This window comes from Bos indicus, chromosome 15 (genome assembly GCF_029378745.1).
Source record: "Bos indicus isolate NIAB-ARS_2022 breed Sahiwal x Tharparkar chromosome 15, NIAB-ARS_B.indTharparkar_mat_pri_1.0, whole genome shotgun sequence".
In the NCBI taxonomy this organism is placed as follows: Eukaryota; Metazoa; Chordata; class Mammalia; order Artiodactyla; family Bovidae; genus Bos; species Bos indicus.
The window spans coordinates 63,597,486-63,735,271 of NC_091774.1; the positions used below are offsets into that span (position 1 = coordinate 63,597,486).

The 137,786-nt window shown below is 44.3% G+C and overlaps 1 protein-coding gene, 1 long non-coding RNA gene and 1 pseudogene across 11 annotated transcripts; 2 read left to right on the forward strand and 1 right to left on the reverse strand.

Moving 5' to 3' along the window:
- Positions 1-11,243: 11,243 nt before the first annotated feature.
- Positions 11,244-62,372, reverse strand: WT1 (WT1 transcription factor). 8 transcript variants are annotated; one of them, XM_070803995.1, is made up of 10 exons: positions 61,530-62,372; positions 55,808-55,930; positions 55,279-55,381; positions 45,409-45,486; positions 44,321-44,371; positions 25,079-25,175; positions 22,458-22,608; positions 15,982-16,071; positions 15,296-15,379; positions 11,244-12,640 (listed from the first exon to the last, which is right to left on the reverse strand). In XM_070803995.1, exons 1-10 carry the CDS (start codon positions 61,972-61,974, stop codon positions 12,519-12,521), a joined length of 1,344 nt encoding a protein of 447 aa, XP_070660096.1. In that variant the 5' UTR covers positions 61,975-62,372; the 3' UTR covers positions 11,244-12,518. The 8 variants fall into 8 exon arrangements, with proteins under 8 accessions (XP_070660096.1, XP_070660095.1, XP_070660101.1 ...); XM_070803994.1 differs by having other exon boundaries at positions 15,287-15,379; positions 61,530-62,371; XM_070804000.1 differs by lacking the exon at positions 61,530-62,372 and adding an exon at positions 61,104-61,127 and having other exon boundaries at positions 15,287-15,379.
- Positions 62,331-115,555, forward strand: LOC109569904 (uncharacterized). 3 transcript variants are annotated; one of them, XR_011570902.1, is made up of 4 exons: positions 62,331-62,674; positions 95,455-95,564; positions 96,555-96,630; positions 109,494-115,555. It is a non-coding gene; the product is annotated as an uncharacterized lncRNA (long non-coding RNA). The 3 variants fall into 3 exon arrangements; XR_002182383.2 differs by lacking the exon at positions 96,555-96,630 and having other exon boundaries at positions 109,494-109,656; positions 110,180-115,555; XR_011570901.1 differs by lacking the exon at positions 96,555-96,630.
- A 10,833-nt stretch (positions 115,556-126,388) lies between these two features.
- Positions 126,389-137,786, forward strand: part of LOC139187351 (craniofacial development protein 2 pseudogene) — a 12,750-nt pseudogene continuing 1,352 nt past the window's right edge.

Here is a 137,786-nt window from a genome sequence, read left to right on the forward strand (position 1 = left end):
ACTCCTTTCCCATGCTTATGGATCCTGGGTGTTTCAGTTTAAAACAAGGGTATAAAAATGTAAAAACAAGGCCAGCTCCTAGAGGAAGATTTTCAATAGTCATCTTGAGCTAATGGCCAAAGTAAACACACAGGAAAAGAAAAAAGAAAAAATTCTACTTAAAAATCACTTTTACACTCTCTACATATGGTCAATATTCTGCTCCAAATACAATTGTTTTGAGGCTGATATTTTATTTTTGCCAATTTCCCCAGCTTTGTCTTATCTGCTAAAATGCCTCATTTTGCTAAAGAGAGCTGAAATCCCAATTTGGGGTCTTGCTTGTATTTGTATTAATATTTGGCTCAAGGAAGCCAGATTTCTGGATGATGTATGTCCCTTTAGCTCGCAGGGATCTGATCCCCACTGGGGCTGTGCTTAAAGGCAGCATGGAACAGCTTCCATATTCCTGGAAACGAAGCTCCAGCCTCCTCTTACAGCTTCTCCCTTGGGGAACACAGCAATGTGAGTCCTAATTAGCCTCAAAATAACAAAATCCCAATATTAATTATCTTCCTTGAGGGTTGTTCTGGTCTTCCAGCTTTGTAGGAAAAACAAAGTCTTGTGCAAGGATTAACCATTTCCTGCTGAAGATTAGATGATTAGATGTAGGGAACTCTGGACTGAGTTAGGCTACCTGGATTTGAGTCCTGCCTTTGCCACTCATTATGTGGCCCTTTGTTTTTATGGAAACAAGAAGATTGGATTCTAAGTTCTTTCCAGTTCTATGGTCCGTTGACTCAGAATCCTTTCAGCCTTATTTCATCAGAGCAATTTAAATCAGAGCAGCTTCCATTGTCAAGGGTTCTCAATGTACTGGGAAAATTGCTAAGCACCTTAAATGCATTATCTCTTAGGATTCTCACTGCAAACCCATTGCTATTTAATGTTACAGCATATGGAGCATAGTCATAATAAGCCACAGCTACAGTCTTCTCTCCAGGTGGGTCACTGACTGTTCCTCTAACCTGATGAATGGGATCCAGCAGAAGAATTGTAGGTAGATGCATCATTTTTTTTTTTTAAGTTATCATCACCTTTATCACTATAAGAGGCTAGGCAGGGGGTAGGAGTAGTCAGGGCAACCAGCTGATTACCAGCAAAGCCAGGCACTTTGTATACAAAGTCTAGCTTAATTCTTACTGAAACTCTAAGTGAGCTTGTTACTCTATTCCCATTATACAGATGAAGAAAATGGGGTTCAGAGAAGTCCAAATAACTCATATACACTTACCACCACCAGTCAGCAGCAAAGCTGTGGTTTGAATATGTTACATTTCACTCGTATCACTGCACTGGGACAACTATTTGTGGTCAGAGGTTTCAGGGCCTGAGCAACTGTATACACTGTTATCAAGGCCAAGGCTATGACAGCTGGCAAGGAAATGACTGGTAAACTCAGTGAAAGGTAGAAAAAAAATTTTCTTTAAAAATCACTCCTTTCTTGCCATTGGCTGTGCTGGGATATCCAGGGCCAGAGACCCAGTCCCTGTCCTGCAGCATCTCTTTCTGGACAAGTGCTGTCCCACCCATGAGAGAGGAATCAAGTGCATGGTTCTGATCACCGTGGGAACTGACTCTAGGTTCTAAAGCAAAGAAGGCTTTAGAATAGGCACCTGGGGACTTCCCTGGAGGTCCAGTGGCTAAGACTCTGAGCTCCCAATGCAGAGGGCCTGGGGTTCAATCTCTGGCCAGGGATCTAGATCCCACATGCCGCAACTAAAGAGCCCATGTGCAGCAACAAGGACTCAGCACAGCCAGATAAATAAAAATGAATAAATAAATTAATAAAAAAAAAAAAAAAGAACAGGCATGGGGGAGGAAGTACAAGAATATGGGCAGGGACATGGCCCTGGCAAACCAAGCCATCTTCAAAACAGAAAGAATCAGAGATTGTTGTTCTGTTTCTCTTTGACCTCATTCTTAAGGAGCAGCTGTTGAAGAACCACACAGTGAGGGCTTCTGGGAGAAGGGAGTAGTTGACTCTGGGTACAGACACGGGCTTCCCCGGTGGCTCAGCAGTAAAGAATCTGCCTGCAATGCAGGAAACACAAGAGATGTGTGTTCAGTCCCTGGGTCAGAAAGATCCCCTGGAGGAGGAAACGGCAACCCATTCCAGTATTCTTAGCCTGGGAAATTCCATGGACAGAGGAGCCTGGCAGGCTGCAGTCCATGGGTTCACAGAGAGTCAGACATGACTCAACATGTATATCCTATTTATTTATTTACTTTCGGCATGTAGGATCTTAGTTCCAAGACCAGAGATCAAACCCATGCCCACTGCATTAGAAGCTCAGTCTTAATGACTAGACCACCAGGGAAGTCCTCCTGGTCCTTTTAATTCTTGTAGATCCTTCTGCCTGGAAAGTTCTTCCCCTTCTTGCATCCTTCAAGTCCAGGCTGAAAACTCTTCTGACAGCTCAGCCTTCCCTAGCCTCTTCAGGCAAAATTCATCCTTGATCCTTCCCCCACACCTGTATTATCTGCTTTAGTTTCTGCTTCTCTTACTAGACTGTGAGGCCCTGGGGAGAAGATCATGCTTGCTTCATCTCTGAACTAGGGGTCAGACACATAAAAGGCTCACAATATGTGACTACTAAATGACGTAATTAATTTATCTCTGACCTTAAGTCAGGCAGTGAATGACATCACTCCTTAACCTAGTTTAAATGTCCCTGTTTCCAGAAGGTCCATAAAAGTGGTTCTAATGGTAGTGGCTGGACAACAGTGGCTAGCAGGGTATGTCTTTTCTCTAGCTGTGGACAGGAAGTGCCCACTGTAGGGCAAGAGCATCTCTGGTCAACCTTGGCTCCAAAGGGATGTTTGGGAGACCCAACCACTACAATTGGTCTTAAACTTTTTGGCAATCACACAAAGGTAGAGGACAGAGTGGATCTGAAGGCCAGAACCTGATTATTCTCTTAAGCTCCCCTCAAACCTATGAGCCTTCCAAAAGGATGGACCGTGTCCTCGAAGATGTCGCCTCAGGACTGACAAGAGAACCATAGCATCAGAGGAAGGGCTAGACTGACTCTCTCAAACTGGGAATTTCCAACCTGCAAGGGAGAGGGAGGGAATGAAAGGCAGTGGGAGGAGTGAGAAAGAAAGGATAAAGAATAAGAATGACTGCAGAGAGCAGTAATGCTCTCTACATAAACAGGTGATAAAAGCTGATAACGGCAATGACAAAATTAAGAAAATAAAAACACTGCTCTGAAGATTTATAGGCCAGCTAACACAGAGCTAAATCGGCAATAACTCGGGCTGATAAAAAGCACAGGGCATCAACCACATAAACACTCGGTCACTTCAATGCTTCCGTGTATATTACGATGACACTGGTTTGTTGACACCACCCCATCCCCATGACCTCAGGCAGCAGGAGCGGTGCCTGACTCACAGAGGGGGACGTTCTGCAGGGCTGATGCTGACGAGGAGCTTTTTCAGAAAGACAAGTTATCCTTGACTGGATGCAGATGGCCCAGTGAAAAATGAAATCTGCCAGCGGAGGCTGCCTTTATCAGCTGGAGAGGTTCAGCAGGGACAAGACTTCCCTATCCCCAGCCCGCCCGAATGAGCCTCCGGTTTCAGCACCATATCACTGACTGTCCTAATGAATTCTTCTGACGGGCTGGAGCCCGCACGTATCTGCTTCAAGGAGTGCGTGCTTGCAGGCTGGGGCATGGTACCAAACTCGCCTGGAGTCTGCACTCCGCCTTTAGAGTCAGCAAGGAATGCTTGTGGTGGGAAAGGAGCTGTCAGATCCACCAGGACTGAATGCCCTGCCCACACTGACCATCCTCTGGCTCTCCTGGGCTCCCCTCCCTGACCAGCAGGCAATGGGTGCCCAGGAAAGGACAAGAGGTTCTCCAGGGCACACCAAGGCAAACACCCATGGGAGTCCACCATGTCCAAGACAAAATTACAAGCACAAACTGCTGTTTATTAACTAACTTCCTATTACAAGCCAAGCCCCATGCCAGGTACTGCATCAGGTTTACCCCCATACGACTGTCCCCGAGGTCATTGTTACCTTCCCACCTTAGAGATGAGCAAAATCAGAGTTCAGTCCAGCTGTCTAGTCATAGGGCTTCCCAGGCGGCACTAGTGATCAAGAACCCGCCTCCCAATTCAGGAGATGAAAGAGATGTGGGTTCGATCCCTGGGTGGGGAAGATCCCCTGGAGGAGGGCATGGCAACCCACTCTAGTACTCTTGCCTGGAGAATCCCATGGACAGAGGAGCCTGCGGGGCTATAGTCCATGGGGTCATGACTGAAGAATGCACATCCAGGGTCATGAGGCTGGGAAATGCCGGCGCTGGGGCATGATACTAGTGTGACCTCCATCCATACAGCCTGTTATCCTAGGAGGACTGGTGTGGAAGAAAACAGGCAAAGTGAAATAAGTACCTGGAGGCTCTACAGTAGATAGATAGACTTCTCCATTTTCATCCCAGTTTAGTAGTACCATGGAGATGACTGTAGTAAAATATTGATAAATTCTGAATCTATCATTGTGGTTTTTTAAAACCCACATACTATAAATTCATCTCAGAACCCAGAACCAGGAATTTTTCATCGCGGCTGCTTTTGACTATTGGAGCCATTGTTCCTCTCGTTCAGTAACCAACCAAGGTGTTTCCAAAGACCCAAACAGACCCCAAAACTGAGCCCCACAGCTCTCCAGACTCCTTGGTCCTGTCCCTCTTGCTGACACGTCCCACATTTTGTGCCTGAGCCAAGGCTTCTGAAAACTTTTTTCCTCTCCTCTTACTTGGGAAGCTGAAACCAGCAGGGGGCATTCTGATGGGTTCAGCGAGGACCTTTATACGAAAGAGGCCTCAGGACACCAGGGCGTGGACCTGACATCTGATGAAGGTGGGTCCCAGCCAGTCCCACTGATAGCCGCTCTCTCTCCAGGGCGACCTGTGTCCCAGCCCCTTCGGTCTCCCGGAGGGTCACACAGACGACTGTGGCATAAGGGAGGTTTGGCAGTGACTGACACCCTGCCCCTCCTGGCTTTGCCCAGCGCTGCCCACATCTCCCCTCTGCAGTGCGATGGGCCATGGCTTGCTGGCAGGATGACCTGGGGCCAGTGTGGGGGAAAACTGGGAACAGGCTCTGCCTCAGTCCTTCTTGAAAGGCCTTGCTCTGATCATTGCACAGCTAGAGACCTGGCTACCCTGCCTGAGCATGCCAGCTGAGCATCCCCTTCAGGCTTCTGGAACACTCTGGAGGAGAACAGTGTTGTTATCTGAGCAGAAGCTGAGGTTCAGGAGTCTTGGATCTCTCGGTTTGAGCTGCACAGCCTGTATCTCATTGCTGGGATGCTCCTGGAGGACAAGCCGACCCCAAGGCCTCTTTCAACAATCCTCATCCTCTGCTCTGGACCCTTCTAGACCCCTCCTGTCAGAGGAGAACGGAGGGATGGGCCAGAGGCTGGATCAGCAAACAGAACCATCGTGTCTTGCCACTAGCAGTTAGAATTTACTAGACACAGGTGGAGGACGCATCTTGCATGGTTCATAGCACCTCAGCTGCTTCTCCCGGGGCCCAGGAGTCCCCGTCTAAAAACAGTGGCAGCTTATCTCCACACGGCAGCATCGGGAGTTTTCCTCAAACAAACTTTATGGTGTCCACCCAGAGATTTCAGACATCTTTATCAGGCGGAGCCTACGAGAGGGGGTCAACTCAGCCTCACTCAGCCTCACTCATCCTGCTGCTGCCAGGAGGGCAGGTGTGGCTTGGTGGACTTCTTCCCCCATGAGACCTCCACAAACCCTTCCAAGCAGAGTGTGCCCCTCCTCCCCTGCCAGGGGCCAGCTCTGCTGCAGTGGCGGCTGGAAGGAAGGCTATGCCCGCATTGAGTGATAAAGCCCACTGACATGGATCATTGTATTTGGAGACCTCAGAAAAATTAGGACAAGAGACAGCTGTGAGTCTGTCTCCCTGGAACTTCCTCCTTTGGATGCTAAGGGCCCAAAGACGTCTTCGAAACATGAAGGCTGCCTGCTGAGACTAAGGGGCAAACCTGTCACGGGACACTCCCAAGATTTCTCCCCACCCTCACCATCACCAGACACCAGCAGCTTCCTCCCCCGCCCCCTCCCTCTGACGTAGAGCTGCTTGGGAAAGCAGGATGCTGCTTTTTAAAAGTACTCATTGACCTTGAACTCTTAAATGTGTTTCTCAATTTTGCCCTTTTATCACTGTCCGCCTAACATTATGCTATGTCATTTAAGTTCCGGTATTTAATATAAAATATTGAATAAAAACATACTTCACAAACAGGCTCTATCATGGATATGGGAGGAACATTTTACCAATCACACCTACCCTTCCTCCAGGCACTGGGCAAACATTCCTAGTATCTGAATAAGCCAGTGGGCAAGAAGATATCACTGCTGTGTTCTCTCAGCATTTCTATCCTCTGGTTCGTGGGGCCAACATGCTCTGGGACAAGGGGGATAAGTATTGTAAAATGAAGGGGTTAAGAGTGTGGGCTCCGAGTCAGAGTTGGCTTTGAATCTCTGCCGTACAAGAGCTGTGAGACCCTGTGTGAGGTGTTTCATAGAGCCTCGGTTTCTTTATCTGTAAACTGGGCACATTCTCAGTAAGAGAATGCATGTACCATGGCAGTGGTCTGTACATAAAGATGTAGTAAATGGCCCCATTATTATCACCGAGCACCTCCCATTTAGAAAGGCCCTGGGTGCTTGTTAACAGAGTTGGGATGGGTTCCCATGGGTGTCGGGCCCTGTCAGACAGAAGCCCCCTCTTCCTGTCAGATTTCCCTAACATCCACACTCCATCCCTCATCTTTCTTCCCAGAGTTGTCCCCCTCTTTCCATGCCTCCTTCCTCTTTCTCCTGGACTCCAAATGCCTCCTCAGAGTCCCTACCATGTCAAGCAATTGCCCAGTGTCAACATCAATCCTCCCAGGATGCCAAGAGGAAGAGATGCCATTCACTTCAACCAACCCACCCTCTACATTGATCTCAGCCCCACCTTCATGGACCATCTCTCAATCCTTCTGTGCTCCATAAAAATGCCTTGTGAGCTCCTAAAATTACATTTGCTCATTTCCCTGCCTTAGCTGTTTACATCTGACATCCTTCTGTCTGAGGCTCCCACTCACAGCAGGCTGCTTTTCAATCTGTGCTTAAAGGTGCGGACTTCTTGGAGTCCTCAGGAGTTTGTCCTCGTCTCCTCACCAGTCTCTGCAACAAAACTTTGCTCAGTAGCACCTCACTGAGTATGGCTGTGTGGTCTGCTGGGTTTCTGGCCCTCTGAGAGGTGACCCTTCTTATGCTGCCTGGATCTCTTTCCTTCTTAAGATGAGTCTGAGAATTCACAAAATCAGGATTTTGCTTGAAAAATGGAGAAGAACCTAGAACCCTCCACTGAGGCAGCTACTTTCTCAGTGTAAAAAATCAGGCCATGTGGTCATCATTGTGATCACTAAGTTCTGCACAGATTTCAATCATTTGAAATACAATTAAATAATCACTAGAAGCAAACCCCACTCCAGTACTCCAGTGTTCTTGCCTGGAGAATCCCAGGGACGGGAGAGCCTGGTGGGCTGCCGTCTATGGGGTCACACAGAGTCGGACACAACTGAAGTGACTTAGCATAGCAGAAGCAAAGACCTGAATAAAAAGGGCCAAGCCTTTCACATTCTCTTGGGGGATTCCTTTGTTCACTGTGGTTCTTACACATTTACCTGTGAGCAATTCCTGAGCCACTCTGCTGGCTGCAAGGCTCTGAAGAAAAATGTGTCTAGTTGGGAACCACTCTTCTACTTATACTCACACACACACACACACACACCTGTTCCTGACATGCCTGACCTGGTTAGTCCAAAGTCAGTGGTGTAAACAACTCGCAAGGGGCACAGGGCTCTGGAAGACATTGCCTTCTCCCTTTTCCCTTTGGTATCTGAAGAGCTAAACACTGGCCCCTAGTAGGGATGAGACATGGGGGATTCCTGCCTGGTTCGTGGGAAATAAATCCTCTCCAAAAAACTGGAAGGTTTTGGTCTATGGACGCTGGCAAGGATGGCATCAGGCCTGCGGTGGAAATGTGAGCCCAGCGGGGAGTGAGGACTGGATATGCAGGTGGACCGTGCACCGTGCTTCTCCTTACCTGGACTTGGGTTGGGGGAGAGGGTGTCTCCCCTGCCTGTGGAACGTCACTGACAGAGGATGGGCAGGCTGTGTTGAAAACAAACCTCTGCAGAGATGGACTCGCCTGCACGCAGCACTTCTGACCACATTCAACACCAGTGCCCTGCCCTCAGCCCCAGGGCCCATTACAGCAGAGCCTCAGGCCATCTTCATGGTCACTGTCTACAGGCTAAGAAGGTTCAGGGTATTCCTAGGACTGTCAGGTGCAAAACTCAGCAGAAAGTATTTATGGAGCCCAGCCTTTAGGTTTTTGCAAAAAGTGTGGTCCATCTGAGCCACCAGAAATATAAGAATTCCATGGACAGAGAAGCCTGGCCAGCTGCAGTCCATGGGGTTGTGAAGAGTCAGACATGACTGAGCAGCTAACACGAAGTGTGGTCCATAGCCCAGCAGGGTTGGCATCTCCTGGGAACGTGTCAGGAATGTGGTCTCAGGCCCCGCCCCAGAACTTCCGAATGGGAGACTGTACTTGAACAAATTCCATTCCATAGGGAATGTCTATGGAGAAGGCAATGGCACCCCACTCCAGTACTCTTGCCTGGAAAATCCCATGGATGGAGGAGCCTGGAAGGCTGCAGTCCATGGGGTTGCTGAGCGACTGAGTGACTTCACTTTCACTTTTCACTTTCATGCATTGGAGAAGGAAATGGCAACCCACTCCAGTGTTCTTGCCTGGAGAATCCCAGGGACGGGGAGCCTGGTGGGCTGCCGTCTATGGGGTCGCACAGAGTGGGACACGACTGAAGTGACTTAGCAGCAGCATGGTTAGTAAAAGCTGAGAAGTCCTTGAGGAAGTAACACAGGAAGGGAGATGATCTACTCCTCTAGGAGTTCACACATGGTTGCTGCTGCTGCTGCTGCTAAGTCGCTTCAGTCGTGTCCGACTCTGTGCGACCCCACAGACGGCAGCCCACCAGGCTCTCCCGTCCCTGGGATTCTCCAGGCAAGAACACTGGAGTGGGTTGCCATTTCCTTCTCCAATGCAGGAAAGTGAAAAGTGAAAGTGAAGTCGCTCAGTTGTGTCCGACTCTTAGCGATCCCATGGACTGTAGCCCACCAGGCTCCTCCGTCCATGGGATTTTCCAGGCAAGAGTACTGGAGTGGGGTGCCATTGCCTTCTCTGCACACATGGTTAGGAAGGTATAACTTGCAGATATAAAACCATGGAGCAGAGTGCATGTCTACATCGTCAAACACATTTTGGAAGGAAAACTGGATATGGAATACCAAGACCAGCCTCAGCCACTACTGTCACTGAGCCTTAGATTCCTCATCTGTAAAGTGGGAAAAATACTTACCCTGTCAACCTTACTGACAGACGGTCCTAGATGCGAAAGCACAACACCCATATTAAGATGCTATTGAATGTTATGTACTCCAAGTGCTACAGAAGGTCCAGGATGAGAGAGTCTGGGAAGAACCATTGAAGGACTGGAGGTGGCCTTTTAAAGATACTGGACCAGACACTTTACTAAAGTGAGATGGGAGAATGTATATTTTGACACCTGCACCTATATATAGCCTCTAGCCTGAACTACAGAGAGCTCCCTGTGACCAACATTCTTCCTGACATTCTGCTCATGGTCAACACCGCAGGTCTCAGAACACATACTCAATGCCACCGGGTACATTACCAAACACAAAACCAACAGATGTGGTCTCTGTGGGGAGGTTGACAAGAGCTCTGTTGCTGCAAACCTTAACTCTGGTTTGTGGTACATGGAAATGGATTTGTTTGTCATTTGGTGGACTTGACCTGTGAAGATATCTGGATACCCCAAAAGGACGCTGGAGGTAGTGGTAGTGTTTGGGGCGGGGAGGTGGGAGAGGGGAGTGGAAAGGAAATTAGCATGAGTTCTTGGGTAATCATTTTCCTAGATGATGTTTATGAAGCCTTTGCTGTGTGGTTGAAGTTTTAATGCTTTTCCCCTAATTTAATCCTCACTACGACTATCTGTCAGACACAGATGAGGAAAACAAGGACTGACAATCTGAACCCAGGTTGGTCGGCTTTCCAAAGCCCATGACCTTAACTGCAAGCTAACCTGCTGAAGTGGTTTGAGAATCTCTGGGCTTCCTCGAGCAGCTGAAACAATGTGGCCGCTTTTGTTGTGAAACCTGGCTCGTTCTGACTCGCTGACGTTTGCCATGCTTGTCCTGAGCTTCTCCAGAGAAATGCTGTCTTCTGGCAGGAAAAGATAAAAACTGCTGATACAAATGAGTCACCACATTTGCTATAATTAACAGTGATGCAAGAGCCAGATGCAAACCAAGTGGGGCCTCAGGACCTGACTTTCAGGCGGCCCCAAACTTTGAGCTGCTCTTCAACACAGAAAAATCCCTGCGGTGAGCTGCTGTCTGTTCAAGATACATTTTAAATGAAGAAATGAAGCCTGGAATGCATGCAAGTTCCCAGATAATGGAGTGGAGAGGAGCGGCACCAAATTAATCTCCTTATTTACAACTGAAAAACTATCCACCAGAACCAGGAAGAGAGTTTATAGTTTATAGATAATGTAGATCTTTGCTTTCACACTCGGCTGCCCTGGAAAGCCTGAGCTGTCTCCAACCTGCTGAGCTACTTCATAGCAACTACAATTGCAAGTTCAGTTGTACTAGGTGTTCAGTTTATACCCTCCTAATTGCAGTGTGTACCTGTGAACTTTAAAAAAAAAAAAAAAAGAACAGTTATTTGCATCTCTCTAGGCTTTTTTTTGCTGACATGGAATAAGAAGTGATGCAATGATAGCCTGATGAAAATGACTTGGAACACACAAGTCCCCCCATCCAGCCATGAGCCCTTGTGATCACAATTACTTTATGATGAGAGGAGGTGCTCTCTGGCTGCTTCTAGGGTCAGTAATTACCTCCTGAGTTTCAACAGAGAGAAACAAAGAATGGTCAGGACCTGATTAGTCTTAAGTGGTCACTGATGTCAGTGTCAGCACCTTACCTGTGGAAAAGAGGCTCAACTCTCCCCAAGATGTGAACACAATATAGCTGATAGAATCTTACCACTTTCCTTTTGAATAGACTTTAATTGAGAGCAAAGTGAAAAATGCAGGTTACATTTTTAGTGTTATCATCAATATGTTGGAAGATCAACACCAAAACAGTGATACATCTAACATTTATACATATCCTAACTTTAGCTGTCAAAGAGCAAATCATTATCAGATATATATATTTACACAATAATTTCAAGCAACAGTAAATAATAAACTCCCTCCCTTAAAAAATAAAAACAAAACACACACACATACACCCAACCACCTTTAAACAATGGATTTCCTCACACCATTAAGTCTCATTTTTTTTTTTTTCCACATATACTTGGAGACCCAAAGTTATTTAAGTTACTTAAGAACAGTCTTATCAGTGGAAATTCTGGACCAGCCCTTATGTTCTTTTAGAGTCATTTTAATTTTTACAACTTGAAGCCACATAACCAGCATGGTCTGTATACTCTAAGGACACCCCAAATGATAAAAATGAATTCCACTTCCTTTGTGTGAGGAGATATGTACATCTCTGAAGATGTATATGATTACAACTCAAAAGTCAAACAGAAACACAAAAACAAAATCTCAGATCCTCAAGCACGATTTCTTAAGAGCATTGTGCTAACATTAACAATGAATTAACTGAATGCTAAGATTCTTTTAGATATCTCTGCAGAGGTACTGGTTAGTTCTGATTCTTTTTTTTTCAGCTGCTTGAAATGCTTGAGTTTTAAAAGTTGCCTGGTCCAGGTTAGCAGCCTGCCTAACCTCCGGAATGTCGGACAGGACTCACCCCCAGTGCCTTGCTCTCTGATTTATTTCTCGCTGTTGCTGTTAGTAAATGGAAACCATGACAAAGTTTACATTAGCAGACACATCCACATGCCTGGGCCCATAAATATTCTATGATGGAAAATGGTACAATGACTCCATTCCTCTTGAAAATGAGCGTAAAGTGAGAAGGGGCAGGGGAACATCACCAACAGTGGCTCTGCTTACAGTGGAAAATCCAGACCAAATGGTGACGGGCTTTTAACTAACCGGACACTGAGAGCCACTTCTCCAGGGCCTTACGAGTCAACTCAAAGTTGGCTAAGCAGAGACCAACTCCTTTGGGCAAACCTGGTAGAATCCAGTAGTACAGGCATCTTGTCTCAGACGTTGGATGAAGAAAGATCAACCGCCGTTTCCTTCTCCGACAGGCGAGTGAGGAGGAATCTGAAAGTCAGCTTTGAGAGGAGCGCGCACTCGGTCCTGCCTGGGGCGCGGGACGGCGGCCGGTGGGGACCCCTCAGAGCGCCAGCTGCAGCTTGCTCATATTTCTCTGGTGCATGTTGTGATGGCGGACCAATTCGTCTGACCGGGCAAACTTTTTCTGACAACTGGGCCACCGACAGCTGAAGGGCTTCTCACCTGTTGACACAATGGCCAGTCAGAGACACTTGCCGTGGAGAGACGGAGCTGCAAGTTCAACTACCAGAGGCCTGAGTTAAATCATCACAAGGCACCCACTCCACATTCCCTCTAGCTTTTTCCCTAAGCTCACACATCTAGTTCATCTCACGAGGCGGCCTTGACGTGGCAGCACCTCTGGGGCCTCAAGGATTAAAATGCTGTGACAATTACGAAATGTCACTGAGTCAGAAGACTTGGGAAATGGGAGAGACGGAGCGAATCAAGGTAACGGAAATGTCTGGGTGCTTCATATTTAATCAAGGGGGGAAAACACTTGGTAAAACACAACCCCTGTCATTAGACGGTTTTGTGAATTGTGCAAACGCTTCCCGTTTGCTGTTTAAGGAGGGCACTGAGCTTAACTGGAAGGCAAGGGCCTTAGGATCATCACGCAGGATACTGTTAATGGACCGCCACCCAGTAGCACAGCTGCAACTAGAGCTTTAACATCTCTGTCTGTATACATATTCTGGACGGGCTGGGCATGTTAAATAAATCACTGACCTCAGTACACATGGTATTTGCTTCTTTTACCTTAAAGGGTTATTTAGAGAGTAATACCCATTATATAGAAGATTGGAGGTGAGGCATGGTTTCAAGATTTTTTCAAAGCTTGCCAAAAAATCGAGGCTTCTCCATCTAAGGAGGCCTCAGAAGTTTCTTCCAAGTCTCATTTTGGATGGGAAAGATAATTAGCATTTCTGAATGCTTATCTATGTACTAAGCTCTGTGCTGGGTTATCATATATATATATATATAAATTATACATAATATATATAATTTCATGTACTCTTTCCAACAACCTGTAAGGTAAGCATTATTATCCGCATTCTACAGATGAGGCTGGAACCTCAGGTGAGTGCAGACACAGGCAAGACTTCTTAAACCTGGGTCTGTCTGATTCCAAATCCAGGTCTGTCTGTAGGACACACTTCCTGGGCCTCGGCATAATGGAAATACAGCTGTGGCTTTATCCTAAGTAAAAACATCACAGGAGCCAATTCCTCCACCTGGGGAGGTTCTCAGGATATAGCTAGTCCTTCTCTGAGAAATACTGGAAGGGATAAGCACTGAGAAATATCCCAGGGGAGGCACTGTCCCCGGGTCAGAACTGGAGGCTAATCAACTATAGCTCCCAGTTAGATATTAAACAGTCTGCGAGTGACATAGGTCATTTTGTACATCGACAGATATGCATGAGGTGGGGCGCAGGGTACCTCTTCCCCACCAAATTATGAGTTCAGGACTAAGGCAAAGAAGTGACATTAAAGGTACTCGAGTCAGGGAATGAGCTGTCCATCCCACTGACTCTGGGCCACAGGTACTCTGACTGCCTACAAGTACAGCCTGCTGGGGCTGAGAATCCAGGACTGCACGGCGGATCACGCCTTATACTTCCCTCGCCTCCCACTCACTGTCCCTCGGCCCTTCCTGATCTGGCTCCTGTCCCCTGCTCCCACGGCCAACCGTGCTGTCAAAGGTCACCTCCTAATGGACAAATCCTAACCGCTTCTCCTGTCGGTCATCATCCTCCTCAAACTCTCGAGGGAACTCAACTCTGCTGACCAGGGGGTCTCCTCCTGATTCTCTCTCCTCCCTGGGCCACAGGGTGAACACAGACTCTTTCCCCAGTAAAGAAGCAGTGGGCAGGTGGGCTGGGAAGAGACAGATCTGGGGTTGCTACTTACTAGCTTTGGGATTTTAAACAAAGTTATTTCATCATTCTGTGCCTCAGTCTCCTCATCTGTAAAATGGGGATGAAATGTTACCTATCCTACTTATCTTCTGAGGATGTTGTGAAGATAAAATGAGATAAACTAAGCATTGGTCCTCCCTCTAAAGCTAGAAAATACACAACGAAGATGGTGCTATTTTCATTCTGAATCATACCAGCCTTGTGGAGAAGCAAAAACTTTCAGCAGCTGTGAATAAATGTCTTTTCTCTCTCTACTCCTTTTGTTTGTTTATTTTTACTTTTTGGCCATGCAGCATGTCGGATCTTAGTTCCCTGACCAGGGACTGAACCTGTGCTCCCTGCATTGAAAATGCTGAGTCTTAACCACTGGGCCAGAGGGAAGGAGGGGAAGTGCCTCCCTCTATTCTACTATGAAGGAAATAATACCCACACACCAATATGAGTCTGGCAGAAACCATGCCTGCTCCTGGGGCATTAACTTTTAGCAGAGCAAAGATTCAGGTCTCTGAAAACAGTGTTATAAAATGCAGACTTTCAGGAGTACAAGTGATTGGCTTGCTAGAATTTCTGCTATTTTCCTCCAAGGCTGATTATCCTATCAAACTGAGCGATAAAGATGTGATGCAACAAACTGGGAACAGCAGGGACTTAGCTTATCTCTTCACTTCATTCTGGACACTCCTGAAAGCAGTTCTTTTCACATCTCTTCTGCTCCATACTTCCCACCCCCATTCCTTCTTAAACAATGTTATTATTTAAAGACATCCATGCACTGTTCTTTCTCCTGAATCTAAAGCTGTTTAGAACTTTTCCACTCATCTTTTCCAATCTCTCACATCACAAGCAACCCCATTCAACAGTAGTTTAAAAAAATAAAGAAAAATAAATGTGAAGAAAAGTTTACGCACTTGTTTTACCTGTATGAGTCCTGGTGTGGGTCTTCAGGTGGTCGGAACGGGAGAACTTTCGCTGACAAGTTTTACACTGGAATGGTTTCACACCTAAACGGACAGAGAAGGTCTAGCCGCGGCCCTAACCGTGTGGGGGCATAGCAAGGCCCACAAGGCCCGCTTCCCGGTGGCCTGAGGAGTTGGGCATTTCCAGCCATACCTGCAGTGTCTGGCTCGCCCTCGGATTTCCCCAACACCCCAGGCCCAGCAGGAGCCACCTAATACCGCACAGTAATCCTTGAAGACCTGTTGTCTTGGGAACAACTATTGCTTAACCACAAGTGTCCAGCTTCTCAGAGAAGTTTCAGCTGTGTCTGAGACTGAAAAAGTGAATCACACACTACAGATGGGACTTTGCTCTCCCCCCACCCGTGTTCTTTACTGACACTCAGTGTATCATCAGCAAATTGCTAGTGGGAATATCATGATTCTGTGGTTTTCAGGGGAAATGTGGGACGTTTCCTTTTCTTTTCTTTCTTCTTTTTTTTTTTTTTTAAGAGAAGGTAAATCCCCAGCAATTAGGAGGGAAAATTATTGGAGAAATTAAAAAATGGCTGACCCTCTCACACCCATATTGAACAATAAAAAGAATCACAAAATCAACAATGACCCAAGGGAACACACTGCCAGCAACGAGAAGGGAGCCTACAAACCTGTGTGTCTCCTTTGGTGTCTTTTGAGCTGGTCTGAACGAGAAAACCTTCGTTCACAGTCCTTGAAGTCACACTGGTATGGTTTCTCACCTTGGGGAAGATACGTATTCCATTGGAAAATGATATTGGAAATAAAGATCTCATTAGAGGCAACTTCTCTTATTGGGACTGAAAGGATCCCAAAATGCTGAAAGGCATTTGGGTGGAAGGTTTCAGGGATATGCTGTCAACCTTAGGGGGCTTCCCAGGTTGCTCTAGCAATAAGAAACTGGCCTGCCAATGCAGGAGATGGTAAGAGACGCAGGTTCAACCCTGGGTCAGGAAGACGCTCTGGAGAAGGGCATGGCAACCCACTCCAATATCTTGCCTGGGGAATTCCCAAGGACAGAGGAGCTTGGCGGGCTATTATCCTTAGGGTCACAGAGTCAGACACGACTAAAGTGACTTAGCATGCATGCATGCCAAACCACAGGGTTAGGAGGAAGTCCCACCTACATACATATATTCATGGGCAGGAGGCATGGAATTAGGGGCTGGGTGAATAAGGCTGAGTTGGAAGCGAAGGGAACTCGGGTTCTGGAGTTTGACATGGTGGGGAATATCCAGCTCTTTCAATCTGCTGGGTGAGGTGTCGTTTCCTCACTGTGAAACGGGGCCAATAACCTGACAGCTTCCAAGGACTTGTAAACAGATTACAACAGACCAGCCACAGAAGGGCTTAGCCTAGAGCCTAGCACAGAGGCAGTGCTCAAAAAATACTGGCAGCTAATATTTAAACAAATAATAAACCAAAGCGGTCTTAAGTCCAAGACTTGAGTTTGTGGCAGAATTCTGGGATGGATGTCCCCTAGAGCTGGCCCCGTGGAGTAAGTACTTTATGTTTTATGGCCTAAAGCTCTGGTATTCTCTGCTACTGACTTCCCAACCCTGAGTTAGGTATAAACAACTCCAGGGTTGTAAGATGTTCAAATTAAACCAGGAGCCAGAGCCTTAGAGTTCTGGGTATCCCTTTACTCGAGAGAAGACAGGAATGGGATTACACAACCTCCTGCCTCACAGTGAAGCCCTGCCCCTGTCTTTGCAGGAAAAGTTCAGCCAAATCCCAGGAACTGCGCCCCCTGAGTGCACTGAGCAACCCTGGACCGTCCCACCTTCTTATGAGAATTCTGAGTCACCAGCATTCTGGGATGGAGAGCAAGCGATCCCAGGATCAGCCGGTTCTTTCTGCTGTTGGGCAGTTCCTGGTTCCTTTCCAGCCTCAAGACCTCCTCTGCTTCCCTGATTCATCTATACTCCTGCTCTATAGAACTCACCATTCCTGAACCCTGCCTTATACTTCGCTCACACTAAACATCCTCCATCCCTATCTCCAGATTCCTAACCCATCATAAACTCTATGGCACGTCCCTCTCAAATGCTGTTTCCTCTGTGATGCCTTCTTGGAAGCTTCCTGTTCACATAGAAAGCCTTTCCTTCCCTCATTACAGAATGGCTGACATGGGGCCTTGTCAGATCCACCGTCTGCCACAGACTGGAAAATCCTGAGAGCAGGAAACTTTCCTCAACTTTCTATTGATATCCAGCCTAGTGCCTTAACTTCAGCTCTTCAAGCTGGAAAAAGCAACACTTCTATCCAGTCTCATGTCTTTTTTCTGCCTTTCTGCTTATGCTCATCCTTTACTTTCTCTGCCTGACCCTGCCTACCCTTTATTGGTTAATCCAAGCCCTTCCTTCTTCAAGAAACAAACGATGCTCACTCAGAAAAATACCCTCTGAATGAATCTTTACAGAGCCTCCAGATTGACTCAATCATCACACAGTCTCTTCTCCCTTTTCACTTTTGTATGTCTTGCCTCCAAAACAGACCATCGACTCTTTGAGCAAGGGGCTTGTGACTTGGAGTTAAAAGGCATGAGTTTGAGTCTTCCCTATATCCTACCCACCGGATAATTGTTTTGTTTGTGATAATAAAATGAAATAATGAATGTAGAGAATTTAGCCCATGGAAAGTATTTAATAAAAGGTTCTTAACATAATAGTAGAGAAGACTATATACATGGACATCACCTGATGGTCAACACCAAAATCAGATTGATTATATTCTTTGTAGCCAAAGACAGAGAAGCTCTATACAGTCAGCAAAAACAAGGCCAGGAGCTGACTGTGGCTCAGATCATGAACTTCTTATTGCCAAATTCAGACTTAAATTGAAGAAAGCAGGGAAAACCACTAGATCATTCAGGTATAACCTAAATCAAATCCCTTATAATTATACAGTCAAAGTGAGAAATAGATTTAAGGGCCTAGATCTGATAGATAGAGTGCCTGATGAACTATGGAATGAGGTTTGTGACATTGTACAGGAGACAGGGATCAAGACCATCCCCATGGAAAAGAAATGCAAAAAAGCAAAATGGCTGTCTGGGGAGGCCTTACAAATAGCTGTGAAAAGAAGAGAAGCAAAAAGCAAAGGAGAAAAGGAAAGATATAAGCATCTGAATGCAAAGTTCCAAAGAATAGCAAGAAGAGATAAGAAAGCCTTCTTCAGCGATCAACGCAAAGAAACAGAGGAAAACAGTAGAATGGGAAAGACTAGAGATCTCTTCAAGAAAATTAGAGATACCAAGGGAACATTTCATGCAAAGATGGGCTCGATAAAGGACAGAAATGGTATGGACCTAACAGAAGCAGAAGATATTACGAAGAGATGGCAAGAATACACAGAAGAACTGTACAAAAAAGATCTTCATGACCCAGATAATCACGATGGTGTGATCACTGACCTAGAGCCAGACATCCTGGAATGTGAAGTCAAGTGGGCCTTAGAAAGCATCACTACGAATAAAGCTAGTGGAGGTGATGGAATTCCAGTCGAGCTATTTCAAATCCTGAAAGATGATGCTGTGAAAGTGCTGCACTCAATATGCCAGCAAATTTGGAAAACTCAGCAGTGGCCACAGGACTGGAAAAGGTCAGTTTTCATTCCAATCCCAAAGAAAGGCAATGCCAAAGAATGCTCAAATGACTGCACAATTGCACTCATCTCACATGCTAGTAAAGTAATGCTCAAAATTCTCCAAGCCAGGCTTCAGCAATATGTGAACCGTGAACTTCCTGATGTTCAAGCTGGTTTTAGAAAAGGCAGAGGAACCAGAGATCAAATTGCCAACATCCGCTGGATCATGGAAAAAGCAAGAGAGTTCCAGAAAAACATCTATTTCTGTTTTATTGACTATGCCAAAGCCTTTGACTGTGTGGATCACAATAAACTGTGGGAAATTCTGAAAGAGATGGGAATACCAGACCACCTGATCTGCCTCTTGAGAAATTTGTATGCAGGTCAGGAAGCAACAGTTAGAACTGAACATGGAACAACAGACTGGTTCCAAATAGGAAAAGGAGTACGTCAAGGCTGTATATTGTCACCCTGCTTATTTAACTTATATGCAGAGGACATCATGAGAAACGCTGGACTGGAAGAAACACAAGCTGGAATCAAGATTGCTGGGAGAAGTATCAATCACCTCAGATATACAGATGACACCACCCTTATGGCAGAAAGTGAAGAGGAACTAAAAAGCCTCTTGATGAAATTGAAAGAGGAGAGTGAAAAAGTTGGCTTAAAGCTCAACATTCAGAAAATGAAGATAATGGCATCTGGTCCCATCACTTCATGGGAAATAGATGGGGAAATAATGGAAACAGTGTCAGACTTTATTTTTTTGGGCTCCAAAATCACTGCAGATGGTGACTGCAGCCATGAAATTAAAAGATGCTTACTCCTTGGAAGAAAAGTTATGACCAACCTAGAGAGCATATTCAAAAGCAGAGACATTAGTTTGCCAACTAAGGTCCGTCTAGTCAAGGCTATGGTTTTTCCTGTGGTCACGTATGGATGTGAGAGTTGGACTGTGAAGAAGGCTGAGTGCCAAAGAATTGATGCTTTTGAACTGTGGTGTTGGAGAAGACTCTTGAGAGTCCCTTGGACTGCAAGGAGATCCAACCAGTCCATTCTGAAGGAGATCAGCCCTGGGTATTCTTTGGAGGGAATGATGCTAAAGCTGAAACTCCAGTACTTTGGCCACCTCATGCAAAGAGTTGACTCATTGGAAAAGACTCTGATGCTGGGAGGGATTGGGGGCAGGAGGAGAAGGGGATGACAGAGGATGAGATGGCTGGATGGCATCATTGACTCGATGGACATGAGTCTGAGTGAACTCCAGGAGTTGGTGATGGACAGGGAGGCCTGGCATGCTGCGATTCATGGGGTCGCAAAGAGTCGGACATGACTGAGCGACTGAACTGAACTATTATTGAGAATAGATACAAAAAGATGGCACTCTTTCAAGAAGGGGACTTCAGTGATGTTAAATACCCTTCCCTCCTCGTCTTCTGCACGGAAGAGTTTCTTAAAGGCTCCGGCAGGTCTGAAGGTCATGGCTATCTTTCTTACTGCCTTCCCTTCCCACAGACATCTAACCCTTACTGTTTTCTAAGTGCCTCTTTTCCATTATAATTTCTACAACCATATTGCCTTCAGTGTATTCTCTTGTATTTATCTAGGCAGAATTTTACTTTATCATTTTCCTTATAATCAGATACGTTGCAAATGATCTCATTTGGGGAAATACATAACAACACAACATGCAACTTCTCATCTTCAGCTTAAAGCAGGCGGTCTGCTGCTGCTGCTGCTGCTAAAGTCGCTTCAGTCGTGTCCGACTCTGTGTGACCTCATAGACGGCAGCCCACCAGGCTCTGCCGTCCCTGGGATTCTCCAGGCAAGAACACTGGAGTGGGTTGCCATTTCCTTCTCCAATGCATAAAAGTGAAAGTGAGGTCTCTCAGTCGTGTCTGACTCTTAGCGACCCCATGGACTGTAGCCTCCCAGGCTCCTCCATCCATGGGATTTTCCAGGCAAGAGTACTGGAGTGGGGTGCCACTGCCTTCTCCGATAATCAGATACTTTTCAAATGATCTCATTTGGGGAAATACATAACAACACAACATGCAACTTCTCATTTTCAGCTTAAAGCAGGCGGTCTACTGAGTATAAACTCAGGTCTACGCCAGAACTGTAGCCTTCACTGTAGCCTTCAGACACAATGGCTTAGCAAAGACCAATGGTCTAAAGAGATCTGAACCCAGCTCATTTTCTTCTTCAGCTTCCCCAAAGAAAAGTCCGCAGTAACAATAAAACAATGAAAGTGAAAGTCATTCAGTTGTGTCTGACTCTTTGTGACCCCATGGACTATACAGTCCACAGAATTCTCCAGGCCAGAATACTGGAGTGGGTAGCCACTATTCTTCTCCAGGGGATCTTCCCAAGCCAGGGATTGAACCCAGGTCTCCCACATTGTAGGCGGATTCTTTACCAGCTGAGCCACAAGGGAAGCCCAAGAATACTGGAGTGGGTAGCCTATCCCTTCTCCACCGGATCTTCCCAAGCCAGGAGTCAAACCAGGGTCTCCTGCATTGCAAGCGGATTCTTTACCAACTGAGCTATGAGGGAAGCAATAATAAACAATAATGGTACTTAAAACGAAGAAGCTACCTTAAATCGTGGGGAAAAAATGGTACCAGCTCCCCAGTAGGAAAGCCTGCGCTTTGCCCTGATTTCCTGTAGGAAAACTCAGTCACATTCCCATCTAGTGCCCACAAGGCCAACCAAGAACAGACATTTGTGAAACTGATGTTCACATTCCCTGTGGCCAACAACCAAACGTGGCCAGTTCTTTCCCAGAGGCACACCCTGTAACCTGTGGGAAAATCCAGTTTTCTTTAAAACATCATCAAAAATCATCTTTTTCAGGGGGGTTGAAAACAAAAATTAAACCTAGAAGCCATTTTCCCACTCCTACCTGGTTGGTTATTACTAACCCAAGCAGTTAAGTTCTTCTTTGGACCATCTCATTCTAAGTCTCCAGAATAATCTTGCACATCAAGTTCCTAGAATCATCTAACTACCAAGCCCCAAGGCTAGCTCCTCTCCCGTAAGAGATGCTAATACTATTATAAAAGTTAGAGCGTTTATTCAGACTTACTGACACAGGGAACTGGAAGAGATGGTTCATATCTCTAATTCCTTTCATTCAATTTGATTTTAGAAGTTAATCTAGTCTCAACAATTGTATAAGGGAGGCTATCATCTCCATTTTCCATGTAAGGCAGATGAAGTTTGAAGCGTGGTTAGTAACTTGCTCAAGGTCACACCACCTGGTGGTGAAACCAGACTTCAAGCCAGGTCTCTTTAATTCTGTGAAATTCTCTCTCTACCTACTCTGCTCTTCCCTTTTTAAATAAAGGATAGAACCTCAGGATACATAATGGCCTGGCAGCCTTTTTCCATCCCCTGAAAGTAGTGTCTACTTTGCATTCCAGAAATCACCTGTGTCCTGACAGTGACAGCAGGAAGCAGGGCCTGCCAAGCCGCCCCTGAGCCACCAGAACCAAGACTGGACAGTGAATGCACTTACCAGTGTGCTTCCGGCTGTGCATCTGTAAGTGGGACAGCTTAAAATATCTCTTATTGCAGCCTGGGTAAGCACACATGAAGGGGCGCTTCTCACTGGTCTCAGATGCCGACCGGACAAGAGTCGGGGCCACTCCAGGCACACGCCGCACATCCTGCAAGCAGAGCGTAAGATGAACAGAGGCTTTAAGCCACATGTGAACATTCACATTGGTCCCAAGGAAAGTGAGCTTTGAAGTATTCCCAAAGGAGGGATAGTGGATGTGATGCCTGAAACCACTCCCCCCAACATCTGAGGTGCCCAAAGCAGACATCGCTAGTGGATGACAGAGCAGCACATTCAACAGTGCACTGCCCTAAGATCATCACTGCTGATCAACCAGAACCGGGACCTGAGATGAAGTCAGTCTTAGGGCTGCTGATCCAGAGCATCTGGAAAAGAAATGCTGCACACTGGGAGAGTTCCCAATCTTTCCTGTCTCTCAGCTTCTCAATCTTGAAGCAGAGAGGTCTGGAAGTCAAAGCCCCAGGTTCTACTCTATTCCCTCCCACTCGGACACCAGGCCACATGACCTCGGGCCCTATCTGCAATGGGTTGGGAAGTCCTTATTAGAGAAAAATGAGCCCCCAACTGAGCAACCTTCCACGTGTGAGTCAATGACAAGGAAGAAGAATACATCCTGGGAGGTGAGGGTTCTGTCTGTGAAGGGAGCTGAAACCACAGGAAGCCCACAGCATTGCCAGCACGATCCTTTACTAGAGACACCAGGAAGCACCGTGTGTGTGCCCTCTGCCCACTCTATGTCCATCACAGGGCATTCTGTGGATCACCTTTATCCTGTAGGAGTGTGTGTGCATGGTTTGGTCCTCCATGAGAAGAAGCTAGAGGGAAACAGTGAGGCAAATGCCCCTTAGGCTCTGGGGACCAGTGAGTCATAAGCAAAAGCAACGCAAGTGCCTGAGGGGTCACTGAACCCACCTCGTCCTCACACAGATGTGCACGTCAGGGCCCGAGAGCACATCCACAGTTTGTCTTAAGACCTGGGACCACTTCTAAGCTTACCCACTCCTGCCCTGGGCACTTCCCCCACCACCTACAAGCATACGTTCAAGTTCCTATTTCACCTCTTGCTGCGCGATCTTTTTGGAAGTAAACATACAGTAGTACCATACGGCTGGAGAAGGCGATGGCGCCCACTCCAGTGTTCCTGCCTGGAGAATCCCATGGACGGAGGGCCTGGTGGGCTGCAGTCCATGGGGTCGCACAGAGTCGGACACGACTGAGCGACTTCACTTTCAGTTTTCACTTTCATTCATTGGAGAAGGAAATGGCAACCCACTCCAGTGTTCTTGCCTGGAGAATCCCAGGGACGGGGGAGCCTGGTGGGCTGCAGTCCATGAGGTTGCTAAGAGTCAGACACGACTGAGCGACTTCCCTTTCACTTTTCACTTTCGTGCATTGGAGAAGGAAATGGCAACCCACTCCAGTGTTCTTGCCTGGAGAATCCCAGGGACGGGGGAGCCTGGTGGGCTGCCGTCTATGGGGTCGCACAGAGTCGGACTCGACTGAAGCGACGCAGCAGCAGCAGCAGCAGCAATACCATACGGCTCTACTACTGACGGGCCACAGTGTCTTAAGGCAAAAGATGGAATAAGTTTAAATGAGGAGGCAGCTGTGTCTGATTGGTCCGCTCTGGAGGAAAATTAACACAGACCACGACAGTAAGTCTGATAAACTGGGCTTGGTGAAAAGGAAGGGAAAAGGAGTTTCGTACAGGTCCTTTAATTCACCCCAGAGGCAGCGCACCGGGCAACAGGAAATAAAACAGAGTTGTCAGTGTCAGCCAGTCCTGGTGGAGAAGGCTGACATTACTTGTCTGACTTCCATCAGATGTCCATGTTTCTGTCACCCTCACTTTTATTCTCACCACTGGAAGGCTTGGGGATGAGGGAACACGCTGTTCTATCCCCATGATGCCTCTGGAAACATTCTTCAGAACATCTCAGAGCACTTGCTCCACACATCACGTGGGAACTTGGCCCACACACAACTTATTTCTAATGTGCTGACTACTCTGGAGAAAGTATCTCAGCCGTTACTCATGTTGTTGCAACCACAGAGTCACACGCCAAAAGGCACAAACACAAGCCCTTGGTAACTGTGCGTGGTTCTGAATGCCCAAAAGAGGCTCCGGGAGATGGCCTTCCGTCCAATTTCCATTTTACTTTCCTTTCCTCACTCTCCCTTAGCAAAGACGGAGTCTACCTTTGGGCACTTGACCGTGCAGAACAAGTCTTAGAAGTCCACAGTCCAGGTCATTAATTCAAGCTCATTTAGCCCCAACGTAAGATGTGCATAGCCTACCCTAGAGAAGGCGAATTAAACAGTGAAGGAGGAAAGAAGGGAATTCTGCAGAAAGCACCCTGGTCTGAGTGAGGCGGCTGCATGCACACCGGCCTCTGGAAAGGAGAAGACCTCCCAGCCTGCCCCAGTGGAAGAGGGGGGATCCCTGCTGACACAGGAGCCTATGGTTAGGAACAGACTTGCCAGGGCCAAACAGCCAGCAGCGAGGACGTGAGAGGCTGTTGGGAAGGAGAGAGGCAGCCGGGGCCCCGTGTACTCACCTGAATGCCCCTGAAGACGCCGTGGGTGTGTATCCGGTACTGGGCGCCACAGAGGATGGGTGTGGTGTGGTTGTCACTCTCGTACCCCGTGCCATGGCTGCAAACACAGAGAAGGGAGAACAGGACTCAGGCTGCTTCACAGGCATCAGGGCAACGCGCCTCTGCAGTGAGACAAATGTCCTTTCAGAGCCCTCGGGACAACTCGGTTGGCCTCTGCCTCCCTCCACTGGGGCTGCCCTGGAAGCAGTGCTTTGTGAAAGGCAGAGCTGCCCGATCCTTGGGTGACCCCCAGGCAGTCCCTTACCCCCGCACTCTCCAGGGCACACCATCTGGGTCCATGCCTCTCTCAGACAAGCCAGGGAAAAGTCACAGTGGCAGGAGTTCATTCCCAGCAAGTTGTTTACCATCAAGACAGCAGGGCTGACAGCTGTGAATATCTCAGGAATGAGCAGATGCCTCAAATTTCACATTGAATGCAAGGGATTTTTTGTCAGCACCTCATGACTCAGTTTTTACCAGATAGCACCAAGAAAGCGATGACGCTTACAAGAAGAGATGTCGCATCCTTAGAAGCGGGGATTACACATCTGGGGCTCTGCTCCACTTCAACTGCAGATCAGGTTTCCAGACCAACTTAACTCTTTGCAGCCAAGCCAGATCCTAGGTGGACACTTCCTCCGGCATTAGACTGACCAGTCCCCGAGCCAGAGCTCAGTTAGCCTTGGACTACTAGCGAGAGCTGAGGGATGGAGGAGGTTGGAAAGAACACCTTGCAAGGGGTGGATGCTCTGCTCTAAAAATATTCTCTCCTTTGCGTAAAAGCTGATCTCTGTTCTTCAGTTGTTTTACTTTCAAATGAGGCCAAGTGGACTTCCCCAGGAGTCCAGTGCTTAAGACGAAGGAGGAGTGGGTTTGATCCCTGGTTGGGGATCTAAGCTCCCGCATGGCCGCAGGGTGCGGTCAAAGATTACGAAAACTACAACCACCACCACCAAATGAGGCAGGGTGAGAACTGCAACCCACAGGGCAGCACATTATAATCGCAGCTAGACTCACCACGGGGAGCTTTTATGAAATGCCTCTGTAAAATGGTGAAGCTGCTTTGAACCACGTCTGGCAGTTCCTCAAAAGCTTAGATGTAAAGTTACCATGTGACCCAGAAATTCCGTGTCCAGGTGTATTCCCAGGAGAAATGAAAATATATTTCCCCACAGAAATTTGTAGCCATTAGCAGCATTACTCGTAATAGCCAAAAATGAGAATCAGCCCAAACGCCTGTCATCTGATGGTGGATAAACAAAATATGGCATATTCCTAAAGTGGAATATTATTTGAGGATAAAAGGAATGAAATACGTGATGAAGTACGTGACAAACCTTGAAAACATTATGCTAAGAGAAAAGTCAGTTACAGAGGACCGCTTGCTATATGGTTCTCTTTACAAGAAACGTCCAGAAGAGGCAAATTAGAGATAGAAAGTAGATAGGTGGTTGATTGCTGAGGACTGAGGATTCTGAAGGGAAATTGAGGGTGACTGGTAACGTGAAACTGAAAGTCACTCAGTGGTGTCTAACTCTTATAGTCCACAGAATTCTCCAGGCCACAACACTGGAGTGGGTAGCCTTTCCCTTCTCCAGGGGATCTTCCCAAAGCCAGGGATCGAACCCAGGTCTCCTGCATTGCAGGCAGATTGTTTACCAACTAAGCTATCAGGGAAGCCCGTGATTGTTAAAAATGTCCTCCAATTGTGGTACTTCTCATACAAGTCTGTGAATATACTAAAACCCCTGAATTGTACACTGCAAATGGGTGAAAGGTACACTGTGGAAATACATAAAGCTCTTAAAAAATTAAGGTGGGGGAAAGGATAAACTGGGAGACGGACTGACATACACACATTACCAAATATAAAATAGATAATTAATAAGACCTACTAGGAGCTCTATATTCTGTAATGGCCTAATGGGAAAAGAATCTAAAAAGAGTAGATACATGTGTATGTATAACTGATACACTGCTATACAGCAGAAAGTAACATAACATTGTAAATCAACCATACGCTTAATAAAAATTAAAGTGTGCCAAAAAATTAAATCGCAAGTATTTATTTTTTTTAAAAATTACCTCTGGGGACTGGGGTCCATGCATTTTTTTAAGCCTCTGGGTGAAAGTTAACTGTCAGAACTGAGAACTCCCACGCTCTGCCTCTGTTACTCTAGAGAGTCCCAGGGGCCCGATATAGGAGGCAGGTAGCCCACTCCATCCAAGGCTGGCTCAACTCTCACTCACCCAGGGGAGAGAATTCCTGGAAGGGAAGAGTGTCAGGACGACGCACACGTCCACACACCCTGCGGCCACAGCAGCTGTGGCATTTCACCTCTGGTTCTGGCTCCAGGCTTTCAAGAAAGAACTGCCTGTCTCCTTCCTACAAAGCGATGAGAGCAGTTGGGGGCAGTGGGTGGCAGTTCTGCTCCCTCTAACCTCCTACACCTCATCTCCACATCCTTCAGGTGATTTTTGACATATCTGGGGGGAAATGTCCCAAAGAGCTGACCCAGGGTCAGACGACACACAAAACTGGGAGGAAATGCCAAACTCAGGTAATGTCTGCCTTTTGGAACTTTAGAACGCGTTTGCCAAAAGAAAAAGGTCCCGTCTGGCCTCCTTACAACTGCATTCTATCGACGGTGGGGAAGGGAGAGCTGATGAGAATGGTGGCTCGGCAGCAAAAAGAAGACAGAACGAGAATGGTGCTACCAGAACATTCTGCCTCCCAGGCTGCCTTTGCTTGGTTCAGCCTTCTGCACGGAGCCCAAATGTGACATACATGTTTTTTAGGGCTCAGGGACCCAACAATAGAAGTCTGAATTATTTTCAAGTTCCAGTATCAAAAGGGAAGGTCTTCTCTGGTGGCTCAGTGGTGAAGAACCCACTTGCCAATGCAGAAGACCTGGGTTTGATCCCTGGGTTGGAAAGATCCCCCTGGAGGAGGAAATGGCAACCCACTCCAGTGTTCTTGCCTGGGAAATCCCATGGACAGAGGAGCCTGGCAGGCCACAGTCCGAGGGGTCGCAAAAGAGTCGGATACGACTGAGCAGCTAAACAACAATAACAAATCAAACGGGAAGAACCTGGAACCTCCAGTCTCAGCAGCTCATCTCTGGATGTCACCTGGATTCCTGGAGGTGAGAAATACGGGAAACCGACTTTTCTCAGCCTACTTGTCCCAGGAAATGAAATGTTGCCCCACTCAAATGGGATGCCATGATCCTCACAACCAGATGCAACCAACAAACAAAAGCAGCAAGACCGTACCCGCCAAATGTGCCACTAGATTCTTCTAGCAGGTCCGTGAACGAGAAAAACAGCCGGGTCCGTTCTCATTGGCCCCATAAAACAAACACACCAATGCAATTCCACCTGGTGGAAACTATGCCACCTCACACTCTTTCCAGCATGGTCCACCCAGAACACAGAGTTCAACCCGTGGGCATTCAGCTTGGCAACGACTCTCTCTGGTTAAGAAAAGCAAAGCCAGTTGAGGGGCTTGAACCATAGATTAATAGAGGCAGAAAAGTCATCTGTTCTGACTTCCTCCAGCTCCTCTTTGCCAGCAGGACAACATGACTGGTGACTAGTTTTCAAGGCAGCCCACTCCACTTGTGTTCTTCCCGACCCAGGGACGGAACCTGGGTATCATGCGTTGCAGGCCAATTCTTTACTGTCTGAGCCACCAGGGAAGTCTAACTGTTGGGAAAGGCCTTTCTAAACTGGGCAGAAATCTGCCTCTTCATTTGTGTCTCCTAGAGACCCAGAGTATCACTATTTTACAGCCATCTGTGTGTGTCTCCTCCACTGTACCATAAACACAGCCTTGAAAACAGAGACCAAGCTGCTCCTTTCTGCACCTCTCAACTTTAACTCAAGTAAGGTGCACAGTCTAAAACAGTTCCTTAAGATGAACCGAATCTAACTCCTCTTCCACATGACAATCCTTCAGGCATCTGAAGACAGCTCTCCAGACTACAGACCTGGGGCTCTCTCAACTATAACAACACGAACTGGCATCTAATTTCCATGCCATCCAGAACGTCCTCTTCTTCATCCCCTTCATTTTATTAAGTCCCTCTCAAAGAGTAGGCTTAGGGTGGACCTTAGTCCCGGAGAACTGTATTTATATAAGGGATTGAGAAGGGAGGATCACAGAAGTCTTGAGAATCACCGAAGTGACAAACACCTAACACTGGAGAGCAATGCCTCACCCAAAGAAATTTCATTCCAAAATTGTTTAAGTCAATATGCTAGTCAATATGATGCATTATGACCACCAGCTGCCAGGGCTCAATCCCTGGGTAGAGGGTCTGGGGCTTCCCCTCTCAACCTGGACAAAGCATTGCTGCTAACACACGTAAGAGCACATCCTCTCTTAGCACTCAGGTCATGGTGATCTTCTTAGTCAAATGAAATCTCCAACTCCCATCCTAGCATGTACCACAGTTAAGCCAGGTAGTCTAACCTTGAACCTGAAGGCATGGTTTTTGTCTTTTATTGCAATTCAGGACCACACATTTATCCTTCAAATTCCATTCTATTTCCTTTAGAGAGTCATCCTCAACTGTTGAAATCTTTTTGCTTTGGCTTCCAAAGCATTTGCTTTCCATCCTGTTACACGTTATTTCAATATTTTAAAAGTACCTTTTCAGTGTTTTCATAAGAAGAAAGGCTCTTCCTTGTTGCTGCATATATTTACAGTATGTAAAACTGGTCTCTGATATTCAGGCAGTGAAAAGATTCTAAAAGGCCTCTCCATGAGACGACCTGAGGGAAGCTATCATAAAGAATCTAGTCATTTAGATGGGGTTAAGTCCAAGAGCGCAAAAGTCATCAGCAGGAATCAATCTGAGAAAGGGCTCAGGAAGACAGCAGCTGCCGCTGCATCAATAGCCATTGTTAAGAACCAGCTGCTAATTTAGATAGTCAAGTGAAACCAAGCTTTTCCCCAAAGAGATCAGCCAGTACAAGTTATAGTAAGTATGTTGTGGATGAACCAAACAGGAATGAGAGTAGGACTCCTGGAGGTCTGAAACCATTAAGCCTTTCAAGAAGGGCAAGGAGTTACCAGCCTAGAGAAGAGATTTCTGGGGCCAAAGATGCTCCTTTCAAGAAAGGAGCCACAGAGCCCCAGAGGTGGGGTAAAAACTTGTCATGACCCAGAGACAAGGGTATTATTATTCATGGAGACAATCAGTATCAGAAGGCAGGTGCATGAATTGCACCAGTCCCACATCTCCCTTGGGGTCGAAATGCACACACAGTGATTCCTTGCAAACCGAATAATGAGAGGAAGGTAAAGGAGCCCTGGCACTACGTACAACGTGGCACGTGACCCAAGCCTGAGAGAGGCTGGACTTTCTTAGGAAAAAAAAAATGGTGCATAAAATGTTTTCATGCTTTGTTGCCTCGCGAAATACTCTTTGATAGATCAAATACTGGACTCGGCTGAATGGCAGAGAAAAAGGATTTGATGACTCTTTGGCCAAGATGAGCAGGGGACGCACAGGGATGGACAGTGAGGTGTCACGAGGGCAGCCATGGGGCCAGCAGGTGAGAAGAGTCGGTGGGTCTGGTGCAGGCAGGGGACCATACGGAAAAGGAAGCTGAGAGTAACGCAACTGCTGCTTTCTTCCCACCCTGGAGCACTACACGAGAAATCACTCATCAGGCTGATAAAGACACTTAACTCCGCTCCTCAGGTTTTGTTGTTCAACTAGGCACAAATCACTCACTTAAGTACTTAGCTTATAACTATCCACCAAGACATCAAAAAATAACTATTGTGTCTTTTTGCAATAAAGATCAACTACATTAGTGACCTTCCACAGAGACTAGTAATTCTAGAAACAGACTTGAGCGTTGCCTTGTGCATGATTAACACATCTTTGTTCTAAACCCTTGTTTTCTTCCCTATGTGCTTTCCAAAATCCAGCTTAATAGCTTTACCAACAACTCATGCTAATCTCACTGCTCTATGGTTTCCAGCATCTACTGCGGGGGGCGGGGGGGGGGGGGTTTCTTCCTATTTAAAAACTAAGATATTTGCCTCAGTTAAGCAAAAACTAAGGCAAAGTCTCAACTCTTCAGTCACCTCTCTCCATGAATTTCCATGATTATCGCCAACGGTCAATGATTTCGCTAAACTGTTCAAAATATGGATTTGGTCTTTTTCCCTTAAAGCAAAGCCACAAACTCAGGTACCTACAGGGGCCAAGCAAGTGAGAAAAATAAATGACGAAGGTCCTGGAAAGAAAGATGGCATCAAACTGACAGGGACAGCCAGCCCAACCACCCCACCCCTGCCCAAAGGAGGCAGCGAGGAACCCGATCTACCAGCCAAGTACTATTGATAACATAACCCCAATGTTGCCAGATATTTCCATTCTCCAGAAAAGTCAGAAACCACAGCTTTTATGTGAGATCACTTGAGTTTTAAATTCTGGGAAATAACTGAAATTGTAAAGAATCACTGTCAGGTCAAACAAAATCTATCTCTGGCCTAAGGGCAATCAATTTGTAACCTCTGCTTTAAAGGCTGAGCAGTGAAGTTTAAACTGCAAGCTGGAAAACTCCCTCTGGATTCTGTTGCCTCCTCCTACCTGGCAACAGAATGGAGCTGTCGATGTGTCTGATTCTTTAAGTACTGAGTCATTAGAATCTTCCAAACTCTTGAAAGTTTGAAAGGATGCATACTTGAACAGCAGGAATGGTCAGTGCTCCTAGACCAAAATCCAGAAGTTATCATCTATAGGGGTCAGCGGTTTACCTCTAAACATCACTGGCCCATTTCAAAGTAGGCTTAAGCACAGACTTACAGACCGAAAACTGCAGTTCTTGCGCAGTAAGTTGAAGTATGGGGCTTCCCTGGTGGCTCAGACAATAAAGAATCTGCCTGCAATGCAGAAGACCCAGGTTCGATCCCTGAGTCGGGAAGATTCCCTGGAGAAAGGAATGGCAACCCAATCTAATATTCTTGCCTGGAAAATTCCACAGACAGAGGAGCCTGGCGGGCTACAGTCCTTAGGGTAGCAGATCTGGAACAACAGAGTTGACTAACACACATACACCCACATACACACAAGTTGAAGTGTATCTGTTTTCCACAGATGCTGTAACAAATTACCACAAATTTGGTGGCTTGAAAGGACACAAATTTGTGCTCTTACAATTCTGGAGACCAGAAGTCTAAAATAAGCTTCACTGCACTAAAGTTTATGTGTTGGCAGGGTTATTTTCTTCTGGAGACTTCAGGGAGAATAGCTTTCCTTGTCTTTTTGAGCTTCCAGAACTCACCCGCATTCCTCGGCCCCTCCTTCACATCTCTACATCACTCTGACCTCCTGCCGCCTTCACCACATCCCCAGTCACTCTTCTGTAGTCCGATCTCCCTCTGCCTCCCTTTTATGAGGACACTCATTACAGTGAGGGCCCACTCAGGTACTCAGGACAGTCTCCCCATCTCCAGATCCCTAACTTAGTCACGTAGGCAAAGTCCCTTTTTGCCACAGGAAGCAACATTCACAGCCTCCAAGGATGAAGACTTGGATATCCTTGGGAGTCATTTTTCAGGCTACCATACCAAAGGAACTGGATTTGTTGGTTTCTTTCAGATATATTTGACAGAGCTAAATTAACCTAGATTCTTTAGATTAACCCAAAAGATCAGTCTGAAAAAACATGGGTTTTGCATCTGAATGCCTGTGTTCCAGCCCACGTCTATCATTTATTTACTCTGTGGTCATGGGTGAATCATCTAAACTCTGACTCAGATTCCTCCTCTGTAAAATGAAGCAATAACCAATTTTATATACTTGCTTGAAAACCGAAGAGCTAAGCTATATGAGGAGCAAAAGTAAAAAATCACTCAGTAACTTTATCCTAACAAAATGTTCAGGTCTACAGTTATATGCATGAGGTTACTAACAACCCCAGAAATTATTTCTCATATGCTTCTTTTAAGCCTGATAATTGAGATCTGGACTTCCCTGGTGGCTCAGACAGTAAAGTGTCTACTTATAATGCGGGAGACCCGGGTTCAATCCCTGAGTCGGGAAGATCATCTGTGTGTGTGCTTAGTCACTCAATCGTGTCTGACTCTTTGCGGCCCCATGGACTATAGCCCACCAGGCTCCTCTGTCCATGGGGATTCTCCAGGCAAGAATACTGGAGTGGGTTGTCATGCCCTCCTCCAGGGGATCTTCCCAATCCTGGGACTGAACCCAGGTCTTCCACATTGTAGGCAGATTCTTTACCATCTGAGCCACCAGGGAAGCCCGACTAAGATCTATAAAACACTTTTTATCCTTAGCACAATGCTAGGAGTCACTAAGGGCATCACTTGAGGCAAATGACTTAGCCTTTCTGACCTCAGCTTCGTGCACAATGAGAAAAACAGTACTCCCCATCAAACTGTTACAAATGAGATTAGGTAAGTAAAGCAATGCTTGGTGCATGATATGCCCTCAACAAATGGCATTTAACAGTGCGATCCCCGTTTTAAAGCAAAGAATACTGAGGTTTAAGGAAAGATCGAATTATGTGCCTAAAGTCAGATAGATGGCAAGCAGCAGACAGGGCGTTTGCATCCAGGTCAGTGTAGCTTGTCTTCCTTCAAAGCCAGCTGGACAATTCTGGTGGTGCAAGCCCAACCTGGGTTCACTTCTATCATCATGACACCTGAATAATCCCTAGCTCCTTTCTCCTGGAGTATGAATGAAATTATCCATGTCTGAAGGTTTGAAAAATGCAGTGGGAGTGGGATAGGAGAATGGGGGCTGTGAGGGGCAAGTTGAAATATGTACTCTTAGCACACCTGAGCTTCTGCTTGGAGGCACAATATTTATTTGGTATAAGAAAGGGCAAAGTACGCTGAAGGAAACAGTCTGCTTGTGTGCAATAGAGCAGTTGACGGTGAACAAAATTTTTACAAGAAAATTTCTTTCTACCTAACTGGGAAAATAAACTAAGCAGAAGAAATTACCAGCAGACTCCACTTTTGGCTGTGACACGGACTGTACCTTTTCCTAAACAGCTTTAAAATGCATTAAAATGTATCCTAAGAAAGTTTGCTTTTCCTAGATAGCTTTAAAATACATAATCATGTGACCTTAGAAAGTTTGTAAAAACAGGAAAATGTCCCTCATATAACACAACTTATGAGCCCTCTTCCTGCTAAAAACTTGTACACTGAGGTTCGACCCAGAAAAAACTTAATGTTTTAAGAGCAACTTCTTTAGAAATGATTAATTTTGATATTTCACAGGCACAAGAAGATTAATAAAAAGGAATTGAGGTTTTACAGATGAGGAAAACCAGAGCTGCCCTGAAATCCCTTATCAACAGAAGAAGTTTTAAAAAAAAGAGAGAGCCTTTTGAGGGCAACTAGCATTTGATATGCATATTCAAAAAGGGGAAACCTCCACCTGTGATTTCTCTCTCCCACCTCTAATCTTTGGCCAGGTGAATAACCCCCCATTCTTCACCTCCTTCTTCTTGTCTCTGCAGAATTAATCAGATTTAAAGGGAAACACCTGGGAAAAACTCATACTCCGGTGTATCTAGAAAATGAAATTTACTCATCAACCCTTCTGGCTCCATCTTTGCTACTTAGGCTTATATATGAGATGCTTAGATGCCTGATTTTTTTTTTTTTTTTGGTGTTGAAAATACACTGTGCAAAAAGAAAATATACTTTGTTGCAAGCCTTGAGAACCATCACCCTTGTCTAGTGTGCCAGTTTTGAGGGAAAAGAGCAATGGAATCACGTTTTAAAAGTTTACTTCCTGAAAGTTTAAACATAAGAGATGAAACTGAACATACCACCATTCCTCAATTATTCTTGCCAAAAAAAGAGGAACCCAAATCTAATCAAGGCTTCAGATCTAACTACTTATTTATAGGAAAAACAGGGCATGGACATCCCAAGTTAAAAGACTTTAAGAGGAAGCAATCTGCCAAGCCTGATTGTGAAATATTCTACTGACCAATTGACCTGCTATCTTCAACAAATCAGAGTATGAGAAAAGAGAGGAGGTGGGGGCGGGGAGGGCAGTTACAGCATAAAAGAGACAAGCTGCTGCTGCTGCTGCTGCTAAGTCGCTTCAGTCTGTCTGACTCTGTGCGACCCCAAAGCAGCCCACCGGGTTCCCCCGTCTCTGGGATTCTCCAGGCAAGAACACTGGAGGGGGTTGCCATTTTCTTCTCCAATGCATTAAAGTGAAAAGTGAAAGTGAAGTCGCTCAGTCAGGTCCGACTCTTAGCGACCCCATGGACTGCAGCCCACCAGGCTCCTCCGCCCATGGGATTTTCCAGGCAAGAGTACTGGAGTGGGGTGCCATTGCCTTCTCCAAAAGAGACAAGAGAGAACAATTATTAACAAAAAACCCAACAAAACAATAACCCTATGCACAAATGCTCACCATACACACGGACCAGCCAGAGGCAGTCGGACTTGAACTGATGAGTCCTAGAGGCTTAGGGTCAAGAAGTCCCCTGGGAAGCCTCCGTGGTCACAACAGAATGCTTGGGTTTAAAGCTTTACTGAATGAAAATATAATTTCCCTATAGCTGGAACAAGCATACTGAAAACAAAGACTGAAAGATGCAGTTTCTTTAACTAATCCAACATAGAAAGCAGAATATAAAAATGAAACAATCAAGTTAAACTTGACTGAGTTTTAAAAAAAAATAAGTAACTGATAATTTACGAGTATCAGATTTCCTCAGTAGTCTGCAAAAAACAATCAGCCATATTTTTACTTGAAAAATTTATTTTCTTCCTGCCTTCAGGTGTTTCATTTCAGTTCAGACCTCAAGAAAAAGACCTATTATTTTTTATGTGTAATTAAAATATTTGTATATCATTTTCCATTAAAAATTATACTATACTAATAATTCTTACTATTATGCTTTTTAATGAACATTTTTTCATGAGCATTAGAAAGTAGGCTCCCCATCCCGACTCCATCCTTATTTTCTATCCAGGTCTTGTACATCCCTGCAGCATCCCGCTCCACATCATATCTGGAGGGGAAGAGGACCCACTCCGCTTTCACTAAGTCTGACTTTTCAAATCCCTCGAGTGTCCCTTTATCTTTTTGCCCACCTTCCTCTGGAAAAATAGACCTCTTCTCCATTCAGGGAGCCACCCCTCTCGAATCCACCCTCAGGCTCCAGGAGTGAGTACATGCCTAGGACTTGGCCAATCAGATCACCGTATTCTCTAGCTACACGACCCAATCCTGGCCAATCAGAGCCTTCCCTGGGTCCTTTGGTGGAGAAAGACCAAAAGGGAGGCAGTCTTCTTATGAAACTGTAGGTACCAAAAACAGCTATTTTTGTCACAACAGAGAGAGCCTGTCTGAGAAGAGAGCCAACACAAAGGAGAGCAGAGGCAAAGGACAATGAAAGTGTCCTAAAGACACTGTCTCAGCTCCTGAATCCATACGCGGGGATTTAAAATACAGTAAGCCGCTAAATTTAAATTCCCTCTTTGACCTAGGCCAGTTACAACTGAAGTTGTGCCACTTGCTATAGAAAAAGCCCTGCTAATATATAACAGTTATCTAAAAGTAACCGGATTTATTTTTCAACAAACATACCAAAACACGATACCTATAAGTGAGTACTGAGAAAGGTTCTTCCAAGTATTACCTTCTGGAGAATGACCACTTGTTCCAACCATGTTAGCTATTACTACTGAAACTTGTTTGGATTCCTGTTTCAAGAGCTTCATTACAGTCACAGTTCATGTTTTCACTTTCATACAGTCTAGTCGTTGGCCACGATTTAATAGGGAATATAGGCTGAGTGGTTAATAGCCTGATAACAACGTTTGTATAAATCAGCCATTATGAACCATCAAGCTTTCCTCACCATTTGAAATGGTATACAAACCTCCTCAAACTGCCTTTTCTCTCTTACTTTACACTCAGAGCAGAGCTAAAAGCAATTTAAAATCTAGTTTCCCACAACAGTTTGGGGAGAATACAGCTCCCCTTCAAAAGAAATCCCACTCTACTTACTGACTGCTACTGCTGGGAAGAATATTTTTAGGCATGCTTCCTACTTCAACACATACAAACACAGGAACTCATGTTCTCACAGACAACCTCACCAGACCATAAAAGAAAGAGCTGGGTCTCCCCTTACATGTGTCTGGTATTGAAGTGCTAGTTCATCAGAGTCCCAATTTCATCTAACTCACTGGGTTCTATATTCTCAGTGCTTTGGCTCTATGGCCAGAGACTGCTCCTAGCTTCACCCTAAGAACAGGCGTCCCAAATTCACATGATAGACAAATTCTATGTGGGGAAAATTAGCAGGATCTTTTTCAGCCTGAGTTCTCAAAGGCTCCCACCCAGCTTGCTCATACACTCTTAAATTAAATCTGAAAATTTTTATTCAAGTACTCTCAATTACCAAAAAAAAAAAAATCCTCTCTAAAACCTCAGAATCAAGCTCAGGGGTGTTAAGACTAAGCCCTTTCCTGCTTCTCCAGTTGAAATGGAGATTGGTACATGTGAAGGCCAGTGTACATAATTATCTCTTTCAAAGGCACCACATTACAGCTGACATTAGGGCTTCCCTGGTAGCTCAGATGGTAAAGAATCCATCTGCAACGCAGGAGACCCTGGTCTGATTCCTGGGTCAGTAAGATTCACCTGGAGAAGGGATAGGCTACCCACTCCATTATTCTTGAGCTTCCCTGGTGGCTCAGCTGGTAAAGAATCCACCTGCAATGTGGGAGACTTGGCTTTGATCCCTGAGTTGGGAAGATCCCTTGGAGAAGGGAAAGGCTACCCACTCTAGTATTCTGGCCTGGAGAATTCCATGGACTGTGTAGTCCATGGGGTCACAAAGAGCTGGACACGACTGAGCAACTTTCACTTTTTCAGCTGACATTAGTAACATAAAGTATTTCAAGGTGAAGAAACAGAAGAAAAACCTTGTAATACGTTAAAAGGAATCACACTCGTTCTCAAACAAATGTTTGAAGCCAGAAGCATTAAGATCATGAATCTTTTCAAGATTAAAAAATCTTGAAAAGGAGGAAATTCAAAATAGGGACATCTGACATACATAGAATGAGACAAGAATTGATAAAGGTAATAAGGATGGATTATTCAAAGCAGTTTGGGGATAGGACTAGTTAGAAATAAATTTAGAAATAAATTAAGGTGGAATCCAGTTGTCAAGTAAGTTCAGAATAAATTAAATGTTAAGAAGTCAATCAAAAAAATATACCAAAAGATAGAAAGTAAATTAAAAAAAAAACAACAACTTGGAATTGGAAAAATCTTCCTAGGCATAATATAAAAGCCAAAAGTTGAAACTATGAAACATAAGCTGATCAGTTTTACTATGACAATAAAAATTTTAACAGAAAAACATTAATAATGTTAAAATGTAATACAAAACAGAGGAAATATTTGCCGTATATATGACAAGCAAAGGGTTAATATCCTTAGAAACAAAGAGCTCTTGGTAACCAGTATTACCACTAGATGAACTATCTCAGCTCCTAGGTGCCCATGAAGCCTCTTCTCTTTCAAGGACCCTGTTCTAGCAATTCTATCCCCTCCCATCATTAATTTCACCTTTCCTGATCATGTCTCAATAGCAAACAGGCAAGTGCTTCCATCTAAATATAAATAAAACAATTTTTAAAAACCCAACTTTTCCTGACCCTCTCTCCCTACTGAGCTAGAACCCCACTTCTTTGCTTCCTTTTGCTGCAAAACTCCAGGGAAGTGTGTTGTTTTAATACAATGTCTCCAGCATGTCTCCTCCTAGTTCTAGTGCACGCATGCTCAGGCTTGTTCACCTCTTTGCGACCCCATGGGCAGTAGTTCACCAGGCTCCTCTGTCCATGGAATTTCCCAGGCAAGATTACTGGAGAACATTGCCATTTCCTTCTCCAGGGGCTCTTCTCAACCCAGGGATCAAAGTCACATCTCCAGCATTGCAGGGGATTCTTCACCTGCTGAGCCGCCAGGGATCTCTTAAACTCATCTCTATCAGGCTTCTGCCCTTTCCCTCTAATCTTTTTAGAGGCAACTACAGTTAATAGTTCAGTAAATGTTTCCAGAATTTTTTTTCTCTGCAGATACAAATATACCCTAATATGTTTAAAAACTAGTTATCTCTGTGTGGTGAGATAACACATGACTTTTCTTTTTTCCTTTATAATGTTTTGGTACTGTCTGAATTTTTTCATTATATAATAAGCCTGTGTTACTTTTATAATAAAGGGGGGAAAAGCTGTTTTCATTTTGATAAAGTTACTATCTTAGCCTTAAAAACACTACATCTGTAACTTTGCTTTTAAAGTGAAGAGTTAGAAATAAAACTAGAATAAATGAACGTGTTCACTTTCAATAGGAAAAAACCCTACTAACATAGGCAGCAGCCCCTCATTCCAGAGGTGTATTTATTTGGATGACATTTCATGAGTGCAGCTTCTATACTGATGTTTTTCTAGTTAGAGATTATAATGGGGGATGGGGGTTGATGACAGGGAGAATAATAAATGGTAAAGCAGAGGGTCTCAAAAAGGCCCATGATGGAACCATAGACATGAGAGGTCCAAAAGACTCCTTGAGGTCATGAAAGAGATCCACCATTCACCTTATATACCTTGTGAAACTCCAACACACACCTTTATCAACAGACTGGGACCCTCATTAACCCCTTCCTGCACCAAGTCCACCATGCTCCTCATTCCCAGCTGGACCCCCTTCATCACCACCTTCCTTTTGTATGATTCCCGCTCAGTTTCTTTCTTCTCCTGACCTGAACAGATCTGTTATTTATCCTTCTGTTTACAAGATAAAACTCATTCCCTGCTTTAAAACAGAATAGTTAGAAACACAGTATGGAGGCGCTAAGTCTATAAAGCCCCAAATGCTTTTTAAAGCCAAGTATTTTTAAGAGGTTGAGAATATTTTCAAAAGCACTCTCATGAAGGTCAAAACACAGAACTCTGCAATGGCCTACAGAACTACCTTTGCTGAATCAGATCTAAGTCGAAGCCAATCATTTGTTATAAAAAAGAAAAGGACACAAATGGGAAAAGGTCTGAAGGGTATGCAACATGATATTAACAGTAGTTTCATCGGGGCTGCTGCAGGAAGTGTTAATCTCCTTTCCTATAAAATTGGATTTTCTGTTCTATAAATTTATACATGAATTGAATATATGCCCCAAGAGAAAAGGGGGAAAAGATGAAAAGCTAGAGGCGGGAAAGAAGCAGCAGGGAAGTGAAGTGAAGACAAAGAAACCACTGCACCAGTCCACGCTAAAAGGAACAGGAGAGACGGGACTAAATCAGTCCTCATCTCTATCCTGCAAACCCAAGAGAGTCCCCTGCTTTGTTCTGGGAAGTCCAGCTAACGGACTCTAGCCAAGTCCAGCACAGTTGAAATGTATAAGTGTAACCATATAAAAGAAGAAATTAACAGCTTTATCCTGGGAGTGGAGGTGGAGGAGTGCCCTCAGGAATGCTGATATTCCTAGAGCCGCTTCTCTCCACCTTTGTGTTTGCATCACAAGCTCCAGGAGCCCCTGAAAAGCAAGCTATCCATTTTCAAGAAGTAAATCTCTTGGACGGATACCTTCTGTTCACGGGCTGGAGAGGGAAGGTGCTGGGCTATGTGTTGGAACTCCCAGCCAGAGGAGACAGCTATCTCTTCTGGCACAGGTTCTCAGGGATGAGACCATGTCTAGTGAGGATTTTCTCCAGATTCGACAGCCTTGGCCCTACCCAAACACGCAGCTTTGTTTTCACCATACATCACTCATCCTGAGATCTTTCATTTTTCCTTTCAAGCATCCACAGGTCAAATACTGTGTGTTCCCAACAGTCTGAACTTCTTGGACCAGCCAAGGGGACATTCATTTTGCTCAGCACTCCTTTCACATTGCTATTGTCTTCAATTTCCCACTCCCCCTACCCAAGTCCCCAGAGAATAACTTCTTCCTTGTTTTAACAACTTGGACCACGGTCAAGGTTGATGTGTTTCTCCATTTTGCAGGATATTTTCTTCAGAAGAGACAAAACAGAGGCTGACAGAGGAGCTGGGCTTGGGAGCAGCGTTAGGAAATCAGCAGGCATTATGAACGCACAAAAAATGCTTCGAAAGAAATACAAAGCAGACAACATTGCAAGGTGCCACACACAGAATTGTTCAGAAAAGTGGACTAGCACTGAGAAAGAGTTCCCTGCAATTTTTTCTCCCAATGACCCACTTAGAAAATTTAATCTCATTGTTTGTAGGTAAGGAAAGCGGTCAGAGTGAGCAAAGTAGCTTCATAAGGTATCTTCTCTTTGACTTAAACTGAAATACAACATTCTCCCACTTGACGTCATGAAAGCAGCTCTGATCCTTACGGGCGTGCAGAGATGAAAGTGAGTAAAGGGAGAAGGAGAGAGAGGAGTAAATCAGTGGCAAGATTCTTTCCTCCCCCTTGTGTGGGTGCTTAGTTGTTCAGTCGTGTCCGATTCTTTGCGACCTCATCAACTGTAGCCTACCAGGCTCCTCTGTCCATAGGATTTTTCAGGCAAGAATACTGGAGTGGTTGCTATTTCCTCCTCCAGGGGAATCTTCCCAACCCAGGGCTCCAACTCACATCTCCTGTGTCTCCCACACTGCAGGCAGATTTTTTACTGGCTGAGCGATCGGGAAGCCCCTCCTCGCCCATGTTTCATGTTTTCTTCTTATCTTGCCCTTGCTATCCCTAAAATTCTATCCCCACCCAGTATAACACTGCTTCCCAACATCTGATGAAAGATGTCTCTGTGGACTTGCTTAGGACACAAGGAAACAAGCTTATTCTTTTTAAAAAAGTATGATTTTCAAAGAAAGAAGATGTGAACAAATATTTAGTGGGTATTAGTCTCAGGTACACAATCTTTTAATAAAAATGTGATAATGCTTCTTTTTTATGAGCGATTTAGAAATTATATCTTTTTTTCCCCCAAAACATGACTCAGACGTCCAGTTTCCCTGTTACCGATCTACGCTGTCACCTTGACTTTTCACACCACTGATTTCAGATAGTGTCCAGACACTAGTTATGGATTAATGCAAAAATACAGTTAGTTCTCTTTGTCTTTCTTTGCAGAGTATCTTTTCCCAAATTTTCCATGAACAGCCTTTTCATACCATGACAAAGGGAAACAAATTTGGTACAGAGAATAAAGACACCTACTCAGATTATGTACCCCCTGGGGAAAACCACTTACTACTGGGATATTAGTTTCGATTGTATCCAGTTCTCAGCTGTTCATGGGCTTGAAGGAAAGAGCTAAGGAGTTGCTATTTTCAGAGCTAAAAGAGAGGCAAATTGTGGGTCATGATACATTAGTGAGTTGTAAAATCACAACCAGCATTTTTTAAGATGATGTGCAATAAAGTAGAAAACATCAGTAAGTAAAGCATGTAGTATTGTTTTGTGAAAATGTGTGTGTATGTGTGTGTTGTATACATTCAGTCTCAGTGTAAAGGTATTTTAAACTGTGGTCACAGTCTAAAAAGTTTAAGAAACTCTAAGCTAGAGCCCAGATCCTGCAGTCAGACAGAAGTGGGTTCCAACATGGCTCTGACACTCACTCGCTAAGTGAACTTGGTTAGGTAGCGTAACCTCTCAAGCCCTCATCTGAAAGATGTGTGTGACTACAGGATTGTCGTGAAAACAAAAGAGAAGTACATACAGCCCTTCACATCTGGCCCAATAAGGTTCACACCCATCTTTAGATAAATATTCAATTCCCACACAGAAGCAAACATTTAGCTGACTTACAGTATGTGCCAAAGAGATCAAAAACCCAATGTGAGAGAAGATAAACTAGACAATTGTAACTTTTTGTTCTCCAAAGAGTTACAGTACTCTTATAAGACTATCTATTGGAGTCACTTGATTTCAAGAATCCTTTTCCAAAATGTAAACACCAGATCAATGAAAACTCTTCTAGTTTTTGTTTCTTATACAGGATTGAACAAAACAAATTTATTCTCACTTTGAACTTCATCCTTATAGCTTCTGACTCTCTAGCAAGTGACTAATACCATGTGCCTGAAGATTTTAAAAGATACCAAGATTATCTCACCAATGGAAAGACCCAGATTAAAATATATGCCAAGATTCCTTATACATAATTCTTGTAATTAAGTAAACAAACCAAGCCTATATTCCATCATGAAGAAATTAAAAAAACTGAAACATACTCCTCACTTCGCAATCATGTTCTATCTATTCTTGGCATGTAGTTTGGGGAGAGTTACTGAATTCTGAGAGGAGGAGAAGAAAAGTAAGGGATTCAGAAAGAAAGGCTGGGACCAGGAAAGATAACATAAGTTGCAAGTAGGTGGAAAGATACAATGCTGAAATTGTCATCAACCCTTGGATGGAAGTGGGGAGAGAAAAATTCCCAATAAACAGCAGACTTTTATACTTCAGGTCTAGAGAAAGGAAGTGGAGATTTGGTTAAAATAGTTGAAAAATTGGAGTGTGGAAAGAAGGCTTTAATAGTTTTAGAAGATGAAAAACAACTTTGCTGATCACCAAAGGATGATCCAAAAAACAGCACAGAACCAACAAAAGAAAGAAGGGCCAGAAGAGGGAGGCTGGTTCTGGTGTTTAAGCAGAGAAAACAAAATCAAAAGAAACAGTTACAAAAATGTCCCAGGGTGCAGGCTGTAAGGCTCTGGAAAACACAGATGTTTAGGAATTCTAAAAAGTCTTTGCAGAAAAGTCTGACCATAGATTTGGGGTAAAAATTAAGTTCTCCCTGAGAGATTTAAAGGTAAATAGAGAAAAGGCAAGTTAAGTATGGCTGAAAGATTTGACCGATGTAACAAGAATATGTGTAATACCACAAATTAAATATTTTTTTTGAAACATTTGCCAGGAAATGAGCAGGGTTCCTAAGGCATCATTTCTTAAGTTGTTTTCCAGGGGTATGCTGATGAGAAATGTCACCACCTCCATTTTTACCCACATACATATCTACAGTAAATAAGAGGCAGAGAGAGAGAGAGGGGGGAAAAAATGGATCACTTCTTCCCATCCCTGTGCACCAGCAGCTGCCCTGATTTCCCGCCGTCAGTCCTAACTCCTACATCACCCCAGCTGCCAGTCAACAAGGCCTACATGGTTTGCTTTGCCAGCATCGCATTGTCCACTCACTTGCTCTGCCCTTCTGTCCATTTCACTGAGCTGGAGCTCCCAGCAGCAACTCTAGAAAAGAAGAAGAGGTGGGAATGGGGACTGGAGCATGCATGGCTCTAGCAAGCCCAGATCCCACAATCCAATGAGAAGCCACTAAATACACGGAGACGAGGTGCCAGCTGTCTAGTCAAGAGTGCTGAACTGTGACCCTGATCCCACCCGGGCTGATGGTGGGGGTGGGGAGTAGAAGGCCCCACAGGGAGACTGGAAAGAGCCTTTGCTTTGGAATCAGAAGTGGACTTGGATCTCAGCTCTATCGCACACATGGTATGATGTGAGCTTGGGAAATGACTTAAATCTCTGAGCTTGATGAACTTCTTGGAAAAACAGGATAACAGTGCCTAGGAGGCATGATAATGCCATTGGGAAGACAGGATGAGGGGACCCAGATGAGTACCTGTTACACAACAGGGGCTTCGTGACTGTCGTATCTGACGGCCTATCCACTCAGATTCAAAACTGAAAGTGACTTCTTTCACTGTTAAGTCCCACCTTGATTTTTTCATTTCCAGGTGCAAAGCGTTGCCGCTACCTATGTTTGACTGCTGTGTTCTCTGTATTCTGGTTGTGTATCAAATGTGATAAAAGCCTCCTGAGGCAACAAGGTGTGACCACATCTGACTTTGGATGGTCCAAATCACCTTCAGATACAAGCTTAGATCTTGGACTTTGTCAACTCAAAGCATTTCTCGGGAAGATGATGTAATGATTAACCTCGGTGATATCACAAGCCAAACATAAATATTAAACAAGGTTGAATGGACACAACTTTGAGGAACTCTAAAACATTCAATAAGGAAAGGCCATATGGAGTTTTCCCAGTATTCTCAACCCACACATTCTAGACAAAAACATCCCCTAACCATATTCCTAAAAATTTAATACTGAACAAAACTGACCAACTGGGAGAAGGAGGCAAGCATCCTAATTCTGTAGAGAGCCACGCCTATTCTACAACTGTGCTGTCTTCCCATGGAATAAGGACCTTGAAAATGGTTCAAACAGGTGTAAGTTACTGTTGACGGGAAACAGAGTAGAGAACTTACCCCTTCAATGTGGCTCCTAAGTTCATCTGATTCCAGGTCATGCATTCAAGTTGGGAGGTCATCTGGTATAAATTGTCACTGTCAGAAAAACGTCCAGAGTTAGAAATTCATAGTATACAACATATATATATGTGCAATTTTTTTTTCCAAAAAGCAATAGACTTTTAACTTTTCTTTACAGTGAAAGCCTCCATATTTTCCAGAATGGACAGAATACATGAGTCTAAAATGATTTTCATTTCATCCCACTGATCTCCATGTCATTCACTTCACACACAGCAAGAAAGGATGTGAGAACAATTTGGAAGCCTTTAAAAAACCTTAGTAGAGCAAACACTGAAGTTTCTAAAGAGGTATTAAACCTCTGAAGGGAAGAGGCTAAAGGGAGTGAAACTTTGAAAGGCAACACAGGCTGGATAGCTCAACATTAAAGTTAAAAGCCTGGAGCTGAAAGTAGAAAGACAGCAGATTAATTATTCGTGAAAAGGCCATTAACTTGTTTTAATCAAAAGGATAAGTATCATGTGGATTATGAGGGCCTGAAAAGTCAAAGAGTGATGGGTGATGGATGGTCTAATACTCAAGGATGTGACAAGCAGAAGGAAGAGGATGATAAACTCTAGATACAACTCAAGGAATCATTCTCTATAAATTTTATGGTCATGGTATAAGTCAAACGGAGTTTTTTTTCAAAGGCCCCAACCCAGACCTTTATTATATAAGGGAAAACAATGGCTGATCATTTACATTAAGATCCCAAAGGAAAACTGTATCACCATATAAACCAACCAAAACTTATTCTCTTTTTTTCACATACAACTTTTAAAACCATGTTTATTGCATACGTCTTAAAACACTTCTCTAAATGCATTATAGAAAAGTGTATTTATTTCCTAAAATAACACTCTTCTCAAAAGTATCCTACATGGTATAACTCAACATCTTTATTACATGCTTTTATTTTTACTAATTCATTAATTTCATATTTATCTCCTTCCTAGAAAATTAACATACCAACCGATCACCAGAAATCTCCTACATAGCCAAGTTCTATTAGGGATACATTTAGTCCTGAAGTAAAATGGTTAATTATGAAATTTGAGGCCCAAGAGATGAATGGTTTTGTCTGGGAACCTTGGGTCTAAACACATTACAGACCATTTCCATTCCACCTTCATGGCAGAAGGGAAAGAAGGTAAGAAACTTTCAGTATCTAATGTGTGTGATACCAGATCTCAAATTCTGGACAATCTCCACCTTGTCACCGCATTCCTTTGGGCTGCTTCATCCAGCGGGCAGAGGCAACACCAAGTTTAATTAAGAGAAGGTTTTGTCAGGCCAGCCAAACAGGGAACCTGTGGAGGGGTGAGGGAAGTAACAGCATGTATCCCTTGGAATAAATGAACCCTGTGCTCTCTCTCAACATCGCTTGATAAATCACGGTAGAGTCCATCTGCCTCTCATAGAATGACTCTGAAAATTATTTGGAACTCCTTAGTGGCGGGCACACAGAATAAGGAGGAAGTCAGATTCCAGGAGGGAATTTTACATATGAAATGTGAAGTGACTTCAAACTCCAAGTATGTGCAGTTTCATTAGTCAGTGCCTATCTGGACCCCATCATTCATCCCCATGTCCAACTGGCTATTATGCTACTACAATATACTACATATCAATGAAAAAAAAAAAGATTAGTTTCTCCAGCAGCTTCTCTGTTCGCAGCAGCGGCCGGTGCTGGTCTGTGCCACTACATTTCGCAATTCCACGAATTCTTGCTGTAAGGCCAGTGTAATTAATTCCTGAAGGACCCCAATTTTTATTAGAAGTGCCAGCCTGCTGCATTTAACACAGGAGTTTCTTGAACTTTCTTTGGGCTGACAGTTCATTAATAAGCGGCCTCCTCCACAATCTCTACTGGTTTTTGTTCTCCTGTGCCTTTTCATCAAGCAATCCATTTATTAATCTTGCCATTAATCTCAGCCAACCGGTATTGTATTCCCCAGGCAGCTCTCTGTTTTTGTCACTGATTTTTTAAAAATTGTTCACCAACTAAAATCACTCAGCCCCGGATGACAATTTTCCTAGGTCCTACTGGGATTGGGATCTTTCTGAAATTATTTCATCCTTGCATAAGACTAACAACACTGTAATTTTCAAGAGGTCTGAGAAGCAAGATGGGTGACAGGAGTTTACACATATGGGTCAATGAGTCCCAAATATCTAACTTTATGATTCTGGAATTTTCTCACAGACTTAAAAAATAAGTCCAACAGATTCCTAAAGAGAAAATAAGTTTTTAAGTACATTTTCTTGGCCCCCAGAAAGCAAACCTTCTTAAATACAGAATCTATGCCTTATATATGTATCTTCTGGCTGTTTAGAACCTGAAATATGGAGAGTGCCACAGGCTGAAATAAGAGTTGGGCTTTTGGGGTTAAATAGAATATTTTTAAATTTTCTGTTTCTAATTTTTTAAATGTGGCTACTGGTAAACTTCAAATTAAGTAGATGACTTACATTATGTTTCTATTGAACAGGGTTCCTCTGAAGGTTTTAGGACCTTGAGCAAATCAGTTCAAGTCTCTGCACCTCAGTTTTCTCATCTGTTAAATGGGAATTTTAATCTCAATCAGTCTAACTTTACAGGGATGTTGTGAAGCTCTGACAATAACTCTTTCAAGACTACACAGATAACATATTTCACTTTTTCTAATCCATCAGATTTTGTACAGTCCACTCACACATCACCGATATTCATCACAACAACTCTGTGAGGCAGGCATAACTGTGACTGCCTTATGGTCGTCATTTATCAGAGGAGGACAGAGGCTCAGAGACTTGCCTAGTGCTGACCTGCCTGATGCCCCCACCTCTACTCTGCCCTGCCCCGTTAATGGCTTCTTGGCATTATTTGAGCTCTGAGCCTTGTTCTCTCACTGCTATTTAAATAACAGTAGAAACAATACGATAATAGTGCAGACAGGAGTCTGGAGGTGAAAGAGGATAGTGTGCCAAGGTCCCAGGAGGACCCCCACTGCTGGATTTCAGTAGTCCTGACAGTTCAGCCTGCAAATCCTCTTAAGAGGACAGAAGGTGGAAAGGGCCCAAGGAGAAGGGCTTTCAGAAAATTCCCAAGCCAAAACCAAAAAAAAAAAAAAAAACAAATAGATTTCCTGAGGCTGGCCATAGAATCAGAGCACAATTTTAACCACATCCTGCCTTCTGCTGGCTGGGGCTCCTCAGTGGCTCAGTCAGTCAGCTTGGTTGGCACCATCTTCCAACTGGAAGTCAATGACAGTAATGACAATAGCTGCTGCTGGGAGAGGACAAAATGTGAATCTGAGCTAAAAATACCAGGCCCAAGCTCTGATCTCTTCAGGCGATCGGTCAACACCCAGCTCTCATCATGAAAACCCACAGAAAGAGGCAGCACCAGTTAAGGAATATATGACCCCTGGCAAACAAAGCATCTAATTACTAAATAACCACTGGAGGTGTCGACCACCTCGTTCCCAAAGGGGATCAGATAAGCAGGTGGTTTGGCTCACAGCGACCACAGTGGTCACGTAGGCATTTCAGCTCCCCATCTAACTCTGTCTGCTCGGAAAGGAACGCTGAAATTGCCGGCTGCCAAAATATATTCCAAAATATATGGTCATGGTGTCTTTTATATTTTCTTTCAAGTAGATCTTGAAATTAAAAAAAAAAAAGTTACTGGTTTCCTATGTAAGAAATGTTTGAAGTTGGAAGCAAGGGAGAGAGGAAAGAAACTTCTATAACTGGGATTAATGCAAGTTGGAGTAAAATAAAAGGAAGTCAGTCCTAGCAAAAAGGGGAACTTAAAAGGAAATCAGTAGTAGATCATATAGAGTTTGTTTTGGCCTGGACTCCAGGATTACTGAGTTCTCGACCTCTGCACAAAGAGAAAGGAAGAGAAAAGCTCTCTGCTATTATCTGGACCAGAACTCCCTCACTCTTCAAATGTATGTGTAATTCAAGTACATTTTCATCTTTAAGTGTGTTTAAGTATATTCAGAAGAATGAGGTAGAAACATTCTTTTTGCCACTGGAATAGGGCTGCTGAAGACTGATTACGACCGGAGTTGCCTCTGCCAGACGGCGGTTGTTGTTTAGTCACTGAGTCGTGTCTGACTCTTTGTGACCCCTCGGGCTGTAGCCCACCAGATTCCTCTGTCCATGGGATTTCCCAGGCAAGAGTACTGCAGTGGGTTGTCATTTCCTTTTCCAGGGGATCTTCCTGATCCAGGGATCAAACTCACGTCTCCTGCACTGCAGGCGGGTTCTTTACCACTGAGCCACCAAGGAAGCCCCCTGCCAGATGGTTATCAGCTGGCAAACCAGCATCTTGGTGGAAGAAAAGTGTTTCCCGGGGTGAAAAAAAAAAATTCCCAATAAGAAAAAGGCACATGTAAGTGGCATCTGTGCTCAGAATTCATGTTCCCAGAGTTTTCTGTAATAGCTTTGCCCCAAACTTCTACCTGATAACCAAGGCCCATGCACAGAGGCTGCAGATAAATTTCCACGCAGACCTTTTCCTGCGTTCTTCCCTCCGAGGCGCCATGGAGGCGGCCTGTTCAATAATTTCTGCCCAGCAGGCTATGGTGAATAATCATTTTACAGTCAATCTCTTGGTATTGTCATTTCTCTCTAGCTCACCAGTGAACCAAAGAAAAACCCACCGGGACTTTATCTTCTATTCATAAACACTTGATCAGCACAAAAGTTGCAGGAATATTTGAAACTAGGTTTTTCCCGCTCCCTGGAGACAAGTTCAAGTCAAACCTTTCTTTGATAACACTGCCCACCACCCTGGAAACCACTTCAGACTTTCTGCCTTCATGTCTACCTATATGGGAAACAAGTATTGTCTTAAGTGAAGCTTGTACAGCATATCAAGTATTTTTAGACGTACATGTAAAAAGAGACATTATTAATTATGATTTTATTTCTTCAGGTGAGCGCTCTTCTCTGATTTAATTCTACATTGAAGGCCAACCTAAATGGCAGATCATGTACTTCCCACTGACTGGATTCCCCAGAAGCTCTATAAGCTGCTAGAAGCTTCTCTCACATGAAAGACAATCTGTATGGTAACAGACTCCACTGTCAACTTCATCACTGGTGAATCATCACCATTCAATCAAAAGTATTCAAATCAGCAACTATTGCTTCTGCATTTGAAGTTTTACCTGACAAGGGGCCAAAGGAAATAAGCATTCTCGTTTAAATTGGTAGCACAGTTACTAAAAATGTATACACAAACCTAGTAAAAGAACAAAATGAAAAGGAAACTATAATGTCTAAAAAGATTAGTGCGTGTGGGAATATTTTTCAGGCCCAGAACTCCTTTTCAAAGTAGCTGTGAGAATCAACCCATGAAATGGGCATGGTCAAGGACTGCTGGCTTTAAGGGGCTCAGCAAGCAGCCGAGAGAGGGGACTTGTGGAAGAGGATTCAAGGGAAGTGAGTAGGGAAAGCCCTGCTAGCTGCCTGTTATAGGTCAACATCAGGAGAAAACTGTGCTTAGTGCAGTTGGACTTCACTACTTCTTCCCCTCATAGGAGCATGAAGGTCCCACCTTCCCTGAGACCTTGTTCTGGGCAAGCACAAATCAGGGTGGCCCTGGAAGCTGTTGCTCCCCCTGGGTCTGGATGGATGAAGAGAAAGGTCTCTGCCCTTTCAGCGTGTTTCTTTAGGCGCCTGGACTGAACTTCAGTAGTTCTCACTACTGGTAAAGGCAAAGCTGGAGGAGTCGGGAGTTTGAAAGACGGAGGCTTGGTAAGTTAAAGACTTTTTGGAGTGAAAGCTCAAGTTAGCTCTTACAATACTGACTGATGAAAATACTGCCTCTGATCCACAGAGCGATTCTGATTGCAAACTATGGGTAAAACCAAAGGATAATGGGGTTTCTTTCACAGATGTGAGGAATAAAGACCTTCCTCGAGCAAGACCTAGGGCAGACAGCACCTTTGGAAAGGAAAGCGCCCTTAAGCATCAGGACAGGCAGCCGGGTGCCAGGAGAGAGGATGGATGCAGAGCCTCACACCTGTTCTGTCCCATACTGCGTCTCACCAAGCAAATTCACCTCCAAAGGCCTCAGTTTACCCCCCTGCAAAATGGGGGTGATAACCTACTGAAACTCTCAAAAAGTTTCAGATTAAATGTAAGTCTTACATTTAATTACAGATTAAATGTAAGATTAAGTGCTTAGAATGGTTTCGGGAGGTAGTAAGCTTATATAAGCATTTGCTTTTATCAATTATTAGCAAAGGTGCTATACAAGGGGAATGTTTCAGGTGGAGGACAGTGAGTGACCTGGAATCCCTGTGGGCTTTAAAGACAAGAGAGACTGAGAATCAAATCCTAGTTCTGATTCTCACTGCTAGGTAACTTGGGCAAGTTACTTTGAGTCTCTGAATCTATCTCTTCTTTAGCAGAGTGGGGATGGGAGTATCGACCTCAAAGGTAATCAGAAGAAGTAAATGAGTCAGTTGAATGAAGCTGTAGCACAGTATGCCACAGCATAAAATATGCAATAAAGCCTAGCGATTATGTAATCGGGGCTTGCATGATCTCTGGGCTCCAGAAGGGCTGAAATCTGGCTCCAGAATCCTTAGTGACCTTCAGAATAAGCTCTGCCCACCCTCAATATGAGGGATGAGGGGGGCAGAGAAGGATGGAGAAAATGATCTCTTAACACTTTCCATAAGTAGACTGGGGTCATTTTTTATACACTACTCATCACATCTGTATATAGCTGTACATCCTCAGATCTGTTACCTGAAAGACAGGAGTCACTTTACCGTTCTCTCCAAATAGAGAATTTTGAGAATTTTCTCATAGCAAATTCACATTGTGTGGTGCTTATTTAATGTCAGTGTATATACCAAATACACTAACCCCAGGCTAAATCCAAGACTGGGGAGACAGAAGGAGCTTTGGAAGGGCAGGACAAAGAGTCCTGGCAGGCTGCCTTAGCAAGTGCAACGAGGCAAACAAAATACAAATTCAAAAAATACAAGCAAGCCTTTCCTAGGAGGTCCCAATTTTAGACAGAAAAGGGAACAGAGCCAGGGACCAGTAGAAGAACCACTGAATATCTAAGTGATTAAAGTTTAGTTGTGTTTCCTATGTTTTTCAAAAACTGTGTTCACAAAAGCATTTAAATAACCTTTCAAACTTTTTTAGAAGTAGGAAAGAAGGAAATGACACAACAGCAGTAATGTGGATGCACATATTCTAAAACATCCCTACACCTGTACATCCATCATTACTGCAGGAGAAGTATCTGATTTTGAAAGGTGATTAGAAACGTTGTGAATTTAGGGTGGATGGAGCTTCAAAGACTCAGGCAGCACCAACTTCAAGGGAGCAAAGTTTTCCTACAGGGGTCACAAATTTTTTTTTCAGGAGATGTTATTACTTAGAAATTTTTCTATAACAAGAGAAAATGGTATTTTTATGACATTCATACAAAAGTGAGCAAAGAAGTTCCAATTATGTAGAAAGAAGAAAGGAATAAGCAAATAACTCTGAAAGATGAACCTGACAAAAGTGCTTTATACAGCAGCCAGTTAGAAGATGGATTCGAAAATGTGAAATTTTTATGTATAAAATGCAATCCAAGTGACTTTTCCTACTTTCATAGCAACCACAAATTCAGACGCAAGTCAAAATCCACCACAGGGACTCAGTTTGGAGAACTGCTGTTAAGCCAGAGGTTGTGATCACTTTATCCCAGACTCCTTTCTAGGCTGTTCAGCCCCTTCTTAGAGACCCACAGGGTGGACTTAGGCTTGAAAGAGGGGGGAGTAAGAAACATGTGTAGCTGTGTCACTACTGAATCAGACTCCAAAGCCCCCCAAGTCCCCAACCTCCAAGGAGGTATCCCAGCCCATTTAAACAGCACCCATTCCAGCATCAAGGTCTTCCTCTCTGCGTGGGGTGAGGCATCAACCAGGAGCCAAGGAGGAAGGACTGGGCCAAAGTCATCCCACCAGGAACCATTCCAAAGCCCATCCCACCCCAAGGCTAGAATAAGAGCAATGCCAATCTGGAAACAGGCAGAAGCAGCTCCTTAAAAAAGATGGCAATGATCCCACCATCTCAGTTTTGCTTGGGGAGGTGCTTTACAACAGAGATTTCAGATTCTGTACCCATTCCAGTGAGCTGAACCACCAAGGGCAAGTGCAGAGATGTCTGCCAGGAGCAGATCCCTGAGCCTGCTGTACCAAGAACAGAACTGGGTTCTGCCAGCTAGAGAGGGAGACAGGAGAGTGAGAAGGTGTGATCATTCAATCTCTACCTGGGCAAGTGTTAGTAGCTCAGTCGTGTCCTGACTCTTTGCTACCCGATGAACTGTAACCCACAAGACTCCTAGGTCCATGGGATTCTCCAGGCAGGAATAGTGGAGTGGATTGCCATGCCCTTCTCCAGGAAATCTTCCTGAACCTGGGCAAACTGCATGATTTTTTTTTTTTTTTTCCTGCCCTCTCCCTCTTAAAAAAAAAAAAAAAAATCTAGTGGAGGTCGGGCGTAAAAAAAGAAAAAAATAAATAACAAAACGTGATCTTGAATCCAAGATCAGATTAGATATGCCGGATTTCCCCAGTCAAAAGGAAAGGTTTCCGAAGTCTGTGTACTCTAGGCCTAGAGAAGTAGGTGGGCTGGACCCAGTCCTTCCCCAGAATGGGAGAATCAGACCAGTGTTCTAGGCTCGGTTTCCTACATACTCCGGGGCGTTGGGTTTGGGATGAGCCGCTGCGAGCTCGGAAACGAAGACCCCTTCCCCTCCTCCACCTGTGGGACTGGAGGGCCCCCAGGCGCGGCCATTCCTTCCACCAATCTCCCAGGGCAGGCGCTTTTCCTTCCTTCATTACCTCACTACCTCCTTCCCTTGACGTCAGCCCCGGGTCTTCCAAAGGAGGGGAGGGAAGATGGAGATGAGTCTGGGGCAGTCGGTATCAGGATCCCCGCAGCACCGGGTCGGGGGTAGGGGTGGAAAATGAGGTAATGCGCGCCCAATCCCCGGCCTCAAAAGGCCGCTAGCGGCCACTTCCCTCCCGGCTCCGGCGGGTGTAGTTACTAGGCAACCCTATCGGCGACGCGGGATGCCGGCCAAGTTCACCCAAAGTTGAAGAATAAATTTGGGGGAAGAGAAGGTGGAGGGTGGAGCAAAAGCAGAGGAGGCACGAGGGGCAGGAAAAGAGCTTGGAGGGAGAAGAAGCTGGTTTTCCGCCTCCCGGGATCAGGAAGAAGGGCGGGCGCGGAGGCACCGCAGCCGCCCGCCTGCAATCCCGCATCCAGTCTGGGGCAGCGGGGCTCTGGGGAAGACGCCCCCAGGGCGCTGCCGCACCCGAGACTCTGGGGGACTGGGGTGGGGAGAAGGTGGTGGCCCGAGTGTACGCGCCCTGGAAATGGTCCCAGAGAAGGCTGGCGAGTGTGTCCAGCGCGCGAGGAGGGGGCTAGAAAAGGGAGACAAACTGGCTGACTGGGTGGGAGTGGACCCCGGGTTTAATCCTTGATCCCGAGGAGGCTGAAGTCCTCCTAGCAAAGAGCCCTTACCAAAAAATAAAAATAAAATCCTCAAAGTTCTGCTCTTCAGCTCCAAACGGTAACCGCCCTCATTGATATTCAAAGTAAGACCACCAGGAGACCGGGAAACCTACGTCTTTCAGATAGGAACCAAGAGATGGGCTTTAATTTGCTTCAGGAAGCCCAGTGGGTTCGAGGCGCCCGTGGCCTCCAGGACTCGCAGGCGGGGCCGCCCGGCGGCGGACACCGCCCTCCAGCTCGAGCGCCCCCTCCGGGGTCGCGGGGACCCAGACCCGGTGCGGAGCGCCTTCCTACCTGCTGTAGGGCGTCCTCAGCAGCAGGGCCTGGCTGCCTGTGCAGCTGTCGGTGGGCGTGTGGCAGCCGTAGACTGGGGGCGGCACGGAGTACTGCTGCTCCCCTGCAGAGAGCCAGGAGAGCCGGGTGAGAGCGCGGAGGGCTGGGGGTGCGGGGCCGCGGGGGGGGGGGGGGGGGGGCTGGGCCCCCAGGCTGTGCAGGGCGCACGGGGGCCTGGATGCCGGGGCCGTGCCGAGAGACGGGTGTCCAGATCACAGCGAGCTAAGCTTCTCCCTTTACCTTCTTTTTTAAGCAGTCACCGCACAGAACACGGAAAAAGACCCTCTGGACATTCGCAGTGTCGGCGGAATGGGGCTAACATACTAGGGAGTGGGAGAAAACAATCTTTTCTTTTGAGATTAGGCTATTTTTAAAATTCTTCTAGCTGTCCTCTTCTCCCTTCCCCAATTTGCTGTGAGTTGGAAAGTCCTGGGGAGGCAGGGGTGGCATGGAAGAAGGGGAGAAGGCCCCCACCCCCACCCCGGCTTACCCAGAGAGCCCTGCTGGCCCATGGGGTCCTCGTGCTTGAAGGAGTGGTTGGGGAACTGCGCCGCGTGGTGCGAGGGCGTGTGACCGTAGCTGGGCGTCCCGTCGAAGGTCACCGTGCTGTATCCTGCGGACAAGGCCGAGAGAGAAACAGCGTCAGCGGGGAGTCAGGGACCCTGTGAACCAGAAACCGGGCGAGGAGCACCCAGCCCCGCATTCGGATCCCGAGTCAATCAGCCCCCAGGGAAGCCGGGCCCAGTGTGACCTCGGGACATGCTCCCCGCCCTTTCCCGAGTAAAATCCAGACCTCCCCAGAGTTTCCCAATTTATTTACGCCCTTGTCTTTCACGACGTCCGCGGCTTCTGCACCGAACCTCGCCAGTATGAAAACTTTCAGCCGCTCGGCGGAGAAAGTCGTTCTCCCCCCAAAACAAAACAGCTCGGTTCTCCCGCAGGGGCAGCGGCGGGCGACCAAAATGGATCTGCTCGGCTGACCCGGCGCTGACTCGGAGCCGTAAATCAGAGGCCCGCGCACCAACTTTCATTAATTACTCGGGGCCAGTTAAACGGCCTGGGCTTTAAATGGGGGAGAGTAATTACTGAGTAATGTTATCTGTCTGAGGCTGCGCGACCCGACACCACTGACACCCAAAGCCCTCGGGAAAGCTGGTGAGGGGCAAAAAAGAAGTGGCCTTTCAAGTTGGGCCTGCGGGCCTCGACCCTGCGCCTTCCTCGGACCCAGCTCGCGCCCTGAGGATCGGACTGTGACCATCATTGCAGGGGCCGACTTCCTCGCGTCCCAGGCCGGGAAACCTGTTTGTTTCAGAGTGTGTCTGACAGTGTACCTCCCTTTCCCTACATGGTACGCACGGGGTCCAATGCCTCAGTTTCCCTGCTGAGAAACCGAAGGCAATGTCGCGGCATTCTTCCCCAGCTTTCCGAAGGTGGAGGGGGGGGCGGGGAGAACACGTGTTGGTGGTTGAAAAAAACGTAGTCTCCTGTGATTACTGTCACCAAAGTACTTAAAATATTTACCCCACTGGCTTCTGCAAAACTGTAGCTGCCTCTGGGGGAAAAGCATCCTCCAGCTAAGATTAGGATCAGTTCTGAGTCCTGAACCCAATGGTGGGGTCCTTTCCTGTGCGCAGGCTCCGTAGTCTCTGAACTGAGGTCCTGGCCAAGTGAGGAATCATATTAGTCCAGAAGCTCACATCGGCTCCCTGCAGGGCCACTGGGCTGAACCCAGTCCCCCCACCCCGCCCTCGCTGGGCCCCGCCTCCTGCACTGAGCTGAGCCTCCAACCAGCCCCGTCCTCAATTCTTGGGAGTGGGGTGAGTCAAACAACCCCCATTCTCCAACTCTTGGCCCAGGCATAATCAGGGCTCTACAACAAACGTCCCTGAAGACTTAGATTGAACAGTGAAAGGTAATACCCACGTCTTTTAAACGCCCCCCTACCACCCCGCAAAAACAAAAACAAAAACAAAAACCCATAACCAAGCTTCTACAGTCCACTTCGGGGAATGTGATGTGTTAAAGAGTCGGAGGGAAGGTTGGAGCAGGTCTTATTAAACGAATTGTACAAGTCTCTCGCACCAATTGGCGCCACAGGTTGACAACTTAAGAAGCCACCAGCTTTAGCAATTTGCATGACCCCAGAGGCCTCTATTTCTGGCCTGCTAAGTGGGCAAAGATAACCCCCGGCCCGCTAGCTGTCAGGAGTGGGTGAGCACGCTGGCGCTTCCAGGCACTTCCTTTTGGGAACGGAGGCCGCGCTGTTTGAGGCCTACCAATCAGCTGACAAGGGAAATTTGGCTCGGAGCGCCCAGTTTTACAGGAGGAAGGCCGAATTTTGAAAGAACTGTTTTTTAAATAAAGAGGAGAAACAGGAGCGACAAAGAAGTTGTCTCTAGATGAACCCTTCTCCATTCCTTAGCCGGTGGCCGGAGCACCGTGCTGTCCCCGGAGGCGGGCCCCCGCCACCATCGGTGCGCGGCGAGGGGCAAGGGGTTTTGGGAGGCCGCTCCTGCATGGATCGCCTCGACTCCGCGCCCCGCGAGGCTCCCAAGCCCCCCCCCCTCTCCGGAGAGGGGGTGCACATCGGTAAAAGCGCCCTCATAGAGGAGGGGAGAGGGCCCTTTAAATTAGAAGCTTATCGGATGCGGGACTGATTAGAGAGCGTGGTCCCGGGGCCTTGCACTGAGACAAGCGCGGAGAGCCCGGAGGCGGGGGCCGGGGGCCAGGGGCCGGAGGAGAGACAGCTGCCGGCCAAAGGGGACAGCTTATTCAAAGATTCCTTGTATTGTTACAGGCCTTAGAGGGAGAGGCTCGAGCGGCCAAGGTAGCGCCTTTCCCACGGTTCCTCTCGGCCCGGCAAAGCAGCGCAACCTTGACCGCGTGGAGCAGCGACACAGGCTCTGCGCTTCTCTCCCCCGCCCGCCGCAGCGGAGGAGTCCGGGAACAGCCTGGCTGGGCCAGGCCCCCGCGGGAGCTGACGGGTGGAGGGCACAGCAGGCTCAATCAGGAAGGTGGTCCCCAAGGGCTGAAAATGATGACTCCGCAGCTGTGGCAGCGGCAGCGTATGGGGAAGGCTATCTAGCAACGAAATACCCTCTCCAAAGCGACCCGAGGGGGGCGCCCTTGGCCCTAGGGCTGTGCTGGTGTCCCCGTGTGACACTAGGTGGCCCAGTAATAACCAGGTATCCTCCAGGGACAGGGTTCTGCGCGCCAGAGGGGCTGGGGAAATCGCTCAAGACTCTCAGGCAGTCTTCCTCTTCCCTTCCCAAACTTCGCACCTAAGTTTGGGAATGCATGTCCTCACCCTCCTGACAAATTCCCCAACGGTCACACACAGACTACAGTGGGTTCGGTGCCCGTCCAGCAGAGAAGAGGAAATCCATCTCAACAGGGGGGCCAAGATCCCCAGAAACGGAGGTTGAAATAACCTAGAATGGTCTGGGTTTGAGTCCAGGTTCTGTCAGAGAGAGATCTCCCGGACACCTTATCTCTTAGAGTCTAGATTTCCTCCAGTGTCAGGCTGTGAGCTTCTTGCAAAGGCTAAGACATTCTCTCTTAACATTCAGTCTCCAGTGCCTGGCACAGAATAAGTGCTCAATAAATGTTTCCTGAATGAGTATTTATAAGCAAGATTAGAATACCAGGTATTATATTTAAGAAACTCGAAAAAACCCCAACTGAGGTATGATACCTTGGAGTGGGGGGATATGCAAGAGTGCCAGCAATTGTCTACTCCCCTGAGCCATTAAAGGTTGCCCTGCCTAGAGACTGGGATCCAGAATCTTGACTCCTCTCCCCTGGAACTGGCCTTGGCCAGCTGATGGGCTGTGGGGAAGGAACTCTTGCCCTTGCTTTCCCCAACTCACGCCTCCTGCCAAGACTCTGCATTTCTAGGGGGGCTGCAGGAAGCCCAGAAATCAAGAGAATAAATCTGAAATCTCAGGGCCCAATCTTGTTGACAACGCCAGGGCTGAGCCATGAGTGGCTTCTGACATTCCACCCCAACTCCCAGCTGCCAAGTGACTTACAGAGACTGGGCAAGCATGACCCTTTATGTTTTTATCACAGGAGAAAACCCAAGCCTAAAGACAGGAACCAGCTTACAGGCTGTGGCCTGGGTCTGTGGCCTCTCTACTGAGCAACTTCCCAGGATGTTGGGGCGGGGGAGGCTCCTTTACCTATTAGTCGTGGTCCCCAGCTCCCAAGCCCCTTCTCTTTGACATCTCAGGCCTATCCTCTAGAGAGGAATTGAGATTTTATTCCCCTTACGTGTAGTGCTGGCTGGCTAGGAAGCCCACAGTCTCAACCCTGAGACTTGAGTTGATGGAATTCCGGGCATCAGATGACCCTGTAGAAGTTTGGACACAAGGACCCAACCAAAGCCAAAGAGTCCTGGTTCCAAAAACCCTACAGAACCTAGATGGACTCAAAATGATAATGGTATTTTGCACACGGGGTACTTAAATGGTTTCTAAGGTGTCTTCAAATAGCTCACAACCAGAGACTCACTTATCTCATACACCTGCCTGCCAGTCTTGCCCTTTTAGGTCCAGCCAAGTTTAAGCGGCTGCTGCCTTCTGTGTTTAGAATCCCGGTTGGGGGGGCGGGGGGCGGGGTCGGACTTATGTGGCATAGAACTTCAAACCAGAGTCAGACATCAGGTTGGGCATCTTATAAGATAGAGAAACTGAGATCTGGAGATTTACCAAAGGTTACACCAACGTGCTAATTAGAGGTGGTACGATCAGAGAACAAGAGACTGCAATCCTCACTGAACTGTTCAATACTCCATGAGTTCCAAACACTAGCTTTCCTTTACGAAAGACTTAGAGTGGAGGGACCTCATGGGTGGGTTTGAGGTTTGAGGACATGGATCCCAGATTCCCCGAACGAAGAGAGGAGGGTGGTTTCGGTTTCGCCAGGGCTTCTGGCGGGCCAGGTGCTCTCGGCTGGGTGTGAATAGGGTCGCGCGAAAGAAGATACGCGTTTAGAACTTGCGCGGGAAGACGGGAAGAACATCGCCCTTCTTCCGCGCTCCTTGGGCGCCCCAGAACCTCCTGCAAACAGAACGCACTCTTCTGCTCCCAACCGAAGCATTCCAGAAACAGACTAGTCCTAGGCCCGAGCGAATTTTTGCTCTAGGAAAAGCATCCGCTCCTGCGTTTTTAAAGCATTTTCTAAAACATCGAATCAACCAGAACTGGTTTAGGTTGACAACAGCGCATATGTCTAATAAACAAAATAAAATGCAGAAGTTCGGCGTAATTGATTCTACTTTGGTCCCTGAGAAAAAGCCGGCGACGGCTCAAGATGAGAAACCTACGGCTGTGTCCCTTGCTTTATGAGGACTGAAAACGGAAAATAAACCTCTCTTTCTTTGTTTTAACTTTCAAGTCTTGCAAAAACCTTTCTCCAGCTACAACCCGGGTTCAACGACTAGGAGGCGCCTGAGGCGGGCTGGAAGGAAGCCGGCGCTCTGGCCTCATTTCATCGCCTGTGGTAGGACCCCGTCGCGCAGGGTTTGGAATCGGATAAACGGGGTTCTCCTCCAGCCCTGGAGCCCGCGTGGCCGCACCTGACCTGGCACCCAGGAGCTATCCACTTCTACACTACTATACACTAGAGCCAAACGCAAACAGGGACATGGATCTAGGAAAGCCACTATTTTGTCCCCAGCTCATTCATTTACTCATCCTAGGGCTCCAAGGTACTTATGGTGCCTCCATTAGGGCCAGAGGGGCTCCTGGCATTTTTGGCGGGCAGACGCAGCAAGGGCTGCTCACCACGCGCTGGTCCCACTCCGAATCCAGGGTCTTGAAACGCCAATGTTTGCCGACAGTTTGGTGGTGCCTTAGGCGACAAAACTTCTTCCCGAGGTAGAGCCAGGCATTGAACGGGTTCCCGCTTCCCATCCCCACGGGGATCTGAGAATTTCCTGGGGTCCAAGGACCCCCAGATGACCTCCCGGCTCAAGCGAAGGGTCCGGTTCCCCGCCCTGGAGGATGTCGGGAACCCACGCCGTGGACTTCCTCCTCTCCCCGGGCCTCCTGTCTCCCCCAGCTGCGGCTTCCTCTACCCTCACAGTCCTTGGGGAGGTGACCGGGTAAGAGCTGTGGTCAGGGAAGGGGTAGGACAGGGGAGTGCCCTGTCCTACCCCTAGCCCAGCCGCCACCGCCCCGCGTGTAGGGGGCGCTCCCCAGCCCGCTTACCCTGGTTGCGAATAGCGGGCTGGCTCTCGAGGCAGCTGGGCAGGTAGGGCGCGTTGGGGAACATCCTGGCCTGGCCGGACGACGCCTGGCTGGGCGGAGGAGGACCGAAGGGCCCGTAGCGACAGGCTCCAGCCGTGCCGGTAAACTGGCCAGAGAAGTGGACGGTGAAGGCGCTCAAGCACTGCTCCTCGTGCGGCTCCGCGCCTCCCCAGCTCGGCTCCTGTTTGATGAAGGAGTGAGGCGGCGGCGGCGGTGGGGGTGGCGGCGGAGCCGGCGGCGGCGCAGGGCCGCCCAAGGACCCGTAAGCCGAGGCGCCCGGGGGCGCAAAGTCCAGCACTGGCGCCCACTGCGCCGCGCCGCTCACGGGCAGGGCGCAACCGCCCCCGCCGCCCAGCGAGGGTACGGCCGGCAGCAGCGCGTTCAGGTCCCGCACGTCGGAGCCCATCTGCTGTGACTCAACCCCGGACGTTCCGCGGGCCCTCCGGCTTTGCAGACGCTCGGCGCTCGACTCCGCCTCGCCTAACTTGGCCCAGATGCCTTCCGGACCCCGGATCCCCGGCAGCTGGGGCTGCTGAAGGCACCCAGGCCCGGGCCGGAGCGTGTGCGAAGACGCCGGCTCCGGGGCACACGTGGACGCCGGCTCTTGCCGCAGGAGGAAGTCCAGGATCGCGGCGAGGAGGCGGCGGGGCCCCGGCTCCTGGGCTGCCGTCCGGGCTCTGGGTGGGTGGGTGAGTGAATGAGTGGGAGGGAGGGAGGGAAGGGGGGAGCGGATAGGCGGTCGAGTTGCGAGAGCCCCCGAGTGTGGGCGCTGCCTTGAACTCCTTACCCCAGCTGCCTGGCTGCCCCCAGCTTCTCAAAGCTCAAATAAGAGGGGCCGGCGGCGGGGGAGGAGGAGGAGTCAGGAGTCTCGGCGGCTCCATTCACACCGCAGCCCTAGCGGATCCAGGCAGGGCGCGCGACTCCTTGGGGGCGTCCTCGCAGTGCGGGTGGGGGGCGGGCCAGAGGGAGCGTCCCTCTCAGAGACACCCTCCTCTCCTACCCGCCACGCGCTCTTCGCTGGCCTGTGGGACACAGGCCTCCCCCCCACCTCCCCTTCTCGGCCTTCGCGAGTGTGGGCGCCTCGGGGCACTGGCGAGCCGCTCCAGGTGAGCAGGGAATGTCCCCCCTGCATCCCTGTGTGGTGAGGGTGGGGATGGGGTTGTTAATCGGGGAGGGCGGGTTGGAGGGAGGGGCAGGGGGCTCCACGAGGGCGGAACTTCGGAATAGCTGCAGAGAACTTTTCCTGGACTTCAAAAAGGAGGATTCCTTGCTTTGCGCCCGCGAGTCCGGCTCTTGCTTCTAGAGCCGTCAGACTGGACTGGTGGTCATAATCTCAGAGTCACTGGGGAGCGGGGTGGCTTTTTGTGGATTCCAGAGGCCAGACTCAGGCGTAGGTGGGTGACCTGGAGGTTGCATCAATTTAATAAACGGAGCGTAATTCCATTGACTGGTGACATGGTGAGGTTTGCGCCCAGAGAAGGGCGGTTTCCACGTACCTGAAATCGGTGCCAGCGACACTTCGTCTCCCTTTCTAGTGAGGAGTGTCTAACTCTTCGACGGTGACGCCGGGAAAACAGAATGGCGGCTAGTTTGGGAGGAAAGAAAACCCTTAGGGAAATGCCCAGATTCCGGTTGGAGAATCCTGGCGCCGAATGTGGAGGGTAGGGGGTGAGGAAGGTTTGGATACAAGTCCTTGGAGGTGAGATTGGCTCCCGGAGCGGCTCCTGCTGAGCTCTGCCTCCGCTCATTCCAGTCGGGAGTACCACTCTGGATGCGCGGTGACTGCCCAAGAGGCACAAGCCAGGTTAAGGGGACGGAGAACCTCAAGCGGCCCAAGGCAGGGTTCTTACCGTTGGGAGCTCCCAGAGCCTGGCGCAGCCAAATCAGGTTCCTGGCTCTACCTAGTCATTCTTTGGGAGTCCCGCGCCCCAGAACAGGTGTTTGAGGTTTTGTTTAGTTTTGTTGGTTTTTCTAAAATAGCCGGCTTCTATCGGAAAAGAGACCCTAGGCTAGAAGCGCCGGGAACCTGGATTGGAGTGCGCTTCAGGGGCGCGTGGAAACGCCCAGGAGGCAGCGGCGACGGCGCAGCCTGGGACTGCCAGGAGCGCCGGGCGCGAAGCAGCCGGGTGCCGCTTGGCCTCTGACGTGAGACTGGCCGCGGATGGGGCCCGAAGATTTTCAGCCAAGCTCTCTGCAACAATCAAGGTTGCGGTTTTATAAAGAACCTGGGCGTTTTTAAAGCCTTGATTTACTCACAAGGAGCTTTGGTTTTAATTAATTCGCACTAAGTAAAAGCCAGGAGTTCTGGGTGCGGACCCGCAGCGTGTGTGGCACCTACACGCTAAGTACAGGTCCTTCCTCTGGAGGTCGCTTGTCCTGGAGGCTCAGGAAACCTTGAGGGCAAAGGTCGGGAACAGGCGCTACCCATTTGATGGCCGGACCACGTTCGCAGTGATAGACACCTTTCTGCGCGACTTTGGTGCCTGACTTTTCGAAGTTTGCGCTCAGAAGCTTTTTCTTTCTTTTCTTTTTAAAGAAGTGAAAAGGCTCTCGAGGCCAGCTCCTTCTCGTCTACACTCGTTGTGGGCCGCCCACTCCTCTCCCGCACGCCGCATCTGTAAACCTGAGCGGGGCTCCAGCGCTGGGCAGAGGACATGGGCTTTATGTCTTTTTGATGGAGAAAGGCCCCTCGCGATAAGACTTCTCAGGCCAAGTTGCCCCCTAGGACGCCCCAAACCTCTGTCTCACACCCTTCGCTCTTACTTATACTTCGAAGTCGTTTTTTCTTCAGGAGGACTCGCTCTAGTGCTGTGAGGGAAAGCGAGCCATTTATGAAAAGCCAGGGATTTCCACTTCTAAACGGGAAAGCTTGAGATTATTTCTTTTTTTATCCTTCTTTGCAGTTTGTTGGGGGTATTTGGAGAAGGGTGGCTTGATTGTGACCTTTTGTGGTTTTGAATCCTAGAGAGAGCAAGGGCGCTTAACTCTCTAAGGGGGGAAAAAAAGTTTTTGCCTGGGGGTGTGGTGAAAGGAAGGGGAGGGGGGGCTAGGAAATTTAGGACTCTACTTGTTGCCTGAAAATTCTTGAGGGAGGGAAAAGCAGTGATGCGATCCCCATTTCGACTCTGGGGTACCCCCTCGCCCCGACCTTGTAGTCCGAAGCGGTGGGAGGAGTCCCCTGCAACCCACAGCGCAGAGAAATAAGTGCTGTGCATCCGAAGCCGCAGCCTCCCCCGAGATGAGGTCTTCGAAGGTCCCTCGGCCTCGCCCGCGTCCGTGCCCTGAGCCCAGGCGCCCCGGAGCCAACTCTGGGAAACCCGCAAACTATTGCGCTCAGCCGGTGCCCTACGCTCTTCACTTCTCCCTCCGCTAGACAACGTTCTCAGCGGGCGCTCGGCGGTTCCCCAGGCGGACGCGCCCGCTGGGCTAGCCTCCGTGCCCTGAGCTGGGCAAGCAGTCTGGTGGGAAAGAAGGTCCAGCCTCTGCCCTCCCCAGCAGGTAGGGCAATCGGCGGCATCTCCAGCAGCTCGAGACCCGCCCAAGGTCCCAGGGATCTGAGGGCTGCGGAGACCTGGCCACTTCTTTCTCTCACACACCTTCCCAACCCCAGATAGCGAGGAGACCTCTGGCAGAGGATGTGGTCTGAACCACCGATTGGCAGAGCTAGAAATTCAACTCCTGTTCTACAGAAAAGGAAACTGAGGCCCAGGCAGAGGGAGGAGAGGCAGCTGTGGCGTGCAGTGGCGTGCAGAGCAAGGGATTGGTGAACAGAGAAAGGGATCGCAGCTCCCCACCAGGTAACCAGCAGCTTGAGGATCATAGACGCGGTCTGTAGCCGCTGGGAGCCTCAGTTTCCTTAGTGGTCACATGGAATAATGAGTTAACAGTACCCACCCTCAAGGGGTCTTCAGGAGTAGACAGAAAACAGTGTTGGCCTACGTCCTCGATGAACATTACAGTTTCTTGTTATTATTGTCCAAGGACATTGAACAAATTAGTGGCAAAACCGAGCTGGAACCCAGGTTCCTCTCAGAACTTAACCCACCACCCTCTGCCTCTTTAGAGCTAATGGAATGGGGAGTGAAGGAAAGGAGATGCTGGAAACCTACGTGGCTTTGGTGTCATTGGTAAAGTTCATCCTGGCCTGGAAGGGGTTTAATTATTCCAAGATTTTAAAATCGAGGCTGAGTGGGAGGGGGAGGGAGGTCTTCTAACTCCCATCCCTACCCCCACCCCCACTCTGACCCCGGCGCTGTCAACTGGATCTGACCAAGCGCCCAGCCTGGCCCTGCAGCCGCGGCCCCAGGGACCAGACCGTACTCCGGAGCCGCGCTCCGGGCGTCACCCCCGCGGCCGCCGACAACTGAATAAACACACCGAGTCGCTGCGATCTGTCAAGGGCTGGGGCCGCCTGCCCGCGCCCGGGGCCGCAAACAGCAAAAATGAGTGGTGGGCTGCGCGGGAGGAACCAGCGCTCGATTTTAGCGCCTCGCGCAGAGGCCAGTGCCAGAGCTCCACGCGTCTGACCGCTGCTCCTCTCCTCCCCGCCGACTCCAGCTCTTAGCAGTCTGCCTACCCCAGGCCGCGGCAGGCGCTTAGGCTGGTTTCCATCCCCGCGCCGGCGGTGGAAATCCCAGCTTCATTTATCTAAATTGAAAAAAAGAAAAAAGAGAAGGGCTTTTGTTATTGTCTACCCCCCGGCTTCCTCCGTTCATTTGAAAATTAACTGGACTTTTTGGCCAATCCACCATCTCCAGTTCAGACTCAGTTGGTTTGGGGTCCCAGGACCGGTGCGCGCTACCGGGTACGCAGAGCAAACTCCCCTTTCCTCCACCCCCGGCTCGCAGTGTCTAAAGCGCTCAGGGTTACCCGTCTGTTCTGATGCCACCGCGAGAGGGTCCCCAATGAGAGGATTCCGCAGCGCTGCCTCTATTATTATACCGTAAATCTTTTTAAATCTGGAACTAATTATATAGAGGATATGTCTCAATTTGTTCTGCATTAATGCCACAGTGGGGATGGAGGCCGGGCCGTGGCCAGAGCAGATACGCAGGCCTATGAAATTGATGAGCTGAGAGTTGCTTCTAGTCCTGAGCGCACCATCTGGAATTCCAGTCTGAGGTTACAATTAGAACTCCTGACCCCAGATTCAACTTTGCAAACAACAGGAGAAAAAAAAAAAAAAAAATGGGGAAAAGAAAAAAGACCAAGAGGAAAAAAAAAAAACCCCAAACTTACTCTGCACCTGTAAAAAAAAAATATCCTCACACAATCTTAAAATCTTCTCATCTTAGAAGATTCTTTCCAAGAATTTCTTTTAACCTATAAAAGATAATGGAATATATTTTATAGATTGGATTTTATCTTATCCCCTTTCCATCTCCAGGCTGCACTCGATTTTAATAGTTGTCAGTTTTCCCTCAATGTTGGATTTAATTATATAGGAACAAAACTTTCCTTAGTAAATTAGCTTGCTAAATATTCTGTCACTTTTGTGATTCTGCCTTTGAGAAATAGCTTAATTACGGAAATCTATCTGAATCTAGGATTCTTTTTTTAGTTGCCCCACCTTAACTGTAATCAGAGATGTTATTTGTGTTGTAATTTTATTTGTGTTCTAAATCAGTTGTGCCAATTTCTTCCTTCTTTCTTTAGTAACACGCTGCTTTATTTTCCTCTCACTTTGACCCCCTGAAGAAAACGAAGGACCAGGCAGTAAGGGGGAATCTGTTAAATTTATTAGCACAAATACTTAGACAAAACGAGATATAAATCATTCAGATGAATTAAGCCATAAAATATCCCAATGAACTCAGTCCCTCGCCAGGGTCCTGGTGTATAAATGTTCATATAAAACAAGGTATCAGTATTATCTTTCGAACTGAATACGTTGTAAAAATATCCAAATGTTAAGCAAGGAATATGGGGGCCATGGCAGGGCACGAAGGGAATATTCTTTAGAGAAGCCTGTTAGCACTGTGGTGCTCAAGATGTGTGACAGGAAGGAAAAATCTGAACAGTTTGCATTTGGAATATTCAGAAAAGACGTTTTTTCTTTTTAAGGATATATTTGATCAGAAGCACAGGAGTAAGGAAAGAAGAGATAAAGAACAAAAGACGTTGCTTTCTATAGAATGTTTAGCTTCAAAAAAAAAAAAAAAACTGCTCAGAAAGGCACTGGCTCTTCATACAGATAACGGATGAGCCATTAGTGCAGAGCCACCTGGGCCTTCGTCTGCAAACCCGGATATGCAGCTGGTCAGCAGGAGAAGGATGTGTGTTCACTAGAGGTCGACTGGGAGAAGAGGTGTGGGGGAGCGAGGGAAGGGAATTGCCAGAATTCCTAGCAGAGGTATACCCAAGACAAAAATCGATAAAATGTTTAAGGAGCAGTGGCTTGAAAAACCCATAACCAAGGCTCTCTGTAAATCTTGGCAAAGCAGGGCATTTTGTTGTTGTTTTGTTTTCAGAATGATTGCTCTGAAGCTTTTTTTTTTAAATCATGGAGTCAACCAGAAAAAAGGAATAATCTCCCCTTTATCTCCAGCAGGGGCATCCTTATCCTTTCATTTCTATTCATTTTTTCACCACACAGCAGCTATTCATTGGCACATCTTATATGACAGGCATTGTAGCAGGGACTGAGACTAAAGCAATGTGGGGACAAGGTCTGCCTTGCTCCCATGGATCTTACATTCCAGTAGGAATGACAGCCAAGCTGCAAGTCACGTGCTTTCATATCGTGATAACTGCTATGAGGAACGAGGAGGCTTGGGGATGGCAGCACCAAATCACTCTCCCTTCATTCTGCCCTCTACCCACACTGCCGTATTTTAATGTGCTTAGTAAGTATCCCACCCTATTGCCAAGACACAGGGAGATTCTGAAGGATTTGGAATACTTGGTCTAGATAAGTTTCTGCCTTCCAGGCGGCTGGACTTTGCGGAATCAGTCAGGTAGCTGTTTAGGTGGAGCTGCATTAAAATTGTCAGCGCTAGCTGAGGGACTGAAAGGTACTGAAACTCTGAAAAACTTGACTTTCTCCTTTTCAAAGGTAAAAATAACAGTACCTATTCAAGTTGTGAGAACCAGATGAGATAAGGCGTGTAAACTTTTTAGCCCATAGGAAGCACTCCATAAATGGTGGCTGTTATCTATATTAACATACAGTCTGGTTTTCTTTTGCTTTGCCTTTTGCTTCTAACTATGAAGAACTAATGAGTTCTAGACTTAGAGCTGGTGTTGGTGTGAGTTAAGAAAAGGTAGCAATTTTTGGTCTTGTTGGATCAGGGAGAAGGCCAGGAAGGGAAGCCCTTTGCTTAAGAGTCTGATCTCAAGCAAGGATGTTGCCACCTTAAAGTAAATTAAAATCATTGTGCCCTACATCTGGGCCCTGAAACGAGAAATATGTAACTTTCCTTCAAAATCAACTTCTCTCCTTTCAGTACAGAAGGCTTAAGACTAAAGTCAGCTTGAAAAGTTTAGGATTGCCTTCTTGTAGTCACATTTCAGGTATGTAGCCAGGTCCAGAATAAAGAATCCCAGGCTAGCTACAAGAAAACCTGGACTCAAATCCTGTCTCTGCCAATGACCATGGCCTTGGAGAAATAACTTAGGCTCTTGATTTTTCAGTACCCTTATCTGGAAAAGGAGGATGGTGAAAACAATGAAATAAAGTATGCAGGGTGATCTGAAAACCGTGAAGTGCTAGGCAATGCACAGAACTATCAGGGTGATCTGTAACATGAGAACTAACAGGGAAAGGAATACTCTTGGAAGCACTGGGGCCCATCATTTGCTCTCATGTTTTTCTTCATTTGTAAAGTGAGCCTTTCTCTTGTGTTTGTTGTGAGAACTCAATGAGATACGTGTACACAATACTTGGCAGAGAGTATGTGCTATGCGGATGCTGCTGGTACTGTTATTTTTACCCTTCTCTGGTCATTTTCACAGGCTCAGAGGTGAGCCTTATGCTTTCACAGCAGTAGCTTCTTCCTCTGGAAGCACAAACTAGTATAAAGAATCTGGCTTACGGATAAGATGGCTGGGGCTTAAGTCCTCCTCTGCTACTTGTTTTCTGTAGACTTTGGGTGACTTTCGTCTTCTCTATGAGCATTCACACAGAAACAAATTCCTATCTTCTTTTAAACTACCTGGGGCTGCATAGATATCTCACTCTTTCATTTGTGAAAGACTTTGCAGTCAAGGCATTGACAGTGTTTCCTTTTTGACTATGAGCTCTTTAGGATAAAAATTAGAATTTTATTTGGTTCCACTGGGATCTTGCAGAATATCTAACATATATCAAAGATGTTGATCATCCCATGCTTTTTCAAAATAAGCAGGAAACTGTTTTCAGCCAGTGGAGAGAAAAAGCAGTTTGACTGTCTTCCTGGAGTTACCACACAGCATTTATTAATAGTTCTATAAACAGGCTTGAACATAGTATTAGCTGGGCTGCTCAAGATATTATAAAAGTTTATGAGAAGTTGCTTAGGAAAAACAAGATAGAGTCATTAGAAATCTGATACTGGTCAATAGTGCATTTAATTCCAAGTCTCCATAAGTCACGAACAGATGAAACTTCTGTTGTGATCACTGTTCCAGATCTGAAGGATCCCCCTCTTCCCTTTTGTAGACATTAAATAGATTAAGAATGCCTAAATTTTTTTCCCTCTACTAATATAGAGGCTAATTACAACATTTCCCAAGGGATAATAAATGTTAAACTCTAATCAACAGATTGACACATGATAAATAAGAAAGAAGCACATAGCTTTGACTTTCTATTTAGGGCACATGTTTATCTTTAATTATCCCCAATCTGGGAATGGAGTAATTGCTGTTATCTATTTATTATGTGTTTCTAGAGTGACATCACATTTTGATTTTGCCCAGGGCAGCTTCAGTTTAAGCTGTTGTCCCAGCTTAGTTATTATTTTCCCTTTACTTCCAAAAGCATCCTGGTTTTGATGGTAAGTGATAAGGACTCCACTTGCTTAAAATTTTATTTTATAATAAAGATGGATTTAAGAAAGCTGTTAGAGCAAAGGTGAAAGATAAGAGTTAAGTGGAGCTAGTGAGAAGGAAAGATTGGATTGATGTTAGAAATGAAAGAATGAGAATAGCTACTGTAATTGAACATAAATCTTAGCTATGAGCTTCCTGACAGCCAACTCAAAGAGGGAAAATAAAACTAGTTACATATCTCTCTTAATGCAATAGAAGGAAGAAACCCAGTTTTTCAGAAGAGACCAACTTTTCTAGCAACAAAAGGAGCTTATTATTTAAGAGGAACTTATATCACTGAATTTTCTGTAAGAGCCATCAGCAATGGTTAATAATTTCAACAATAATGTTTCTAAAGTTGCAGAGACAGTCTCTAACTTGTGGCTTCTCATTTCAACTCAATAGTGTGGTATTAAAATTATAGTTCTATAAAGCTTTTTTTTAAGAGGGACAAGGCAATAATATATACTCCTATTAAAATTTTCTGATATCTAACTTGATTCAAATTAACCTAGTGTTAATTTTTAGAAACTCCCACTGATAATTTTTAAAAACATCTTTTATTCATTAATCATCACATAACTTAGAACATGAACCAAAGTACTGCTAAGGACCTGATCATTGTTCTCCAGAATCAGTGATCTGATTTGGGAAGAACTGTAGGGCAGTGGTTAACTGAGGTGATTTGCCCCCCACCGGGGGTTGGGCTGAGGGGAAAGGACAGTTGGCAGTGTCTAGAGACATCTGTGATTGTTACAACTCTGTGGGAGTAGGAAGGTGGATGCCACTGGCATCTAGTGGGTAGCTGCCAGGGATGCTAGTGAACATTCTTAAATGCACAGAGCATTCCCCCCGCGACAAAAAATTATTTAGCCTGAAATAGTAAGTGCTGAGGTTGAGAAATCCTGCCCTAGAATATTATCAGTAGAAGAGATCGTTATTTCTAGCTGGGATAGAAAGGAAAATTCTTCGTAGAGGAGCGGGCCTTGAACTAGAGTACCCCACCCCACCCTACCCCAGAGGAGCTGGAGGATCCCTGTCCCCAGATTCAGGAAATGGTGGCAATAGAAATAGGCAGGTAAGAATGTTGCGAGTTGAGCCATGTTGTAGAGATGCCATCTACAAAGGGAATTGTGGGTACACTGATTTGGCTAGAAAAGAGAGAGAATCCATGTGGAGCAAGTAAGAGAAAGCCAGAGAGTACATGCAAATTTAGGGCAAAGAGTTTCTATTCTAATGTTATGCTCCAAGATCCCTAAATATTGCGAGTGCATTTTAAAAGCCACACAAATTAGAGGCAGCATAAACTTTTATGTTCACGAAGATCATCTTTTGGACATGGGTGTATGGTGTATATATAGATAGGCACATGTCTGCTGCTTCTCCCCCACATCATTTTTCATCATTTACATATTAGAGATTCCTTGGAACTCAGTTTTATATCACATTAAATTTTTTAAAATGGGTGCCTGTTTATCAAAAATACAACCCATCAAGGCACAGAGAATTCTGAACCGCTGCTGTAATTAATAGAACACTGCAGGAATCGCCATTAAGAAATATTATTCTGACCTCGTTTGCTGTGTCACGCTGCAGATTGTCCTTTTCTTAAATCGTGGAACAATTTGTGAGAAAAGACCACAAAGCTGGGCCCCTCGATATTAGCCATCTCAGCCCTCAAAAGTTCAGCCAGGAGTGGGACAAAACCCTCCTTACCGGGTCGACATGTTTATTTCTGGCGTAAGAAAATATAGATGTTCCCCAAATTTGGTTTTCCAGTCCATTCATTTGCCTGAAGTCATATATTTTATTCTTTCCTTTGATGACTTGCAAATAAATTAACATGATCTGCTAAGGTCTGCCAACATATATGCGTTATTGGAGAAATCTAAGATGTTGAAAAATGATTGCAGTTTATCCTATCCCAGTACTTTCTTCTTAAGGACCAAATAAATAGTATCAGCTAGTTTATACACCTGACATGTTTATTGCAGTATTCCCACTGAGTACTTCCCATTGTCATGTGTTCTCACACATTGTTTTCACAAATTGTATTTTGAAAGAAGTCAAGGGAAATTCAGGCCAGAGAAACAAGATGTTATCTTTTGGAAAGGATGAGCCCACTCTAATGGAAGAGGATAATCCATTCAGAGGTTTAGAGAGCCAGTGTCCTCCGGTGGGTGTGATAAATCCACAGGATCTGAATCCAGGATTTTGCACTGGGACCTTGAAGTCAGCAGGAACAGTTTCATCGTGGTCCAAATAAACACAGTGTATCATCATTATTATTGGAGAAGCATGAACATCTGTTAGGTCAATTTAGCCCCATCTCCTCAAGGCAGTTGTATTTGCTAAACACAGTTCTAATTATGTCTATCACAGATAGATCTAAAGTGGATCTATTAATGCCATAACTGCTCCTTGATCATCTCTGTTTGAGGCTGGATTTAAAAAAGAAAAAAAAAATTCACCTGCTCCTCTCAGATAGGTTACGTGCATGGAGAACTCCGTAGAGACTTCAGTTACCTTGTGGAGTCTATCAACAGAACCGTTTTCAAAAGATGAGAATATTTGAGACAGCTGGACTTTTTCATGTTGCACGTGCTTTAAGTAATCATTTGGGGCAAGAGGAATCTAAATATCACCTACTAAGAAGTTTTTCACCATGTCCTTTTCCTAACTCAATATGGTGCCTTACCAGGTACCACTCATTGCATACAGGATATGGAAGATAAATTCTCTCTGTGGTAAAGCAGCAGTTTGCAGCAGGTTCCAGCTGCAAGGAACTTTAAAAAGCTTCTAGCCCTACCCCTTATTTTTCAGATAAGACATTACATAATTAACCCAAGATTACACAGCTAAGTAGTGGTAGAGCTGTCCCCAAGGCCAAGCTGGTGGTGGATGAGAACCATCTTTGTATAATAGCATTCACTCATCCAGGGCTTCCCAGGTGTTGCGGTGGTAAATAATCTGTCTGCCAATGCAGGAGACCCAAGAGACATGGGTTCAATCCCTGGGTCGGGAAGATCCCTCACAGTAGGAAATGACAATCCACTCCAGTATGCTTGCCTGGAAAATTCCATGGACAGAGGGGACTGGCAGGCTACAGTCCATAGCGTCACAAGGAGTTGGCCCCAAGTGAACGATTAACACATATTATTTATTATCCACTCATCCACACTTACTGTGTGCCTGTTATGGGCCCAGCAACTGAACTGGCAAGACACAGTTCTTGCTCTCAACTTGCTCACTGGCTATGCTGTAGGACTCAATCACAGTGGAGGCAGGATGTGGAATTTGTACTATAAGAAGTCTCCTTGTAACAGGTCTCACTTAGATCAAGTCCAAGAATTCTGTTAAACTCCTCAGTATGGTGATCAGGGAGACTAAAGGGCACTTTGTTGGGTTTTAGAGAGAGGGCCTCTAGTGGCCTGTGACATAATTAGCTAACCACAATATTATTAAAATTAGGAAAGCATCATTGTACTTTAAGGAGGACTTGACAAGATACCTAATATGCTGACAGCATCTTTTCACTTAAAAGTAGTCAATGATGCCTCATACAGGTTTAGAAACAAAGATACCCCAAGGGGGAGCTCTTCTGGTTTGGAACTGAATTGAAGTGAGTGGCTGATCAAATGCCAAAGCACAACAAGCCTCTTTCAGAGTTGCATTTGGTAGCATAGTCAAAGGAAGATAACCAGGAAGCCACAAAGAAACCATTAAGTCTCTCCACCGTGTATTTTGATATTGTTGCCTATTCAAAGCTGATGAAATCCTGATAGCATTTGGAAGCAAGGAGCGGTGGTGGGAGGGTTGATTGTTACACAATATGCAAACATCACAGACATTTACCGTGGATCGAAGATCAAGTTCCAAGATACACAACAAAATAAAACAAACAAAAAAGATTTTCTTCTAATTTGAATCCCAAAGGACCTGAAACGCATTGCAAACGTGTTTAGTAAGGCATTAAAAATAATTATCCCGAAGAGTAATCACTCCCTTGGTTGTTTTAATGTATTTTTGTCCACAAGCAAGAGCTTTCTAAATTGCTGCATTGGCTTACTTTGCAAGGTCTCTGGAATAAAAGTACTTTGGGTGACCCCAGGATACCTGGCAACCGTCACTAAGGATGTGGATGAGGCTGAGAAAGATAAAAACAGATGATGCACTTTTTGATGTCAGACCTGAAATATTGTATAATTACAACAGAATAAAATGCTGAAGCTTAGAAACAAAGAAATAGCTCCATCAGGGAAATTAGCAAGCTTATTTAAGAGAATGTGGAACACGATTTCTTTAAAGGGTACTATAAAATGACTCTTATGCTCCCCAGATGGCCCTCTGGGTGATTTTTTTATTTAATTAGTTCTCCACCTCCTTCCCCTCTCCATCCCTCCTCCTTCCCTCCTCCTCCTCTCCTTTGCATAATAGTTATTATCTGCCATCATTTATGAAGTGCGTAGGCTCTCTCATGCTTCTCTGTATTTTCTCATAACACCCATTTTAATTAGCAGTTATTATCACCATGCCCAAGATGAGGAAATAGACACCAGGAATTTTGGGTTGTCCACAGTTGCCCGTCCAGAAGGCTGTATAACCAGGGCAACGGTCATCGTTCGGTACAGTCTAACTTCTGAATACTGGAAGGAAGTAAAGTGGTTAAACCTCAGGGATCCACTTTAGCACCAGCGCTTGGCACAGAGTTTATCCTCAGAATCAGACTTCATGTCCTAACCAATCATGACAAGATCCATGGGCCAACGTAAAAATAAATATTTTTGCCACAGAATCTGTTTCCACCACACAGTGTCAACTAAAGTCTGACCCACCCACTTCCTGTTTATGTCAGACTCTGGCATACCCTGCTTCATACAATGGCTGTGTCCCTGAAATTAATTCTTTTTGTTACATACGTGAATTAGTGTCAGTGTACTGTGAGGGATGTGCTATTTCAAGAAATGTGCTATTTCAAGGAGTCTCAAATTGATTTTTTTTCTTTCTTGAATCACTCCTGTCTTCCTCTTTGTTTCTCTCCCTCTCTCCAGACTTGACTTTTCATATGCCAGGATGGATGGGGAGCAGAGGCGAAATGTGGGTGCACACCAATACTGTCTAAATAAGGCAGGCGGCAGCTATACTGAAGAATCTACCTAAGTTTTCAGCAAGAAGACTCTCAAAAGATCTCAGAGCTAGGCTATTTCTGGTGATCACAGGAAGAAGAAAATGCACCTATAGAAACCCAGAAGCTCGTATGTACATTTAGCTATTCACACGAGCATGCTTACACACAGGCACACAAACGTATGCACGTTTCTGACATTTACAGACCTGGGCTTTCTCATTTTTACCTCCCCTGAAAAAGCAACTTCTGTTTATACCTCATCTCCGTTCCACACTCCCCTTCACACAAACAATCCTCAAGTCTTGAACTAAAGGAATATTACAAATTTAAAAAAAGAAGATGACTTCACAGGGGCAAATTGGGAACTTGCAATTACACTAAAAGACAGAACTGCATCAAAACTGACTTTCTGGAGGTTATCATACGTTGGTAGAAGAGAGGGGTTAAGTATCCCAGGCAGGGAGTCAAGCCCTCAAAAGGAAGACAACCAGAACCCTCATCCAGGTATTCGAGATCACAACTCGGCTGAGAAATACATCGTGATTTCAGTTTCCCCTTTACCTCTGGCAAAGAACACTGTGGTCATGACCTGGGAACAGTGGGCAGAACTTGGAGCCAGGTGCCAGAGGATGCCCCACCCTGCCCGTCAGAGTCCACCTCCCACCAAAAGCAAGAGCAGCCCTCTCAACCCAAACCACACTTCAGGGTTGGGTATGTGGGTCCCTGTGTGGTTCCATTTCCTTTGGCATCCCTTCAGGATTCACAAGGGAGGTTTTGAGGCTTATGAGGGTGGTGTCTCTGCCCTTTGGGTCACTTGGCCCTTAGAAGTATGGGCAACCTTTGGCAGGCTAGACATGGCACATGGCTAATAATTAATAATAACTGCTTTTACTGTGCCTGCATGTATGCTAAGTCGCTTCAGTTGTCTCTGACTCTGCGACCCCATGGGCTGTAGCCCGCCAGGCTCCTCTGTCCATAGGATTCTCCAGGCAAGCATCCTGGAGTGGGGTGCCATGCCCTCCTCTGGGCAATTTTCCCATCCCAGGGGTCAAACCCACTTCTCTTACGTCTCCTGTATTGGCAGGTGGGCTCCTTACCCTAGTGCCACCTGGGAAGTCCTCATTAAATGACTGGCACTGCAATACATTTTTTCCTAGGTTGTTTCATTCGATCCTCATAGAAACTGGGAGGAAAGTCACATAAACATCCCCATTTTATCTATGAGGCATGGAGAGCTTGTCACTTGTCCAAAGTCCCACAGGTACAGGATGGCAGAGCTGGAATACATATCCAGGTTGACATGATGCTGAAGCCTTTCATTGCAAATATACTGCCTTCAAGCAGTGAGGGGAAACCATCTACTGTCATCCAGGCAACTGCGTAGGTTGGGGTCCTTCAGGAAACAGGGCACACTCCCATGGGGTAATTGAGGAATGTCTAATGAAGAGTCTATTTAAGAAGGTATGGGCAGGGTTAAAGGCAAACCAACAGGGGCAGGGAAACATCCCAACCGTAGTCACTGCAGGGATCCTGTTCCCATCCCCTGGGGCTGAGGACGGCGGCAAGCAAAGAGAGTGGTTCCTCGAACCCAGAGAAACTGAAGTTGTTGCAAAGAGTGGAGAGGCCCACCTTTCATGAACCCTGGCCTTGGGTAAGGAAGCCAACCTGAGCTGACTTGGCAGGGAAGGAGCGGGGGACAGAAAACCTGATCTCATCTTTCTCCCTCCAAGCTCTGCGAGGACTTTCGATTGACCAAATCCTATGAGAAATGGAAGGTAAGAGAGCCCGTTCAATTCAGTTCAGTCGCTCAGTCGTGTCCGACTCTTTGCGACCCCATGAATCGCAGCATGCCATGCCTCCCTATCCATCACCAACTCCCGGAGTTCACTCAAACTCACGTCCATCGAGTCGGTGATGCCATCCAGCCATCTCATCCTCTGTTGTCCCCTTCTCCTCCTGCCCCCAATCCCTCCCAGCATCAGAGTCTTTTCCAATGAGTCAACTCTTTGCATGAGGTGGCCAAAGTACTGGAGTTTCAGCTTTAGCATCATTCCTTCCAAAGAACACCCAGGACTGATCTCCTTCAGAATGGACTGGTTGGATCTCCTTGCAGTCCAAGCAACTCTCAGGAGTCTTCTCCAACACCACAATTCAAAAGCATCAATTCTTCTGTGCTCACCTTTCTTCACAGTCCAACTCTCACATCCATACATGACCACTGGAAAAACCATAGCTTTGACTAGACGGACCTTTGTTGGCAAACTAATGTCTCTGCTTTTTAACATGCTATCTAGGTTGGTCATAACTTTCCTTCCAAGGAGTGAGCGTCTTTGAATTTCATGGCTGCAATCACCATCTGCGGTGATTTTGGAGCTCAAAAGAATAAAGTCTGCCACTGTTTCCACTGTTTCCCCATCTATTTCCTATGAAGTGATGGAACCAAATGCCATGATCTTCATTTTCTGAATGTTGAGCTTTAAGCCAACTTTTTCACTCTCCTCTTTCACTTTCATCAAGAGGTTTTTTAGTTCCTCTTCACTTTCTGCCATAAGGGTGGTGTCATCTGCATATCTGAGGTTATTGATATTTCTCCCGGCAATCTTGATTCCAGCTTGTGATTCTTCCAGTCCAGTGTTTCTCATCATGTCCTCTGCATAGAAGTTAAATAAGCAGGGTGATAATATACAGCCTTGACATACTCCTTTTCCTATTTGGAACCAGTCTGTTGTTCCATGTCCAGTTCTAACTGTTGCTTCCTGACCTGCATATAGGTTTCTCAAGAGGCAGGTCAGGTGGTCTGGTATTCCCATCTCTTGAAGAATTTTCCACCCGTGGATGCAGTCAATTCAGGTTAGCCTCCAGGGGCTCAGGGTAGGGAGAAGAAAGGTGGAGATGGACTTGGACGGGGCTTGAATGTCTGCAAATAATTTAAATCTAGCTTTTTCTTGACTGATATTTGGCTAGGTAAATAATGATAGGTTGGAAATCATTTTCCCTTGGGATTTTGAAGGCATTGCTCTTTGCTTTTTAGCTTCTAGAAGTTGTCTTTGGGGAATCCAAAGTCATCTGATTCTTGAGCCCATGTATGAAATATGCTTTTTCTCTCTGATGGTTGGTAGGATCTTCTCTTCAGAAATCCCCCAAGCTTCCCGGTTCAACCCAATAATCTTTGTTTAAAAGAATCTATCTATTAAATAAATTGTCCCAACAATTATTTTAGAATGACAATTTAAAGAGAATTTATAAAGACAGAAGAACTGTCTTACCCTTTTTCATAGAAATCCCTTTCCCCTTAAGTAGCATCTAAAACCCAATCTAACATAGGTACTGAATTATAAATTCTGTTTTAAAATACATATTCTGGGCAAATAATGTTCAGAGAAGAGGAGAAAAAATTCATGGTAGTGGGAGCATCCAAAATCATAGTGTTTCTATTCAGCATCTAAAAAGGCCTCAGTCACTCTAGCCTTACGTGAGAACTGCTGTTGAATAAGAAAGGCTGAGGCTAGCACTGAACTGTGTGCATTTCTTCAGTAATAACCTGAGGCCACCTATGCTCCAAAATGCAGATTTATCAGGCATTTCTCTTAGAAAAATGATCTGTTTTATTCTTAAGGATCTTATTGTTTTACATGAGGATATTATAGCTGGAAGAAGAGATTGCCCTGTTGTAGAAAGCACCACCTGATAAATCGTGACCCCCTAGCACAGAACAATTGGTGACAGAAATTCTTCTGTGGGTTGTAGTCTCCTGATGGAGCCAGAGTTGGTTAGCATGAGACGATTTCCACGGTCAGTTGAGCACCAAAGATGAGACTGGCTCTTGGCCACAAATCAGACTGCACAGTCAACAAGACCTGTGTCTGTCAACCCAAGGCTGCTCTGACTTCTGATTTTTTTTAACAATAGAAATGAAACTGCCACAGGGAGGAGAAAGAACAATGGTGTTTTGACAAATGGAACAAAGATAGGGCTTGGCTGACCATTCAGGTCAGAAAGAAAATGAAGGCACAGGAAGACTGATGTTGGTTGGCCTCCTTGCCAAGAAGCAAACATTCCGGGGGAGGTTTCCACCGACTTGACCAACAAGCTCAGCGGTGGCTATTTGGATCTGGCGATTTTGTTGGCTATTTTCTGGCAAAAGAGCACTTTTTCTAGGACTTCAAACAGAATGAGAGTAAGAAGTGCACAATTAACACATATAGATGTAATATCCTTGAGACTTAAGGAAGGAGGATCTGGCGAGAGCTTAGAATCACTGGAAAATGTTGTCCTATTTCCTTAGAGAGCCTCTAGAATGGTTCGGATGGAATTCTGGCCTGTGGAAGGGTGAAGCTAAGAAACCTCTAGTTGTCCTTGCAAGATTTGCAGTCCTCAAAAAAAATGGAAATTAGGAAGCATTCATTCATGACTTTGAAAACTTGTTTATAAAAGCATATTATAATGTACCAGTAAAATGAGCTGAGAAGAGGGTTTATGAGAAAGTTCACGTGAGAAATGCAGCTATTAGCACGCATGCCATTCCCCACCTTGACCCCAGCAGGAATGTGTAAATGGTGACATATGGAATGTAAGCGTCGGTTGAGATGTTTCATAAATCTGCCCAGCAATGGGCATCACAAGGCCCTGGGTGAGAACAGGCCCCAGAAAGGGAGAGACGGTGAGTGTTGCATCTAACTTTAAGCTACTAATCAGCCTAGAATCTGCTCTTTAATTATATTGATTATTTTCTGATGAAGTGATACTTTTTCATGGGACCTACTCCAGGAATAGGTAATATGTTCTTCCACCCATCCATCCATCCATCTACCCATCCACCCATTCATCCAGCCATACACCCATCCATCCAGGAAATACCTACTGAGAGCCTTCAGCATGGAAGGCAGCATGCTGGGTACTGCCGGTACAGTGGAGGACAAGAGAGACACTACTTTGCCATTGCAGAACCTGCTACATGTTGGAAAACAGATATAAAACAAATAATAACACAAGCGATTTTATAATTACAATTTGGATAACTGCTATAAAGGAAGACAATAGCTTATACTCATAGTACAGTCTTCCAAACCTTCTACATGAATTATCTCATTTAATCCTCATGGTGATACTCTGCAGTAGAAGCTGTCAGAGGTATGGAGGTCTGCATGTCCTGCCCAAGCTAATGAGAGATGGGCCTAGGATAGTAGGTCACAGCAGTTAAGTCCAGGCCCCAAGTTTCTGACACTACCCCATGTTTTATGACCTGAGTGGGGAAGGGGTGCTGATTTAGATTTGTGGGTTAAAGAAAGTTTCTTCCAGGATATAATTTTAGGCTGAGCCTAAGAATATGTAGGAATTAATTGGACACAAGGAGGTAACAAGAGTATTCCAGAATTGGGGAATGGCACATCAAAAGGCCTTGAGGCAGAAGGAGTTGGACTTGGAGGCTGGATTGCTGGTAGGGGGAGTGGGATAAGAGACAAGACTGGAGAAGAGGGCAAGGCTTAGAGCACAGGGCACCTTTGCTGAGAATCTAGAACTATATCCTGAGCAGAGTGAGAGGTCCTGAAAGACCTGACTTTATCTGGGACTCAGGCTGGTATTGTTCTAATCCCAGCTGCTACAGCTGGAAAAGGAGAGGTATTCTCCTCGTGGAAGAATGAAGCTGTTGCAAGGCTAGCAACTCACCCCTCCTTCCCACTGTCTTCTGTAGGAGTAAACGGATGCAGCACACTTGTGTTCTTATCAGACCTCTGTCCCCTGGTGCAGTTAAAAGATAGCGATGTCAAGAAAAGACTCACGCTATGGACTTAATGTTTGTGCTCCCACCCCGACTCCCAAATTTCCTTTGTTGAAATCCTAATCCCCAACGTGATGGTATTCGGAGGTGGACCCTTTGGGAGGTAAGTAGGTCATGAGGGCAGAGCCCACACAGATGTGATTAGCGAGAGGCCAGAGAGCTGGCTTGCTGTCTTTTCATTATGTGAGGACACGATGAGAAGTCAGCATTCTGGAAGAAGGCTCTCACCAGAACCGGACCCTGATCTCAGTCTTCCAGCCTCCACCACTGTGAGCCATGCGTTTCTGTTGTTTATAAGCCACAATCTATGGTAACTTGTTATAGCAGCCCAAACTGGAGAAGACTCTTGCAAGTCCCTTGGACTGCAAGGAGGTCAAACCAGTCAATCCTAAAGGAAATCAGCCCTGAGTATACTTTGGAAGGACTGATGCTGAAGTTGAAGCTCTAATACTTTGGCCACCTAATGCGTAGAGCTGACTCGTTGGAAAAGACTCTGGTGCTGGGAAAGACTGAAAGCAAAAGAAGAAGGGGGAGGCAGAGGATGAGATGGTTGGATGGTATCATTGACTCAATGGATGTGAGTTTGAGCAAACTCTGGGAGGTAGCGAAGGACAGGGACGCATGGTGTGCTGCACTCCATGGGGTCTCAAAGAGTCGGACATGATTTAGTGACTGAACAACAGCAAGCCCAACTAATTAAGACAACTGGTAAATCCAGAAATTCATTCAGCACTGAGGTCTGCTTCATATTAACCTCAGTTTACCACCATAAATTTTGGCATTGCCCAAAGTGTGGGACCCCATACAAGTTTTTTAAAGGTTCCCTCCAAATTTCCATGTTAACAACAGAATTTCCTCACACTCTTAAGACAGATACTCTATTATTCTATGTATTTTTTTTAATCAGCTTATTCATTCATTCATCAAAGATTTGCATATTTGTGATAGAAGTGAAAGATATAAAAGCAAAGAAGACTGAAGTTCCTGTGCCCACACTGCTAGAGTCTGGTTTCAGGGGAGCACTCACACCACAAGATGCCATCATTCCCCATTGCAGGCAGGATAATGGCATCCCAAAGAAGGCCACTGCTTAATGCCTGGCACCTTTGACTATTACCCTACATGACAAAAGAGACTTGTAGAATGATGAAATTAAAGATCTTGGTATGAGGAGATTATCTCGGATCATCCAGATCAGCCCTATGTAACCACAAGGGTCCTTTTAAAAGTGAAAGAGGGGGACTTCCCTAGTGGTCCAGTGGCTAAGAATCCATGCTCTCGATTCAGGGGGCCTGTGTTTGATCCCAGGTCAGGGAACTAGATCCTCTATGCCACAAGGAAGAATGAAGATCCTGATGTGTTGGAACCAAGACTTCACGCAGCCAAATAAACTAATAAAAAAAAAATTTTAAGCGACAGAGGCAGAGGAGAAGGGCAGAGTCACAGAGAAGTAAGGATAGAAGCAGACTGAGAGTGATGCAATTCTTGGATTTGGACCACAAACCAGGAAATGTAGGCAGCCTCTGGAAGCTGAAAAAGGCAAGGAACAGATTCTCAACTAGGGAAGAACCCCCAGAAGGAGTACAGCCCAGCTCATGCCTTGAGTTTAGCCTAAGGAAACACACTTGGGATTTCTGATCGCTGTGACTATTAGATAATAAATGTGTGTTGTTTTAGGGCACTAATTTGTGGTAATTTCTTGCACAAAGAAACAAACGCACTCCCCACTCCAGCCATGACTTGGCCCAGGACAGACATCTCTAATCCCTCATAGTTTCCCACTGGGTCCAGATGTAGCCTTGTGATCTTTCTCAACCCAGCGGCCCAGGCAGTTCCTCCCAATCAATCAGTGAGATGCAACTCACTTGCCATCCTGTGGGGTCTGTATAAAAATTTACACCTGCCTGTGACCCTTCTGTCATTGTCACGTATGTAAATATTAATCACTGGGTATTTCTTTTTGGGGGGGGGAAATATGTATATTTTTTAATTTATTTATTTTAATTAGAGGCTAATTATTTTACAATATTGTAACTGTTTTGCCATACATTGACATGAATCAGCCATGGGTGTACATGTGTTCCCCATCCTGAACCCGCCTCCCACCTCTCTCCTCATCCCCTCCCTCTGGGTCATCCCAGTGCACCAGCCCTGAGCACCCTGTCTCATGCATCAAACCTGGACTGGCGATCTGTTTCACATATGATAATATACATGTTTCAATGCCATTCTCTCAAATCATCCCTCCCTTGCCTTCTCCCACAGAGCCCAAAAGACTGTTCTATACATCTGCATCTCTTTTTTGGGTATTTCTTGATAATTCTTTCAGATTGGATTCCTAAACTAGTTCCACCACTTAACTGTTTTGTCCTTGGGCAAATTACATACATCTCTGTGCTTCAATTTCTTCATCTCTAAAGTGAGAATAATCATATTTACCTCTAAGGTTATGAAGATTAAATGACTCAGATATTTAAGCATTAAAAAAAAGTACCTGAAATAGATAACTAATAAGGAACTTCTGGCGGAGAAGGCAATGGCACCCCACTCCAGTACGCTTGCTTGGAAAATCCCATGGATGGAGGAGCCCGTTAGGCTGCAGTCCATGGGTTCGCTAAGAGTCAGACATGACTGAGCGACTTCACTTTCACTTTTCACTTTCATGCATTGGAGAAGGAAATGGCAACCCACTCCAGTGTTCTTGCCTGGAGAATCCCAGGGACCGGGGAGCCTGGTGGGCTGCCGTCTATGGGGTCGCACAGAGTCAGACACGACTGAAGTGACTTAGCAAGCAACAAAGGAACTTCTGGATAGCAGAGAACTCTACTCTATATTCTGTAATGACCTATATGGGAAAAGAATCTAAAATAGAGTGTGTGTGTGTGTGTGTGTGTGTATAAATAGATTCATTTGCTGTATGCCTGAAACACAACATCGTGAACCAACTATACCCCAATAAAAATTTTTTAAAAATTGTGCCTGACACAAAGTAAGTGTTCAACAAATTTTAACAATGCTGCTCGTGATTGTTATCGTTATTCCCTACAGGGGTTAACATGAGGCTTAAAAGTCCTTTGCAGTCATTCTGCCTACAGTGTGAGACATAACACTTAACAGCCCAGAGTGGGTACAATATCATAGGAGCTAACTGAGGGAAGACTGAATTAGAGTGAAGATGGTCAAAAGGAAGAGAACTGTGTAGACTTGGAGATATTGCAGAGGTCAAGATATTGTAGCAGCAAGGTCAGTTGATGAACTGCATTTAGGGGCTAAGGATGTGCCAAGCATGACAAAGTTAGAAGCCTTACAATGGCCTGCTAAAACAGCATGAAATAAATCCTTATTTTGCTTTCTGCTCTCCCCACCCTCCATCTTTTCCTACGGTGATGCCTCTTTCCTTTCTTCCAATAAAGAAACATCAGAAAAAGAAAAACTAGGACCAAAAGGCATCTCCAAGTTTAGCAGGAGTATGAACTACTTGGCCCATATATAATAAAAGTAGGATTTTTATTTTCAAAATCAATCTGGATTTTGGCTCTTTGGTGTCCATATGTCAAGAAAGCATCATATTTGGGTAGGAAGTGGGGGTATAAGACAGGAAAGAAAGAAAAATTAAATAGAATTAAGATGTCTGAGTTGATTTTTAAATAAATGAGTTAGCATAAGCAAATGGGTTTTTTATTTTTAATGTCTGTAATGAAGTTGAGCTGAGGGTGTAGGCAACAGACAGAGGAGAGAGGGGGCCTGGTGGCTGAGCAGGGTGTGGGATGGGGCTGGGGGCTGAATGATGAGGAAGAGGGAGGTATCCTGGAGCTGGAGTCAATAGAAATCCTTTCCAGCCCTTTGCCACCAATGCACATTCGAGCATGGCGCCTACTTTGCAAGGATTCTGTGGGCCAGCACCTGTGTTCATGGGCTCTGTAAAGTTGTAGGGAACTGTAGGGTAGGATTCCCCGGGAGAAGCCCATCTTACTGACATGTAAGATGCCTCAGGCATCTCAAGGGCCCCACCAGCTTAAGGGTGGCTAGAGGGAAACACCTTCCCCTGCAAAAGACCTTCACACCCTTCTGCCTTGGCCTCCCAAAGTGATTGCTATTAAAGACAGCGTTTCTGAGCTGGCCAGCCAGGAACTGCTGACCAGTGGAGTTTATTTCTGCATGAAACAAAACATGCCCCACCCCCACCCATCACTTTCTTTCCTTCTGCCTGAGTCTATGACTTGGCTGTGCTTAGCAGAAGGGAGGCAGGAAAGGCACACTTGAAATTGTAGCGAGCATTTGAGCAGACTGAATTCAATTTTGGATACAAATGTCAAGGAAAGGGTCCTTTGACTCCTGCTCCTTGTTTACTGAGGCGCAATGCAACGCTCCACTGAAAAGCCTGCTGAGCTGGCCAGCATGGGTTTGATGATGATACAGCACGGGGAGCCGGAGAAAGATGACCTTCCTGAGGATGCCTGGAAAGGTGCTGCCCGGCTTCTCCGTGCTTCCCGGGACCAGGACAGAAGGCAAGAGCCCGGGAGCTTCTCAGGTCCCAGCCTGGCCACAAATAAGCTACATGGCCTCTTCCCATAGCTTTGGCTTGATCGTCTTGGGACATAAAATAAAGGGACTGGAATAGATGATCCCTAAGATCTTTTTCATGTTTTATGATTCTGGCATTTCAAGTATTTACAGGTGCTGACAAGAAATGACAGCCAAAAATGTAGGATAAAATTTGGCGTAACCATTTGGGAGGATAATTTGGCTTTAGCGTTCAGATTTTTTGATGTATATACCCTTTGGCTCAGAAGAGTCAATTCTTGGGATGTATCCTATGAAAATAGTAGCATAATAGGCAAGCACAGATATTTATAAATGTAAAAAAACATCAGAAACAACTTATGTGCCCTTTAGTAGGGAAGTGATTCAATAAACTACTACACAAGCATTATTTAAAAAATACAGATCCTCATGTAATGAAAAGGAAAAATATCCAAAATACAACTTTAATTGAAAAAATAGATTGAATAAAATATATAGCACAATTTTCTGAAATTAAATACAGATATGTGTAACATACATATGTGTGTTAAATTATACATTTATGTATATGTGAATGGAGACAAAGTGAAGAAGGTTCCACACCAAACTCACAGTGTTTCCCACAGGACTATGTGCTACAATATGGTAGTTACAAACACATATGGCTACTGAGTACTTGAAATGTGGCTAGTGAAATAGAGGGATCACATTTTTAATTGTTATTTCATTTTAATTACTTCAGATTTAACTTAAAATCTGGTACTTCAGTTATTGGAAAACTTTGTAGTGTTTGCAACAACTTGGATACGTGAATCTTTTTCAGCTGTATATTTTAAGACACCTCAATCCTAGGTCGTTTTTCAATGAAAATTTAGTATCCAAATTGAGTCATAAGTATAAAACATATACCAGATTTGTACCAAGAAAACTTGGTACAAAAAATAACGGAAAATATCTCAATCATTTTTAGCTCATGAATAATTTGATATTGCTGATTACATGTTGAAGCAATAATATTTGGATACATTAGGTTAAATAAAATATATAAAACTAATTTCACCTGTTCCTTTTTACTTTTTCAATGTGACTGCTACAAAATTTTAAATTGCATGTGTGGCTCATGTTACATTTCTGTGGGACAGGGCTGCTTTGGGTACTGGGAGAGAGGAGAGGGCTAGACTTTAACTTTTTACTTGATATACTTTTGAATTGTTTGATTTTGCTATAGTAAGCCTGGGTAACTTTCATGATTTACAAAGAAAGATAGTTTTAAAGTATTAAAGTAAAAAGATAATTTCCAGGATATATTTTGATATGTAAAGAACATTCTTGAGAACATACTCTTAATTTGTTTCTTTGGGGATGGAGTGTCAAGGTCTCAAATAAATATTTTGCCATCAAGTTCTTAGAAAATGGAACTTTCACTTCAGTGTCTCTGTGATTTACCAGCATCTTCTAATTGACTCTCTTTTTGGATGACTGCTATCCTCAGCCAGGATACCTCTGCCTGACAACCATCCCAGCTGTGCTGGCAAAGGATTGTTTCTTGAGAGTAGGAGTTAAGCCCAGGAGGGTTAGAAAAAAAAGAGAAATAACCCTTAAAATAATCTCCCTTCTTCTCTCCCGCTGCCTCCTCCCGTATCAAGATTTCCCAAGGCTTTGGGGATCTCGAGTTCTAGGCTGAACTTCCTACCTCACTAAATGACAAGGCCAGGATGTTAATGTTCCCCGCGCAGACACGTCTGCATTATACATAAAGATGTCTGTGTTACACATAAACACGTTATGGCTGTAGCAATATCACTTTCAAAGGAGCGTTAATCCGCTGAAGTCATCGAGTCAGAAAACATTTGCTTCTCCATGTCTTGTGTCTGAACTGTGTGTGAGAGAGGAAGTAGGAGGGAGCGAGGAAAGGATGGAGGAAAGAGAGAGAATGCATTTTATAGAGCCTTACTTTGCAGAGGTCATTTTTAAAACTATTCGTCTGGTTTCTCACTTGTCTGCTATGGTGTCACTCTCTTACGCTATTTAGTCTCTGTTAAAAAAAATTGATTATCATCTTTTCTATACAAACTTACAGATACACAGATAACCCCAATCAACGTTTTGGATATGAAGTTGTTGAGTTTAAATGGATGCCACAGGGTGACGTGAGTGAAGAAAAAAATCAGCTGTGGTTCTCATAAAGCTCAGGAAATTGCTAACTCAGTGCTTCCCTAAAACCTGTATTACAGCTCATGTCTCCCTAGGACGTATTTGCCTGTTTTGATTTGTCTTCCTTGCTGGGCACCTCTATCTCCAACACCTAGCACAAGGCCTGGCAAAAACCAGGCTCTTAACAGAAATCTGTTGCTTGACTGAAGGAAGAAATGAATGAACCTAGCATTTAAGGGTCAGCCATTATCTAAAACATTTATAAAATTAGAATATCAGCTCGAAAATGGACTTGTAAAAATTTTCCATCTTTTTGACATTGTTTTATTAAATGCCTATTATAGACTGAAAGCTGACTAAACAAAGTCAGCTGTTAAACACACATAAACACACACACAGGGTCCCTGCTTTTGTGAAGTTTACAACCCGGGGAGAGGGGAGAGATAGGGGTCCGGCATAAATACATAAAGTCACAAAGTACAAATGGTGATAGGTGTTCCCAAGGATACTATCAGGAATGGTGAGAGGATAACGGGTATGGGGGAGTGACACCAATTTAGCCAAGTCCATTTGTCTCTTCTCTGAGTAACTGACATTTAAGCTAAAGCATGGGGAATGAGAGTGGGACTTCCCAGGTGGCTCAGTGGTAAAAAATCTGCCTGCCAGTGCAGGAGACTTGAGTTTGGTCCCTGCATCTAAAGATGTTCTGGAGGAGGAAATGGCAACCCACAGTAAAGCGTCTATCTGTAATGCAGGAGATCCAGGTTCGATCCCTGGGTTGGGAAGATCCCACTCCAGTACTCTTGCCTGGAAAATCCCATGGATGGAGGAGCATGGTAGGCTACAGTCCATGGGGTCGAAAAGAGTTGGACACGACTGAGTGACTTCACTTTCACTTTTCAATATTCTTGCCGGGATAATCCCATGGACAGAATACCCTGGTCAGCTATAGTCCATGGGGTGGCAAAGAGTGGGACACGACTGAGCACACACACACACACGGGGATGAGAAAGTGTCAAATATTAAGCTAGTAAATAAGCACATTTGGGCAAGGCGGGGGATGGGGTGGGTGGTGGGTGTGGGAGAGAAGGAAGAGCCTTCCCCACACCCAGGGGCAGGGTCTGCTGCTTCTGTGACTCTCTACCCAATGTGCTACAACATTCAAACTTGATTTGATTCATTTGGAATTTAGAATCCATGCTAATTTGCATGCTTGGCTAGGTGTCAGTGTCTATAGGAACCCATGTGTTCAAAGTGTAAAGAGGGTGATTTCCTTTATGTGAAGTGGCATATGATCATGAAGGAATGTCCTGAGAGTGGGCTAGGTGGCGGCTGGTGAGTTTTATTTGCTTCTCTTCAAGATTGTCTGGGGCCTCTTCCCATTAGCGTCCATATTTCAGATCTGCTCTGTCTATTCAATTTCTCCTATATATATATTTTTTTTTTTGCTGACAGTAGTTACATGTGGGGGGCGGGGTCTGAGGATTTGCAAGGAGAAGAGTCTTATTTTTCATCTTATTCTCCCTTTTGAATATTTTTAACTATGAGTTTTTTATTACTTACAAAACTATTAAAATTGTAAACTACAGATACAGTTCTGTTTAACACGCCACCTTATGACCATTGCTGGGAATTAGCTTTGTTTCTTGTTTTCTGATTATTAAGGCAGTACAAGCGCAATGCAATTAGTTTGGGAAAACTCAGGAAAAAATAAAAAATAAAATTTCTCATAACTCAATGACCCATAGATTACTACTAATATTCTCTTGGTATACAGAAGTCCCTGCTTAGTCAAGATTTCACTTCCCACAATTTATGTTACTCATAGTCAACCACATACCAAAAATATTAATGGGAAATTCCAGAAATAAACAATTTATAAGTCTTAAACTCTGTGTAGCCTGATAAAACTGGGCCCAGAGCTCGGACATGCCCTGGATGTGAATTATCTCTTTGTCCGTGAAATCTTGCTCTTTAGTCACATAGTAGGCATCTTGGTTATCAGTCCAACAGTCAGGCATCACAGTGCTTGTGTTCAAGGAACCCCTACTAGTTAATAATGACCTCAAAGCTCATTAGTGTAGTGATGCTGGCAATTTGGACATGCCAGAGTAAAGTGATAAAGTGCTTCCTTCAAAGTGAAAAGGTGAAAGTTCTAGATTTAATAAGTAATGGAAAAAAATCTTTACCATGCTGAAGTTGCTCATATCAATGGTAAGAACAAGTTTTCTATCCATGGAATTGTGACGAAGGAAAAAGAAATTTATGTTAGTTTTGCTGTTGCACCTCTAACTGAAAAACTTAGGGCCATAGTGAGTGAGAGTGCTGAGTTAAGATGGAAAAAGCATTAAATTTGTACACTAGGATATTTTGTGAGAGAGAGACCATTCACGTATTTTTTTTTTTTTTTTACAGTGTGTTCTTATAATTGGGGCTTCCCAGATGGCTCTAGTGGTAAAGAACCCTCCTGCCAATGCAGGAGATGTATCAAGGGCTGGATCCCTGGGTTGGGAAGATCCCCTGAAGGAGGGCACGGCAATCCACTCCAGTATTCTTGCCTGGAGAATCTCATGGACAGAGGAAACTGGCGGGTTATAGTCCATAGTGTTGCAAAGAGTTGGACACGATTGAAGTGACTTAGCATGCATGCATTGTTATAATTATTGTATTTTATTATTATTGTCCTTAATGTATTACTGTACCTTATATATTTATAAATTAAACTTTACCACTGGTTTGTATGTACAGAAAAAAAAAGTATATCTGGGATCCAGTACTATCCACAGTTTCAGGCATCCAACTGGGAGTCCTAAACTGTAACCGCCTTGGATAAAGGGAGAAAACCGTATGTCTTTCCCAATGCCTCTTAAAAAATAGGATCCGATTCTACTTGTTCATTTATAACCAATTTTTTAAAACTTGGTATATGTAGGCACCTTTCTATGGCAATAAATCTCAAGCTTCTGAATGGATATATAATAATTTATAATTATATATATTTGGATGAGCATTTAGATTTCAATTTTCAGCACATAATTAACTTTTAATCTGAGTTTTCATGAAATTTTTTGTATCAGCCACCATCCTAGGATTATACTTGATTCCTCAAAATTCATCCAACTTGATACTTACTTAGTAATCAAGAAACAGAATTTTCTTTGCAGGTATATGTTCCACTGGGTGCAAACTTGATACATGAAAATCTAAACTTCAAAATTATTCCTTAACTTCACTAAACAATTTAAAAAGCAAATCTCACTTCTTTCACTCAAAATGCCCTTTCGAAATGTATCAGCTTTTCAGAAGTTTGGCAATGAAGGTAGGGAGGGATGTCTCGTGAAATGTCTAATGGTTTATTTTAAGACCACCTCAGGTATTCTGTGCAGAGGTGGGATGGGAGGGGCAGGGGGCGAGAGTGCACTGATAAAGGCCAGTGCTCTGATCACAGGTGTTACCAGCTGACTTGACAAGTCAGACAGGTGATGGGGGTGGGACAAGAGGCAGAACTCCGGGTATCAGAATCAGACGTGGGTAGGCTGAGAGATTCTGGCTGTGGAAGCCCCCACATACTTGGACTTGGAAAAGGGATCCTCAGCCAACTGTGTGTATGTGTGTGTGTCTGCTCAGTCATGTCTCCTGCGACCCCATGGACTGCAGCCTGCCAGGCTCCTCTGTCCATGGGATCTCCCAGGTAAGAATACCAGAGTGGGTAGCCATTTCTTTTGCCAGAGCATCTTGCCGACCCAGGGCTCGAACCCGCATCACCTGCACAGGCAGGCGAATTCTTGACCGCTGAGCCACCAGGGAAGCCTTCCTCAATCTATTACTCTCCAGCAAAACAGAACAGCAGCCAGGGCTGGACTGTCTTCATGCCAGATCAGCCTGTCCGTCTCCAAGTCAGCAAATACACAAAGATCCATTCCACACTCAAACCTGACATTCCCCTTAGTTACAATCCTGTGATTTCCAAAAAGATTATTTTCTGTTTCTTTTCAGCTATAGCAACCTGCTCTCTTAAATAGCTTCTTTATCTGGTGGGGCAATTACAGCCTGTGACTAACAGCTGCAGTTCATAAACATGAGTTTCACTGTTTGGGTCAGTAGTTCTTAGTGTTTTCTGAATGGCAACTCCCCCAGCTGATCTTGGCGTTAAGAGAAGCACCTACCATCCGCACTCCGGTTGGTACTCAATAATGCAGTTTACTGTTGGAGGATTCTGTTTCCCCATTATAAAAGACGTGACATTTTTATTAAAGGTGAAAGACCTTAAATCTAATACCAAATGTATTTCTGTATGTTGGTTTGACTGGTGATTTTAGCTTTCCTCATTGAGTTTTTCCTTATATTCCAAATGATCTACAATAGGCAGGTCTTTCTTTTTTTTTTTGAAAAAAAATTCCCTTTCAAAAAGTCATTCACAACTATAAAAATTTTACGAGAAAATCTGCAGGACCTAGGACTTGATAAAGGGCTCTTAGACATGACACCAAAGGCACAGTTGATAAAAGGAAAGAAATCTATAAATTATACTTTGCTAAAATTAAAAGCTTTTGCTCTGTAAAAGATATGGTTAAGAAGATGAAAAGACAGGATCCAAACTGGGAGAAAATATTATTTGCAACAACTGCACATTAGCATCTCAGAGGATGGGAAGCCCATTTATTGAGCCCTTACGATGTGGCAGGCCCTGGACCAAAGCCTTTACATTTATCAACCCGTTTCAGTCTCGCAGCATTTCTATCAGGCAGGAGCTGTTACCATTCCTATGTTAAAATTTAGAGGCAGAGGCTGGAAGTTTCAGGGTCTAGTCCAAGACCCTATCCCTGGGGCCAGGATTCAGTCCAAACCTGTTCATCACCCAAGTGTGCTAAGAGCCTGCCTTCTGGAGCCAGACTTCCTGGGTTCAAATCCTACATACCTCCTTGGTAGCTATTTGACTTTGCCTCCATTTCCCCAACTGTATAATGGGATTAATAATAATACCTACCTCATAAGGTTGTTGTAAAAATTAAAAACATGAATCTGTCTGTGGCTAAGAGCTATGTGCTTGGCACATAGCAAGGGCCATGTGAGTGATCACTATTGTTATGCTGGTGTTATTATTTTACTGACTCTTAGGAGAAAAGTAAATGACCCAAAGAGACATAATTTCATGTTGTCTCAAGAGATTTCTCCTGGCCAAGTAACACAAGACAGGCTGCCTCCAGGCTGCTGCTCCCAGCCCCAGGGCTTTCAGCAAAGTGAAACCGGCCATTTCCAAAGTCAAATTCTTCAGGGCAGCATTAAGTCTTTGTCTTATCGGGAAAGGGCTGAGGGTAGGAGAGGACAACTCTTTTATGTAAGAGCCAGCAATGGATTTCCTTTGAAGAAACTTGCCTTTTACAAGTATTTGTTTCGGAGTATTCAGTGATCTTATTTTGTATATCTCTGTTGCCGCAACATACCATGGACTGTCAGTATCCCCTTTATTACAGAAAATACAGTCCTTAGTGCCTTTCAATCTAATCAGATTAGAGAAACAATTCAGAAAACTCATCTTTATGATTCTCTTCTTCTAGAACAACTCAGGTACCTAAAATTACCAAAAGATAACAAGAGACATCACCTGCCTGACAGTGGTTATAGAAGTAAAGAGTCCAAGAGCTGAGGCTTTCTTAACTCCTCCAAATGGGTCACAGTTATGAGACAAATGATGTCTTCAGTCAGGGCCAGGGAGTTCAGTTTCAACCCCAATCAACAGTCCTATGAAAGACTTCTCTTTGAGAGACTCTGAGGTTTCCTTTTGAGATGGGAGCTGAGGGAAGATGGAGCCCAGCTTAAGTGCCCTGGGTGGGTCTCATAGAGCTCAGGGGGATACCAGTAGAGCCCTTTCTGGGCAGAACACTGGAAATGGAACTGCTGGCATAGCACCCTATGCCAGATGTATATCTTGATGCAAACTCCAGGTTATCTTGGCCTTCAGGAAGAACAGGGCTTACAGCTGATCTAGTTTAGGAAGGAGCTCTCTCACCAGGATCCCTGAGTACAAAGAACACCTGATTTGGGGTGAAAAACCCACCCCAGGGCTGGTGTCCTTGAAAAGTCCCCTTAGAATCTCTAGAGTTTTGTTTTCATTTCTATAAAGACTCCTAAGTCTTTAGGATTTGGAAACTTACCTGGATATGATTTTATCAGCATCCTTTATCCTATAGGTGGTACAGTGGTAAAGAATCTGCCTGCCAATGCAGGAGATACAAGAGATACGGATTTGATTGGAGATATGGATTGGGAAGATTCCCCTGGAGAAGGAAATGGCAACCCACTCCAGTATTCTTGCCTGGAAAATTCCACAGACAGAGGAGCCTGCTGGGCTACAGACCCTGGGTTTGGAGAGTCAGACATGACTTAGCGACTGGAAAACAACAATACACTAATAGAAGGCACTAAACTCCATATCCCAGTCACCTCTTTGAACTCTTCATTTTATGATGAAGAAACTGAAGCCCAGAGTCACACAGCGCTATAAGGGCCTGGAACCCAAGACTTCTGACCCCAGCCTAGTTCTCTACCCTCTGAGCCACCCTGCCAAAATGACAATTTAAAGGATGACTTCCTGATCACTCCTTCTCTCTTTTACAAGGCCACTGGGTCACCACACTGCAGATAATTCACTCCATAAGCCAACTCAGAGCTATAGGGAAAGAGCAAATTAGCCAAGACAGCAGTAGTCAGGCTCTCTCACCCCCACGGCCTCTCACTCTTGGCCCACGTTTTGCAAACAATGATTATGTAAGAGCTGAGATCATTTGTATAGCACTGTGCCGTCTCATAACCTATATAAGCACCACCTGAAATGCTTTTGTAGTCAAGTTGTGTTGAGTCGAGTCTCATAGTAGTCGTTGCTGCTACTGTGTCAGCCATTAGAGGGTAAAGCATGTCTGCTTTGCCAAGGTGACTTAAGAATTTCTGCAGTTCCTATGGCTCCTCACATCTTCTTCCAGCTCCGCCCTGCCTGCCCTGCCAGTGAGACAAGAGCACTCTGAAGCATGTCTCATCATGAACCAGGACTTCGGTTCAAATGGAGAAAGAGGATTCAGAGAGTTTTGGGGGGTGCGGGGTTGAGGGGGTACTGAACTCATTAAAAGACACTGCAGAACAATCCTGCTGATTCAGAATGACGAAAGAATGGTCTTTCTGATTATCCAGTGGTTTTGCTCATATTTATGGAATGAATGAATATATGGAGCTTTGAAATGTAATACCAGCCATTCTACTGAATTTAATTCCATCTTTCTTCCCCTGGTATGTTAAGGTCATAATGAGTATGGATTTCCACTCTGGAGAAGTCAACTGATGAAGAACAGGGGTTGGCAATCTTCCCGTTGGTGTATTTTTGGTAAATTGCTGACTCTGATGCAGAAGGTGAGGATGATCAAGCTGACTCTTCTCTCTCTCTCTCCTTTAAAAGTAAATCCCTCACATCAGTTTGCTTATCTTTCACTTATCCTTTTCTCATAAAAATATCTTCGGGAATGTACACACACACCCAAGTCAAGTTATCTGATCTCCTGTTGACTGGAACATAGTTACCTAATCAATAGGACCATCACACACAGGATTATGTCTTAAACTTTTCTCTTGAATTCCTGGTTAACAAGGCTGAAGATGTGCCATGGGGCACTTGATTCTTTTTACTTCATTTAGGAGCATGGATGCTGAAGCCAAGAAGCAGAAATCAGCCAACTGACAGAAGTGGCAACTAGACACAAAACAACTTAGTGATGGGTTCAAGAAGATGGGGTCAATTTAAAATTTTTTAATTTATTCTTCAGTTACAACTGAATATATTTTTGAGCAGGCAATGAATTAAAACACAAAGAACAGTAAGCAGAGAAACATATGTCAGGTAAATTACAGAGACTTTTTAGTGAAACTATTTTTTAACTTACTGCAATTCAACTCAAGATAATATTTTTATATTTTCAAGTGAATTTTTACATCACAAATCAAGATTTATCTATGTTCAGATAGGTTCTGCTGGCTTATGTCCAAAAGGCTTTGCTCTCTGGAGAGAAGTATTCCTTGCTTTTAAAGCACTTATTAACACTTTTTACTTGTCAGGAATTGTGCCCAGTATCAAGGCTATGAAGGACTAGACACAGCCCCTATCCTGGTGGGGTGGGGAGGGATTGTCATGGAGACTATATGCTCAAACATTTTCCCGCCTCACCATCATTTTCCATCTTACAATGCCACCAATCTGAGCTTTATAGATAGTTTCTCTGTACAGTTTCTGTACATTTGATAATGATCCTTAATTCAATTCACCTGACCTCTCAAAATCTTGCCATGCTTTATTTTTTCCTTTCTTTAACTTCTTTTTTTCCCCCTGGGTTCGTTCTTCCATGCCAGCTGTCACTGTGACACAATGAAGAGCTAAACTGAGAAGGTTCTGCTCACCTCTGATTTCCCACACTGGGCTCAAACAGTAAGAGTTTTGTTATGAACTATCTTCCCAAATTTGCCCTAGCCCATTTATCCCTAGAGTGTTTTCTTTTATGTTAATAAACCATCATTTTATGTGTGCATGCTAAGTTGCTTCAGTTGTGCCTGACTCTTTGTGACCTTATGGACTGTAGTCTGCCAGGCTCCTCTGTCCATGCGATTCTTCAGGCAGGAATATTGGAATAAGTTGCCATGCCCTCCTCCAGGGGATCTTCCTGACCCAGCGATCAAACCCATGGCTCCTTCGGCTCCTGCATTGCAGGCGGTTTCTTTACCCCTGAGCCACCGGGGAACCCCTCACTGTTATATGCTGAAGCATTATTTGTAATAGTTAACGGGAAAAAAAGCACAGCAGTTGCCTATATCTCCATCCATGGAAAGGGGGTTAAGTAAACTATGGAATAGCCATACGATAGAACCCTCTCCAGGCTTTAAAAAGAATAGAGGGAGGCCTCTAAAAAAGCTGAACTCATAAAAGCAGAAATTTTAAAGTGGTGGTTGCCTAAGGTTGGAGTTTGAAGGAAATGGGGAGATAGTCATCAAAATGCACAAAGATTCAGTCCTGCATGATGCATAAGTCCTGGAGATCTAACGGACAGCATGGTAACTCTAGTTACTGTATTGTATTCTTGAAGTTTGCTGAGAGAGTAGAGCTTTCCACCACATAGAAAAATATGCTAACTATGTAAGGTAATGGACATGTTAACTAGCTCAGTTATGGTAACCATTTCACAATGTATATATAAACACCAAATCATCATATTGAGCCCCTCAGATACATACCACTCTGATTTGTCAAGTGTATCTCAGTAAAGCTGGGGGGAGGGAATGAGAGGTCGGTTGGAGCAAGTATCTATGATACATTATAAAGTTAGAAAAAGGCAAGTTGCAAAACTAGGTGCAGTGAGACTCGGCTTGAAAACACATATGTGAATCTGTATAACATGCGCCTGAATACACACACACACAGTATTAAAGGGAAAAACTATAGGAGACGCGGAGTACGTGACTGGGAGCTGGTGAAGTTTAGTGGGTGAGTTAGGGGAGGAGCAGATGAAAGGAGAAATGTCACTTTCTCATGCTACACTTCTCTATCAATTATGTTGACAATAGATATACTTTTGCAATAACTGAATAAATAGGAGAAATATCTTATTTTCCTAGACATTTTAAAACCGTACATTCTTCTAGGATCGCATAGCTGTTGAGTTTCCACTCCTTTTGATAATACACTTATCTCTTTTATGGCTTCAGGGAATTAAGGCCCCAGACGGACAAGTCTGTGCCCTCACTTTCCTATTTGCCCCTTCTGCGGGTTCTCCAGCCCCTGGGATCATGAGCGATTCACAATTACTCACAGCTTCCAGGTCCCCTACGAGTTTTGTAACTATTCTGCACTTGTCCTTTGAAACCAATGTCATTTTAAAGCTTCAGAGTCTATCTTCTGCAGAGCTCTGGAGCATTCCTGGGGTAACAGGGTGTTAGCAATATTTCTCTGGGCTCAGCAGTCTGCCCTTCCTGTCCGTGAATGGGAAACCTCTCAATAACTCCGGCTGAGTTATTACACTGTTTAATATAAGGGGCTTGAGCATCCGCTGATTTTGGCTTCTGCAGAGGCTCCTGGCACCAAATCCCCACGGATAACGAAGGCCAATTGTATTTCGTTCAGGTGTATCATTCACTGTTTCTTGGTCACATCATAGGTGGACTTGGCCCTGGAAAATCTATCCACCAGTCCCTGAAAGCAAGCTAAAGAGGGATTATTCTCATCTCACAGACCAGGAAACAGCCATCCAAGGTTGACTGGGGCTGCCTAGACCACATGGCAGGGTGATGGAAAAAATATTGGGATTAAAACCTAGAGTCCCAAGTTGAAGTTCTCGGCATACTATTAATATATTGGGTTGGCCAAAAAATTCACTTGGATTCTGTAATAACTTATGAAAAACCTGAATGAACTTACTGGCCAACCCAACATTTTCTTTAAGCAAAATTTGAACTCCCTGAGCCTCAGTTTCCTTGTCAATAAAATAAAAATTATAAAACTTGCCTTCTATAGCACTGCTGTTACATGAGTGTGTATACAATGTTCTGCATTTTGTAAAGTACATATTATTTATTATATAATTACATAAGAGGACCAACAACCAGGAAATTCTATATGAATTAGTTATATCTTCGAGGCTGCATATCCAGCTAGGTTTCTGTCGGATTTTCTTTTGCCCAAAATAGAAATTTAAAATTTTCTTTGAAGCATCTTAGAAGCCATTCCTTTACCTTGAATAGTCTTGTTCTTTAAATTCAAGTGTTTTTTTATACTCTAAATATTTCTCTAAATGGGTTTTAAAAGGGGCACAAAAGTATCAGTTCCAGGAAGAACGCAACAACACTCTCCCAGAATGCCATGCCAAATTGCATAGCACTCTGAAAGCAGATTAAAGTTGTTTCAAATGCTTCAAAGAGAAGAAAAAAATCTAATCCCCCAAGGTTCCCTTTAAATCCATATTCCTTAATTTCAGTAAATTTCCCAAGTCTTTTAAAAGACCCAAATATCATTTTACAGTTTGGAAGTAGTAATGGAGAACAGTTCCTAATTTTTTAGAATGTTCTTTTTTTCCCCCCCTTTAAAAAGTAAAGCTCAGTAAAGCTGGTCTTTCTCATAAAGGAGCCGGCCCAAGTTGAAGACAGCCCGCCTGGCTTGGGGGGAGTGGGCGCAGCCATCTCCAGGGCCCTGAGCCTGGAGTTTATGGCTAATGGCTACCTGGAGAATTCCTTCAAGAAGCAGAGTCAGGCATTTTCCCTGTTATTTCTGGGCGAGATTTGCATGTCTGTCATTGTGGGAAGAACGCCCAGTCTCCTCACTGTGTAACACTGAAGGAAAGAAAGTTTCCAAATGAGAAGAAAAACAAGCCGGGCTGCAATAGAGGCTAGCAGGACCATTTTCACTGCTTTGGAAAAACTGCTCTTCTTAAGCCATCTTCACCTGCCAGGAGAGGCAAACTGTTTTCCTGAAACACTTTTTGTAATTCTTCCCTTTCTGACCTATGAAAACAGTCATAAACGCCCCAATTACCACAATGAGTATTCATTGAGATTAACACGTACCAAGCACTGTGCCAAAGGTCCCACATGCTGTATTTCATGAGATCTGCTCAGCAGCCTTGAGGCAGATACTATTATTAGCCCCATTATACAGATGAGAAAGTTGAGGTCTAAAGAAATAACTAAGCACTCAAGTGACACGCAGAGGCTTAAATGGTTGAGCAGGGACTCCAAACCAGATCTTTCTGACTCCAAAGTCCAGGTTTAACCAGAATAACGCACTGCCTAAATACAGTCCCAAGCCAGTGCAGCCCCTAGTTCGTGTTGAACACGTCTGTTCTACCTCAAATCTGAACTGTTATTTTAATTAACAATAGCTGCCTGTGTCCAGCTAAGTGGTTTACATGCCTGGTCTCATTTAAGGCTTCCCAGCAGATTCAAATGATATTAACTACCCTGGAAATACTTTCTGCCTCTTCTGTCACTCTCTTCTTTTTCTCCTGTTTCTTTCTCTCTCCCTCTTCATCTCAGAAACATCGAGTGCCTTGGGTTGTGTTTTCACCTTGCCTTCAGCCTGGCTTAAAATGCAGACTGTGCAGTGAAGGAGATAGGTGCATCTTTTCAGGTGCTTTCCGCTTTTGTTTGAGGGGAAGTTACAAGTGCCGGTCGCTGCTCTCCGACTTCAGGACACCTCCGCGTGGATGGTGCCAGAGTGGTGACCTCAGACCACAGCTTGAACGCCCGATTACAAGTAATCCAGCTCCAGAGGTGATAGCATGACCTCTCTTTAAAAAGGAGATAAAAATAGCCAAGAAACAACACTTTACTCAGTTCTCTGAAAGGCTGGCATCCTTCCAGGATAGACTTATGTACTTTTTGTACTTGGAGGAAAAAAAGAGATGGGATTTGATCCAAGAATGGTCCTACAAACGAGAGAAATATGGAGCAAGCAGCTGGAGCAGAGCAGCCAAGTGGTACCACCAGCTGCAGGCCCATTAATTAACATTCCCTGGTATGTAGCAGCTCCAGTGACCTTGATTCTTGTTGAATTCACCGAGATAACTTTCACAGAGTCTCTACTTTTCTCACTGCGGTGTATTTATCCAAGGAGTACCTTGCATATTTCCCCCCATCTCTCCAAGCAGTAAATTTATTCTAATTGCAAAGAGATACAGTAAAAGCCTGATTGAACGCTTGGCAGTTTATAGAGATTTATTTCTGGGGCTTAAGGGGGTTTTTAGAGTGTGTGACTAGAGCAGGGTTGAGGGGAGCTGAGGAAAGGAGCCCAAGAGAAAATGTAGATTTAATGGATCTATAAAATGACCCCGCAGTAGATAAATGCTTGTTCCAAAGAAGCTTAAACAGCCTGACCCAAACCAGGGTCTGTGACAGCCAGTCCGACACGAGGTGTCTGAAGCATTGCATATTTCTCTTTGGGTTTTCAGGTTTCCATATGAAATTTGTTATTCCCCAGGCAGAGGTGAGAGAGAGGGGAAATCTGTTTTCCAGAGGGAAGAAAGCATATTTAACGGCAAGTTTCTAAGTACTGAAAGCTATGAAGAAAGTAAACCTCAAGCACCTGCCCTTAAAATCACCTTGCCTTTTCTCTAACTTTCTGGAAGCTCAACTCTGAATTTTCAGCCTAGGATCCTAGAAGGTGGATCATGAGAACCTGTCCTTTGTAGCAAGATTTCTGCATAGGAACCAGCAGCTTTCCAAAGGGCAGTTATCCCAGGCACTTTCAGCTCATGGTGAGATAGGGGGCCACTATCCTTTGACAGAGCCTTCAGCTTAGAATAGGCCATGCATGCACATATTGCTAAACTTTTCCACGAAATCCTTCTAGGCTTTTGATCCCATGAGTGACATTCATCTTTTTTGCAGCTGCTTTGCAAGTTTCACTGAGGATGAATTTTAGGACTTTCAACTGTTGAATTTGTTATATTGTAAATCTAATCATTACTAAAATGGAGACATTTGTTCTGGGGAAAGAAGCAAAACAGAAAAAGCTCTATAGTAGACACCAGTGGGGAAGTAGTTTGGAGAGTGAATGCACTGGTCTCTTTGGCCAGGGGCTAAACAGGGATTGGGTCAGCTTCTTGGGGTTCCCTGTGTCAGCTTTAATAATATAATAGCACCAGTTATTTGGGGCTTCCCTGGTGGTTTAGCTGGTAGAGAATCCTCCTGCAATGCGGAAGACCTGGGTTCAATCCCTGGGTTGGAAAGATCCTCTGGAGAAGGGAAAGGCTACCCACTCCAGTATCCTGGCCTGGAGAATTCCAAGGACTGTATAGTCCATGGGTCACAAAGAGTCGGACATGACTGAGCGACTTTCACTTTTCACCAGTTATTTTATCAGCAAAAGTGAGTTTTTTCGGTAATAGCCAGAGGAATTGCAACTCAGAGTATTAAATTATGGAAGACTGTAGGCAAACCCAGGGAACAAAGAAGGGAAACTAGCTTTTATAGGGGAAAGGGGAGACTTGGGAGGGAGGAAGCTGGGAGTCAAAGCATGGAAGCTTCTCATTGGTTGGACTGCTCCAGTCTGGGATTGGCTGCACAATCCTTCAGGGAGAGAGGTTTTTTCCTTCCCGTTGGACAGTGAAGTAGGCAACACTTGCCTGTGGGAGATGTAGGAGAGCTATAAGGGTAGTCTCTTCCTGTTTGAGGTAATTGAGGATCCCTGGAGGGCATGAGAGCGCCCCCTATAGGCCTGAACTGCCGCTAATTGTAGCTGAGTTTTCTTTTAATTCTACACCAGCCTGTTTCTTTTTCTTCTTCTTCTTCTTCTTTTTTTTTTTTTTTTAGGAATTGGCATAAGGGAACCTTAGGGGGAAGAATTAAACTTTTTGAATGTTTAACACTCATACAAAAAAGCATTTTAACGTGTAGTTTTAAAGTTAAAACCCAAATCAAGAAGTGTAATATTGTGAATTCTCTCCTCACAGCATCTCTCATGCTCCTAGAGATAACCACTATCAGACATTTTATGGGAATCATAGCTTTGTTTTTTAAGACAATTATTTAGCACCTAAGTATGCATCTACATAGAACAGAGTTTAATTTTATGTGTTGGAACTTGATAAATGGAATTAAGGCCTTGTTCTTTTTGTTCTTTTGCTCAACCTCGTGCTTGTAAGAGTCATCCAGGTTGTATGTAGTTATAGTTCGTGTTTATTATAGCACAATGTTTTTCATTTAGCCATGTACCATTGATGAACTCTCAGGGTTATTTCTAGTTTGGAGATGTTGATAATGAAGCTGCTGGGAGCATTCTTGTGCGTATACACAGGGAGCATGAGAATTTGGTCAGCTTGCCTGATTGATGTCAAACAATTCAATTTAAACACATCTTGAATCGAGGCTTGTCCGAGGTTGAATGGCAAAATGGACAAGATTTGTCACTTGCTCATTCAATAAATACAAACCAAACTTCTGTTGTAGGAATAGGAAATATGTGACCCAGGCTGCCTCTCTTCCCTTCTGTGCTCAGAGCAGACATCACTAGTTTATAAGAGTGTGCTTTCCTGTTAAGCCTGGATGTGGCTTCAGTCATAGGCAATGTGGTCCTCAAGGCACATTGCTAACGATTGAATGTGAGGGGGTGTGATGGTTAATTTTCTGTGTCAACTTGGTTAGGCCACAGTACCTAGATATTTGGTCAACATCATTCTAGATGTTTCTGTGACATGGAAAAAGCAAGAGAGTTCCAGAAAAACATCTACTTCTGCTTTATTGACTATGCCAAAGCCTTTGACTGTGTGGATCACAATAAACTGTGGAAAATTCTGAAAGAGATGGGAATACCAGACCACCTGATCTGCCTCTTGAGAAACCTATATGCAGATCAGGAAGCAACAGTTAGAACTGAACATGGAACAACAGACTGGTTCCAAATAGGAAAAGGAGTACGTCAAGCTTGTATATTGTCATCCTGCTTATTTAATTTATATGCAGAGTACATCATGAGAAACGCTGGACTGGAAGAAACACAAGCTGGAATCAAGATTGCCGGGAGAAATATCAATAACCTCAGATATGCAGATGACACCACCCTTATGGCAGAAAGTGAAGAGGAACTAAAAAGCCTCTTGTGAAAGTGAAAGTGGAGAGTGAAAAAGTTGGCTTAAAGCTCAACATTCAGAAAATGAAGATCATGGCATCCGGTCCCATCACTTCATGGGAAATAGATGGGGAAACAGTGGAAACAGTGTCAGACTTTATTTTTCTGGGCTCCAAAATCACTGCAGATAGTGATTGCAGCCATGAAATTAAAAGATGCTTACTCCTTGGAAGGAAAGTTATGACCAGCCTAGATAGCATATTCAAAAGCAGAGACATTAGTTTGCCAACAAAGGTCCGTCTAGTCAAGGCTATGGTTTTTCCTGTGGTCATGTATGGATGTGAGAGTTGGACTGTGAAGAAGGCTGAGCGCCAAAGAATTGATGCTTTTGAACTGTGGTGTTGGAGAAGACTCTTGAGAGTCCCTTGGACTGCAAGGAGATCCAACCAGTCCATTCTGAAGGAGATCAGCCCTGGGATTTCTTTGGAAGGAATGATGCTAAAGCTGAAACTCCAGTACTTTGACCACCTCATGCAAAGAGCTGACTCATTGGAAAAGACTCTGATGCTGGGAGGGATTGGGGGCAGGAGGAGAAGGGGAAGCCAGAGAATGAGATGGCTGGATGGCATCACTGACTCAATGGACTTGAGTCTGAGTGAACTCCGGGAGTTGGTGATGGACAGGGAGGCCTGGCGTGCTGCAATTCATGGGGTCGCAAAGAGTCTGACATGACTGAGTGACTGAACTGAACTGAACTGAACTGAGAATAATATTTAAATCTTTGAATAAAGCAGCTAACCCTTTATAACGTGGGTAGGTCTCAAAAAAGATTACATGGGTCTCTACCACTGAGTTGAAGATCTCAATAGAGAAAAGACTGACCATGCCCAAGGAAGATGGAATTCTGCTACCAGACTGCCTTTGGACTCAAACTGCAGTTCTTCCCTGGGTCTCCAGCATATGGCCTACCACCCCTGCAGACTTTGGACTTGCCAGTCTTCATAATCATGTGAGCCTATTCATTACAATCTCTTTCTGTGTATACACGGACATCTTTTTGGTCCTCTCTGGAGAACACTAATACAGGTGGCATACTGTTTGCACAGGACTGCCTGGTGGCACAGGAACAAAAAGCCTGTCAAGGTAATTTAAATAAAGGAGATTTACTGTTGACAGGTATAGAACCTCTGAGAATCAAATACCAGGAAATAATTTTAATATTTAGTGGTACCCCCTTCAAAACCAATTCATTATAACACTACTTATATCTGAGATATTTTCCAAAATAAAATTGCAGTGGGTGTCCCAGTTTTTGAGGGTCATCAGTTGCTGTCAGCCAATGAGATCTAGAGCAAAGGAGCTTTTCTGAGCGTTCTTAACACAGTACTGTGGCTGCTTCCAGCTGGTGAGCTGAGTTGCACGGGTCCTGCAGTGTATGTTGCGTATTCTGTTCTGGGCTCCCTTTCTGCCATTGCTTTTGTGTTCTGGCAATGTTATGACCCGGACTGGCTGACCAAAGGAGCATAGGTGATAAGACTGTGTCTACTGTAAAGAAATAAAAGGGAGAGTATCATGCTAGATATTAGAACACAGATTTTCACATGTACCCCAATGTTCATTACAGCACTCTTTACAATAGCCAGAACATGAAAACAAACTAGATGTCCATCAACAGATGAATGGATAGAGAAGTTATGATACATGTATACAACGGAATATTATTCAATCATAAAAAGGAACGAATGTGAGTCAGTTGAACTGAGGTGGATGAACCTGGAGCCTGTTATACAGAATGAAGTCAGAAAGAGAAAAGTAAATATTGCATGCTGCTGCTGCTGCTGCTAAGTCTCTTCAGTCGTGTCTGACTCTGTGCAACCCCGTAGACAGCAGCCCACCAGGCTCCCCGTCCCTGGGATTCTCCAGGCAAGAACACTGGAGTGGGTTGCCATTTCCTTCTCCAATGCATGAAAGTGAAAAGTGAGGTCGCTCAGTCACGTCTGACTCTTAGCAACCCCATGGACTTCAGCCCACCAGGCTTCTCCGTCCATGGGATTTTCCAGGCAAGAGTACTGGAGTGGGGTGCCATTGTCTTCTCCGAAATATTGCATATTAACGCACATATATGGAATCTAGAAAAATGGTACCAATGAACCTATTTTCAGGGGAGGAATAAAGATGCAGATGTAGAGAATGAGTTTGTGAACACAGAGGGGGAAGAAGAGGATGGGACAAATTGTGAGAGTAGCATTGCTGTGTGTGAAAGAGAGAGCAGGAGCTTCCCTGGGGGCTAAGTGGGAAAGAATCTGCTTGCCAGCGCAGGAGACTCGGGTTTCATCCCTGATCCAGGAAGACCTCACCCGCTGCTGAGCACTAGGCCTGAGCACTACAACTATTGAGCCTGTGTGCTAGAGCCTGGGAGCCACAGCTACCAAGTCCACATGCAGCAACTGCTTAAGCTCGCATACCCTACAGCCCGTGCTCCACAAGAGCAACCACCACAGTGAGAGGCCCACGCACTGCAACCAGAGAGGAACTCTCACCACAGCCACAGAAAAGCCCACGCAGCAATGAGGACCCAGCACAGCCCAAAATATGTACAATAAGTAAATTTTTAAAAAATAGATGGCTGCTATATAACATAGGGAGCCCAGCCCCGAGCTCTGTGAAGAAGAGAGGGATGGGTTGGGTGGTGGGGGAGGCTCAAGAGGGAGGAGATACACAGACACACACACACACACACACAAATATATATTTATGGCTGATTCACATTGTTGTATGGCAGAAAGCAACAAAACTTGTAAAGTAATTATCCTCCAATTAAAAAAAAAAGAAAAAGAAAAAATGAACACAGGTTTTCCAGACGGTGTAGATTCTCCAAGTTGGGAAGTTGACTTACAAATAGTACTTATACTACAGAGTGCTAAGTTCTGTAATATCAAGGTATGCAAATGTTATGGAAAAAATAACCATAGACTGAGGACATTGAAGAGTGGATAGAAACTTACCCGAAGAAAGGGTGTAGAGAGGACTTTTCAGGCAGAGGAAACAATATTGGCAAAGATACGGGGAGATGAAAGAATGCAAACTACTCTTTGGCTGTCTGGCTACAGCAGCGCCTTCTTTTCGTGTTTTGATTTCTCCCAAGGGGCAACAGTGAGGCTCCATGAGAGAACCTCAGATGCTCTGGGCTCAAGCCTCCCATTATTTCCACAACTATGGGGAAGGTGTCACATATTTTGAAGCCAAGGAAAATATTACTTTATAGTAAAGGGAGAAAGAAAAAATTTAGAGGAGGTTAGAGAATGGAAAATTGAAGCACAGAGTCAGTGATAAGAAGTCAGTTTTATATGACACGTAGCAATTGCTCCTGGAATCATCAGGAGTAATATTTATAATCAGGATAAGCTAATGTTTTGGATGGGTTCCTGCAATTCTTCTGTTTCTGACAAGCCAGGTTACCTCTGTCTGCTGCAAACCTGAGAGAAACTTGTCCTCACATGGCAAAGACTTGAGAGTAGGGATGACATTCAAAACATTTAAGCAGCGGATAGTAGATACCTGAGCCAGTTGGGGATGATTGGAATGGCCAGACCCAGTGCATATAGGCTGAACTTCAAACTTGTCTTAGGGACCATTGAACCCAACACTTGTTTTACAGAAGAGATGGAAGGATTTACCTGAGACAATGTAGTGGCAGGGCTAAGAGTAGAACCCAGGTTTGCTATATTCATCCCCTAACCCTCTCTACTGCGACCTGAGGCCTCAAAGCCTGGGTAAGACCAGCGGGGCGCCTGTTGGTTTACCACAGACTAGACTCACACCCAAGGCTGCCCTTGGGAAGCATGTCTGAAGCTTTGTACCTTCACTTTGAGAATTACAGCTCTTACCCTGTTCATGAGTGGGGCTTCCCTGGTGGCTCAACTGGTAAAGAATCCACCTGCAATGTGGGAGACCTGGGTTCAATTCCTAGGTTGGGAAGATCCCCTGGAGAAGGGAACGGCTACCCACTCCAGTATTCTGGCCTGGTGAATTCCATGGACTGTATAGTCCATGGGGTCACAAAGAGTCAGACATGACTGAACAACTTTCACTTCACTTCACTTCACCCTGTTCATGAGTAATGTGCTGAAAATTCTTTATCCAGTAGTCAATAAATATCTATTGTTTATTTGCAAATAAGTTACATTTACAAATATGATATATTACATAACACATTACAAAGGATTCAGGGAAATAGTTTTAAAAAATGCCTAACAAGTGTGCAAGATGTTGCTATTATTTTCCTTCATGCTTGTGCTCAGTCCTTCAGTCGTGTCCAACTCTGCAACCCCATGGACTGTAGCCCTCCAGGCTCTGCTGTCCGTGGAATTTTTCAGGCAAGAATACTGGAGTAGGTTGCTATTTCCTCCTCCAGGGGATCTTCCCAACCCAGGGATCAAACCCACGTCTCCTACATCTCCTACATTGCAGGCAGATTCTTTAGGGCTAACCCACTGGGGAAGCCAAATCAGCCTAATTCTAACTCCAAGTCCCCATCCTGCCTAGTCTATGAGAAAGGTAGCCACCTCCCTCTCTGCAATCCACAGGCTCATGCAGAAGTCCAGGTTTTTATGCAACACCAAGGCCTGACCTTATCATCATCATTCATTTACTTAACAAATATTTATTGAACACCTAACCACATGCTAAGACCTGCTCTAATTGCTGATAAGTCAAATCCCTGCCCTCTGATCCAGGCCGACCAGGTACTTCTGTACTTCCCCTGGGGCTCAGGAGGGACTCCAGGGGAGCTGGGGTCCAGCCTCCCTGGGAACATGTGCAGCCCCTCCCCACCAGATGCTGACCTTCCAGACCCTGCCAGGAGGCAGAGGATGAATCCCCTCTAGATGATTCTGCACTTTTTCCTGACAGGGAATTTCTTCTTGCAGACTCATCAGTTCTCAAAGACATCCTCCCTCTGCCCTCTCTCTCCAGAACATCCTTCATCATCTCTTTAAAATAAATGTTATGTTTGGGGCTTCCCTGGTGGGTCAGTGGTAAAGAATCTGCCTGCCAATGCAGAAGACGTGGGTTCGATCTCTGGGTCTGGAAGATCCCCTGGAAGAGGGCATGGCAACCCACTTCAGTATTCTTGCCTGGGAAATCCCATGGATAGAGAAGCCTGGTGGGCTACAATCCATGGGGTTGCAAAGAATTGGACAGGACTGAGTGACTGAGCACACACACATTATAATATTTTTACATTCTTTAGTTGCAGAGCTTCATAATAATATTTTTAAAGATTAGTTAGCAGATCCATATAAGAACTCTTGTTGGCCAGTTGCTAAGTTGTGTCCTGACTCTTTGCTACCCCATGGACTGTAGCCCACCAGGCTTCTCTTCCACAGGATTTTCCAGGCAAGAATACTGGAGTGGGTTGCCATTTCCTTCTCCAAGGGATCTTCCTGACCCAGGGATTGAACCCATGTCTCCTGCATTGCAGATGGATTCTTTACCACTAAGCCACCAGGGCAGCCCGTATGATAAGGATGTTTATAATATTAGGTGTAAAAAGCGTGTAGTAATTGTGAGTGATGTTCACTGATATTTCCAGTTCTCCTTCCTAGGCACCTCCTTGGAGTTAGGTGTGGCCGGGGGGAACTTGCCTTGACTAATTAAAAGTGAATGATGTGGGTCACTTCCAGATGGAAGCCCATAACAACTGGAGTATGAGTCACCGTATTTTCTCGCTCCCATTACAGGATTGATGTTCTTCCAGAGAATCAAAGCCCCATCAGTCTGAATCCCTGAGTACGGATCCCATGGAGCAGAGACGGGACTGACTTGGGATGGATGTGTAGCATAAAAAGAAACAAACCTTTGTCTTTCTAAGCCACCGGAGATTGTTTTTTGCTGCAGCATAAGGTAACCTATGCTGACTGATTCGAAGCAGGAGGTAATTTCTGGCAGTATAGATAACTAGATACTCAGAAGCCCTTCCAAGTACAAAAGAACTGGATTTTTTGTTTGTTTCTCTGTTGTTGTTGTTGTTGTTTTTCTTTGCTACATGGCTTGCAGGATCTCAGTTTCCCAACCAGAGAATGAACTCAGGCCATGGCAGTGAAAGTGCTGTGCTAATTATTGGACCACCAGGGAATTTCCTGGATCACTTTTTAAATGGACTGTTGGGCTTGTAAGTAGTAAAGTCATTGTCCAGGGACAGCTCTTATCCTCAAATATGAGCTGAAACCAGAACTGGGAACCAAGAGGGCTAAGAAAATAAGAATACTGGGTTATCCTAAGGGCTGGAACCATTGCGGCACAGCATGAACCCGAAAGCATCAGAAGAACGGGAAGCCAAGAGCCTGACACTTCCTCCTTAGGCCAGGACCCTCCAAAAAGGGTGAAGTATGTTCTCAGGTTGGTGTTTTCCTTCTGTTCCCAACAGAATCAAATACTCAGTGGGAAAGCCAAGAGTCACCAGGTATGAGTTTGAATCCAAGATCACCAAGCACAGAAGGAGGCAGACCACCAAGAGAGAGTGAGTCACTGGAAAAACAAGCATCTAGTTTAGACCCCGAGAAATTTGGATGTATATTTTCATTTATGAATGTAGTTTAGAGCAATTATTAAGTGCTGGCTTCCCTGGTGGCTCAGACGGTAAAAGCGTCTGTCTACAATTCGGGAGGCCCAGGTTCGATCCCTGGGTTGGGAAGATCCCTGGAGAAGGAAACAGCACCCCACTCCAGTGTTCTTGCCTGGAAAATCCCATAGATGGAGGAGCCTGGTAGGCTACAGTCCATAGGGTCGGTAAGAGTCGGACATGACTGAGCAACTTCACTTCACTTCTTCAGTTAAGTGCTAGCTCTGTTGTAAAGTTTTTTTCCCAATTTTAACTTATTTAATTCCCATAACAACACTATGAAGCAAGTACTACTGTTATCCCCATTTTATAAAGGAAAAAACTGAGGCACAGGGAGACTAAGTAATTTATTCCGGGTCAACTTTTCTTAAATGGTGTGTGTATGCTAAGTCGCTTCAGTCATGGCCAACTCTTTGCAACCCCATAGACTGTAGCCCACCCATCTGTCCATGGGATTCTCCAGGCAAGAATATTGAAGTGGGTTGCCATGCCCTGCTCCAGGTGATCTTTCTGACCCAGGGATCGCACTCATGTCTCTTATGTCTCCTGCATTGGCAGGTGGGTTCTTTACCACTAGCACCACCTGGGTAGCTTTAGTGGTAGAGCTACAATCTGGATTCAGACAGTTGGTTCTAGAGTCTGCACTCTTCCCACTACATTCTGTTGACTTACTAACATAGAATGTCTACATTTGACAAATTTAAATAAATAAGAAGTGGAAAACCAAAGATAAGAAAACAACAAAAGATGATTTGGAAAAGAATAAAAAAGAGACAAAATAAAATGGTTGAAAGTAAACATTTAATGAACATGTTAAATATCTGAAGAGATAATTGGTGAATTCAAGAATATTTGAAGAAAACATTCAAAATGTAGCACAGGAAAAAAGGAATGGAAAATAAAGAGAAATTTATTTTGATTCATTTTGATGTTTGGCAAAAAAATTTAAAAAAAAAAAGAAATTTAAAGATATGGAAGATAGAATGAGATGTTCTAATAATTTAATAACCTAATAATTAAAATTTTAATTGCAGGTTTGAAAGTAGAGAGTAGAGAGGCTGGATAATATAATAATATCTGAAACAAAGATAGCTGAGAATTTTTCAGAACCAATAGAAAGACCTAGGCTTTCGAAATACAGTACATCCCTAGAAAGATAAATTAAAAAGGAAATTTATGCCTTAGATGTGTTATAAGGCAACTGGGGAACTCCAGAGACACTGAGAAAATCTTAAAAGCAACCTGCAGAGAAAAGGACTGCAAAGGACTAACAATTAGACTGTCAGGCTTATCAAGAGTTATAGTGGATGCAGGGAGTCTGTGGAATAATTATTCAAAGTGTTGAAGAGAAATAACTATCCATTGCACATCCAGAAAAGCCACATTTCATAATGAGAGTAAAATAAAGTTCGTTTCAGATAAACAAAAACTAGCACACATTTACTGAAGAAACTCACATCCATCTTTCAAGATTCATCTCAAATGCTGTTTCTTCCATGGCACTCTCAACTTTGAATCCCTGTAGCATTTTTATTTGAGCCTTTCTCATGGTTGTTCCCAAATTCAGACATAGACTGAAATTATGCATGCCTTTTTATAATTCTCTCTTGCCCTTGCCACTTCTCTGACCCTGCTCCACTCCCAGAAATGCCCCAGGACCTCTTTGGAGTCTAACTCGCCGTAACTTTTTGTATAGTTTCTATCATGATGCATGTAGTCAGGGCATGATCAGTATTTATTGAAACCTACTGGCCAGTCTTCTCCCATGTGTTTCATGGACCATCAATTCCAAAAGATCCTCATTTCTAAGGGGTTTTATAGCCAAACCTTCTCCAGAATGCTGAAATTCACAATTTAATTAGTTTAACCCCACACTTCCCCAAAGTTTTGCCCACAGTACAACTCCTTCCACTCTACTCCGTGACTATCCCAAGAGACTGGTGTTTCTAGGAATACATTTAGCAAAAATCTGCAGAAGGAAATTACTTGTTTGAGTGTCCAAGGCTTGGAGTCAACATCTTGGATCCTGCTTCTACACAGCTAATTGTTTAATTAGTTCTAAGTCATTTATCCTCAGATTCCTTATTTATGACTCCATTAGCAGGTGACCCCCTCTAACTCTAAAATTCTATGAATTAAAGGGCATTACCTTTTATAGTCAATTGGTCAGTCATTCTACACATACTAAATTCGTACTAATGCCAGTATGTAAAAGGCTGGGCATGCACTGGTGAACAAGGTTGGCAGTCACTGCTTTCATGGAGTTACATTGAGAATGATTTTTAGAGCTCACTATTAGAACATGGTTTTTGGATTTCCAGAATCAAATGTCTTACAGTTAAAAGCTGGGAATTTACTGCTTCATAAATTATGTACATCAGGCTGTGGAATAAATCTTTAGAGTCTTAACGAGGCTTATAATTCTGTTTCACCTAGGAGCTCCATTGTAAGCATCAAAAACTGAACAGGATCACTTAGATGTATCTAGTCTTCAAATCTGCATCTTTAACCTTCCTTGTAAAAGGCTTAATCCTCTATAGTTTAAAAAGCAATTCTAAATGACAGAGCATCAACTGAGCACTGTTGTATATAGGCACCATTCTAGGCCCTTTACATGTATTATCTCATATAATCCTTACAAGAAACCCAAAAACCAAGTACAAATATTATTCCCATTTTATAGAGGTTAAATAACCTGCCCAAAGTTACACAGCTGGTAGAACTAGGCTTTGACCTCAGGCAGTATGGATTGGCAGTCTGTGCTCTGAACCTCAACTCTAAACTCTTACTATTCCTAGTCATCAAATACTGTTCAGTAGGTTTTCTGCTGAAAATTTAAGGGTTAACATTGCTGAAGAGCTGAACAATCATATGGGATTTTTAAACGTCTAACTCCAACCAGGTAGTGTACTGAGGAGGTAATGAAAACTTAAAAAAAAAATTTTTTTTTTTGGCTAAGCACTAATCTTTGTGATTGTAAGTGTATCCATGTGCCAGAGAATATTGAGATAATAAGTTAACATAAAGTTGGTGGTACAGTTTTAAACCTGACAGCTCTGTGTGTCTGATACGTTTTCTGAAAGTAATTTTAAGATAAGACTCCACTCTCAAACTTAAAATTCATTCTTCAAAGATTGCCAATACCACATAGTATTTATGGTATTGTATCAATTACATAGAGAAAAACTGTAGTGCTAGGAGTAGAGGATGGTTTTAATTGTAAAATAGTAAAATAACAAAATACAGTCAATGAAACGTGAACCACACAGTGTCAGTGAGAATTCTTGGCATTGAGTTTTAGAAGCCATTTTGCATGGAAATGGGTAAAATATAAACACAGTGCTTTATCTAGGATATGACAAGAAACTTCAAGATTGCAGTGTGCATTAAGATAACATTCCAAACCTATCCTTTCAAGTTTTCAGCCAAGAATTTGTTTTTATAATTTCTTTGGCAAACAGCTAACCTCTACTTGAGAATATCAATTTTCATGCTCATGGTCCCAATCCCATTGTGTGTAACAGTTAACTTGCTGTGTGACCTTGACTAAATCACTCCCCGCCAAGCCAACCCAAATGGAGGAATGGGATCTCTCCGGCCCCTTCCGGTTTTAAAAGTCTGTAGTTCTAGCCTATGGATCATGACATAAACACCATAAGAAGTGCTTGCTCGAAGATTGGATTTTTAAAAATTTGTTTTATTTAAGCATTTTTAAATGAGCAGTCCTATAGCCAGCTGTAAGGAGACTATAAACTTGGGCAGCCAGGACCTATGGGTGATTTACTCAGGTCTGATGCTGGTTGGCAGCAGCTGTGCTATCTCAAGTCACCAAGCACCTGGTGGAGTTCACAAAGACAGTCCATCCACATGCTTCCTAGACTCCCCCAACACCAACGGGGTCTGAGAGATTCTGGGCAAAAGAACCGCCATGGGCAATGAGACGACCTTGGGCACCCTCCAAAGACGGAAGAGGTGTGGCCCTCCTGACCCCCTGCTCAGATCCCCTCCCTGAAGACCCAAGTGCTTACACCCCCAGCTGCTGCAAGTATTGGCTGCTGCTCGCCCCTTCAACTGAGACCCTCTCTGGAGATAGCCCTTGGCTGAAGAGAGCTGCTCTGCCCAAACCCACACCCCTGTTCGGAGCAGCCTACATCCAAGGACGGCAGATTCCGCCAAACAGCCAACCTCTTGCCCCACTGAGGTTTAACGCTGGTGGGCCAGGCCTGTGCTGGAGCTCCTGTAGGGTGGCCTTGGCTGCGGCCACAGGTGCTGCATAATCGTGCATCTGCTCCCTCGGCCAACAGATGTCGCCCCCGAGCACGCCCCTTATACTTCCGGTTACCAAGATCTGTGTCTCAGAATCGGCTCCAGAAATCAGAAACGCCACAGGGACTTAAAGACGTGAATTGGATGTGCTTAACTGTGGATCCAGGAGTAAATGGCTTTTCCAGTAAAACGGAATAATAACTACCTCATAGAATTGTTTATTATATGAATACGAAGAAATGAATCCAAAGCACGTTAGTGAGTGACTAATAGCAGCAATTTAGCATTATTAAAGGTGAGGTGCTGTTTTATGTACTTTACTACATAAGAACTCTATGAGAAAGATAATGTCCCTGATTTACAGATTAGACAATGGAGACATAGAGAAGTTAAATAATTTCTCCAATGTCACGTCTAATAAAGTGAAGAATTCAGACTCAGGCTACTGCAGAAACCACATTCTTACCTAAAAACTCTGCTGCTTCCTACTGAGAAAGGAAAATTGTTTAAATATTTGGATGATGGTAAACAAAAGCCCAATAATACTCCCTGATTCAAGATGTAACTTGAAAACAAAGCAATAATAAAAGAAAAATTTTACAAAGAATTTCTGTACTCCCATTGTTTATTATTATATTTAGTATTATATTATTAATTGTAATTATTTATTATTGTATTGTTTATATTTCTGTGTTGCTATAATTTATTTTTGCTTCAGATCAGTCATTTTTCATCAAGAGAATGAGTAAAACAGGGTGGGGGACCTATCTGATGTGACAATGGTTGCTCTATAAGATAATATCTTTGTGCTATCTGTTTCTATTTTAATGAAACATGTACTGAGTTTCTAATTTAATGAAATGTGCTAGGTGCAAAGTCAAAGAATAAATAAAGCAATGATATGTTTCACTGTTAGATGGTAATTTTGTATACTAATAGGGTTTAGGTTATATCATATTTCCAACAATTTAAAATATCCCCCTCCCTTGGGTCCTTATAATGAATATACATTGTCACAGAGGAGATGGGCACTGTGACAAAGGACCCTGCTGTGCCCCTCCTGATCCCTCTTGGCAGTTCACACTCGAATTCACTTCAGACTGGTTGTCTGTTAGCATCTGATGGAAGGCATTTGTTTCACATTTCACTTCTAATCCAGAGGAATTTATACCATAATTTTTATCTTAGAGGATAATGTGTTAACAATGCTTTTTGGATCCCTGTTACACTTCTCAGGTCAGGAAAGTCTCTTTTACTCTTTAAGGCACAAGTCTGTTAAAGCTTTTATGATTTGCAAACAAAGTGTTTTTTCATCTGCTATTAGATAACTAAGGTATAAGAGAGTTCCTTCTACACCAAATAAATTAAACATCTAAATAATTTATAGCTCCAGGTATGTTTGCCAGACTAGCATAACTGAATAAAGCCAACAGATTAAATGTTCCCTTGGCAATCGGCAAGGGTATGAGATACAGCACCTGGGCTGCCCCATTGGGTCTCATTATTAAATCACAGCAAGAGCTCAGGATCCCAGGGTCCCGAGTGACGGGTAGGAGCAGACTGAAGGACAGAGCTTTTGCTGCCCCCAGGTATCATAGCAGTCATTACTTCTGATCCTTGGAAGTGAAACACTCTTAATACAATGGAGATAAAGGAAGGGTAGGGCAGAAGAAGGGAGGAAGAGGGACAGACTGACTGACTGCATGTTTCAACGAAGAAAGACTAATTACTTACATAACACCAAGTTGTAAACTCATCAACTTAACAGCATTTATTTGCACCATCTCAGAGCAAAAGTTAAAAAGCGGGAATACTTTGTATACAGGACCACTGTTTATCACTCTCAAGGGTCAGAACAAGAAGTACTTTCAAAAATAGACTGTATTTCCCTCATTCTTCTTTCCAGGTTTTGACTAGCACCCGCCTTTGTATGGAGAAGGAAGGTTTGGTTTCCAGAACTGATGGCAACAGCAGAGAAACATTAGAGCTCAGGATTTAGGGAGTTATGTGTAATATCCAGTCTACTTCTTGGGAAAGTTTTACATGCCAGAAACCAGTCATCTCATCTTTAACAAAGGGAATTTATTAATCAGAATATGGTTTTAAATTTGTACATTGAATGATGGGAGGGTTCAGATGATGGGTGGAAAGATTAGGTGGGAGGCAGTAAATGTATATTTAGTGGAAATCCCACTTCTAGATCCCGTTCATTGCACCTGGTAGACAAACAGGGTCCCATTAAAACTAAATAAATACATCACTTTCCTCTTGAAAGGTCTCGTGGAAATCTAAATGCTTTAAGAAAAATATAGAAGGTAGAACTATGCTGATACTTCTTAAATATCGTTTGCACAGCTTCTCTGAAGATGAATGAGATAGAGAAAAAGAAAAGACCAAAACATTCCCGGTATATTGTATACTGAGACCTCCAGTTATTGCTAGACTTCTGCTCCTGTGATAGTCCCTTTGTGAGGGGTGAGAATCAGAGGGTGGGAGGATAAAGAAGGTGCGTGCGATGATTTAGAGTGCCTAGCTTCCCTAGTGGCTCAGACGGTAAAGAATCTGCTTGCAATGCAGGAGACATGGGTCCAGCCCTTGGGTCGGGGAGATCCCCTGGAGAAGGAAATGGCAACCCACTCCAGTATTGCCTGGAGAATTCCACGGACAGAGGAACCTGGCAGGCTACAGTCCATGGGGTCACAGTCAGACACGACATAGCAACTAAACAACTACAACAACCTCCAAAGTATCTAAATTTAAGGTAAAACTATTCTGTTGTATTCATTGCTGAATTCTCGCGGAGTACACTAACCTTTTCCTTTCCATTTAGGAAGAAAGGGTGGGAAAGAAGCTTTGCCTAGTGCATGAATATGGCCTTGAGAATGTCCTATTGTTGAACTATTGTTGTCTTGTTGAGTCTGCAGCCAGGAAGGCAGAAATCACTGTGGCAAAGCAGGTGTGAACGTCCCCCCACTTCAGAGGCAGCGCTCTTTGAAGCTGGAAAATCAAGGACACTGGTACCTTCAAGGAAACAAGGATATAATTATCACAACACCCAATTGGCCAGTGGCCTTCCATTCCTCAGGCCTGCCCTACTCCCTTCGCTGGCATCCGCCCAGGTCCTCACAGACTGAGCTCTGTGTCCCAGATCGCTCAGCCGGAGGAGCAGCCCACTCCCGCACCCTTTGAAAGTGTTCTTAATCTCTTTCTACTGCGCTGCGCTTGCTGACATAAATCCGCCAGCCCAGGGGGCCTCCAAGCCCCCCACAGAGGGAGGCCCTTCAGGCCAAGTGGAGTCTGAGCAGCAGAGGCGCAGAATTTATGCTTCCTCTCACCTGTGCGGTCTGTCTGCGGCCCCGACTCTAGGCGATTTTTGAAGGTTTGATTAGAACCTTCCAGCTCCTCGCCAAGTCTGCCATCATCACCTTAGTCACAGAAGCAGACTTCTCAAGGCCATTGGAAGTGAATAACAGGGACTGTCAGCTTCATTATTATATTTGAAATGTTGAAAGCAGAAGCCTAATAAAATAAGTTCAGAAAAACAAAAAGAGCCATAAATTATCATTTGAATGGAGTGGCTAAAGAACTCCTTTACTCAAAATACCTGGGGGCTATTTCTCAATTATAGCAATAATCCAGTATTTGGTTTCCTTCCCTTCACTGTGCAAGAGCCTTGGCTGTGTTCTCTTAGCACAGATTCTTTTCTGCTTTTGTGATCAAGTGTCTAGAATCAAGAGTTACACAACAAACACTCCCTATCCAACTCCTTCACACTCACACACACACACACACACACACCCATACTCCCCACCCAGCCTTGGTCCTAAAATGTTAAGTCGCTCAGTTGTGTTCAACTCTTTGCAGTCCCATGGACTATAGCCCACCAGTCTCCTCTGTCCATGGAATTCTCCAGGCAAGAATACTGGAGTGAGCTGTCATTCCCTTCTCCAGAGGATCTATCCGAACCAGGGATTGAACCCAGGTTTCCTGCACTGCAGGCAGATTCTTTACCATCTGAGCTGACAGGGTCCTTAGGGGTCTACTGAAGTGTACTAATTCTTTTTGATTGCAAAGAATTTATCCTACATTATTAACAATCAATACTCATCACAAATATACATTTTATTTAAGGGTAAATTTTTATTTCCTTCACTTCACAAAGACTACGTATGTTAAACTGATATATTTAATGGAAAAACATTATAATGGAAGCATTATTTTCTGTAAAATCAGAAGCGAGCTAGGGATACGCATATCACTGCTACCTTTACAGAATGTTTTGGATATTCTAGACCGGTGGGTCTCCACTGGTGGCAACTTTGCTTCCCAGGGGACATTTGACAATGTCTGGAGCCAATTTTGGTTGTCACAACTTTGGGGAAACTGTTGGTCTAGTGGGTAGAGGCCAGGGATGCTGGTAAACGTGGTACAATGCACAGGACAGCCCCCCCAACAGGGAACTCTCCAGCCTAAAGTATCAACAGTGCTGAGCTTGCAAAACCTTGTTCTGTACAACGCAGCAAAACATAAAACATAAATAAGAGAAATAAAGTTTAGAAAATAACTAATTTTTATTCATTGCAAATTATGTGTATCACCTAGAAAAGCAATTAAAATCAATAAGCACACAGTATTAAAATTCATAAAATAATAAATAACATAGCTGGATAAAATATTTTCCATTATGTGAGAGACTAAGAGTCTTTAAGTTCTCCTATGGGTCTATTTATCTATACTATAAACATTTTCCAAGAACAAAAGGATTAGTTTATAAAAGAATATTCATAAGGTATAAGAAGACTTTTGCATTTCAAAACTATGGAAACAACTAAGAAACTTTTAATAATCTAGCCTATAATACTGCAATACAAAACATCATAGGAAACCGAAGTGGACATGTCTTCCCAAACCTTAAGCTGGACTTAGGGACTTTTTTAAAAGGTTGTCTAGAACACGAAAAAATGATTTGAGGGCAGTGAATACACACACACACACACACACAAACACACACATGCTCCTTTGGTAGATAAAAAGTTTCCCAGTATTCTTAAATGAGGACAGTATTCAAATACATCACAAAAATCAAGACAATCTGTAACAATAGATTATTATGATTCAGCAGATCATATTGTAGGTAGATGAAAGTTTCTTGAGAGACAGACCCGTATTTTATTGATTTTTCCATCTTCATAATTGTAAATTAATGAAATAAAAAAATAAAAGCAGTGAGAGATGATCTTTGAACTTGCTAGTAAAAAGTCAACTTACAACTCAAGCAGTTGTAAATCAGCATCTAAGAACCCACATCTGAAAGGCTGAATGAATAGTCAGCATTTTAATGTAAGGTTTTGTCTCATGTTCTAACTGTAATACATATATATATATATATATAGTGAGCCAACAGGAATCAACCAGGGATGTTTTACTAATAACAGTAAACTCAAGTTTTAAATGTTGAAGACTTGAAAGAATCTATAAATACTACATGATATATCTAAGTCTATCAAATATTTTCCTTGATCTCTCAGCTCATTTTCATAAGCCTTCAAATTTTGAGGAGTAGGGAGGGAGGACACAAATAAAGGAAGGCCGGATGAAAAGTAACAATTGGGAAATAATCAGAAGCCTTCACTTTATCCCTTCCATTCGATCTCATAGCCTCTCCCTAGAATCCTTGGTCCTGAATATATTTAAGAATGTGTATTCCATAGTTCCAAGAGGACAAAAGTCTCACAATCCAGCTTCATATAAATCTCACAATCCAGCTTCATTTGACATGATGTAGTGGGACAGGTTCATGGTCCAGGAAGTCCCAGACAAGCTCACAAGGGAACGTATTCCAAAAGGTCATTGTCCTTTTTGATAGAAATTTCGAAGCTTAGGGACAAGAAAAATAATAATTACGGTTCACTGAAAACTGTGCTAGACATCTTCTTAAAGATGTTTTAAATTTTTCTGGGCTAACGCTTTTTACAGCCCTCATCTTCTGATGAGGAGACAGATGTTATGGAGGGAACATGGGCAGGCCACCCATGCCTGAACTGGCAGAGCCAGGATGGGAATCCACACCTAAATTAAGTCTAAGTTCTCTCCAGAGGGTGTAGGTGGGCTCAGTAGTTGCTGCACTGAGGCTTAGTTGCCCCAAGACATGTGTGATCTTAGTCCTCCAACCAGTCCCTCAAAACCAGCTCCCTGCATTACATGACAGATTCTCAACCACTGGACCACTAGGGAAGTCCCCTGGAGGTTTCTGACATTTTCTGTCGTGGACAGATAAACAGGTTCATCTTCCTGATGTGTTGAAAATAGACTGAAATAATCAGGATGAAACAAGGGCGAACAATGATGGGAATATGGTAATAATCAGGAAGGAGATGGTTATAGCCAAGGGGTAGCAATGATAATAATTCATTTAAAAGGGTCTTATTGGCTTAGATATATTTTCAAGGTATAGCAAATAGGATTTCCAAGCAGACTGAGCAGGGATATAAGAAAAAAATATAAGACAAAAAGCCAGGAGACAAGAGGAACCCTGAAGTTTTCTGCTCCAGCAAGTAAAAGAATGGAATTGTCACTAATAGAGATGGATAGAGAGGTTCAAAATGGTTGTTACACTTCAGGAAAAGGTAGAGCAACCTGGGCTGCAGGTATAAATTGGTCTCAAAGCCCATGTGCTAGCCAATAGCTTAAGAACTTGGAATTTGAGAATTTCTACCTGTTTATGGGTGTGAAAGTACAGCTTTCTAGAAGTTACAAGAATGAAAAACCTAATTAGAAAAATCTCCAAAAAAGTCATGGTTTGAGTTATGATTTTTAAAGTCCTGATCCAAGCTTTTTCTTATAGGCCTTTTCCTAGCCTGCCACCTCAAATTAACTCTGTATGTGCCCAAGTTGATTCTGGCCATCACTCCCAATTGGAATGGAGGTTTCCACAGTAAACTTTAGAGAAACGGTGGTTCTTTGCTTGTTGACACTCTTTCAGGACCACCAGGAACTCAGGCATTCCTTCCACTCTTCAGTTCATTGGGCTACTGGCTGCCTTGGACCTCTTGGCCATTTCAGAGTTTTTCTAGGTTGACAAAAGAGGAAGATGGCAGGTCAACCCAACCATTCAAATAACTCCGCGATGTGTCAGGAGATTCATCGGTGTCCTTATCAGTTGTGTTTTCTTATCTTGGTTATAAGTCAGCCTATGAAAGGGAAGAAGCAGTTGATCATCGTAGGAATAAAAGACTGAGCTAGACTCAAGAGCAGATGTCTTTTCTCATGAACGTAGGAAGTTTCCCCTAACATCTTCAGTACTTGTTGCTTGGAAGCTAAATATGAGATTTGGATTCAACATTTATTGCTCTCCTACACAGCAGAGATTAAGAGGCCTTCTTTGTGTTACTCTGATTTAATCCTCATAACACTGAGAGGTGGCATTACCTATATTACAGTGGGAAGAAATGAGGCTCAGAGAGGGTGAGCAACCAGCCCAAGGCCACGCTTGGGCCTGGAAGTGACAAGAACTAGCCTTCCCACCCAGGTCTTTAGGGGCTCTTAACTCTGTGCCACATTTTTCGCCTTTTAACGTGAGCAAATAGTGAAAGGTTCAAACCCAAAACAGATAGTCTCTAAGCACTGCTGCTGCTGCTGCTAAGTCGCCTCAGTCGTGTCCGACTCTGTGCGACCCCACAGACGGCAGCCCACCAGGCTCCGCCGTCCCTGGGATTCTCCAGGCAAGACCACTGGAGTGGGTTGCCATTTCCTTCTCCAATGCATGAAGGTGAAAAATGAAAGTGAAGTCGCTCAGTCGTGTCCGACTCTTCGAGACCCCACGGACTGCAGCCTACCAGGCTCCTCCGTCCGTGGGATTTTCCAGGCAAGAGTACTGGAGTGGGGTGCCATTGCCTTCTCCGAGTCTCTAAGCACAGTGGTAGGCAAAGATGATTTGTCTTCTCTTTAGAAAGGAAATATCCATGTGGGAAAAATTTCACCTTTGAATATGGAAATTACACTCTCGTTTGCAAGAGAAAGTAGAAAAACCCTTTATTCATGCCTAAAAGATGTGATAACAAAGACTGGAATTTTCTTTTTACTATTTGCTCAAAAGAGTATCCAAATTCACAACATAACATAAGATTGTGTGTGTGTGTATCTATGTGTGAGAGAGAAAGAGAGAGAGGGAGGGAGGAAGGGAGGGGGAGAGAGTAATAAATGCTTACTCTGGGTAGGTACTTTGTTAAGCATTTTCCAGACTTGATTTCTCTTAAACTTTGCATCAGTCCTATGAAGCAAATACTATTATCTCCCCTGTTTTACTGATGAAGAAAGTGTCTTTCAGGGTAAGGTTTGTGTACCTACCTGTACTACACGAAGCTTATGAGACCCAGGATTCCAACCCTAGTGAACATGAGTAACTCCTCATTTTCTCTACAGCCCAATACATACCATTTGAAAACTGTTGAAATGGCTACTCTCAAGTTTCTCTCATGAGCATGTAAATTGGTATTTTCCAGTCTGGTGCTTTTGATTCAATCATAAAAGTAAACATATTCTTTTGGCCCAACAATTTCATTCCTAGGAATTTTCCCCAAGAAAGTAATAAGGTGTCTGTGTGCCAATATTAATGTGTAAGTTCTGTATGTTGTTATGTATTTATCATTAAATTATTAATATTGTTACTATGTTATTTGATTCAAATGTCTAACAGGAACCAGGCTAGATCCATTATGGCACATCCCAATTAAAATAATATGAAGTCATTAAAAATCAAGATACATTGTGAACACAAGCAAGTACTATCTAAATTGTGCAATATATATATATATATACATATATATATATGGCGGAGAAGGCAATGGCACCCCACTCCAGTACTCTTGCCTGGAAAATCCCATGGATGGAGGAGCCTGGAAGGCTGCAGGCCATGGGGTCGCTGAGGGTCGGACACTACTGAGTGACTTCACTTTCACTTTTCACTTTCATGCATTGGAGAAGGAAATGGCAACCCACTCCAGTGTTCTTGCCTGGAGAATCCCAGAGACAGGGGAGCCTGGTGGGCTGCTGTCTATGGGGTCGCACAGAATCGGACACGACTGAAGTGACTTAGCACCTTAGCATATATATATGGTATATAATAGGGATTGAACACACACCAAAAGAAATACAGTAAACTTTCTGAAAAGACATGCTGCTGCTGCTGCTAAGTCGCTTCAGTCATGTCCGACTCTGTGCGACCCCATAGACGGCAGCCCACCAGGCCCCCCCATCCCTGGGATTCTCCAGGCAAGAACACTGGAGTGAGGTGCCATTGCCTTCTCCCTGAAAAGACATGACCTCATTTAATTTGGCTTAAGGCTGGCAAGAGGCTATTTTAGCCAGAAATTCAATGTAGTGTCTTTGTGAGGTTCTGTAAGGATGAATACATCTTCCCACTGCTCAGGGAACAAAGTCCAGACTTCTTAACTTTTGGGCTGTATAGCCCTTAAATGACTGGTCTCTGATCATCTATCATCCATCTTTCTGCATTTCTCACTATGCTCCATGCACACAGGTCCTTTTTCGTTCTTTTGTTGTACCTGCTCAGTCCTACTCTGATGCAGGGCCTTTGCACAGGCTGTCCCTTCTGCTTGGAATGATTTTCCCCTTCTTCTCATGGCTGGCTTTTTTCTTCAGGTCTCAGCTTAAACGTCACCTCTTCGGGGAGTCTTTCTTTAACTATGAAGTGTAGAGTCAGCATCTTCTGCTATTGTTCCCCACAGCCTCCTGCTCTTTTTCTTTTTTAGCATGTGTTTTATTTGTTCCATGTCTGCCTTCCCAAAGAAGCTATGCCCCGCGAAGTTAAGAGCCACCTCTGTTTTGTTCACCACTGTATACCAGATGCCTGCTCAGAGGTTATTCATGGTAGGCACTCAAAGACTTGCTGAATGAATGAATAAATGAACAAAGTTAACAGTAAGTTATTAGCCTCTGATTCTGTATCTAGCAAAGTGCTGGGAACATAGAAACTTATTGGCTAAAGAAGACAGGGACAAGGTAACAGGTGGCTGATAATCAATGTGAATCAGTGTAGCACACAGGCTATAGGAAGTCATGCAAGGAAATGCTTCACTTATTTCTAAACCATTTTCAAAGAATGGCTCGTTGGATCTGAACTGTGTCCTGCATCCTAGAAGAAATGTGAACTGGAGAGCAATATCCCTGAGCACAGATCTCCCACTTTCTAAAAGAATCTAGGGCCAGGCACATAGACTGATGCAGAGTCATTGCACCACTTTGCATGGACTCACAGCCTCTTCTGCCTCACACAGTCCCTCAAAATCTGACTTCCTCCTCTATGTAAAGAAAGAGGACTTGCCGTCCTGCAGTCTGAGGGACTGTGTCCAAATCTGTCCAAATCCTGAGAGAGTGATTCACAAGAAGAAGTCGTGTCTCCTAAAGAACCACATGAAATACACTAAAATAGTGGGGGGCGGGGGGAAGAGCAAGCACTTTGTGTTGAAAGAGAAACTTTTATATGTAAAATTGTGTAGGAGGCTTAAAAACAATTATAGGAAAAGCAAAACAGATAATCCTACATATTAACTGAATATTTTCCTCCCTACAGATTTGAAAATAGCAACATGTATCTGATTTTATAAACAGAACACATAAGGCTAGCTTAGGGCATCAGTTTCCTAGGGAGTGCTGTCTTCAGATATGAAAGTGGGTGTTTGTGGTGGGGGCTGAGATGGCATAAATATTTTCCAAGCCCTATTCAAATAGCAACTTCTGTCTGTTACCAAGCTATCAATTTTTCCAACAGTTGATTGCAAATTCACCTCATAAATCAATCTGTACAAGAGGTCAGAAGCCAACCACAGCCAATTAAAACCTCTCAGCAATAATTCATCCAAGATCTGAGTAAGGATTTTTTTTTACAAGTCCTAGGAGGCTCTTGTTTATTCTAATCAGATCAGTAGAGGAAGAACTAAATTGGGTAGGACCCGCATTTTTCTCTTATCCTGGGACACAAACTCAGATGTTTTTATAAGGAAAGGAAGAGGAAGAGGAGAATGATATGAGGAAAGAGTGGGCTGAAGAATTTAGAACTCTTTCTCCACACAAAGTAGTGTTCCCAGGGCTCTCCCCAAGGCTTGATCTGCTTCTGGTTTCCCCTACTTGACCTGGGGAGCTTCTATTCCAACCTCTTTGGGGTCTGAGTCCTGTCAGTAATGTGTCCGACAAATAAATACAGCTAACTACATTTAGTGAGGGGCTGTGATACATCAGACCCTGTGGAGGACTGAAGGAAATGCAGTATGCTTGCTGCTTTTTAGGAAACTTCAGACCAAAGAGGATTAACCAGGTGTGAGAAAGTGCTGGAAAAAGTAGGAGGCTATATGTGCTCGTGCGTGTGTGCTAAGTCGCTTCCCTTGTCTCTGACTGTGCAACCCCATGGACTGTAGCCCACCAGGCTCCTCTGTCCATGAGATTCTCCAAGCAAGAATACTGGAGTGGGTAGCCATTCCCTTCTCCAGGGCATCTTCCCGACCCAGGGATCGAACACAGGTCTTCTGCATTGCAAGCAGATTCTTTACCATCTGACCCTACAGGGAAACCCAGATGAAAGGAGAGCTTTGCCAAGCACTAACATGCTCTCGGCAACCCACTCCAGTGTTCTTGCCTGGAGAATCCCAGGGACGGTGGAGCTTGGTGGGTTGCCGTCTATGGGGTCGCACAGAGTCGGACACGACTGAAGCGACTTAGCAGCAGCAGCAGCATGCTCTCTGGCCCCTGACGCCTGCTCAGTGTTGGCTATATATAACTAAGAGCAATACCAGACTCTAGGCCCTGCCATAGTGCTCCCTGCTTATCAGCTCACTTTGGTTTCAAGATGCTCCCTCCAGTTCCAGGTCTAACCAGACTCTTGATTGATCACCCGGGGGGTCTGCAATGACACCTACTGGAGGTTAGGCCTGAGGAAGTGCAGGCTCCCACAGTCCTGTTGCCCACAGCCTCCTTGGCCTCCTCCCTGGGGTAGCACAGCCCATTGGGCAGCCCCTGCTCTGTCCGAGGGGCTCAGTGAGGCTCAAAACTCTTCCACCTGATTAGCAAGCCTCTCATTTAATCCCCACTTCAGCCAGCCTCAGATGCACAAGCAAACCTTCCAGCTCCTTTTTATAATAGAATGCTTTATTTTCTAATTATAAATATAAACATAAAAGCTTATTATAACAATTTGAACAGATGTGAAGGGTATAAGAGAAAAATTAATAATCTCCCTACCTCCACCCCCTTATCTCTCTCCTTGCTACCCCCATCCTAAGGTAACAAGTGGAAATTATTCTGTGAATGTCCTCCCATGACTTGTAAATATCATAAAAATACTTTTGAAGTGTTTATACAAACACATGCAATCATATAGTTTGATGATTAAGTATTACATCTGCAATATTGCTTTCTTTTCCCATACTGTCCAAAATATTTTGGACATCTTTACCTCCCTGGTGGCTCAAATGGTAAAGAATCTGCCTGCAACACAGGATCCCTGGGTCTGGAAGATCCCCTGGAAGAAGGCATGGCTACCCACTCCAATATTCTTGCCTGGAGAATTCCACAGACAGAGGAGCCTGGCCGGCCACAATCCATGGGGTCACAAAAAGTCGGACATGACTGAGTGACTAATACCTAGAAACTCTAGACAGCGCTGTGAGTTCTTTACCCACAAGTTCTGCAGAACATTCAAAAAGTAAATAGAAATATCAGCTTTGTCTTCCTGGTGACTACCTCTTAGGTTTCAACCTCTTCTGTCCAAGGCTTTAAGTTCCAAAAACCTGTGAGATGGGGGAAGTAAATCAAAGAGTCATAACTTTTATTTCTCTGTAAAACCAGAGTATTTGTGGCTATTTATGGTCCATTTCCCTGTCCTCGAGTTTCTCTTGTGGCTCAGCTGGTAAAGAATCTGCCTGCAATGCGGGAGACCTGGGTTCAATCCCTGGGTTGGGAAGATCCCCTGGAGAAGGGAAAGGCTACCCACTCCAGTATTCTGGCCCGGAGAAATCCATGGACTATCTCTGAGAGTCACTCTAGTAGCAAGTTTGAAAGTCATTTCTGGACTTCCCTGGTGGCTCAGACGGTAAAGCATCTGTCTACAATGTGGAAGACCGGGGTTTGATCCCTGAATTGGGAAGATCCCCTGGAGAAGGAAATGGCATCCACTCCAGGACTATTGCCTGGAAAATCCCATGGACAGAGGAGCCTGGTAGGCTACAGTCCATGGGGTCGCAAAGAGTCGGACACAACTGAGCGACTTCACTATAGCCCTGTCCTCAGATATTCCCTTTGTCTTCAACTTTTTTGTAGATTTGGAGACATGTGCAAAGAAAAGCTCGCAGCAAAAGACACTATCTCCCTCTCAGAGATCTCTGCAACTACCAACACATGGTCCTACCTGAGAATGAGGAAACGAGTGTGCAGACAAGTTTTACCCACTCTGTGGTTACCCTGATCCAGCCCTCAAACTCATCAGCCAGGAGCGCAGGGCCCTTCAGAAAAACACATCACAACAAACAGGGTGTGACCGAGACATTCAGCTGTTGAAACAGCTGGCATTTTAATGAAACTGGCTGGGCAAGTCCAAGAGTAGTTAGGAGTCACCTTTCTCATCAAGTCCTAGGCAGTTTCTGAGAAAATGAGCATCAAGCCAAATCCTGCCCCATACCAAGGACTTCAGAGAGACACAGAAGGGAAGAGGAGACGTTCACGGTGGTCATCTTCCCTTCCTCTGAATTCATCCCCAGCAATCCTGGCAGGAAAAAACCATCTAAAGGGATGAGACTGCTCTTAGGATGACTGACTTAGGTTCTCTCTCTCAACTCTTAGGGACAAGAGACCAACACGTCTTATATCCACCCTGCGTTGGGACAAGAGCATAGATAAAGAGACACAGCTGAGTGAATCAAGATGAGAGCTGAGAAAAAAGTAATGTATCTAGGGAGAGAAAAAGGTGCTCTGACACCAAGCTTAAGCCCCTAAATCCTGCCCAGCACTAACAAGGATAAGGAAGCTTCCTGTAGCTAGAAAGAGGCAGCCCTCACATAGTTACTTATCACTGGCCCACTGCATTTATTATTGTCTGAGAGATAGAGAAAGTGACCATGTTTATGGCAGGTTAAAGGGAAATTGGAACATGGGGTTTGTGAGACTCCTGGAGCTGATGGAGACTAGAAAGAAAACATCGCACAGCGTGGAGACCCACTCTGGTAGACACACATGCACACTCCCCAAGCATGCTCTGTGTATGTTTACCACTGGACTGTGAGCTAACTGAAAATAGGGCTGATGGTTTACTCCATGTGCATCTTCTCCCATGTACCCCTTCACAGGAAACGAGCTTCATGAAGCAGGAGCTCAGGAAATATCTGTGAAGTGAACTCTCTCAGAGAATGGAATCTTCTCTGATTGTCAGTGAAAACAACCTAATCTTCAGCTAACACTGTTCCGAGTCTGAATATTATTCAGGGACAAGACCAGCCAGGACACAAGAAAGAGTCAAGCAGAAGTTAAAGAAGATGCTGTTTCCAACCTTGACAATAGATTGAGTAGATCAGTTTTCACAAAAGAGATGACTCTATTAAAATATATATATATTATTTTTTTTTTACTTTCCCATTTACACTCTTTTAACGTGATGATGAAATCTCTACTCTTTTTTCATTTTTGACATGAGGCTTAAGATATGAGTAAATATACCCCAGCACAGTGCCTGGTATATACAAATACCCTCACCTATCCCCCACCCCCAGGGCTGGTTTCCTTCTCCTTTTCCCGACCCTGTGGACTTTAATGCGTGGAAGTTGGAGTAAACTGATGCAGATTCTTTCTGAGAGCTCAATTTGGCAGGAGGAGGAGGGATGAGGGCCCAGGAAGAGCATTAGTGAGGAGCTGGGGAAATGGTTCTGTTTTGGTGAATTTGCCTGCAAAAAAGTACACATATGAATGGCTGCAACTTCAAAGCCACTTGATGCTTTTAAGCCAGGATGAACATATTCAAGAAAAGTCTAGCTGATAGGGATCTAATTCGACTATCCTCAGAAAACCTATTCTACAGTATGTATTGTAATTTGTTATATCTAGTTCCTCATCTCCCCACTCTAAAAAAAGAAAACACACTTACAGACTTTATGAAGAATCCTATGTTGACTTTCTTTGAACATGACCTAGAAAAACAAATGACAATAGAAAATGTCCCACAAACACTGATAACACAAAGAAATAAAACTTTTGCCCAGTCCTCCAACCCCCCACTTTTTGAATAATGAAATTTAAATTATTTGGTAATTTAAATTATTTGTGGCCTGTTATGACATTTACTTAGAGGAAGCATGCAGATTCATAATGTTAAATAATTAAATGTGTTCTTTTGTTTGAAAGTTTTTTAAATTCTACAATGAGACACAGAAAACAGAAAGAAGACATCTGAGATTCTGTAGAAATTTAATCTATATATATACATGGATTAAAAAATGGCATTGCAGGTAACTGCTTTCTGGCTAACTTAAACTCTGATATGATTGTTATTCAGTTTTTGAGACGTCTTTTGGCACGTTTTTGGCACGTCTCAAATTCGTGTATGACTCCTTAGAAGTGTTTGATTGAAAAGCTACAGAATTAAATCATAAAAGCCAAAGTGAGACTCTTAAGCCATTTTACCCTCTGATTTAGCTTGATTCTGTTAATATTTTTTTCTTCTAAATTTTTCTTTCCCAGCCATGTTTTTCCAATACCATCATTTTAGTTTCAAATACTATCATAACTGTGCTTTCAGAACATCAACATTTTGCACTGACGTTATAAATTAATTCTTTTATTCAGCAAATGTTGATTGAACTGCCAATATGGTACCAAGAAAGGAATTTTAAAAGATGAATAGCGTCTCTGAGTCTACCTTTTCCTATAGCCGTGTTTTTAAAACCGTAGTAATATTTCAGATATCTTTTTTTATATGCCCTAAAACATAAAACAAAAACTAACCAGGATATAGAGGGAAAAGTAGATTGCAAATACTACAAATGAGTTGTGTAACTACACTATAGGAAGGAGGATGAAAAGAGCTGAGTTAAGTAACCATGGAAAACAGTATCTTGACTGAATATTGTCAGGCCAAAGACAAAGAGAACTACCTGTAAATATTGTCTTCTATTTAGTAAAGATGTCTTATTAAAAGTTTACTGAGACAAATAAATAAATAGGTTATAGATAATCATGACCTGATTTCTCACTGTTAGTGAAAGCCGTTGCAAATAAAGAAAAGGAAAAGGTTAACATGAACCCTGTGGTGTTGAACTGAAATCCAAGCTATCAGTATAAACTGATAATTTTATATCAATGTTGGTGGCTCAGTCCGTAAAGAATCTCCCTGCAGTGCAAGAGACTGGGGTTTGATCCCTAGGTGGGAAAGATCTCCTGGAGAAGGGAATGGCTACCCACTCTAGTATTCTTGTCTGGAGAATTCCATGGACAGAGGAGCCTAGCAGGCTACAGTCCATGGGGTCACAAAGAGTCAGACACCACTGAGCTACTAACATTTACTTTTTTTCATATATGTATATATATACAAATCAAAACCTGATGAAACATACATACAGAAATATAGGTGGGTATAAATGGTACTGATGAGTATATATGAATGGTTTATAGTTACATAATTTCCTAGTTAACTGTGAGAGGACCTAGAAATGATGGTACCCAGTCTCAACATTCACATCCAGTGCCTAGATCTTGGTTTCTAAACATCAGTTTAGTTCAGTTCAGTTCAGTCACTCAGTTGTGTCCGACTCTGTGACCCCATGAATTGCAGCACGCCAGGCCTCCCTGTCCATCACCAACTCCCGGAGTTCACTCAAACTTGTGTCCATCAAGTCGGTGATGCCATCCAGCCATCTCATCCTTCGTTGTCCCCTTCTCCTCCTGCCCTCAATTCCTCCCAGCGTCAGTCTTTTGCAGTGAGTCAACTCTTCGCATCAGGTGGCCAAAGAATTGGAGTTTCAGCTTCAACATCAGTCCTCCCAAAGAACACCCAGGACTGATCTTCTTTAGGATGGACTGGTTGGATCTCCTTGCAGTCCAAGGGACTCTCAAGAGTCTTCTCCAACACCACAGTTCAAAAGCATCAATTCTGCGCTCAGCTTTCTTCACAGTCCAACTCTCACATCCATACATGACCACTGGAAAAACCATAGCCTTGACTAGATGGACCTTTGTTGACAAAGTAATGTCTCTGCTTTTTAATATGCTATCTAGGTTGGTCATAATTTTCCTTCCAAGGAGTAAGCATCTTTTAATTTCATGGCTGCAAACACCATCTGCAGTGATTTTGGAACCCCCAAAAATAGTCTGACACTGTTTCCACTGTTTCCCCATCTATTTCCCATGAAGTGATGGGACCAGATGCCATGATCTTAGTTTTCTGAATGTTGAGCTTTATGCCAACTTTGTCACTCTCCTCCTTCACTTTCATCAAGAGGCTCTTTAGTTCTTCTTCACTTTCTGCCATAAGGGTGGTATCATCTGCATATCTGAGGTTATTGATATTTCTCCCGGCAATCTTGATTCCAGCTTGTGCTTCCTCCAGCCCAGCGTTTCTCATGATGTACTCTGCATACAACTTAAATAAGCAGGGTGACAATATACAGCCTTGATGTACTCCTTTTCCTAGTTGGAACCAGTCTGTTGTTCCATGTCCAGTTCTAACTGTCGCTTCCTGATCTGCATATAGGTTTCTCAAGAGGCAGGTCAGGTGGTCTGGTATTCCCATCTCTTTCAGACTTTCCCACAGTTTATTGTGATCCACACAGTCAAAGGCTTTGGCATAGTCAATAAAGCAGAAATAGATGTTTTTCTGGAACTCTCTTGCTTTTTCCACAATCCGGCAGATGTTGGCAATTTGATCTCTAAACATCATCCTCCAGAAAGAGGAACCAAGGCTCCTTGGAGAAGTGGCTGGGCGAGGGCAGGGAAAATACAAATGGGAAAAAATGCAAAGTCCCAAAACATGTCCCTCAAGATATCTATTAACTTCAAAGGGAAAGATGGTAACTCTTCAGTGGAGAAACTCTTCAGATACTACCTTAACCAAATGATCAAAGTTAAAATTACCAGTTATAAAAATATACTGACATCATGGTCCCCTTGATTTGAGAAGGACATCACATAATTTCTAGTGTTCTGGTCAAAAATTCATAACCTTGCTCTCATCATGAGAAAACATCAGACATTCGAATTTAAAGATATTCTACATAACAACGGTTATCCTTCAAAAATGTTAAGGTCGTAAAAGATTTAGAAAGCCTATCATACTCTCTTACAGACTTAAGGAGGCTAAGAATTAACAACCAGGTGCAATGTAAGATGCTGGAAGAGATGCTGAAACAGAAAAAGAACACTGGGGAGGGAAACTGGTGAAATTCAAATTGTATCAATGTTAATTTCCTGGGTTTGATGATTACCCTGTGAGTCTGTAAGATGTTAACATTTGAGGAAACTAGGAACAGGCTGCACTCCTCATGCAACTTGTTGGATAAGCTTAAAACTAGTTAAAAACAAAAGTTTTTAAAAAGATGTAAGAATATTTTTGCCCTCAAAGAGAACTTAGTGGGAAATAATAGTGGAGGAGACTGGGGGTTAGGACTCTGCCTACATAGTACAAAGCTGCTTCTGACAGCTCCAAGCTCTGTTTACCCATATGCTTACCACCTTCTAACACATTATGTAGCTTACTTCTTTGTTACATTTAGTGTTTACTGCATGCTCCCTTTCTAGAAGACAGATTCTCTGAGGGAGGGTCTTTGTTTACTGGTTTATCTTGAGATCCCAGAAGAGTGTCTGGCACAATGGAAGCAGTCAACATGTATGTGTTTGATAAATAAATGATACATATTTGCAAAAGAATAAATGCAAGACAGCCTAATGTATAAAAGATGTAGCAAACTCAGATGCCTCAAGGCTTGGCCCAGTAACTTAAATACATGAAGGGGTGACTTTTGTGTACTGGTGTATCTCATATGACCCACGTAGTTCCTGGAACACAGAAAACAATAAATATTTGCTAAAAGAATTAATATGAGACATTTTTTATTAGTTGGATGCAAATTATACACCTGAAATTTTAGTAGGATTTTGATTATGTGCTGTGCTTAGTCGCTCAGTTGTGTACAACTCTGGGACCCTATGGACTGTAGCCCACCAGGCTCCTCTGTACATGGGGATTATCCAGGCAAGAATACTGAAGCAGGTTTCTATGCCCTCCTCCAGGGGATCTTCCCAAACCAGGGATCGAACCCAGGTATCCCCCACTGCAGGTGAATTTTTTACCAGCTGAGCCACCAGGGAAGCCCAGGAATACTAGAATGGGTAGCCTCTTTCTCCAGGGGATCTTCCTGACCCAGGAATCAAACTGCGGTCTCCTGAATTGCAGGCGGATTCTTTACAAGCTGAACTACCAGGAAGCCCTTTGATTATGTAAATATCACTATAATGGATTATACAAAATTTAAGGAAGATAAAACTAAATTTACTGGTCAATGCAAAGATATTCTAAATAATACTTTTTTATCTGCTCCATGCTAAGAATGTCACTTCCTCTATGATCTAAAAAAGAAAAGTTTGTTGAAGGGAAAAGATATTACTCAAAAATGCTGTAGTGAGAGTATCATATGTTGTTGGTGGCAATGGTAATGGCTGTAAGTTTCTAGAAAGCATTCAGAACTATAAATCAGGAGTCTAAAAAAATGTGCTTAAGTTTTCACATAGTAATTCCTCTTCTGGAACCTCTCTTCCAAATTGAACCATGTAGACAGTCATCACAGAGTTAATTATACAATTGAAAGAGTAACCAAAAAAACAGTAACCAAAAGGTCAGGGGCCACGGCTGAGAGGAGCTATCCCACGTCAGAGGTAAGGAGCAGCGGCTGCACTTTGCTGGAGCAACCATGAAGAGATACCCCACGTCCAAGGTAAGAGGAACCTAAGTAAGACTGTAGGCACTGAGAGAGGGCATCAGAGGGCAGACAGACTGAAACCACAATCACAGACAACAGGCCAATCTGATCACACGGACCACAGCCTTGTCTAACTCAGTGAAACTAAGCCATGCCATGTGGGGCCACCCAAGATGGACGGGTCATGGTGGAGAGGTCTAACAGAATGTGGTCCACCGGAGAATGGAATGGCAAACCACTTCAGTATTCTTGCCTTGAGAACCCCATGAACAGTATGAAAAGGCAAAACGATAGGATACTGAAAGAGGAACTCCACAGGTCAGTAGGGGCCCAATATGCTACTAGAGATGAGTGGAGAAATAACTCCAGAAAGAATGAAGAGATGGAGCCAAAGCAAAAACAACACCCAGTTGTTGATGTGACTGGTGATAGAAGCAAGGTTCGATGCTGTAAAGAGCAATGTTGCATAGGAACCTGGAATGTTGGGTGCATGAATCAAGGCAAATTGGAAGTGGTCAAACAGGAGATGGCAAGAGTGAACGTCAACATTATAGGATTCAGCAAACTAAGATGGACTGGAATGGGTGAATTTAACTCAGATGACCATTATATCTACTACTGCAGGCAGGAATCCCTTAGAAGAAATGGAGTAGCCATCATAGTCAACAAAAGAGTCCGAAATGCAGTACTTGGATGCAATCTCAAAAATTACAGAATGATCTCTGTTCATTTCCAAGGCAAACCATTCAATATCACAGTAATCCAAGTCTATGCCCCAACCAGTAACGCTGAAGAAGCTGAAGTTGAACAGTTCCATGAAGACCTATGAGACCTTATAAAACTAACACCCAAAAAAGATGTCCTTTTCATTATTGGGGACTGGAATGCAAAAGGAGGAAGTCAAGAAACACCTGGAGTAACAGGCAAATTTGGCCTTGGAGTACAGAATGAAGCAGGGCAAAGGCTAATAGAGTTCTACCAAGAGAATGCATTGGTCACAGAAAACACCCTCTTCCAACATCACAAAAGAAGACTCTACACATGGACATCACCAGATGGTCAACACCAAAATCAGATTGATTATATTCTTTGCAGCCAAAGATGGAGAAGCTCTATACAGTCAGCAAAAGCAAGACTGGGAGCTGACTGTGGCTCAGATCATGAACTCCTTATTGCCAAATTCAGATTTAAATTGAAGAAAGTGGAGAAAACCACTAGACCGTTCAAGTATGACCTAAATCAAATCCCTTATGACTATATAGTGGAAGTGAGAAATAGATTTAAGGGACTAGATCTGATTGATAGAGTGCCTGATGAACTATGGATGGAGGTTTGTGACATTGTACAGGAGACAGGAATCAAGGCCATTAACAAGAAAAAGAAATGCAAGAAAGCAAAATGGCTGTCTGAGGAGGCCTTACAAATAGCTGTGAAAAGGGAAGCGAAAAGCAAAGGAGAAAAGGAAAGATATACCCATTTGAATGCAGAGTTCCAAAGAATAGCAAGGAGAGATAAGAAAGCCTTCCTCAGTGATCACTGCAAAGAAATGCAGGAAAACAGTAGAATGGGAAAGACTAGAGATCTCTTCAAGAAAATTAGAGATACCAAGGGAACATTTTAGGCAAAGATGGGCTCGATAAAGGACAGAAATGGTAGGGAACTAACAAAAGCAGAAGATATTAAGAAGAGGTGGCAAGAATACACAGAAGAACTGTACAAAAAAGATCTTCACGACCCAGATAATCACAATGGTGTGATCACTGACCTAGAGCCAGACATCCTGGAATGTGAAGTCAAGTGGGCCTTAGGAAGCATCACTACGAATAAAGCTAGTGGAGGTGATGGAATTCCAGTTGAGCCATTTCAAATTCTGAAAGATGGTGCTGTGAAAGTGTTGCACTCAATATGCCAGCAAATTTGGAAAACTCAGCAGTGGCCACAGGACTGGAAAAGGTCAGTTTTCATTCCAATCTCAAAGAAAGACAATGCCAAAGAATGCTCAAATGACTGCACAATTGCACTCATCTCACATGCTAGTAAAGTAACGCTCAAAATTCTCCAAGACAGGCTTCAGCAATACATGAACCCTGAACTTCCAGATGTTCAAGCTGGTTTTAGAAATGGCAGAGAAACCAGAGATCAAATTGCCAACATCCGCTGGATCATCAAAAAAGTAAGAAAGTTCCAGAAAAACATCTATTTCTGCTTTATTGACTTTTTATATGCCAAAGAAAAACATCTATTTCTGCTTTATTGACTTTTTATATGCCAAAGCCTTTGACTGTGTGGATCACAATAAACTGTGGAAAATTCTGAAAGAGATGGGAATACCACCTGACCTGCCTCTTGAGAAACCTATATGCAGGTCAGGAAGCAACAGTTAGAACTGGACATGGAACAACAGACTGGTTCCATACAGGAAAAGGAGTACATCAAGGCTGTATATTGTCACCCTGCTTATTTAACTTGTATGCAGAGTACCTCATGAGAAACGCTGGCTGGAGGAAGCACAAGCTGGAATCAAGATTGCCGGGAGAAATATCAAGAACCTCAGATATGCAGATGATACCACCCTTATGGCAGAAAGTGAAGAGAACTAAAAAGCCTCTTGATGAAAGTGAAAGAGGAAAGTGAAAAAGTTGGCTTAAAGGTCAACATTCAGAAAACGAAGATCATGGCATCCGGTCCCATCACTTCATGGGAAATAGATGGGGAAAAAGTGGAAACAGTGGCTGACTTTATTTTTCTGGGCTCCAAAATCACTGCAGATTGTGATTGCAGCCATGAAATTAAAAGATGCTTACTCCTTGGAAGGAAAATTATGACCAACGTAGATAGCATATTCAAAAGCAGAGACATTACTTTGTCAACAAAGGTCCATCATGTCAAGGCTATGGTTTTTCTAGTGGTCATGTATGGATGTGAGAGTTGGACTATAAAGAAAGCTGAGCACCGAAGAATTGATGCTTTTAAACTGTGGTGTTGGAGAAGACTCTTGAGAGTCCTTTGCACTGCAAGGAGATCCAACCAGTCCATCCTAAAGGAGATCAGTCCTGGGTGTTCATTGGAAGGACTGATGTTGAAGCTGAAACTCCAATACTTTGGCCACCTGATGTGAAGAGCTGACTCATTTGAAAAGACTCTGATGCTGGGAAAGATTGAGGGCAGGAGGAGAAGGGGAC

What these genes read in the sequence shown, in the direction of transcription:
- WT1 (XM_070803994.1), bottom strand. Translation starts at nt 61,974, where the DNA reads ATGGGCTCCGACGTGCGGGACCTGAACGCGCTGCTGCCGGCCGTACCC. An exon ending in CTGAGGACGCCCTACAGCAG is followed by an intron (nt 45,487 to 55,278) that starts GTAGGAAGGCGC and finishes TTTTTCTGACAG; the next exon opens with TGACAATTTATACCAGATGA. An exon ending in GCGTCTTCAGGGGCATTCAG is followed by an intron (nt 22,609 to 25,078) that starts GTGAGTACACGG and finishes CTCTGCTTGCAG; the next exon opens with GATGTGCGGCGTGTGCCTGG.